Here is a 117,618-nt window from a genome sequence, read left to right on the forward strand (position 1 = left end):
GGAAATCAGCCCTGAGTGCTCACTGGAAGGACAAATCGTGAAGCTGAGGCTACAATACTTTGGCCACCTCATGAGAAGAGAAGACTCCCTGGAAAAGACCCCGATGTTGGGAAAGATGGAGGGCACAAGGAGAAGGGGACGACAGAGGACGAGATGGTTGGATGGTGTTCTCGAAGCTACCAGCATGAGTTTGACCAAGCTGCGGGAGGCAGTGGAAGACAGGAGTGCCTGGCGTGCTCTGGTCCAGGGGGTCACGAAGAGTCGGACACGACTAAATAACAACAACAACAAGGAAATGTAGGGGCAAGGGAAGTAAGTGGTGCATTTGAGCAAATGAAGTGAAGGCTGGGGAAGGGCAGTGGTTAAAAGACTGAGAAATGAATCAGGAAGGACCTAGTGGGAATCTCACGTCTGCCGTGATTTCATTAGGCAGTCTTTAGCAAGGCACTCTCAGACTCAGCTACCTGAGATATGGGGGTGATAAATGCTCGCCCACCTTCTGAAGGTGTTGCAAGGATGGTTGTAAGCGTTTGAACACTGGATCAGACCATTGGTCCATCTAGCTCACTACTGCTGGCACTGACTGGCAGCAGCTCTCCAGGCGAGGGTCTTCCTCGGTGCAACCTGGATTTGAACCCTGGGCCTTTTGCATTCCGAATACCTACCCTGCTATTGCATTCCCCAAAGGAAGTGCTTTGAACACCTGAACTACGGTCAGTAGTTGGACTTCATTTCCAGGTTCACCTGATCTCAGTTAGGAGTGGAGACATTGTTCATTCACAATACCCTGAGTCGAAGCAGACAGGTGGATTCACTGATGAGAAAGAGGGATGCGGAGGATTCCAAAAGCAGGCACCAATGTTCCCAAAGGAAATCTCCCTCTTTAAAAACCGACAATGGAATCCTATGCATGCCATGCAGGCAGATCTTCTGCATATTTCAGAATTCCAGAGATCTTGTCCAGGGGCTATTCCTTCTACAGTACTTAACTCAAACAGTCGCTTTTGAGGGGGCTATTCTGTCTATTGTAAGATTTGCCTATAGTGATTTATTTTGAATGATGGATCCATCATCATACCACTTCCCTCATTTGATATTGTCAATTTCAAAGCTGTTCACTAATGCTGCATTTTTTTGCAAAAAAAGGCAAGTTTTTGATGTGCCTATAGAAATGCTCCTTAATTGCTCCTTGGGTGGTTTTCAAACGGCAGGCTTGGCTTAACAATGAATCATAGCCTTGAGACAAAACTGTTACTGCTGAGAGTGGCTGGGGAAATCACTGGGGAGCAGTTCCCCTGGCAGCCCCTTGGAGAGAAGGAGAGACTCGGGCGAGGCTACGCTTGGCAATGTCAAATATTGACAAGAACAGAGAATATATTTTGACAAGGCTGGCCGGGTTGAAACCCAGCGCTGAACCCCGGGGGGCTGGGGAATTGTTATCCAGTTGCACCGGGAGGGCACCAGCTTGGAGAAGGCTGCTGCAGAGCCTGTGTAAGATGCTGAGGGTGGAGCCTTGAAGCAGGGTCTCCAGCAGGCTTTCTTCGGTGCCTTTCCAGAGCACCTGCTTTTCATGGAGAAAGTTCCAGGTTCAATCCCAGGTGTCTCCAGAAAAGGCAGCGATAGGCCCTGAAGCCTTTCAGAGCAGCTGCCAGTCAGTGCTGGCAAGTACAGTGGTACCTCAGGTTACAGACGCTTCAGGTTGCAGACTCTGCTTACCCAGAAATAGTACCTTGGGTTAAGAACTTTGCTTCAGGATAAGAACAGAAATTATGCAGCAGCGGCGCAGCAGCAGTGGGAGGCCGCATTAGCTAAAGTGGTACCTCAGGTTTAACCTGAACAGTTTCAGGTTAAGAACGGACCTCCAGAACAAATTAAGTTCTTAACCTGAGGTACCACTGTACTGGGCAAAATGGACCAATGTTCTGACTCATTTTAGGGAGTGAAACCTAATTTTTGCCAGTTTCTTCAGTCTCTTAAAAATACGAATTTGGGTGTGAGCAATTCAAATCTGCTATTATTATTTTTAAAGAGTCCCCCCCTCCCCCCGGACAAAATGAACTAACTTTAGTCTCTCCCCTTAGGCAGAACTCAGCATCCAGTTTCATTCCCTACCTTCCCTTGGAATAGGAGAAAAAACCCCAGGCCTGTATACTGGTTGACATGTGTCTGTCTCGGGAGACAATGGAAGCGTGTGCCTTCGGGAATGAGGTCAAACAGTTGAAGAGTTACAGCACCTGCTGTGACTGCAAAGACTGATATGGGAGAGACATGTTTTGCTGCAGCCGGGGCAGATAAAGGCGTCAGGCTGTGCTGCTGCAGATGCACCAAGGCATTTCTTCCCTCGGCGCTCCTCCCAGCGGTCATTCCTCCTGTGGTCACTGCTGTGGATACATGATACTGACAGGTATATAACCCTGTTGCACAAACCGTGGTGTTAACAATGCCCTGGAAGAACCCGAACGCTAGGAAGGTTCAGTGGCCAACATTGTCCATTACAAACTGTTTGAGCCTGTTCCAAGAAACGGTATTATATTCCACAGCTGGAAGATTGTCCTGGAGAAAGTGAGCGAGAGGAGAAGACAGTTGATTGCTTAAGATCCAGACATCTGGCAGGCTTGGCTCCATTGCATGCATGTGTGTGTTTTTAAAAACGAGAGGGAAACCAAGTTGGTTGAGAGATCAAAAAAATGTTCATAGAAGAGCCATTGTCAATTCGTTCCAAGGCCCCACCAGCCTATGAAGCAGCCAAAAAGCAAAAAAAGCCTTAAAACCTTTTTGGGTCAGGATCTAAGGAAGATGAAAAAGGGGGAAGACTGAGCTCTTGAAAGCCTGGGCTGTTCCAAAGGGTCCTATTCATAATGCCTTGTCGCTTGAGAAGGTGCACAAAGATTTTTATTGCTTTGTAAAAAAAAAGAAGCAGCAATAATCACATGCCAATATATAAAGTTATCCAGACCAACACAGGAAAAGATCAAGGTAGGATTCCTCTAGTTGCTGGCCCACCAAACACACATTGTTTTCTTCCCTTGAGTTCAGCTCTCAAGCTGATGGTTAAAACTAAACAACCACAATCACACGCATGCTCAAAACAAGTCTTTGACGCAAGGACGTTCATGCTATGAAAGGAGACAGGTGTTATGAGTAACGCCGCAAAGGCCACAGACCAACCAGGCTTTTAAAGAGCTGAGATGCCACTTCAAATAGACATGGCTTCCCGCAAAGAATTCTGGGAGCTGTAGTTTGTTAAGAGAGCTGAGGAGACTCCCTTTTTTCCACATAGAGCTATAATTCCCAGCGTTCCCCAGGAAGAGGGATTTGGTTGTTAAGCCGCTCTGGAAATCGTAGCTCTGTGAGTGGCATGGGGAAGATGGCAGAGCCTCCAAGAGTCCCTATTTTGCAGGGAGAGTCCCAAATTGACAGAAGCCATCCTGGTTTCTGATTTGACCCCATCTTGCTTTTTGTTCGGACGTCTCTATTTTAATTGGAGAAATGTTGGAGAGTATGGGGTGGTCTCTTAACAATTCTCAGTGTCCTTTGCAAACTAAAGCTCCCAGAACTCTTTGGAGGAAGCCAGGACCATTTAAAGACTTACATTTTGGGGTAGAGGGAGCAACTGGAGGAAGGACCAGGAAGCCTTGGGCAGGAAACCAACTGTTAAGTTGTGGGTGAACATATCAGAAGACACAGTGATTCTTCAAAACAGCTCTCATTTATTCACAGGCCAGAACAGAACTGAGCTGAAGGGTTCAGCCAGCCTGCTTATATAGAGCTCCAGTACAACGCTACAGTAGCAACTTTCTGTAACTACCCAATCACTGAATGTCACTTTCAATCCCCTATTTGCATATGTGGACCTGAGTGAAAACTATCTACAGTATCCCCCTGCTGGCCCAGGGTGAGAACTTCAGTACATAACACCCACCTTCAGCTTGAGGAAGACAGAATCGCTGCACTCCCTACCCGCAAATGCTTTGTGCCAATGAAACATGGCAGCCTGGCAGCAATGGCCCATAGGTGAGCTTCTATGTGTTGGGATACTGCCGGGGAGACGGGGGCATCCGACAGGCCCCCAGCTGGCTCCAGCCGCTGGCCGGCAGCTGGGCAATCACTGGTCTCCCTTGGAACAGCATCAAAGAGCAACACGAGCCTCAGATACGTTTAGAGACTCGGCACGCTCTATCAGCAGAGTGAATAAATCTTCGCACAGCAGAAGTGGCAGACAGAGAAATGTGTAAGCATATTTACAGCATTTATTCAGCATAGTTCAGGGACAAAGGAAAAAACATGTCTGCTTCCTTTCGTGTCCCAAGCAAACAGCAAGAGCAAAAGCAATATATAAACAGAAGTTCCCAGCGAGCCTGTGCTGGAAGTAAACAGGCATGTGACACACAATAGTCATGCCTGTTCCCTTTTAAGGTGGAACAGAACAATATCCTAACACTCTGAGGGGGGCAGGATAGGGTGTGCCCACAGAACTGTGACGGCTGTCAGATCTTCTCAGACCCCAACTTCAGACCCCAATGGCCAGGGTCGATGGGCGTTGCTGGCCAATAACATCTGGAAGGCGTCATGTTGGCAACCCCAGGGGATTATTTTCAGGGACTGCTCAGTGTGACTCCAACTGTCCAAATTTGCCAGACCCACCTCCATTTTCAGGTTCCTGAGGAGAAAATGACTCTTATTTGGCTGGGGCAACCCAGTCAGATGGGCGGGGTACAGTTATTGTTGGGTTTTTAAAAAAGAATATTCCTCAAAGCACATGCCCCAGAGTCCCAGGAACTGCTGTAGTTTTTAAAAGGATGTTGGGAATTGTAGTTCTGATAGATGAAGTTCCCCGGGTTCTTTGCAGCGAAGCCATGTGCTTTAAATGTATGGCGCATATACACGCTTTGGGATAAACCTGGCTGCGAGATTGCATTCCATTAAGCGCCCCTGATTTTATTATTTAAATGTGAGTTTATTATCCCAGTTTACTAGCGCAGTCTGCTTCCGAAGCATTGCAAAGCAAATAAACACATACAGTGTAGATACAGCAAGCCGAGAACAGCCTGTGGCAATGTGTGGTGAAGAAGGCAAGGGGCAGGGCAGTCTCAGTCAGTCAGGCTAGGAATGCTGTGAATACACAAGTGTTGCTATTTTCATCTGAGAAGCTTTGGGGGTTGTGAAGCCGCACACCAAGCAAGGCGTACCCTGTACCCCTTAAAAATACAGTGGTACCTCGGGTTAAGTACTTAATTCATTCCAGAGGTCCGTTCTTAACCTGAAACTGTTCTTAACCTGAAGTACCACTTTAGCTAATGGGGCCTCCCGCTGCCTCCGCACGATTTCTGTTCTCATCCTGAAGCAAAGTTCTTAACCCGAGGTACTATTTCTGGGTTAGCGGAGTCTGTAACCTGAAGTGTATGTAACCTGAAGCGTATGTAACCCAAGGTACCACTGTAATGCACACCCTTCAGCAGGAAGGCCATTCTACGCTCAGCTGACAGTCTGCCTGCACACATTTATTTGTTTATTATTTGTTGAATTTCTACCCCCTAGGAATTGATAGCATTCTCCTCCGTTAACGTGTCTGATCCCTTTTTTAAAGCTGTGCAAGCTCTAACTGCAAACTCCATGGTTCACTATGTGCTCAATGAATAAATCCGGCCCTTTTGCCAGTCCTGAATCTCCTCAGCTTCACTGAATGGCCCTGGGTTCCAGTTTGTGGAGGGAGAATTTTTCTAACCACTTTCTCCACACTATGGGTAATTTTACATCTCCATCAGGCGTCTAAAGGGAATCGCTCACCTTCCCCCCTCCCTGTTGTTGTTTAGTTGTTTAGTCGTGTCCGACTCTTCGTGACCCCATGGACCAGAGCATGCCAGGCACTCCTGTCTTCCACTGCCTCCCGCAGTTTGGTCAGACTCATGGTCAGACTGTCCAACCATCTCGTCCTCTGTCGTCCTCTTCTCCTTGTGCCCTCCATCTTTCCCAGCATCAGGGTCTTTTCCAGGGAGTCTTCTCTTCTCATGAGGTGGCCAAAGTCTTGGAGCCTTAGCTTCAGGATCTGTCCTTCCAGTGAGCACCCTGGGCTGATTTCCTTCAGAATGGATAGGATTGATCTTCTTGCAGTCCATGGGACGCTCCAGAGTCTCCTCCAGCACCAGAATTCAAAAGCATCCATTCTTTGGCGATCAGCCTTCTTTATGGTCCAGCTCTCACTTCCAGACATCACTACTGGTCCCTTCCCCCTACTAAAAACCCCCAAATGCAACCTTTCCTCCTAAGAGAGTTGCTCCACCCCAGTGCCATTTTCAGAACCCTTTTCAGCACCACTATTGCCTTTTTGAGGGGCAGCAATCAGAATGAGACACAGTTGTAGAATCACAGAATTGCAGGGTTGGAAGGGACCCCCAGGGGTCATCCAGCCCAACCCACTGCCATGCAGGAATCTCAACTGAAGCACCCGTGACAGATTGCCAAAAATGTATTCCAAGTGTGGCAGCGCCATAGACTTGTATAAAGCCATTATGGCATTTGCAGTCTAAAACATGGAAGTCACACCCCCCCCCACACACACAAAGGGGTGGAATCTACACACATATAAAAACCACCGTAAAATTGCTTTTAAAAATGTTTTGAAAAATACATTGAATTTTACATAGCTCACTGTCACTATCTAGTGTCACATTTGCATATTCACCTTAAAATGTTTTATTTGCAGCTGTGTAGCCCAGGGTCAACTTCCTCTATGAGCACCTGTAAGACTGTAAACCTCATCTTCAGAAAGATTGCAACCCATATGGAACAAATTGAGCATCACCTTAAACACACAGCATCTCTGACCCATCAGAATTGGGCTTGGGTTTATTTGCCTTCATTTAGTCCATTAGGTGACTCTGAGGCAGCTCGGTGGCAGAGTGGTGTAGTGGTTAGAGTGTCGGATGAGGACCTGAGAGACCAGGGTTCAAATCCCTGCTCAGCCATGATGTTCACTGGGCAACCTTGGGCCAGTCACTGCTTCTCAGCAAAGCCTACCTCACAGGGTTGTTGTGGAGATTAAACATGGAGGGATGAGCCTTGTACTCCACCTTAAGCTCAATGGAGGAAAAGGTGAGATATAAATGCAACATATAATATAAATCTATGGCATGCAGAAGGTCCAAGGTTCAATCCCAGGGCATCTCCAGGTAGGACTGGGAGAAACGCCCGTCTGAAACCCTGGAGAGCTGCTGCCTGTCCGTGTAGGCAATACTAAACTAGATGGGTCAATAGTCCGGCTTGGTATAAGACAGCTGCCAGCATTCCTGCTCCTGCTCCCAGACACACTGGCTCAGGATCTGCACCCCCTCACATGACTCAGATACAAAAGAGGCTCTGCCTGCCTGCTCTTTAATAAAGGAACTGGGTTTGGGTAGAAGGCGCTCAGATCTCGAAGCCATCCGCACATTAGGAAATAATTACAATGTGCGGCTCACTGTTGGAGTTGGCTTTACAAGTTCCCAGTGTAGGCCGTTGGCTCTAATAGGAGGCAGAAGCAAAGAAAGGCTTTAACCAATTTATTTTTTCAGATGTGGAATTTAAAAGCAGATCTTGCGGCTGCATTTTTGGCCTCTCTACAATCTTCGCGAAGGAAAGTCAAATCCAGTTTGAGGCTACCTCTGTGCTGTACATTTAAAGCATGTGTCAAGAATCGTGGGAACTGTAGTACACCCCACAGGGGTACCATTTTGAGCGCCCTCATCAAACTGGTTCCCGGGATACTTTTGGGGAAAGTCGTGTGCTTTAAATGAATGGTGGGAATGTGACCTTAACACAGGCTCAACCTGGCCCAGAAAAGGCAGGGACCCCCATTTACAGATCATAGAATCACAGAGCTGAAAGGGACCACAAGGGTCATCTAGTCCAACCCCCTGCAATGCAGGAGGTCTTTTGCCCAACGTGGAACTCGAACCCACAACCCTGAGATTAAGAGTCTTAAGCTCTACCGACTGAGCTATCTCTCTACACAGGCTCATTCAAACGTTAGATGCATGTAGGATGAAGGAGCCAGGACAGTGGACTGGGTTCTGCTATGTATAGTTAGCGTAAAATGTGAAGAGGGCTAGAGCTTGGAGACTGTGGTGCATAAAGTTAATAATTGTAGCAATTCTCGATTTCTAAAGCAATTTGAAAAGCTACGCAGAAGACTGTCCCAGAAACCAGTCCTCTGCTTGCTCCCTTTCAAAGAAAAAAAAAGATTGCTTCCTCGCCCACCTCTGAAACTGCTTCCCTAAGTGTCAAAGAGCAAACAAATCTGAAGAAGAGAGGAGGACAACTAAGGGCTAAATTGTTGCTGAGTTAGGAATAATATGAAACGGGCTTGACTTGCGTTGAGGAGGGCAGCAGAACTCTTTTTATTAGACTCCGTTGGCTCGTTCCAGGGGCTCATTCCTTTCTAACACATGGCCGGGGTTAAGATCTTCCATCTCACATCTCCTCTCGAAGGCCAAAGCATGATTCATTTTAAACCAGACCGTTCCGTTTCCCCCTCTGTGCATCCATCTCCCAGCAGCCAGAGGGAGAGCTGAAACATGCACCATCCAGAACACAACATAATAGCCAGGAAGGTCGCCATCTACTTGCAAATGAACGGGGGCTGGAAGAGAGGCAAGATTTGGCTTGTGGCGACCCGGGGCTGGCTGCACGGATCCCTGGGGTTCATTCTCAGCAAATGCTTCCAACCCCAAAACGCAGGGCAGGAGCATGTGAAGTTACGATATAGGGGAGGGTTGACGAAGCATAGGAAGAATGGAGTATTCACAGCCAGCTCCCATCTAATACAATATATTCTGTAATTCCTGTTGCGATAAGACAGACACTTCTTCACACTATAAAGGAACTATGGAACTCCCTGCCACAGTGATGGCCACCAACTTGGATGGCTTTGAAAGAAGACTGGAGAAATTCATGGAGGAGAGAGCCATTTCTGATTGCTAGTCCTGATGGCTATGCTCCACCTCAAAATTTGGAAGCAGCAAATGCTTCTGTGTACTATTTTGTGGAAACCAAAGGAAGAGGAGAATGGGATGCTGCTTGTGGGTTTCCTGCAGACCTCTTCTTTTGTTCTTATTTGTTGTTGTTGTTATTTAGTCGTTTAGTCGTGTCCGACTCTTTGTGACCCCCTGGACCAGAGCACGCCAGGCACTCCTGTCTTCCACTGCCTCCCACAGTTTGGTCAAACTCATGCTGGTAGCTTCAAGAACACGGTCCCACCATCTCATCCTCTGTCGTCCCCTTCTCCTTGTGCCCTCCATCTTTCCCAACATCAGGGTCTTTTCCAGGGAGTCCTCTCTTCTCATGAGGTGGCCAAAGTCTTGGAGTCTCAGCTTCAGGATCTGTCCTTCCAGTGAGCGCTCAGGGCTGATTTCCTACAGAATGGATAGGTTTGATCTTCTTGCAGTCCATGGGACTCTCAAGAGTCTCCTCCAGACCATAATTGAAAAGCATCAATTCTTCGGCGATCAGCCTTCTTTATGGTCCAGCTCTCACTTCCATACATCACTACTGGGAAAACCACAGCTTTAACTATACAGATCTTTCTTGAGCTTTGTTGGTACCTCGGGTTACAGACGCTTCAGGTTACAGACGCTTCAGGTTACAGACTCCGCTAACCCAGAAATAGTACCTCAGGTTAAGAACTTTACCTCAGGATGAGAACAGAAACCGTGCGGCAGCAGCAGGAGGCCTCATTAGCTAAAGGGGTACCTCAGGTTAAGAACAGTTTCAGGTTAAGAACAGACCTCCGGAACGAATTAAGTTCTTAACCAGAGGTACCACTGTACTTGTACTTTCTGAACACAACTGAAGACATTTTTGTTTCGAAGAGCTTTTCCAATGGAGGGGGATAAGTTCTCTACCCGGGGTGTTTATTTTTTGTGTCACACCCGCCTACTGGTGTGAATGAAACTGCTGGTGTATCAGTCCACAAGCCACTTCCATAACACAAGAGGTTCGTGCAGTGTGATAGGAACGTGAGAAAGCAGGACAGAAGCACTACCATTATAATGAGGAAAAGTGATGCAATATTCTGGATGTCTGAATGCGCCCTCCACTGAGATGTAAGCAATGCGCTTCCTTGGCATGGGATGTCGCCACTCCTGGGCTTCTTCCCATAGCTCTGAGCTGGCGCATGCAACCTCTGCCTGTTTTGCTTGGGCTGAGTGTGCAAGGAAGCAATTGCACCACAACTGCAAACAGAGGACAATTGCTTCCAAAGTACAAAATCAGGGATGACCTGAGATAAGTTGGGAGACATACTTAGAGGAGGCAGGAGGTCAGATAGAGGAGATAAATAATGAGACAATGACAATCCTTTTTTCTTTTTTCTTTTGGTAGCACTGTACCAAACTGGTAGGAAAATGGTTTCTTGCAAAGAATTTTTACTTGTGAGCAAAAATCCACTGCTGCACCATGGGGACATAGGAAGTTGCCTTCTACAGTCGTCCCTTCGTTCTCGAATTTAATCCATTCTGGGGGTCTGTTCGACTCCCGAAATGGTTCAAAAACCAAGGCGCGGCTTCCGATTGGCTGCAGGAGCTTCCTGCAGCCAATCGGAAGCCGCAGAAGCTGCATCGGATGTTCAGCTTCCAAAAAATATTCTCAAACTGGAACACTCACTCCCAGGTTTGCGATGTTCAGGAGCCTATTTGTTCGACAACTAAGGCGTTGATCAACTACCAAGATATGACTGTACCGGGATACATTCAACTAATTTTTTCGCATCTGTTCTGGAGGACTGTGGACAGATTTAGGGAATGTGTGCTTGGAAGAGAGGAGGAGAATGTTTCATTTCACAAGGCAGCCCACTGAGTCCGACCATTGGTCCATCTAGTTCAATATTGTCTACTCTGACTGGTAGCAGCTCTCCAGGGGTTCAGGCAGTCGTTTCTCCCAGTCCTACGCAGAGATGCTGCGAACTGAGCATCAAAGGTCCACCCACTCCAGATCCTGTTCTCACAATGGCCCGCCAGACACCTCAAAGGGAAGCTGACAAGCTGGACATGAGAGCGACAGCACGCCATCCACATGGAATTCCCAGCAGCCACTCAATGGTTTCCTGTAGATCGGAGGTTTTCAACCTTTTTGAGTCCACGGCTCCCTTGACCAGCTACATTCTTTCTGCGGCACCCCAGTGGGGCTCAGGAGCCCAGTGATGTCACCCCTTGCCTGTAGAGCTGGCAGCCTCTCACCCTTTTTCCTTTTATTTTTTAAATCATTTTTATTGATTTCCCAATAGAAAACATCCAATTAATATATCCAATCATAATACTCCAATTAAAACAAAAAACTAAAATAAAAAAGAACCAAATTATAGTCCAAATTATAATTATTAATTTTTCAGAGCTCCCCACGGTCTGGATCTCTGAAGCATATTTCCACATCTCAGTTCTGCCTCTCCTTGTTGTTTCCAGATTTTCCACATCTCGATTTTGACGCTTTATAATTCTCCGTCCCGGAGTCCACGATTCTCAAACATGTCAAACATCATATGCTTTCATCCGTCGAATACAGCTTTATTAGGATGCATTTTTCCAACTGCCTTTTTATCAGCGCAACTTCCTCTGACTCCATTCCAATCTGGGATGCTGTCTAGATCTGTTATCTGAAGTTTAATGACGCAGCAACTCCCAATCATTAATTGTCCAAACCTTCCTTTTGAGCTTTATTAAACCGGTACCTTCCAAGTTAATTGTTAGGCAAAACTGTTTGCAATATTGCAATGTAGATAAACTGTATTCCACAAATATCAGTCATTTGGCGATCGATCAGCCTTTGGAGACCACATTCTGCCCCCCTCCGGGCCTGAAATATACCCGGAGTCGAGTGTGGATTTCATGCTCTTTATTCAGCTCATAGTAGTGAGGAATGCCAGTTCCCCCAAAATGTCTGCTTTATATACATTATTTACACAATGGGCCCCACGTGATTGGCTAATTCCAGGATTCTCCTGTAGGCCAATCAGGTTGTGGATTCACTTCCACCTGCAGCTGGATTGGGTGGTTTTTGCGGACCAATCAGACTGCTGCATTCTGGATCCTATTGTTCTAGGACCAGTCAGACTGCTGCATTTTGGATCCTATTGTTCTAGGACCAATCAGGCTGCTGCATTTTGGATCCTATTCAACTCAGTACATAACAGGGCCCTTTTTTGAACACCCTCCCTTGTGGGTTGTTCTCTCAGCCTCCTCTCCTTGAGAGTCCTCTGGGCAGTCCACAGGGGCCTGGGACTTCTCTGTCCATTCCCAACAGAAAGGGCTGGTGGGCTAGCTGGCTGGGCTCCCTCGCCCGCTTGCTGGCTGGGCATATGCCGACGGCACGTCCTGCCCAGCGCAAACCAAGCTGGAGAACAGCTTCTCAGCGTCTCCTGCCTCCCCTGTCATGGCCACCTGCCTTCCATAAGCAGCAAAAGGCCTTGCAAGGTTCGCAGCCAGATGCCTCATTTGCCACTTGTTGCTTCCTAGACTGGGGTGGCCACCAAGGGCAAGAGACACGCCCCTACCCAGAGTGTTGAAGTCAGGGAGGGGGCAGCAATTAATATTTTTGCCCCCTCCAGCAAAATCTGTCGATCTGGCGCCGACTCTTAACATTGCTTTCCAAAACAAAACAAAAAGAAAGCTTCTTTTCAATGGAATGCCTTTCCTTTCAACACTGTTGTCGGATCCCTCTAGGAAAGGATCTCTGCCTTGTTTTGTTCCCTAGGAGCAATTTTTAAATTAAATTCTGCGGCTGTGCAGAGCCTTTCAAGTGCTTCGTGTTAAATTATACTTGTTAGCACCGTGCCGTGGGAAAACCCGGTTCACTTTAAAATGGAGAGTCAACAGACTTGGAGGGATGTGATATTCTCCCGGGGTCTCTTGACTGATAAGCAGCGGGCAGATATAAAACTACGCGAGGAGAAGCGCCGAGAGCTTAATCTCGCCCGCCGATTCCAAGAGGACACCCAGTGTCGGCTTTGCAAAGGCACGAATTCCAGCACTCAGCAGGGGAAATCGTCTTTCACACAACCGTTCCTGTTCTCAAAAGAGTTCATCGGCCTTGATTTGCAGTGAGGGGGACAAAGCCTTCTTCCTTCAAGAATGTTCTCTCCCCGTACAAATGTTTCAAGTCTCAAATCTGAAGGAATCCCACCTCCATAAGAGCAAAAGAGGAGTCTGCAGGAACAGGCCAGTGGTGGCGCTGTGGTCTAAACCACTGAGCCTCTTGGGCTTGCCAATCAGAAGGTCGGCGGTTCGAATCCCTGTGATGGGTTGAGCTCCTGTTGCTCAGTCCCAGCTCCTGCCAATCTAGCAGTTTGAAAGCATGCCAGTGCAAGTAGATAAATAGGTACCGCTGTGGCGGGAAGGTAAACGGCATTTCCATGCGTTCTGAGTTCCGTCACGGTGTTCCTTTGCGCCGGAAGCGGTTTAGTCCTGCTGGCCATATGACCCAGAAAGCTGTCTGTGGACAAACGCTGGCTCCCTTGGCCTGAAAGCGAGATGAGCGCTGCAACCCCAGAATCGCCTTTGACTGGACCTAACCAACCAGGGGTCCTTTACCTTTACCTTTTACCTTTTCACAGTGGCCAACCAGGTGCCTTTACTGGGAAACCCGTAAGCAGGATCCGAGCACAAGAGCCCTCTCACCACCTATGATTTCCAGCAACTGGGATTCAGAAGTATGATTACTGGTTCCAACCATATGTGTGTACAGTTGCATACACTTCATTGACTCTGCTGCAAATCTTCTCAGGATCTGACAGCGGATCCACCTGTCCCTCTTCTTACACTGCACTGGAGCTAAAACAGCCTCAATAACATCAAACTGTTTAAGAAAATATTCCTGGGATTGCTCCAGAGTGTCATCACTCAACACAGAAGAAGCGAGTGCACACGGTGCGAGGCAGCGGTGCGGCAGGTGGCGGTACTGCGGTGCTGTGTGTGTGGCAGTCAGCAGTCAGCTCAGCGGGATCCCATTCTCGTCGCCAGTGAAATATACTCAGAGTCGCAAAGTGATTTCATGCTCTTTATTCAGCTCATAGTGGTGAGGAAGAATGAATGAATGAATGTCCCTTCAAGGTATCTGCTTTATATACATTATTTACACAATGGGCTGCACATGATTGGCTAATTCCGGAATTCTACTGTAAGCCAATCAGGTTGTGGATTCACTTCTATCTGGAGCATGATTGGGTGGTTCCTGCCAACCAATCATACTGCTGCATTGTTCTAGGACCAATCAGACTGCTGCATTCTGAATCCTATTCAACTCAGTACATAACATGAAGCTTTGCAGGATGGGAAGGCACATGCTCAAGAAGACCACATATCTCATAATACAGTGAAGTTGAATATTTCAAGATCCATGCTGTCCCGCTATCCAAATGCTCATTCTATGAAAATTAACCTATCCAAACATGAGATTTGAGTACCAAACCCCTTTGTAAACAATAAGCAGCCTATGCAAGCCTTACTTCTTTTGCAGTTGTTTCGACAATTGCAGTGAGGGGAGGGAGAAATCGGACAAATAAGACAGCATCTTTTCCTTCTTTGTTTGACTTTTGCAATGTTTCAGAGGATTTTCTTGGGTTTCCACAGTCCCCCCCACCCCCGGTCATTTTGTGCTCAAAATTAGAAATTCCCAGGGTTCGAAATTAGCAGGGCGCCAGTCGCATTTTGCACCTAAAGATTCTCCATTTGCGAGCACCTCCAAAATCTGGGCGCCATTTTTTTGCACCTGGCTGACACTCAAGGATTACTGAAAAGGATGTGCTTTGAAGCCTCAAAGTATATGGTAAAGATAGACAATACGTTAAGGAATTTAACAATAAAGAGTAGAATGTTTTGAAGACTGAAGTATGGTACCAATATTTTTATTGGAAACACCGAATTAAACATGTATGCACAATTTCTGCTAAAAATGTGATATTAACAGCGTGTCACTTATGTGAATTGCGTAGTAGTTCATGCTTATCAAAATAATAAATAAAAAGTGTTGCTGTCCTGTCCCCCCGCTGCCCGTGGCGACTAGACATTCTGTTTTGGCGCCTACAACCCAAGTCTCAGAAGCCATTTCGCTCCCACCTTTCCTATCCCAATTTCTAACACTGGAAATTTCCCCATAGGACTCAATGGAAATCATCAGCTTGTTATGCAAACCACCTAACAAACCATTTATTGAGGATGCATTCTGTTCGGATAGCAGGATCTGCACACACTTCTTCATATAGTGCAGAACTAAACTGTGGAACCACAGGAGAGGGCTTTAAATTCATGCTGGTAGCAGCTGTGGAGAATTCCGTTCCACCTTAAGGAACAGACATGGGATTGTTACGTGTCACATGTCTGTTTACATTCCAGCACAGCTTGCGGGGAACTTCCGTTTGTGTATAGCTTTTGCTTTTAGCCATTCTTTCTGAGACGACATGAGAGAGAGAGAGACATGTTTCTTTGTCCTGATTTATGATTAATAAATCTGTAGTTGTAGTATGCTTCCACAAGCCTCACGCCTATTCTGTGTGCGCAGTTCGATCTGCTGATAGTATGCCCTGGCTTTGAAGCCCGGGTCGCTGATTTACGTTGGAGCAGAAGTGATGGTCTTTGCACCGGGCCGCTGGAAGGGAACGGCCCAGCCGGGGCTAGCCAGCTGGCCTCCCAGTCCTCTGCATGCCAACAACAGCAATGGCTACCAACCCTAATGGGCTGTGCTCTACTTCTTACAGTTGCTGGAAGTCTTAGGGGAGAAGAGTTCTCTTGCGCTCAAAATCTGCTTCTAGGTTTCCCACAGGCATCTGTTTGACCACTGTGAGAACAGGATATTGGACGCGTTGGGCCATTGTTGTGATCCAGAAGGACTCTGCTAATAGCCTTATGGTGGTTTGGTTTCTACCATCATCTTTGGTGTTTCCTCAAACTGTCTCAGGTGCCACATTCTCAGGCTAAGCCATTTCCAGTTATATATTTGGATTTTTTTTCCCCTTGGCAAATCAGGAGCAGATGGTTCTACTTTCCCAAGGAGACAGAAGTTGGGCTTAATCAACTTGGCATCCTGTTAAACACGGAGGTTTTTTATTTATTTATTTTAAAAATTCAGATAATGCTGAGCTTGTGGAGCTGTTTCATAATTGGGCAGCTTTCTCTCTCCCCGTGGTCGGATGTCCCCGTATCTTAAACGAGCCGTTCCTCCTGTGCGTACATTTTTAGCGAACGGATATTATTATCCACAGTAGGGAAGGGAACATGCCTCGCGATTTTCTGGCCACATTTTAAAGTCGAAAAACAGCAGCGCACATCAAAGGAAGTGGCGGCTTCGTAGCCTTCAACCAGGCCAAGATTTCATGAGTGCAGAGTTCCTGATCTGGACTTTTTCTTCCTCTCCCAAGCTGAAATGGTTCTCCACCCCTCCTTTTTAATGTTGTTATAGCTGAGCCAAGTTGGAGAAGCAGAAGAGAAAGTGGCTGGGAGGCGATGAGGTGTTCATGTAGCCGTTTTACGCCGAACACCTCCTGAGTTAGCCAAGAAGAAGAAAATAAAGATAGCGTAGCACACTGTTTAGGGATGCGGGTGGCACTGTGGGTTAACACCACAGAGCCTAGGACTTGCCAATCAGAAGGTCGGCGGTTCAAATCCCCACAACGGGGTGAGCTCCCGTTGCTCGGTCCCTGCTCCTGCCCACCTAGCAGTTCGAAAGCACGTCAAAGTGCAAGTAGGCTAATAGGTACCGCTCTGGCAGGAAGGTAAATGGCGTTTCCGTGCGCTGCTCTGGTTCGCCAGAAGCGGCTTAGTCATGCTGGCCACATGACCCGGAAGCTGTACGCTGGCTCCCTCGGCCAGTAAAGCAAGATGAGCGCCGCAACCCCAGAGTCGGTCACGACTGGACCTAATGGTCAGGGGTCCCTTTACCTTTATATTTGACCCAGCGAAATTAGCTCCCTCCCTGCCCTGTATATGTTGCCAGAATCAAGTCCAAACCTATGCAGCCAAGCTTTCCCTTTTGAGAATGCATCGTTGGCCATCATTCCATGTTGCTCAGATGTGGGACGGGGTGTGTGTGTGGTCAGGGCTGGTGGCTGGGGGACAGAGTGTCAAGCTGGAAGTGCAGCGGTGTGCTGGTCTACAATTCCCATCATCCCTGACCACTGGTTCTGCTAGCTGGGGATGATGGGAGTTGTAGTCCAAAAACAGCTGGAGACGCAAAGGTTCCCCACTCTCGAAGAAGCTTCTTCTCCCCTATTGGAGCACTAACAATATGTCTTGTGAAATGAAAAAAATTATGAATAGTTTAAAAAGATAGAAAGCAAACTAAGCAAAAAACATAAACACCCCCACCCCCATTAAATTACAGTCTTATTTTTTTATTTTTTTAAAAATCCCTTTTGGCTCTTTGATTCCTGCTTACTAGAACACACACACATGAATTGAGCTAAAGGTTTTTCAACAACATGGTTTTCTCATTATCCAACCGAAATCCCTTCCCTTTCAGGAACGCTGTGGGGACTTCATATTTTTATTTATTTACTTTTGTGTGTGTGAGATGGTGATGGATGCTCTCTACCACGTTTGTTTCATGGGAGCTGCTTTTATTCCTTGCCCCCTTTTGTCCTTTTTTGCAGCAGGCGGAGCAGAGCAGCGAAAACATCGTACATCAACAATAACAAAAAGGATACACCATAGCAGGGAGAGTTGTTCCCTTCAAGGCCAACTATGCAAATTTAGCATCTGGAGAGCAGATGTCGATGATGGTTGTATATTTTCTGTAGCATCCGTCTACCACCCAGTTTCCATTTGGGCAAGTATTTACCTTGCAGTAAATGGAAAACAGCGGAGGCACTGCCCATTGCCAAGCTGGTGCCCAAACATCTGGAGGGCACAAAGTTGGTGAAGCCTGCAGTACACAACTGGCCCCACAGCTGTTCTGTGTCTTACAGATCTAGAAACCAGTTTCAGTCACAGGTGATAGATTGCCAGGTCAGCACAGTCTCCTAGACGCACACCACAACAATGGAGCTGATGCTCTCCTATGCCTGCGGCCCACACTTCCCTAAGATCAGTGCTTTTTTCCCTAAAAAAAAATGTTTAGGGGTACTCTCATTTTGACTCACCATTTTATAGTTCAAATCGGAAAAAATAAATACAGTAAACAGACAAAAGTACAAAGATTCACAAAAATTGAGGGGGTATGCGTACCCCTGCGTCCCCCCAGAAAAAAGCACTGCCTAAGATTATGTGAAATAGTGAAATCATGTGGTTGGATCACATGGGCTGTCTTCACACCATTGCCCTCAACCGACCCCATGTGATGTTGCTAAACCAGTGGTTTCCAAGCTATGTTCTGGGCAATTCTGAAAGGTCAGCAGGAAGATTAAAGATGGGGAAATAGCTTGTCCAAGACGACTATTTTTTTTTCCTGCAATACACCATTAAAGGTAAAGGGACCCCTGACCATTAGGTCCAGTCGTGGCCAACTCTAGGGTTGCGGCACTTATCTCACTTTATTGGCCGAGAGAGCCAGCGTACAGCTTCCGGGTCATGTGGCCAGCATGACTAAGCCACTTCTGGCGAACCAGAGCAGCGCACAAAAATGCCGTTTACCTTCCCGCTGGAGCGGTACCTATTTATCTACTTGCACTTTGACGTGCTTTTGAACTGCTAGGTAGGCAGGAGCTGGGACCGAGCAACGGGAGCTCATCCTGTCACGGGGATTCGAACTGCCAACGTTCTGATCGGCAAGTCCTAGGCTCTGTGGTTTAACCCACAGCGCCACCCGCGTCCCAGTAATACACCATTACAGGGATGTAGTATATATTACAGATATAGGATAAAGTAAGATTCTCTCCAGTTTATGTCTCTTTACGTATTAGGATGTCATTTTTTTAAAGACAAAGGCTCTTTTGTTCTCTGTCTTGGAGGCAACCAGAAAAGTGAATCCCAGATATTGGAAAACTGGTAGAGGGCCATCCCTGAATGGCTAACAAAATGATGGGATTTCACTGTCATTCATTCGTATCCTGCTTCCTTCCCAAAATGGCTTCTGCCTTCCATAAAATGAGCAGCTCGCTTTTAAAAGGAGCTAGTTCTAAGTTGAGCTTTGTTCAACTGAATGAAATCATTCCAAGCCCTGGCGGTGATTTAACAAACCATAGGCATGTTAGAACTAAGGTCGTCACAAAACCAATATATTATTGTAATATCAAGGGAAAGTCCCTTTTCATAATAATTTCATGGTAGCACCAGTTCCTTATTAATTTTTAGTTAGGGAATGTTGTCTTTTGGTCTGTGCTATTGTTCAGCACTTTGTCGACATCCAGTTGCTTCAGAAAGAGAATTATTTCAATTCTTAAGGAGCAGCCTGCTCCATAACTCACTCGCTGACTCCTCTCTCCATCGTTTCTCGTTTCTTACTCCTGCCTTAATTGTCTCCCCCGCCTCTTGCCAGCAGCGTTTATGTTGTCCTTTTGTAATTACTGTGCTCAGAGAGCAGGGTTTTTGACATTGAGGGTTGATTTACTATGTTTGTGTTAAGAGTGTAATATCACCCAAGCCCTAAGGTTATTCTAAGTGTACATACATAACATTGGAAACTGCTACCAGAGAGCTGTGCATTTTTAGATATATTACTTTTTCATGTTTGATTTATTTGATGGTGTTTAAGTATGTACAAAATTGCTGTCACTGAGACTAGGCATTTAGTTTGATGTGTTAAGGATATTAAACCAATAAAATATAATTGTATGTGTGTGTGTATTTTACATGTTTATGTATATAGATATACACACACACGTAAAATACACAAATAAATTTTAAAGCCAAAAATTACAGCAGCTTTGTTTCAAAAGTTTCTCATTTTTAAATTCACTTATTTAATAAATTTCTTGCCCATGCTTCAGCATGGCCAATCCCAAGGTGGGAATGATTTTAGCAGCTTTCTGATCATGATGCTGTCAGGGAAAGATGTTAATATATCGCCTCGTTTTTTTCTGTTCTCTGTACACTGCTCTTTGAAAATTCTAGACATGCTTGCTTGGGAAATTCTGGGCAACCTTCTGACGTTTCACAGCTTACTATCCTCGGGGCACCTCTATGATGTGTGCCCTTATCCATAATACAATTGTTGCCCGCAAAACCACAGGGAACAAATCGCTTTTTGTGCACTCACCGCCCCCCAATGAACTTAAAAATTGTCTAGCACAAAATTTCCTGGGCCTGTTTGTAATTTGACAGGTTTCCTACCCAGGGACAATTCTCTGATGTCTCCGTTTTCAGTACAATTGCTCACAAAACATTAGGGCAGATTAAGCGAGGCTATTATTATTATTATTATTATTATTATTATTATTATTATTATTCCCATCCCAAACTGTAAAGACTGCCCTTGTGGAAAAATTGCTGCAGCTCCCATTCCAAAATTTGGCCGGCTTCATCCTAACATGCCTGCAATTTTCATCCAATTCTGCAGATGTGGATCTTCAGCCAAAGCAGGCAGCCTCCAAAAGCACTTAGGAAGAAAGCAGGCTGCTTTCTGATGTGCCCAACTGGAGTCTAAACCAAATCTTGTAGTAAGTGCACATCTCTAATGGACCTTTAGAAGATCCAGCGTCTCCATTCTGAAGGAAATCAGCCCTGAGTGCTCACTGGAAGGACAGATCCTGAAGCTGAGGCTCCAAGACTTTGGCCACCTAATGTGAAGAGAAGACTCCCTGGAAAAGACCCTGATGTTGGGGAAGATGGAGGGCACAAGGAGAAGGGGACGACAGAGGACGAGGTGGTTGGACAGTGTTCTCAAAGCTACCAGCATGAGTTTGACCAAACTGCGGGAGGCAGTGGAAGACAGGAGTGCCTGGCATGCTCTGGTCCATGGGGTCACGAAGAGTCGGACACGACTAAACGGCTAAACAACAACAATACGGACAGACTCCAGTCTTCAAACCCTCCAGCGCTGCTCCAGCCCGAGTCAGCAGGTGCTCCCCACAGCTTCAATACACCTGCTGCTGTGTGTACTACTCCCTTTGGAAGATTAATGAACAAGGACAATTTAAAAAAAAACAACCCTGCATTTTTTAAAGAGGCAGTGAGAAAGAACTCGTGGGATTTACACATCCTGCCCCTTCCAGGTTAGGGAGACCCAACGTGGACTCCTTGTGCAAAGGCTCCCAAGCTGTGGAACTGGTGCTTACCTACCGCCTTGGCAGAACAAAGAAACCTTTCTGGCGCCAACTGCAGGGAAGGGTCATAACTCAGTGGCAGATGACATGAATTGCATGCTGAAGGTCCCAGGTTCAAATTCAGGCTTCTCCAGATATGGCTGGAGAAGGCCTATGTGTCAAATCCTGCATAACTGCTACCAATCAGTGTAGGTTATACTAAGCTAGAGGAACGAATGGCCTGCTTTGGTCCTACATTCCCCCAAAATAAAGTCGATAAATTAGTGGCCTGTTTAAAGTATAAGTCAATTAATCCAATTAGTTAATTAATAATGCCTTGTTGACGCCTCCGTTTCCCTGGCAACCAGGAGCGACCATTTGGGGGAATGTCTGATCCCCCTTGCCCTTCCAAACAGCCCCGTATAGTGAATTTTAAAAGGTTTTATTGGTTTTTTAAAAAAAATATTTTATTGTCTTCTATCGCTGGAAACCACCCAGAGCAGCTGGGGCAACCCAGTCGGATGGGTGGCATATAAATATTAAAATTATTATTATTATAAACATGCAACAACAAGTAAAAAAAAAAGGAAAGGAAAGGAAACACAGGGCTTGTAAGATACCCATCAAGGCTGAAATTCATTTTTAAAAATAAAATATTTAATTTGTTAAAAAAATAGTGTACATATTTCACATGTAAGAAACACACACGTATAAAAAGTTTCTAGTGATGAAAGGCAAGCCAATTAATTCAATGTCAAAACATGTGGTTGATGCCATTTCTGCACCATATATTGTTTCCGCACAAACAGCTGTCAACGCTCCCCTTTCCCAGCTCATGCGTCTGTGTCACAAATACACACGCACACTTCAAAACGTATCTGCCCCTGACGAATCTGCACTGCCGTGGACAGAACTGAAGCTTTGGTCGTCTATACTGGCAGATGGTACAATCGTAGACATCTTTGTTGGCGCAGGCAGGAAACTTAAATCAGGTGCCGTTTCTCCCCCTGAAACAGAGAGAAGATTTAGTCGTTTCCAAGCTGAGCCATGCGAACAAATGCTGCCGTCTGATTTCATCATCTTCGTATGTAAAAACGCCATGAGGCCCTGCGCATGCTGTTTGGATCATGCAGCATCGGCACATGGGAAGACATCGCCAGAAGATTTTATGCAGGCAGCTGCATTGTTGACTCAGATTTTCCTGGGTGTGTTCTCTGACATCTGTTAGCCACCCACACTGCTAGTAACCCGGACAAACACTAAACAGGAGAGGGGCTAGTTTCTTTCCAAATCCAAAAACAGGAGAAGAAATGTTAAGTTATTCAAACCGGACTGTATGAGGATTACAAGCATCCACGACTATAATCGCTAAAGACCACTCGATCCCCTTAACTCTGTCCATCTCTCTAGTGGGGCCACTTCAAATTGCGGTTTGCAAGTTTGTTTGGGAGGGTGAGTGAAAACCATCATTTGCCTAGTCGGATGTACTCAGAGAACTTGCGATTTCCATGAACATAGAAGAGACAGAGAACGCACAAGGGAGTCTTGGGCACACATGTGTGAGATGGCCCAGGAAACGGCAGCTTCTTATGTTTCTATGATATGATTCCTGTTCTCTGCACATCAGTGTGGCAACAATCAATTGACACCAATGTGCTCTGGAACTCTCTTGCCTGTTGATGTGAAAAGAGTACAGCGATGATGTCTGGTTACAATCCGGTTACATCTGTTTTAAAAATTGTTTTAAAAATTTCATTGTGCGTTTTTAAGATGTCATAAAGAGCTTCTAAGCATTTTTTTATTGTACATTTTAAAATCATGAATGTGTTTGCTGCCCTGGGCCCCTTTGGGAAGAAGGACAGGATATGAATTTAGTAAACATTTTAGAGAATCATATATAGTCTTTGGACTTCTTTTCCGACTGCTAATTTGCACAAAGCATAGACTCTCGTCATTCTACTGGATCGATGTGCACAGCAGCTTGAATGTCCACCACATCTGACTTTCATAAGGCAGCCCCCTCAGCCACAAGCTCAACTAACCTCACCTGAAACTGAAATCCACAGCAGGCAGCTATTGTTATATGAAGAAACCAGGAGTGGCTGCGCATCTTGCCCACCCAAGGTGCAACAAACCAAAAGGAAGTATCAGTTGAGAGCGCCGGGGCCCTGAGTCATTAGAAGTACGAAACCCAAGTCTCTAGCGCAGTTTGCATTACTACTGAGGCATGCTACATTAATAATCTTGCTTCTTTCACTGACACGCATAGCAACTAACATTTTGACCTCAGCCCTAGAGGGATAATATTTACCAACTCTTCCCCTGCTTAATTATCTACTGTGGCTATGCAACGGCAGCTCAGATTCATATAGTCTGTTCTGTATTGCGCTTCGGAGACTACTAATTAGCAAATCAGCCCTGGCATTGAAGCCGCAGACAAGCAACGGGTATGAGTTTCTAAAGCAGGGGTAGGCAACCTAAGGCCCCGGGGGCTGGATGCGGCCCAATCACCTTCTAAATCCAGCCTGTGGAAGGTCCAGGAATCAGCTTGTTTTTACATGAGTAGAATGTGTGCTTTTATTTAAAATGCATCTCTGGGTTATTTGTGGGGCATAGGAATTTGTTCATATTTTTTTTCAAAATATAGTCCGGCCCACCACATGGTCTGAGGGACAGCAGACCGGCCCACGGCTGAAAAAGGTTGCTGACCTGTTTTAAAGTGACCAGCAAGAGGCCACTTGGCTCTTCCTGCTCCCAGGGTCTCTTCGCCACCAGGCCAGCCCAAGTTTCTGATCTAGCACAGGGAGTCCGAGTTTATTTAGCATGACGGACAGCGAACCGTGCCTTTGCACTTTGGTAAGGCCTCTCAAGGAAGGCAGTGAGGTCAACTATCGAAGCTGCTCTTAGTCAAGATGATAAGAAGCCTGACATTTCAGGTGCTCAGCACAGCCATGGATAAGAATATGGGTTTCTGCGGTCTCTTGGAAAACAGCAGAGGCATGGAGGCAGAGCGTGCCTGTCTCTCCATGGCAATGATAAAACATCCTATAAATATAGCAAACGAGAGTCACATGCCATGAAAGGCCGGACTCAATTAAAAACTTCTTACACTGCCTCTGAAAGATGCTGGGGTGCAACTCCCAGGAGAAAAGGAACAGACACCCAAACTTTATTAAAAAGAAAAGTCAATGGGCTCTTCTTGGACCAACTATGCGGAAAGCCACAGATCTCAAGGAAAACAGCAATTCACAAGGAGAGTATTTGGAGATCTTGCTGCGAAGCTCCTTTCCAGCTGGCTTGCTTCCTCCTTTCTCAGTTGCGTCTTTCCAGAATGAGAGGGTCTCCAACCCTTTAGAGCCTTTCTTTGCAGAGAAGTGGTTTGGTGTCCTGCTTCTTTCGAGCTGTGCTGTTCCTTTTATTTTAAGGTTGAATGAGAACTGCCGGCTGCTGTCGCAAAGGAAAGGAAAATCCGGGCCTCGTGATGCACAAGCAGCTGCCTGACTTGCGAAAACGGTTTTCGAAAGCGATGCTTCCAGAAGCACTAATGCGCTACATGTATGCCTAACAGCATTTTCCCAGCGGACCTAAAAGCTGTGGATCTAATGGCTGTTCACAAAAGATAAAGACTGAAGACTGCTGAAAATGCTCACTTGGCTGAAAGTGAAAACAACATAGAATGAAAGGGATCTAACAACAGTCTTAAAATGCTACAAACCACCATGTATTAAACCAGGGATCAGCAAACTTTTTCAGCAGGGGGCTGGTCCACTGTCCCTCAGACCTTGTGGGGGGGGGCAGACTATATTGGGGGGGGGACGAATTCCTATGCCCCACAAATAACCCAGAGATGCATCTTAAAATAAAAGCACACATTCCACTCATGTAAAAACACGCTGATTCCTGGACCGTCCGCGGGCCGGATTGAGAAGGCGATTGGGCCGGATCCGGCCCCCGGGCCTTAGTTTGCCTACCCATGTATTAAACTTATTAATTTCACCATGTTTCACACGAGCGTTTTTTGGATTATATTCTGGAGAACCTTGGGTTTCTTCTGAAGTTTATAAGAAGAGAGACCTCAGGGCCATAGTGCATTGCAGCTCAATGTCCTTTCATTGTGTAAAAACAAAAAAAATATTTTTCCTTCCAGTAGCACCTTAAAGACCAACTAAGTTAGTTCTTGGTATGAGCTTTCGTGTGCATGCACACTTCTTCAGATACACTGAAACAGAAGTTGCCAGTAGGAGAACACTTCAATCTCCCAGGACATTCTATACAAGATCTCAAAGAGAATGTCCTGGGAGATTGAAGTGTTCTCCTATTGGCAACTTAGTTGGTCTTTAAGGTGCTACTGGAAGGAATTTTTTTTTTTTTTTTGTTTTGACTATGGCAGACCAACACGGCTACCTATCTGTAACTTTCATTGTGTGACAGCAGTGGAAGGGGATTGAAACAAAAGAGCCCATGGCACATTGCCATTATATCAGGAAATGCAGAATCTTATGCTCTCAGCTCACACAGATCAACAGAGAGAGCGGCTCAACAGGCCTGGCTAGCATGAAGCAAATTTGCCCCAGATTCTTCTGTGGTGAGTAGACAGGAATGTCTTCGTGGCAGACAGAAAAGTGGAATTTGAAAGGGTCCCCTGTCACAGATTGGCCGAATGCCAATGGAATGGCGGGCGGCACCAGCTGAGGAACCCCCAGGGGAAGAAGGCTCAGAGCTCACTGCTGGTGGGATGACACTGAGTGGGCAGAGGGAGAGGAGGGAGAAGCCTGGGAAGTGGCGTTGGAAGCTGAAAAGAGGTAACAGGGTTTAGTGAGCAGGAAGAGACTGTGGCAGAGAGAAGTCAAGAGACTGGAGGCTGGAGAGGAGGGGGCCACGAGGCAGAGATGAGGCAGGTGGCTGAAGAAGCCAGGGGGGTCTCCCTCTCTTGCTGTGACGAGCTCCTCCTCCATCGGGGTTATTAGTCACGGAAAGCCTTATCTTCCAGGTTTCTTCCCCATTTCTTCCCTGTTTAGGGAAGTTTTTAGTATTTAATGCTGTATTGTTTTTAACACTTGATTGGGAGCCGCCCAGAGTGGCTGGGGAAACTCAGCCAGATGGGCGGGGTATAAATAATAAATTATTATTATTATTATTATTATTATTATTATTATTATTATTATTATTATTATTATTATTATTATACTGAAGGCTGCTATAGTAGTTTTCTGGGCAGAATAAGCAAGGTAAAGTAGGAAGCAAATAGGAGTTCTTCCTCTGAGAGATGGAGAATCAGCACACGGGTTAGAAACGTGTGGGGTCCAAGAAATATAGATCTGAACCAACGCCGTGACTGGTAATTCCACATTTGCAATAGGAGTTTGTATTCATGAGAGGCAGCTTGGCTTCCAGTTTAAATTACTGCTGCATGATCCTGTAATTGCTTCAAGCATCCCGGTTCAACACACACACACAGCAAATGCACGGGGAATATAGGCAACTCCAAGGTTCAAACTGCCTACTTCTGACTTCTCTAAGAGAAACTGCCGCCATATTTGCAGTCAGGGAATGAATGATCCCCCAAGGTCATCATTAATCTTTATAACAACAACTTTCCCCTGCAGTCACAGTGCCAAAGCGTAGCCGAAATGTGAAGATTCGTCAAGAGATGCACTCAAGGGACGTTCAGGCTCTCTAGGAATCTCCATGGAAGTCGAGATGCCACAGTCGCAAGGCAGCCAGCCACACATGCCCGTGTGCCCACAACTGCAGAACCAGGAAAGGCAGCTTGCCAAAAATAATAATACCCTGGGCATGGGGAAAGGAACAGCTCCCCAAGGAAGTTAGTAAACCTGCTGGAGCAATTGGCTCTTCTGTTTTACAATTTCTTAAGATTAAAAAACAAAACAAAATTCAACCAGCATTATTACCAACATGGCATCAGTGCACACGGCTTTGCTAAACAGAAGAGGATGGCTCCCTGACCTGAGCAGCTTACAGTCTCAGAAGAGGCACTGGGAAGGCAACAGGGGAGGTGGAGGAAGAACATTTGATTGTCCCATGGCTTGCTTACTGCAGGGCATTTGAATGAGGGGCCTGTGCCAAAGCAAACAGTATTTTTTGAGGAGGAGCTTGAAGTAAGAGAAGGGGCACCTTGCAAGTGTTGGGTAAGGTGGCGCTGTGGTCTAAACCACCGAGCCTCTTGGGCTTGCCAATCGGAAGGTTGGCAGTTTGAATCCCCGTGATGCGGTGAGCTCCCGTTGCTCTGTCCCAGCTCCTGCCAAACTAGCAGTCTGAAAGCATGCCAGTGCAAGTAGATAAATAGGTACCGCTGCAGCAGGAAGGTAAATAGCAGTCACAGTGTCCCGTTGTTTCAGAAGCAGTTTAGTCCTGCTGGCCACATGACCTGGAAAGCTGTCTGTGGACAAATGCTGGCTCCCTCGGCCTGAAAGCGAGATGAGCACCACATCCCATAGTCGCCTTTGACTGGACTTAACCGTCCAAGGGCCCTTTACCTTTACCTTTTTACCTTAAGGCAGTTTGAATCATAAGGGGCAGCAAGGGAGAAAAAATCTCTGGATGGTGGTTAAACTGGAGCAGCAAAAGATGTTAATGGGACAAATAATGGGGAGGGGCCAAGCAACAGAGGTTAAGGTCCAGGCTGGGTGTGGCATGTGGCCCTCAGAAAGCTGCCCATTTGGGAATTTGACCCTTGGACTGACAAAAGTCCCCCCCCCCCGGCATAGTTGAACACTCTAACCAATGCAGCACACAGCTTCTTGGAATTAACTCACGTATTTCTGCCAGACCAAACCATGTTTGCCGCAGGAGATACCTTTCCATTACTCATTTTTGCTTGATGACTATGGCCTGGGCTAACGTAAAACAGAGAAAGTGGGTGACCTTCAGGTCTTATCCATTCCTTTATATCTAATGCTTAATGGCAATTACCCCTGTGTCCAACACTGCACTCTCCCTTGAAGGTCACTGGACCAGTGACTCCAGTTCTCCCAGAGTGGGTACAAGATGGTTCTCTAAAACCACGGCAGAATTTACACGCAGGACCGAGACACGTTTATGAAAATGTGAAGAGTTTAATGGTGTGAAAAGGTCCGCACCTCAGCTGCTTTTGCAGCAGTCTGTGGAGACGCAGTCTACTGGGCTGAGTGCCAGCACTTCCAAAATTACTCGCAAGCATCTGGGACAGTACTGGAGAGAGGGAGCCGTCAATAAGCAAAAGGTTTCCCATTCTCCTTCACGGATCATGCCACACTGTGCTGCAGCGGAGGAGGAGGAGATTTCCTACAAACAGAAATGGGCTGAGTAGGGGTGGGCCTTTGTACAGATTGAATAGTTCCAAAGGAACAGGAGGCAGAGGGTAGGAATATAGACCTGATTCTTACAGTACACAGAAGAAGCAAAAAGCTGGCTGCTGTCATTTCCCCTACCCCATTTTTTTTTTTTGAAACCCAGAATCTAGAGCTCTGCAGAATCCAGAGTTTTTAAAACCTAGAGTGAACCCACGGAGCCATTAAAATCATAAGGGAGCTGTTTCCAGAAGAACAGTGAAGGGATAGAGACTTTGGCTATCATCATGGGGTGGTTGGGCTCACCTGCGCTGCCCCATCTCCAGCCCAAGGAACCTTCCAAATGGAATTCCTGCCACTGGCACCGTGGATGTGTGTCTCTTAATGAACTGAATAGAGTGAAAGATTATGAGTCATGGGACAGAGACAGACAGTGTGTGCATGAACTCAGTAGTGTTTGGTTTATTCTTTGGTTGCTATTTTGTTAATGTTGTTGCTACTGTTTTATAGATGATAAAACATTGATCTGTTAACCATATAATATGGCTTTTGTTGTAACAGTTCCATTCAGCTTATTTTTTAGTTGTTTTGTTGATGGTGTTTTATGGATTGTTTTACTGGTGATTGGTTCATTGCCCCTATATGATTTGTGCTGTATTTGTGCTGCAACTTATTGTTGTTATTTTTTTGTAAGCCGCTTTGGGATTCATTTGAATTAAAAGCGGCACAGAAATATAACAAATCAGTCAAAATTAACCTGTTTTCCTACTGCAGTGCTTCTCAAGATTTCTGCCTTTGGTGTGCCTTTCCATATTGACTAGCTGGGTGAAGGATCTCCGCTTGATAACCACAGGACATCTGTTCTGGACAGACTTGTTGGGTTTTAGTCTTACTCCGTGACCCGAGAGAAAGCCCCAAAGCAGAAGATCAGCAGTGGTCGACAAATTTGCCTTCTGGATAACCAACTGATTATCCTGGAAGTACTTTAAAAATGTCAAAAACAACCCTCAAAGAGCCCAGGCACGAAAACAGCACCGAGCAATCCCACAAGCCTTTGCAAGTGCAATCCCAGGAGCCCTTGCACAGACCGCTGTGGCTCTGTGGAGAGTTGGTGTTTGAGCAAGGTGGTTTGGAGGGAGCGACTGTGGTGGGAGTTTGGCGTCTGGTAAATGCTGCTGTTTTTTTCAAGGCTTTCCAGAGGTTGAGGGGCTGTTTGCAGGCTTCTCACCGACGCGGGCGGTGCCTTGGAACGTAACCCCTGCATAAGTGGGGAGTTGACTGTACAATCTGGAAGCCGCCAGGGCAAGAAGCCCAGAATAAAATTCAAAATACTAACTGATGCTAAAGAAAGAGGTGGATTTGCCCTGCCAGACCTGAAACTTTATTATGAATCGGCCGCATTTTGTTGGCTGAAAGAATGGCTGCTTCTTGAAAACACAGACATTTTGGATTTAGAAGGTTTCAATAATGTTTTTGGGTGGCATGCATATCTGTGGTATGACAAGGTTAAAGCTCATAAAGCATTTAAAAACCATATTGTCAGGAAAGCATTGTTTAATGTCTGGTTAAGATACAAAGACTTATTGGAGAATAAAACCCCAAGGTGGTTGTCACCAATGGAGGCAAAGGCACTCAAAAAGTCCAATATGGAGGCCAAATGGCCGAAATATTGGGAAATACTGGAACAAGAAGGAGACAAATTGAAATTGCAGAGTTTTGAGAAATTAAAAGATAAGGTGCGAGATTGGCTGCACTATTTTCAAATAAGAGAAGCTTATAACATGGATAAAAAAATAGGTTTCCAGGTGGAAAAATCAAAATTGGAAACTGAATTGTTAGAACCCAAAACTAAAACACTTTCAAGAATGTATAACTTGCTGCTAAAATGGAATACGCAGGATGAAACAGTTAAATCTGCTATGATAAAATGGGCACAAGATGTTGGTCATAATATCATGTTCGCTGACTGGGAACAGTTATGGACCACAGGTATGGAATTTACGGCATGTAATGCCCTAAGAGAGAATATTATGAAAATGATATACAGGTGGTACATGACACCAGTCAAGCTTGCAAAAATCTATCATTTGCCCGACAATAAATGTTGGAAGTGTAAAGAAAATGAAGGAACATTCTTTCACCTTTGGTGGACATGCCCAAAGATTAAGGCTTTCTGGGAGATGATTTATAACGAAATGAAAAAAATATTTAAATATACATTTCTTAAGAAGCCAGAGGCCTTTCTCTTAGGCATGGTCGGCCAATTGGTGCCAAAGAAGGACAGAACTTTCTTTATGTATGCAACAACAGCAGCAAGAATTCTTATCGCAAAGTATTGGAAGACACAAGAGTTACCCACCCTGGAAGAGTGGCAGATGAAGCTGATGGACTATATGGAATTAGCGGAAATGACTGGCAGAATCCGAGACCTGGGAGAAGAGTTGGTGGAAGAGGACTGGAAGAAATTTAAAGACTATCTTCAGAAATACTGCAAACTTAATGAATGCTAAAAATGCTTGGATTGGTAACAAGTGGTAATTAGTGACAAAAGTTAGTAAGATTATGTAAAAAAGGTATTGATAAATGGTTAAAAATATTGATGTATAATATGTTATGGTATAAAGTTAAAATATTTGAAAAAGGGTAAGAATTTGCTGAATTAAATTTTTATACGGGAATACAAAAGTGGGGAGGCGTGAGGAGGTCAAGAACATAAGTATATGAATTTGAGATTATTGGGAATAATGGATTTGTTTTTATTTTTGTGTTTTTTGTTTAATTTAACTTTTTTTTTTTAATTAATTGTGATTCTTTTTTTGTATCTCTGTGTGTTTTGTTTTTTTTCTGTAATGTATGGCTTTTTATTTTGAGAATTTCTATCCTTCCTTTTTGTAAAATCTTAATAAAAATTTATTTAAAAAAAAAACACAAAAAAAACAATCTGGAAGCCGCTGCCGACGTCGTTTCACTGCTAAGCGCAAGTTAATGGAGACAACAAAAATGACTTCAATGTCTTCTTTCAGGACACTTTCCAAAGATGCTTCCTTTCTGTTTGCTTTTTAAAATAACAATAGTGACATGTGTGCATTGTTTCCCCATCCAGTTTTTCTTGTTGTTGTTTGGGGAGGGCAGAGAAACACTGACCCCCCAAGTTCTGGGAAAATCCATTTTCAGTTATTGTTTATTCTGCACTTCTCACACCCCTCCCCTGGCTTTAGATATGAAGCTTTAATCTTTTGTTACAAATATTTGTAGCTTATATTCAACTTAACGTTTTATACAAAAATGCTATATAAGGGAAGGCTATGAAGAGGGGAAGAAACCGAAACATAAGCAGATGATTACACTGGGATAAACTGTTTTTATTTTAGTGAAAGGAGATAGCACTGTTGCTATCACTTATTGCCTGGGCTTGGGTCAAAACTATGCAAACAAGGAAAAGTGTTTTCGCTTTAATCTCATCTCTTTCATCTGCAGCCCAACCCAGGCTGACTAGGAAAGTGGCCCAGATTTTTAACAGAAACTTCTGGGACTGGAAGAAGTGCAGCCAAGTTAAGCATTAAGTCTGCTTCCTTCTCGCTCACACACCCTAATATCTGCACTGAGCTAATACGCAGATTAAGAGCATCCCTCGAATTACTGTTTTGTTCTATCTGTTTTATAAATGTATCTATCACCCTAAAGCCAGGGCCTCTGAGGGTGGCTTACAAAATATTAACACCGAACCAGCAAGTTAAACACAAAATAAAATAATGCAATACTACGGAGGGTACAGGGAAACACACATTAGAAAACAAGAAAGAAAAACAGAACAAAAACCAGCTAGCTGGTACTCTTGCAGTCCTGCATTTGATGGGATTTGACCCAGTATTGGAAAGATATCAAAGGCTATGGCAGGTGAACCTTCCTGGAAAGCACATTCCACATTTGCTGAAATGTCCTAAGTCATTTAGGAGTGTTTTCTTTTAAAAGGTTTTCTTTTTAAAGGGTTTTTTCCCCAAGCAATCTGAGACTGCGCCTACTTGACACTAACCTCTCCTCCGCCCTCTTCATGCCTCTTCTGATTCAGGGAGACAGGGGGAACAGAGCTTGTCACAGTAGGAGGGGGAGACACCCATGACTCTTCACCAGCCATTTCTGCCTCTTGGCCTCCCTCCTCTCCTGCTTCTGCTTTTGAGTCTGGACTTCTCTCTGCCACAGACTGCCCCCGCTCACTAAGCCCTGTTACCTCTTCAGATTCCATCACCTCCCCTCCCTCCCAATCTTCTCTCTCTGACCACTTGTTGTCCCACCACCAATCCTTGGGTTCTGAGCCTTCTTTACCTTGGTGGTTTGCCAGCTGGTTCCTCCCATTATTCCTCTGTGTCCAGCCAGTCCATGACATTAATTGCACTGAGAAACAGACTGTCAGCCAACGTAGATGCCCGAGGAGAGGACAGCTGAATGTAAACCCAAAACACACAATGTAGGCAATGGCTCTGGGCAGTCAGGCAGAGGGAGTGAGTGCTGTGCTTCCCCCATCTGCAAACACGTTCCCTAGTAGAAGCCGAAGAACAGCAGTGCACATTCCTGCTGTTCCACAGAGGCTTTTAGGTCCAGTTGTCTCATAAACCGTAAAGCATGTTGATGGCCCAGCACAATTCTGTTTCCTCTCTCCAGAGCTCTGGCAAGGCCAACAGATCAGGTGTCTTTATTACCATTTGAGCTACTAGAAGAATATGTCCGTAGCTAGAAAAGCATCAAGGCAGTAAACACGTGAATTTCAAGGGTCCTGCTGGGGCCAAGTGCACCAGATGGCAGAGGTACACAACATAACAATAACCTGAGTAATTATTGTTATTTACTAAACTTATTTGTCGCTTTTTCTTACAGAAACTCAAGACGACTTACAACACAAGCCTTTTAACATTCCAGTTTGGTTCCAGCTGATTTTTTAAAAAAATTAAAGTGTTTCTAGACATGTGAGGATAAGCTTAAAAGGATGTGCACGATGGCTGGGAAAAACCACATTCAGGAGGGAAACAACTGGGGCTGCTTGGCTGTCCTGCTTGCGATTTCAGCAGACGGATTTACTTGCAAGCTTTGTGTTATACTGGAGCAGAGGAAGCCCGCAAGAGAGAAGCTATTTTAGACAATCAGATCTGTTTCTGAAAGTGACAGCGATAAGAATCCTACACGCAACGGGTGCCAGGAGCAAACAAAATTAATGCAGCGTTGAGGAAACACCCCCCCCCCCATTTTCACATCAGATGGCGTGCTGGCAACTGTAGCGCTGTGGCCTCACGCTGCTCTTCCAGCATTCCTCAAAGCTGTGCAAGAAAATGTGTGTGTGAGAGACAGAGATCGCATCGCCATGTGCACACACACACACACACTCAAGAGCAATGTCAGAGCCTTCGCCTTCTCAATCTGTCTCTACAGTGAGCACACACACATGCAATTATAATACACACGCGCACACACATATACATAAGGCACATCTCCTCTATGTTAAAAAGTACAGTAGGAATAGTGGTAACTAACCACTGTTCACTAGAAAGCACATCGACTTCGTAATAATATCTGAATAATTGCCAGTGGCAATACCTACTTTTCCACATGTAGATGATGCCCCGGGGGGAAAGAGGATTGTCATATCACAGACCAGGGATCAGAAAGCCAAACTAAGGCCAGCTGTGATTTCCAGGGCTTTAATAGGCCCAGCCCAGCCATTCAGAGAAGGCCTATGAACCTTGAGGACCAGATAGCCCTTTTACAATCTGGAAGCAGGGGCTGCCAGGGGTCCCAACTGCGCTGCATGTTAAAAGAAGAAAAATCCTCATGCAGAAAATGCATGAAGCAGCATAAAGTCAGGGTCTGCAAACAGCCCTTGAAGTTTCCTGAATACAAAAGCAACCTTGTGTCCATTGGCAATCCTAAAAGATAAATAAATCACAGTTTCAACAAGCAAATCCTCCTTGTATTGTTGCACGCCAACTATTATCTTGAACAGTGCCACTGGAAGCAGTTCTAAGCAACATTAAAGGAGGTGCCTCTGGTTAATGTGTTTGTGTGTGTTTTAGAAATTGCAGTTCTCTCAGATGCTTGCAAATTAAAAAGCAAAAACACAACCCTAGAAAGTTTTAGAAAGAAGAGATGGAACTGGGGGCTCCCACTGCTGAATTGTGGGGTTCAGCAGTACGGTATTCTGTTCAGTGTACACACACACCACCAATGGGAATAAGAGCCGGTTCAAGTTCTAAGTTGCCATTATTTGGCTAATAGCTTCAAGCTGCCAGGGCACAGCTGCACGGGTCCAGCCAGACAGGCTCTCACAGCAATGCTTTGATAGCGTGGGGGCCCTTAAGTGTCAGGATATAGAAAAGGCAGCAGTTGTTGGCTGTGAAAACAGTCTGATGCAAACCAGATGGGGGCTCGCTTGACGGGCAACACAAAAGGAAAACAATTGGTTCATTCAACAAAAGTCAAGCTACTGCCCAAGAGAGTTAGCAGAACACAACAGCAGTCAACCAGAGTGGAAGCAAACAAGAAACGGTTGTGTGGCTCTGGTTAAGAGGGGAAATTGCTCCTCTTTTGTTTAGGCTGAGGAGTTTTTATTTCTAATTCTTACATTCATTAATTTCAGTCCAGATTAGCCTCCCGAACCCCCTTTCCTCCAAAGTGCTTCGAGTGTGTGTGTGTGTGTGTGTGTGTGTGTGTGTGTGTTGCTCATTCTGCTTGTGCCTTAAGGCACCTTAAGAAAACTGTAAAGTATATATTTATTTTACTTGGAATTTCCTCTTGGAAATTTCTAAATAAGGCGGGCCTTCTTTTCCTCGAACACACCTCCCAGAAGGTGTGGCCATCCCACTGCTTTGACAGTAAAAAAATGAGTTATCCACATAGCGACAACATTGGTGAACCCATTTTTATCTAAGTGGGCTTTGTTGTGCTGGAAGTATTCCCTCTTTCAAGAAATCCTGTTCACACCAACTTGCCTACTGAGGAACTCCTGCAGGTGTGTGCCACGACAACCCAGTGTGGTCCAGAGGATTCTGGGATATGTTTTTTAGCAGGTGCACACACAGCACATAGCCAGGTCTGCTGGACCTCCCTGTGGCCCCTGCATCAACTGAAAGTGCTAACTGCAGCAGGCGCTCTTGTGTCGAGTGATCGGCAGTATGGAGGCAAAGGAAGATTTCATGGAGTCTTCTTCATGATTACTGACCAGCCAACTGAGGACCATGCATAAGATATCACAGACATCAGGGTTCACTCCCTATGCCAGATACACTTTTCAGGCACTCAGAGCACCTTTAATGGTCCCTTCCATTTGACTGATTAACATCCTGTACCCTTTTAAATACATTTGTGGGAGAGGGGTTATTGCTTTATTTTTGTTCTTGTTTTTATTATGCATTTTGTGTTTTTATCTTGTATTTTCATGCTGTGAGTTCTCTGGATGAAGGGCAGTATACTTTTTTTGAATGTCCCATATTTGCCTGTCCCATCTCTCTGGTTCTTACCTTTTCAAATTATCATCACAGGATTAGCATGTCACACTCAACTGTGGTCTAGTGCAAGGGCGGGGAACCTTTGGTCCTCCGGATGTGGCTGATATAATTCTCTTCAATCCCAGCAAGCATGGCTAACCGCCAGGGATTATGGGAATCCAGCAACATTTGAGCAGCACCCTGCACCTGGCTTAGTGCAACATGCACGAGCCGCAGAAAGCCCAACACTGCGCGCTTCTCTGTTCCCTTTTCTCCTCCTGCGCAGCCGGCAGGAGGAGCTCAGAAGCTTTTGCTCTTACGACAAGCAGAGAACTAGAGAGTCAACACCTGAACCAGAGAGCCAGTGGTGGTTTAGTGGTTAAGAGCCTTGGACTAGGACCTGGGACAGCAGGGTTCGAATCCCCACTCAGCCATGAAGCTCGCTAGGTGACCTTGAAGACAGCCATCATCTCTTAGGTCTAACCACCCTCACAGGGTTGTTGTTGTGAAGATGAAATGGGGAGGAGGAGGAGAGCCACAACAACCACCTTGAGATCCTTGCGAGATAAAGGTGGTATATAAATGTGAAAAACAAATAAATTCAAAAGCCAGGCAGCCACGTACATGTGTGGGACACAACAGTGGGAATAAGAAGCATGCTTTCTAAGTAGCATATCACTGTGCTCAAGCAACGGGGAATAGTATTAAATATTCCCTATTTATAATTTTTTCATAAAAATAATAATTCACGACTGCAATCTGCTAAAAGAAACCTTCATTAAGGCCTGCCAACTATGCACAGCAATCACTTGAAGAACTACAATTATGCTCTTAAGAGAGGGAGAGGGAGAGGGGGAACACGCAGCACCCTGAAACACTGGCAATTAGGGAGCTACCCAAATAGGCCTGGCTTTTACTTAAAATCTTAAACGGCTTTTCTGAGTTAAGTGCTGTGTTTCATTGAACTAATGTAAACCTATTTGATGTCAGATTATGTACAGAACAACACATGCGCGCAGCCTGGCAACGGTGGAGTGTCACACAAGCAACTAGCCAACATGGTTGGAATTAAATATATAGTACTGGAACATCCCTCTGCTGCAATCCTAGACATGAAAACCAGGAGATAAGTTACAGTAAGTTCAGGGGTCGGAGGAAGTTCACTGCACCCAGTTCTCATTGAAATCAGTGGGATCCCCTAAGCTATGATTGCCATTAGCTTTGAACCTGCTTGGGTTGTGCACCAGAGTGGTAGCTATGACTCCCCATGACGTTTTCCTCCCTCTGGAACCCCGGGACTGAGTCCAATGAAGGTAGTGCTAAGGTGGGGAACCTCAAACCTGGCCTCCAAGCCTCCATCACCACCTCAGCCACATTCATCACTGACCCTTTAGGGTGGATTGTTTTGCGGCAGAGGCCAACAGCCTCTCCTCCCCCCCGCCATGTCCCTCTGCGACAACGTAATTTTTATTACGAATCCCCATCACACCATCTCAACAGTTACTCCCAGAAATGAAACAACTGAAATTCTGTGCATACAGACACACGCAGCGCCAGCTATAACCTGCTCAACTTTTTCAGCCTCTAATTTAGCCCCCAGCTTTCTGCATGGTATAGGCCAGGGGGCAGTTAAGGACAGCTTTATATTTTCTGCTTGGTGCAACTCGGAAGTGACAGGCACCATGCTGCTGCGGCCCTAATTTGCAAGAAGCGTAGGGAAGGGTAACTAAGCGGCTCCTGGGCTAATACAGTCATTAGCATCCCAGCGTGCCCCTTCCTTTAAACGTCCATTCATTCTGCTTTTCGGTTCCCTGTTTATGTAAAGGGACGTATGCCGGATGGGGTGAAAGCAGGTCAGCCTTGCCAGTGCAGCATCACCCTCATCTGCTTTTATTCAGGGCCACTCAAGGCGGATGCCAGCGGGATCCTTGCCCATCTCGCCGTTTCGCTTTTCTCAATGAAGGCAGTGGCAATTACTAGTTTCATGAAGTGCACAATGCAGGGCGCTCAGAGCTGTTCCAGCTATATCCTAGAGTAAGTGTCCGGGTCCTGCGAGGGACTGTGAGAAAGATTTGTTTCTGGCAAGAAGCCTTTCGGAGGGGAAAGGAGGAGAGAATAACAATTGTTTTTAAAAGCGTATTTGGCACAGATGACAAAGCAAAGGCCCTACAGGATGAAGTTTCACCAGTAGCATAGGAGTCCAAGGTAGCACCAAGGAAGAAAACAATATTAATGTTGATTTCTATCGCAGCAGCTGGTAGCACCTCTCCTTCTCTTTCCCACTTTCCCCCTTTATATTGAAAGGCCTCACCAGGCTCCACATTACCTGTCATTTACTTTACGTTACTTCTTTAGAAAAAAATATTGATATAATGCTATATCACCAAAAAATACCAGAGTGGTTTACAATAATACTTTTATGTACCAATGCCGCATAGCAATTTAAAACCAGAGATCAGCAATTCATTATTACTGAAAAGCGTGCTTTAAATTGTCTATGTAAAGCCTGGTGGAATACAAAACTTTTCAGCAAGCCTTTAGAGGTTCAAACGGAAGGTGCCTGCTGAATCTTTGTTCGTAGAGGATCCTACAAGACTGGGCCGATGACACTATTTCGTTCTCCTTCGTGCTGAGGTCAGCTGCTCCTTGTCAACTGGGGGATCTTGTCACCACCAACACTCCTGCAGATGATCTCAGTGACTGAGATGGGACCAGAGTTTAGACAGTCGCCAAGGTATTGCTGGACCTAAGTTGTTCAGAGCTTTGTAAATTGGCAAGGACCTTCATCCTGGTTGGCAGCAAATAGGCAGCCCGTGCAGATGTTCTAACAAGGAGGTCGTATATTGTTGGCCACGTGTCACCATCAGCAGTCTGGCTGCTGCATTCTGCTCCAGCTGGAGCTTCCAAGCCAGGCCCAAGGGCACCCCCACATAGGGTGCATTACAGTAATCCAGACTCAAGGTTACAGAAACATTTCTGGCCTTTACAGAAGAGACAGAGATATGAAATCCTGCAGTAAGACCTACTGTCATAATTGTTTCAGCCCAACGCTTTGACTCAAATTCCTAAAGGTTTTTACTCAAGCAAGCAACAAACCAGAACTGGAAGACCAGGCATTATAAGCTTACCAAACCTTTTAACCCAGGTAGCAAAATGTGCTTTGTTGGCCACTCATTTTTCTGAACAGCGGACCAGCAACTTAGTACTGTAACCAACTCTACTCTGTTGTGACCTGGCCCTAAAGCCTCATTGGTGTCAGAAGGTCTTATGGCTCTGAAATCTACTAGAAGTAGTCTGGCGTGAACCCCTCCAGTGATATCTCAAAGGGGAGGGGGAGTAACCGTAACTATGAACCCAGGATTGTTCAGACCTTTCAGATGGAAGTCTGTCCCTGAAAGCTGTCCCAGGTTCTGATTCTGGCCAGCTCTATAATGCCACTTCCTAAAGCCACTTCTGGAACACCAGCAAAAAGACCCCCGAAACCAAGCCAAACCAAACAATCCCCATAGCCTTATCATTTTCTTGTCCTGATTTGAGCTCCGCAGTTGGCTCCAATATCATCCCTTCCAGCTGAAGCATCTGGTAGGGATTTGCTATACCACAGTAAGTACTGCAATTCATTAGAATAATTTCTGGCTAATGAAGAGACGACAGCAAACTATCTTGCAAAGCCAAGTAATGAATCTATTAACCGAGGAAATGAATTCTGTGACACATAATAGCTTCCAAATCTAAGGAAGGAAGATGTTTTGAGCACAGAACACGAACCCCCCCGGAAGCTTTCACAATTGCTCTCCAGACCACCCATTTCCCCGTGGAAGCTGCAGCACTTGCGAGATTGGTTGCGTAAGGGTTGATAAGCATTTTGGTTTCTCCTGCGTATCGCACACACACACAAAAGATCCAGATTACTCATTTTCAATGCTATGTATTCACTATTATGCATTTCTTGCTTGGTAGGAACTGGACTGGTTCCAATACTTAATTGGCTCCATGACCACAAAGTTTTCAGCGAGTAAGATTTCTGCACAACTAGATAGATAGATAGATAGATAGATAGATAGATAGATAGATAGATAGATGTGATGGGGAGGTGTTTATAAGTCGAATCCCCTTCTGTGACCCAGAAGAGTGCACATCCCACTGCATAAGGAACACAAATCCTGAGCATTGCGTGGAAAAGACATGATCACCCAAACTCACCCTCTGGTCTATGGGTCAGAAAATACTGGTACTTGTGTCTAGTCCTTACCCTCCAGTTTTGGGGACTACCAACACTTAGGATTGGGATCACAGGTGATTGCATAGTAAGTCATATTAAGCAGCTGACTGTTCAGCTAGTTGGGAAGAGGAAGACTAGTATGATATATATTTAATGGATTACGCTCTATTAGATCTTATCTTTAAGCAACAAGAACAAACAACAAACTTTGCCCGGTAAACCCCTAAAAATAGGGCTTTCCTCCTCCCTGAAAAAAGCACAACAACATTGACATGAACCCCCCCAAAATCAGGGCTTTTCTTCCCAAAACGGGGGCAGATCACTGCCAGTTTTTAATTCTGTAAGTAGATCGCAGTCTCTTGGGAGTTGGCCGCCCCTGTTCTATGTGAAACCCACCCTGCCATTCTTTCTTAAAAAAAGAACAGAAGCTGCCACCTTGTGGTCAAGAGCTCATATTTAACAGATTGACTCATTCATACATGATGCAGCAGTAACATGTTCTGTAATGCACATGCAGATACATGTTAGTCACATTCACAACATATGTAGGTACACACTTCTAAAAAATATCGTTTGTTTACAGACCCATAGATTTTTTTGACATTAGAATGGCTTACTTTACTCTTTTCAGCTCCTGCTGAAAACATTTTTTGTTTACATACATAGATAATTTTATTTATATGCTGCCTTTCCAAACCATGCTCAAGGTTACTTTAAAAAAGTGGGGGGGGAAAGACACAACTACAACATGACAAAAGTAGTCATAATCAATAAATGAAATATTAAAAAATACACAACTAAACTGAACCATTTCCATTGAAATCACAAGATCCAAAATAAAACCAATATGAAGAACAGCAACAATGCCCCGCAACAAGACCCCAGCCCAAGAACCTAGAAACCTATCCAGACTTACAGATCGTTGACATATGTTTTAAGCTGGTCTTTAGCTTATTGTTGTTGTTTTTTCTTTAGGTTTTAGACCTATTTTAAATTGATAACATTGCTTTGTTTTGTAACAATCAAGAAGTATATACATTTTATGAAATAAAACAACAATAGATTTCAACTTGTTTTTTTAAAAAAACAAATAAAAGGATTTCACAGAATCCTTTTCTGAGGATTTCACAGAGGATTTATATCCTTTTTCTTTAGTTCTTTAGTCCTTTAGCTTCTCACATCTATGCTAAGATTCCCAAGGAAGTATATAAAAGTTTACCTCAAAACCTACAATATGCTTTTAGCAAAGCACATTTCGGAAATTCAGCCTCAGCTTCTATAACATGCTATTCCAATAAGCTGCCAAGCTCAACTAAATTTCAACATACAAATAGATATGAAAGATGGTACAGTATTATTATAAGATAGAATTATAGCTTATTAATTCCAGATCCGAACAAACTGCTATTATTTTACTTCATTGAAGATTCTTCATTGAGGTTGAATCCTGACAACAGAAGTACTGTTTTGGGGGGACAGGGGACGGGCTGGTGTGGAGGACTCCCTGGTCCTGAATGGGGTAACTGTGCCCCTGAAGGACCAGGTACACAGCCTGGGAATCATTCTGGACTCACAGCTGTCCATGGAGGCGCAGGTCAATTCTGTGTCCAGGGCAGTTGTTTACCAGCTCCATCTGGTACGCAGGCTGAGACCCTATCTGCCCGCAGACTGTCTCAGCAGAATGCTGCATGCTCTGGTTATCTCTTGCTTGGACTACTGCAATGCGCTCTACGTGGGGCTACCTTTGAAGGTGACCCGGAAACTACAACTAATCCAGAATGTGGCAGCTAGACTGGTGACTGGGAGCAGCCGCCGAGACCACATAACACCGGTCTTGAAAGACCTACACTGGCTCCCAATACGTTTCCGAGAACAATTCAAAGGGTGGGTGCTGACCTTTAAATCCTTAAACGGCCTCAGTCCAGTATATCTGAAACAGCGTCTCCACCCCCAGCGTTCTGCCCGGACACTGAGTCCAGTGCCGAGGGCCTTCTGGCGGTTCACTCCCTGCGAGAAGCCAAGTTACAGGAAACCAGGCAGAGGGCCTTCTCGGTAGTGGCACCCGCCCTGTGAAACACCCTGCCACCAGATGTCAAAGAGAAAAATAACTACCAGACTTTTAGAAGACATCTGAAGGCAGCCCTGTTTAGAGAAGCTTTTAATGTTTGATGGATGACTGTATTTTAATATTCTGTTGGAAGCCACCCAGAGTGGCTGGGGAAGCCCAGCCAGATGGGCAGGGTAATATTAATAAAATAATAATAATAATAATAATAATAATAATAATAATAATAATAATAATTCTTTTGGCCCTGTTGCTTAGACAGCCTGGCCGCCCTGCTCAGAGAGGGTGAACCGGGCACTTGCTGCTCGCCCCCCCCCCAATTACCTTCATCCTTTTGCCCATTTGCTACCTTGAGCACCTGCACTTCGCCATATATGCAATGCCATGCTGCCGAGTGGCACTGCAGTGCAATGGGGAGGGCGGAAATGAACAGAAGGATATCGCGCCAGTTGGTTTAAAGCAGGCATCCTCCTACTTGGCCCTCCAGATGTTTTGGGACTACAACTCCCATCATCCCTAGCTAACAGGACCAGTGGTCAGGGATGATGGGAATTGTAGTCCCAAAACATCTGGAGGGCTGGGTTTGGGGGTGCCTGGTTTAAAGTAACTCTCTGCTACCATAAAAAAATATGGACCAGCATATCAGGTCTAAGAGAACATAAAAGAAATAATTTACCTGGCTCTTGTGCGACTTCGGATTTCGGTTTCACACAGATGATTCTGGATTTCATGGGTGCTGCCTGCTGTGGCTCCTGGCGCTCTTTCTGTATGTCGGTTATTAAATGTCATGTTAGACCATCAACTAGATGTTGGAATGTTCAGAACAAACAAAAAACGGCTTAATAGGAACACAAGAAGCTGCCTTATACCAAGTCAGGCCATTGTTCCCCCTAGCTCCCATCAGATGTCAAAGAGATAAACAACTACCTAACATTTAGAAGACGTTCTGAAGGCAGCCCTGTTCAGGGAAGTTTTTAATGTGTGACATTTTAATGTATTTTTCATCTTTGTTGGAAGCTGCCCACAGTGGCTGGAGAAACTCAGCCAGACGGGCGGGGTACAAATAATAAATTATTATTATTACTATTATTACCATCGTTCAGCCCGGACACCGAGATCCAGCGCCGAGGGCCTTCTGGCGGTTCCCTCATTGCGAGAAGTGAGGTTACAGGGAACCAGACAGAGGGCCTTCTTGGTAGTGGCGCCCACCCTGTGGAACACCCTCCCTTCAGATGTGAAGGAAATAAGCAGCTATCCTATCTTTAAAAGACATCTGAAGGCAGCCCTGTTTAGGGAAGTTTTTAATGTTTAATGCTGCATTGTGTTTTTAATATTCAATTGGGAACCGCCCAGAGTGGCTGGGGAAACTCAGCCAGGTGGGCGGGGTATAAATAATAAATTATTATTATTGTTGTTGTTGTTGTTGTTGTTGTTGTTGTTGTTGTTGTTGTTGTTGTTGTTAGCTCAGTATTGTCTACACGGACTGGCAGCAACCTTCCAGGGTTTCAGCAAGGGAATCTTTCTCAGCCCTTCTTGTAGAGGCCACTGGAGTCTGAACCAGGGACCTTCTGGTTGCAGATGCTCTACCACTGACCTACAGCTGCCCCCCTTTTTTAAAAAACTCATTTAAGAAAAAAAGGTGCATTAACTACGCATTTATCTTTTCTTAAAAAAGTGTGGATTGTAATGCATGTCCATCTTTTCAGATAAGACTACAATCAAGAAGCTGTGGCTGGATGGTTACGTGGGAGCCGGTTGAAGCTAAATCCTTCGAAGACAGAGGAACCTGTGGCTGGGACGGGACGTTATGGGATTGGGGGGGCACCTCCCATCTCTTGTGAGGGCGCAATTAGTGCCAGCACTGTCCGTTAAGAGTTTGGGTGTAATCTTCGACACCTCCCTTTCCATGGAGGCGCAGATTGCAGCTATAACAAAGGCGGCATTTTCCCATCTCCGCCAAGCTAAGCAGTTGGCTCCTTTCCTCTCTCGCCCTGACCTAGCCACTGTGATCCATGCGACGGTCACCTTCAGACTGGATTATTGTAACTCGCTCTACGTGGGGCTGCCCTTGAGACTGACCTAGAAACTCCAGCGGGTGCAGAATGCTGCAGCGAGACTCCTTACGGGGTCCTTCCTGCGGGATCACATTCACCCAGTGCTGTACCAGCTGCACTGGCTCCCAGTGGAGTACAGGATCAGGTTTAAGGTGCTGGTTTTAACCTTTAAAGCCCTTCACGGCCTAGGACCCTCGTACCTACGGGACCGCCTCTCCTGGTATGCCCCACAGAGAAACTTACGGTCTTCAAATAAAAACATCTTGAAGGTCCCAGGCCACAGAGAAGTTAGGCTGGCCTCAACTAGAGCCAGGACTTTTTCGGCTGTGGCTCCGATCTGGTGGAACACTCTGTCACAAGAGACTAGGGCCCTGCGGGACTTGACATCTTTCTGCAGGGCCTGCAAGACAGAGCTGTTCCACCAGGCCTTTGGTCAGGGCACAGCCTGACTCCGTCCCTCGGCAATCTTCGCGGAGCTCTGGCCCAATGGCTGCCAGTGGCTTGATTTGAATTAATTTTATAATGAATGATTTTAGAGTGTTGTTTGTGCTGTACTTTTGTACTGTTTTATTGTTGTTAGCCGCCCTGAGCCCGGCTTCGGCTGGGGAGGGCGGGATATAAATAAAATTTATTATTATTATTATTATTATTATTATTATTAAGAAGTAAAATTGAGCTGATTAAATGTGATTGTCTGTGGTTGTCAAACGTGCTAGCTGGGACAGAGGAAGGCACCGATGGTGTGGACTTAATTCAACAAGAAGGCAGGCACCGTTCCATACCCTCCAACATTTCTCCGATGAAAACAGGGACGTCCCATTTTATAACAATAATTTTACTATTTACAACCCCACACATCTTACCGGGTTGCCCCAGCCACTCTGGGCAGCTTCCAACAAATATAAAAACATAATTACAGTACGCATTAAACATTAAAAAACCCCATCCCTATACAGGATTGCCTTCAGATGGCTCAGGAGAACGGCATATCCTCCAACATTTCTCCAATGAAAATAGGGACATCCTAAGGAAAAGTTCCATTCTTAAGGAAATCAGCCCTGAGTGCTCACTGGAAGGACAGATCGTGAAGCTGAGGCTCCAATACTTTGGCCACCTCATGAGAAGAGAAGACTCCCTGGAAAAGACTCTGATGTTGGGAAAGATGGAGGGCACAAGGAGAAGGGAACGACAGAGGATGAGATGGTTGGACAGTGTTCTCGAAGCTACAAACATGAGTCTGACCAAACTGTGGGAGGCAGTGGAAGACAGAAGTGCCTGGCGTGCTCTGGTCCATGGGGTCACGAAGAGTCGGACACAACTAAACGACTAAACAACAACAAAGGAAAAGTGGGAGGGATGCAGGTGGCGATGTGGGTTAAACCACAGAGCCTAAGACTTGCCGATCAGAAGGTCAGCAGTTCGAATCCCTGCAACGGGGTGAGCTCCCGTTGCTCGGTCCCTGCTCCTGCCAACGTAGCAGTTCGAAAGCACGTCAAAGTGCAAGTAGATAAATAGGTACCGCTCTGGCGGGAAGGTAAACGGCGTTTCTGTGCACTGCTCTGGTTCGCCAGAAGCAGCTTAGTCATGCTGGCCCCATGACCCGGAAGCTGTACGTCGGCTCCCTCGGCTAATAAAGCGAGATCAGCACCGCAACCCCAGAGTCGGCCACGACTGGACCTAATGGTCAGGGGTCCCTTTACCTTTACCTTTAAGGAAAAGTGGGATATTCCGGGATCAAATCAGAAACATAAATCAGGGACGTCCCTGGAAAATAGGGACACTTGGATGTGTGTCCTCTTACTTTTTAAATTGCTTTTTATTCAAGATTTTTGGGGGTTACAAAAGTACATACATCATCTCTATTTTCAGATCGCAAAGTCTTTTCTACGGATCAGTTATATTCAATGTGAGACTTTGAAGTTGCACACAACATAAGGTTGGGGAAGAAGAGAGCTGGGAGGGAGAGTGGGGGGGGTTGTAAACTTTAGTTCTTTCACATGGTACATGTGTGAGGTTTTTGTGTCAGCATCATGTGGGGAGGTTCTCTTTCTATTCATTTATTAGTTATCATTGGCTTTGGGAGCCCTCCTCTTAATTCTGAGCTGCACGGGACCCAGCCTGCTCAAGATACAAAATTAAGGCTACAACATTAGCATTCGCTAGGGTGACCTTCTTCTTCAAGGAGCTCAAAGTGGCATGTGTGGTTGTCCTCATTTAATCTCAACAACTACCCTGTGAAGTAGGCCAGGCTGAGAGGCTGTGACTGGTCACACCAAGGCCACACCCACTCAGCTTCATGCCTGAGTGGGAATTTGAACCCAGGCCTCCCAGGTGACAGCCCAACACTCTAGCCACTGCACCACACTGGGTTGGCAGCTGGTTTTGGACCAATTATTCTGGTCTAAAATGCAGCAGATAAGATTACTGGCTGGGTTTCTACTTATATACCTCTCTGATAGCCCCAAAATTGTGAACTCTCTCTCTACCCTTGTCTTTGACACCTGAGCTGTATATTTTAGGACCCACAGTATTCTCTTGTTCACAATCTGTTTTAACTGTTTTTCATGTCGCGTTTTTAAATGTAACCCGCCCTGAGATGTCACAGTGAAAGAAAACCAATAAAGAAAAACTAAGGTAAAGGTAAAGGGACCCCTGACCATTAGGTCCAGTCATGGCCGACTCTGGGGTTGCGGCGCTCATCTCGCTTTATTGGCCAAGGGAGCCGGCGTACAGCTTCGGGGTCATGTGGCCAGCATGACTAAGCCGCTTCTGACGAACCAGAGCAGTGCATGGAAATGCCGTTTACCTTCCCGCTGGAGCGGTACCTATTTATCTACTTGCATTTTGATGTGCTTTCGAACTGCTAGGTTGGCAGGAGCAGGGACTGAGTAACGGGAGCTCACCCCGTCGCGGGGATTCAAACCGCCAACCTTCTGATCGGCAAGTCCTAGGCTCTGTGGTTTAACCCACAGCACCACCCGAGTCCCTCAAAGGAAAACTAATAACTAATAAATAGGAAAGCTAATAAAGAACAACTGAAGGTAGCCCCACCTTACGTTGGGTGACATTAACACAATCCAAACAGTCCAGGTGTTTTGTTTGGAAAAATGCACACACAAACCCACAACTTATTTAGGTACAGTAAGCCTGCAACTTACATGGGGGTTATGTTCCGGGGATTGCGCATAAAGACAAAGTAATGTATAGTCAAAACTATACAAGGTTCAAGGGTGGGTGGGATTGCCTCAATTTTTCCCTCGAACTGCGCAACCTTTCTGCCCCTTTTAACTTTTTTAGTCCATGAGTGTTAGATGCGTGCAAGTTGCAGGTTTACTGTCCTGGTCTACTAAAGATGCATTACCTGGGATGTGCCATCCAAGCGCGGTGCCAAATTGCTATCTCCCTGCGCTGTTGGAGAAACTGGTCGATCCAGCTCAGCCATGGTCATTGGCCCACAAGTAGCAGCAGCGCCTCCAATAACTTCTCCTGAGAGATTTAAAGCAGATTTAAAGCACACAGCAAAGCTAAAATTAAAAACAAAATACATTACTCCAAAAACAACCCTAATGAATCAAAGCGAGAGGGACCGACATCCTCCCAAGCACCTGGGATTCTCTTGGCTGCGAAGGTGCTATTTAGACTCATTTGTAGGCTACCCTCAAAAGAAAAAAAGCAATTCTCTTGCCTACTCATCATACTCTGAGCACAACTCCCATGTCAAAAAGTAGGGGGCTCTTTGTACTTCTCTGCGTGCGTACTGGTGATTTTTTTCTGGAACAACTGCAGCGTGGACTTTGCCAAGAGCCTGAGAAAGCTTTGAAACTGAGAAATCCTCAGCTTGTTCTCATTGGCATCACAAAAAGGTTTTAGCCATAAATCTCTTTAATATCACCCTTTTGAAATTTTTGCACATTGGAAAAAAGAAAACCACAGTGAATGTTTTTGAAGAGGGTTGGCACAGACAAAATGAGGCCAATCTTTTAACTGGAGATGGGAGTGTTACGTTTGCTATAACTGTGGTTAACGCTGGTACCAACCAGGTCCCCCTGCTTGACTAAAGATTTTGAACTAGTGGCTTTAATCCAGTTAGTTTAAGAGTCCTGGTTAAGTAAGGAATCCATCTAGCTCAAAACTTTGGTTGATGCTGGTGCTGATATATTGCTGAATCACAGCTTAGGGGGAATTTGTGTCGGAGACAGGGAAATGAAGCATTCAATCACATGGTTAAGAGACTAGCCCTGTTGCATCAGCACTGGCCCAGACTGACTTTGTGGAATAATTTATTTTTAAGCAGAGCAGACATTAATGCACAACTTCAGAGCTCCTAAGAATCCAAGCACATGCCTTTATGAGCTTTCCAAGCAGATAGGTACATTGTAAAGGTTTGCAGCACAGAGAGAAAGTCATTTTATTATGTGAACGAGCAAAATAACCCAGCACACTCTAATTAAAAACAGAGTAATTTGCTGCAAGATCCACAACACATTTGCAGACTCTCTGAAAGGAACAGTATAACCTGTTGCAACATCAACAGCACTGAGCCGACTGCACTTCAACTCAGAGCTGAATTTTTTATAGCTAAGCCATTAGCTACAGAAAACACTGATTTATACTGGAAACGTTGATAGCGCCACAATGATCACTTGGCAGCTCAAGCAGACATGACCAGCTCATAAACTCTTGGAACCAGTCGCTGAATTTATGACATACAAAGCAAAGGCAAGACTGAAGACATGCTATAGGCCATGAGCCCTGGAATGCTGTACTGTATCAGTTGCCACGTGATTATTTCCCCCCCCCCCATATCCAAACCGAACCCCCACTAAGCAGAAAGATTAGCATAATATGTATTTCTTCAATACATACACAAGGTCAGACTCTGGAAATATGTAATACTTTATAAGAAGGTGATGTAATGGGCTATTTGATTGTTAAACTTCTAAATTATAACACAGGAACAAGACTGAAATAAAAAACAGCACTTAACCATAACTGTTGATGGATTGATGCATAGTCTCATGCTGCACTTTATACATATAATTTTTTAAAAAGGAATTAGCCTCAAAAGTGGCAGCCATTCAAAAAATAATTACCAAGAATTTTAGTTTTTCCTGGAAAAGACTCTTCTGTGTTGAATGCGCTATTCTAACTGAGCTGTGGTTTTTTTTTTCGCTTTTGCAAAATAAAAACGCTACTCATGGAGGAGTTAAGAGGTTTTCCTACCAGGTTGTTTTCTGGAAGTGGTTAACAAAGAGATCAGCATAGGAAGGTGCTTTATATTTAGCCAGACGATCAGCTATCCTGGAAAAATGTGAAAAGTGGGGTGCTACAGGGTTCTGTCCTGGGCCCGTTGTTGTTCAACGTCTTTATAAATGATATGGACAAAGGAATTAAGGGATGCTCATCAAATTTGCAGATGACACCAAACTCGGAGGGGTAGCTAATGCCACAGAAGAAAGAATCGGGATTCAAAACAACAGATTGAAGAACAGATTGAAGAACTGGGCACAAACTAACAAAATGCATTTCAATAGGGACAAATGTAAGGTTCTGCACTTAGTCAGGAAGAATCAGATATATAAATATAGGATGGGGGACACCTGGCTTACTAGCAGTACATGCAAAAGCGATCTAGGGGTCTTGGTGGACCACAAGCTTAACATGAGTCAACAGTGTGATGCAGCAGCAAAAAATGCTAGCACTATTCTAGGCTGCATCAACAGAAGTATAGTGTCCAGATCAAGGGAAGTAATAGCACCACTCTATTCTGCCTTAGTCAGACCACACTTGGAATACTGTGTCCAGTTTGGGGCACAACAATTTAAGAAAGATGTTGACAAACTGGAACATGTGCTGAGGAGGGAAACCAAGATGATCAAGGGTCTGGAAACCAAGCCTTATGAGGAGTGGTTGAAGGAGTTGGGCACATTAGGGACTGAGAGGAGATGTGCATTATACTGCTAACCAGTAGCAGGAGACATTTTCAAGCAAATTCTGTACTCTATTTAGGAAACCCCCAGAAAAAAAATATTTTTCAACTTGCACCTGCAACCCTGTCATATTGTCCCGGAGATGTTGTGCGCTGAGGTGGCTTTTTAGAAACCTGGCTGCTAGGCTGGTCCATGTAAACGCCACGTCCCATCAGGATGGTTTCTGCAGCTTCCGTCAGCTTTGGCCGCTGCCCCTCACTCAGTTCCCCAGCACTGTCACTTGTGTTCTGGAGTAAAAGGGAGAGAAACAGAGGTGAGAGAAGGGAGGGGGCAATATTCCATCCTTCTAGCAATCATCCAGACTACTGTGAGGCAGATTTCCTCCCCACACCCCACCCACTCTGACAAACACCCCACACAGAGTGGAGCATGGGATCGCAGGTGTGATCTGTTCTGTTTTGAGAAATGAACATACCTCACTCCGACAGATCTCTTCCTGGGATGCAAGTGGTGCTTGGTTTACTCTTGAGAAAAGGGAGAGGATTGGGTCCTTATGGTATCCTCTGTGAGGTCTCTGTAACACTTGCCCTTCACTTGGAGGATCAAAATCCTGAAAGATGAACAATATAAATGCATAAAACACAGTCAAACCTCGGCTCCCAAATGCCGAAAACCCGTAAGTAAATGCTGCGGTTTTCGAATGTTTTTGGGAACCCAAACGTCCCATGCGACTTCCACTTGAGTGCAGGAAGCTCTTGCAACCAATCGGAAGCTGTGCCTTGGTTGTCAAACGTTTCGGAAGCCGAATGGGCTTCCGGAATGGATGACGTTTGACAACCAAGGTTTGACTGTAAAAGCATTCATTACTGAGGTCAGTCACTCTTCTGAAGCCTTGGGAGACTCTTTCAGTGACACAGCATCTTAGTGCATTGGGGCATCAACACACTCTGTGCTGCTGCAATTATCATCATCATCATTAGTGTTCCACATATGGTCCTAGGTGATGTACAAAATATCCTGAAGGAGTGTTTCCACCCCCATCGTTCTGCCCGGACACTGAGGTCCAGCACTGAGGGCCTTCTGGCGGTTCCCTCATTGTGAGAAGTAAAGCTACAAGGAACCAGGTAGAGGGCCTTCTCGGTAGTGGCGCCCGCCCTGTGCAACACCCTCCCATCAGATGTTAAGGAGATGAGTAATTATATAACATTTAGGAAACATCTGAATGCAGCCCTGTATAGGGAAGCTTGTTAAGGTTTAATGTTTTACTACGTTTTTATATATGCTGGAAGCTGCCCAGATTGGCTGGAGCAACTCAGTAAGATGGGAGGGGAACAAACAAACCATTATTTTTTTCACTGTTTTGTAATAGCTTTTATAAAAGCTTTTACAAAACAGTTATAATAATAATAGTAATAATAATAGTAATAATAACAGTAATAATAATAATAATAACAGGTGAGTTTTTTAAAAAAATAGTTACTAGCTGTTACCCAGGATCATTATGTTCTACCTCCACAGATGAAGGCAGTATTCTTCTAAGCACCAGTTTTGGCAGAGCAGAAACGGGGAGAGTCGTGGTGCACTCATGCATTGTTTGTGGGCTTCCCATAAGCATCTGGTTGGCCAGTGTGAACAGGAATAATAATAATAATATTTATACCCTGCCCTTTATACCCTGGCCTTGGCCTGATCCAGCAGCCAGGCTCTTCTTACGTTCTTATATGATAGGGGTACTAAAGCAATGACCCCAAAAAGAGAAGTTCTTCTGTGGTGCCCCCTTGTCTGCAAAACTCCCTGCTCCAAGATGTCGAATCGCCTTTATCTTTGTTTCGCGTTTCACCAGCAATTCACCTTTCTAAGCAAGTTTTTGACCCTGTTGATTCATTGTGTTGCTCTTTGTGCCATTGTTTTTAATTGTGGCAGTTTGTGTTTCAATGATCACTGTTTGCTCCTCTATTTCTAATCCACTTCGAGTGGCGGCTGTGTGAATGCAGTGACTCTGCCTCCCCAGCCCCTGTCTTGCTGCTGCTGAAATACTTAGAAGAGAGAATTATGTTTGAACCTGAGTTCATGGTTGGTCTCCCATCAACCCATGAGAAGCAAGCCAGAACAAGACAATGGGAGGAGCAGAGCAGCTGCGTTTTTTGATGATGATGATGATGATGATGATGATGATGATGATGATGATTTGATGAGAGTACCAACAAACTCACTCATCCATTCACTCCTAGCTTTGGTTTGGCTTAGCGATATGTACAAAACTCAGCCACTCCCTCTGACCAAGCCGGCTCATTTGTCTATCTGGACCATTCAGAGGTGCCTACCGGTGCGGCACCCAGTTTTTCGCCGCTGCCACCCTGAAGACCCCATCAATTTTGGCAGTGTCTAGTTAAATGATTTCATTACCATCTCATGGGCATCATGAAGAGTGCTGGTCATACTGTCACTTAGATTTGGAAGAGACAGTCCTCCTTCTGCAAAAGCTGGAAGGAAAAACATAACAAACATGCACTTACGCACAGTAGGCGAACACACAAATCCATTCCACTTGCAAAATAATTAAATAGGAGGTTAAAAACAAGGACTGGAACAAGTTTTGGCACAGAGGGTTCCAAGTTTTCAGGTGGTAGTGGGGGAGGTTCACCCTACCTTTCCCCCTCCTGCATTTATTTTCAGGCCACTGTGCAGTTCTTCCACCCCACAACTTCTCTGCTTTCCTTCAGGTGAGGTCACACCGTAAATGCAATGACACCACAGCATTACACAGCCAATCAGATCTGGAGGCATGTAGGGCTGGGCGACATCAGCTTTTCAACATCGTGGTGTATCGCCAGCCAAACACTGCGGTTTGGCGATATACTGCAATTTTGAAAAAACAAGATGCATTGGTCTCTGCCTGCAAGACACCAGGTGAAACTGCCCCAACTCTCACCTCGAGAGGTGAGACAGCTTCATCCAGGCTTGCGGGCTGGGACAATGCACCTTGTTTGTGCTGCTCAGCTGTGGGGAGGGAATGAAAGCTTATACAGTGGTACCTCAGATTAAGTACTTAATTTGTTCCGGAGGTCCATTCTTAACCTGAAACTGTTCTTAACCTGAAGCACCACTTTAGCTAATGGGGCCTCCTGCTGCTGCTGCGCCACCGGAGCACAATTTCTGTTCTCATCCTGAAGCAAAGTTCTTAACCTGAGGTAGTATTTCTGGGTTAGCAGAGTCTGTAACCTGAAGCGTATGTAACCCGAAGTGTATGTAACCCGAGGTACCACTGTACCAAGAACAAACTTAGTTGGTCTCTAAGGTGCTACTGGACAAGTTTCTAATATATTCGTCCCAGCTGAAATAGCCCCAGCGCTCTTGCCGCTCGTGTACAAGCGGGCAGAGCATCAGTGTTCCTTTAACTGCTCACTGCGGGGAACAGCAATCACACTCCCCTCACCTGGGCAGTTTCACAGAGCCCCCATACTGCTGCCGGCTCATGGGAGCCAGGGCCAGGCTGGGGGCTCCTTTAACTGCTCGACTGAGGCAAGAGCAGCTGCACACTCCTCAATTGAGCAGTTTAAAGATGCAGAGGGAGGAACAAGCTGCTATCGGCTTTCTTTCTCTGTGTCGTATGAGGGCAGAGTGGGATGGTGGTCCTACACTAGCAATATATCGCTGAGTGGAACCACCACCGCTCCTAACTCCCTCCAGCAGACGATGCTAGGAGAGGGACCCAGGAGCACTGACGGTTTCACCAGCGATATACCACCATCACGGTCAGCTCCTCATACCAGTCCTGGGTGATAAATTGATATATTGCCCAGGCCTAGTGGCATGAGAGTGTCACTTATGGCAAACAAGGCAAACTGTTTTGCTCCAGCTCTGAAATAGTCAGTGGAGTGGTGTAAGGGAAGAAATAGTGCGTCCCCACTGCAAAAAGATAATGCTTTGTTTAGCCAAGCTGCAAGAGTTTAAATAATTTAAAGCAGGGGAACGTTTAAAAAAGCTTCCTCGCCCTTGTAGTAAGGTAAAGGGACCCCTGACCATTAGGTCCAGTCGTGGCCAACTCTGGAGTTGCGCTCTATAGGCCGAGGGAGCCGGCGTTTGTCTGCAGACAGCTTCTGGGTCATGTGGCCAGCATGACTAAGCCACTTCTGATGAACCAGAGCAGCGCACAGAAACACCGTTTACCTTCCTGCCGGAGCGGTACCTATTTATCTACTTGCACTTTGATGTGCTTTCAAACTGCTAGGTTGGCAGGAGCAGGGACCAAGTAACGGGAGCTCACCCCGTTGCAGGGATTCGAACTGCTGACCTTCTGATCGGCAAGTCCTAGGCTCTGTGGTTTAACCCACAGCGCCACCTGCGTCCCCTCCCTTGTAGTATGTAGTGACCAATTCCAGAATTCTACCACCTCTGCCATCGCTTGATGTGACCTCCAGGAAAAAAAACGAGTTGCTGATTATAGAAACAAAGGAAACTGCTGGTTCCCAAATCAGACCAATGATGTGCCTAACTCAGCATTGTTTGAACTCACTGGCAGAGGATGGAACTTGGGACATTTCTGCATGCAAATCAGATTCCCTACCACTGAGCTATGGGCCCTTCCACATGTTCCATAAATCTTGCAAGGTCACCCTTGGAGCTCTCACACTATTAAGAGGGGATGTGTTCGGTCTTGGAAGAATTAGAAAATCAAAAACAAAATGCTAAAGAAAGACAAAGAGCTGGAAATAGCCTCACCTTTTGCAGCCAGCAGCTGTCCATAACTGTACAGAATTTCTCCTTCTGAGATCGGCCTTCCTGTAGTCTCAGTTTCCGTGGCGGTCAGACTGCTCTCCTCTGTGGAAAGGCCAGAACTGGGGGTGTGCACAGAAGGGGATGGAGCCCTGGGCTCCTGCAGGGGCGGTTCGTGGGGCTCAGTTGGCTCAGGAGCTGGCAAGACCAAAGTGTCCGGCTCTTCGTGTTTGGCCACAGACATTATGCTAAAAATGACAAATAATAATAATAATAATAATAATAATAATAATAATAATAATAATGAGCACCGTCAAAAACTGATGCCACACATTACTAACATTGCTTAAACCTTCGCCAGTTTGTCAAAAATGTATTTTCTGTCTTTAATTTTACTTGTCCACAAAATGGTGGGTTTTTTTACTGATCACACTTGTTTGGGCGACGTTAGAGCATAATCTGTTAGGATATTGATGTTCCGTTCCACCTAAACAGATGTGCGGAGCTGTTGTATGTCACATGACTGTTTACATTCCAGCACAGCTTGTGTATAGCTTTTGCCTTATGCTTCTTGCTCTTAGACATGAAGGAGAGCTGACATGTTTTCTTTGTATTGATCTATGCTGAATAAACTGCTTGTAAATATGCTTTAGAATCACAGAATCATAGAGTTGGAAGAGACCACAAGGGCCATCGAGTCCAACCCCCTGCCAAGCAGGAGACACCATCAGAGCACTCCTGACATATGGCTGTCAAGCCTTTACATATGCCTCTGTCCGCCCTTCCGTCGCAAAGAGTTAATTACTCTGCTGATTAGAGTGTGCTCCAGCTTCTGAAGAGTTCTGAAGCTGCAGGCCGCTGATTTATGCAGTGCCAAGGACCGGAGGTTGCCCGGCTACCGGCCAGTGGGCCGGAGCCAGCTGGGGGCCTGCAAATTGCCCCTGTTTCCTTGGATGCATCCCAACATAATCAACAAAACTGAAAAACTGAAAAATGATGCACAACCCACAGACACTCTGGCTGGATTGGGGCAATTCATCTCAGCTCTCTCCCTTCTGCTTCCTTGCCAACCGTACCTGTACCCTCTAAATAACAACTACTCATCACGCCCACTTCAGGTAATAGTGCCAAGAGGACAACTCCTTCCTTGGCAAAAAAACCTAGCTAGCTAGCCTCACAGTGCACTGCTTTATGGGTGAATCACTGTTAAAGTGACCCGGAAACTGCAATTAATCCAGAATGCAGCAGCTAGACTGGTGACTGGGAGTGGCCACCGGGACCACATAACACCAGTCCTGAGAGATCTGCATTGGCTCCCAGTACGTTTCCGAGCACAATTCAAAGTGTTGGTGCTGACCTTTAAAGTCCTAAACGGCCTCGGTCCTGTATACCTGAAGGAGCCTCTCCACCCCCTTCGTTCTGCCCGGACACTGAGGTCCAGCGCCGAGGGCCTTCTGGCGGTTCCCTCATTGCGAGAAGTGAGGCTACAGGGAACCAGACAGAGGGCCTTCTCGGTAGTGGCGCCCGCCCTGTGGAACGCCCTCCCTTCAGATGTGAAGGAAATAAGCAGCTATCCTATCTTTAAAAGACATCTGAAGGCAGTTTAGGGAAGTTTTTAATGTTTAATGCTGTATTGTGTTTTTAATATTCAATTGGGAGCCGCCCAGAGTGGCTGGGGAAACTCAGCCAGATGGGCGGGTATAAATAAATAATAATAATAATTATTATTATTATTATTATTATTTTATTATTTTATTTTTATTATTATTATTATTATTACGTTCCAATGTTTCACTGAATGTTTCTTGATAGACTCTCTTTTTTACTGATACGTTTCATTTTTATATAAGAATTTTATATTAATAATAGTAACATTTGTTCATCAACTTTCCGCAAAAAGGCGACTCAAAAGAGGACTTCTAGAGCCATAAAACGCACAAGGCTGACAAACATTTATAAGCAAATACCATGGTAAAAAGGATGGAACCTAAACTGCCCAGGTGTGCACCACAAAAAGGCCTCTGAATGCCAGTTGCTGGGTATCACTAGCAGATCAGGTCCTGTTTGCGAGTTCCCAGCTGGGATCTGGCTGGCCATTGTGAGAACAGGATGCTGGACGAGACGGGCCATTGGTCTGATCCGGCAAGCTCTTCTTATGTTGTTAATCAACCCAAAGCCAGGGGAAACAAGAGTGTCTGAAAGCTGGCAGTGATGGCTCCAGGAGTGTTAAAATGTTGTAGTTATAGATATTTCTTTTTTAGCAATCTTATTGTGTTTTATGTAAACCACTACGGGATTTTGCATATTAAGTTGAATATAAATATTAGTAATAAATCAGTACTTCTCTTTACTGCTGCAGCTAAGAAGATTGCAAGAGGAAGATTAGGAGGTGATTTTTTGTCAAGTGTTACACGACTCACAGAGCTGCGGGGCGATAGCTCCCTTCTTCTTCACTCTGCAGGCTGGGCTTCTCTTCTTCCAGAGGAAGTTCTGCATCTCCCCAGGGGTTTGGAGGCGTCTGCCTTTCCACCACTCCTCTGCCTGGGACATGCTCGGATACAGGAGGGCTCGGTGTGGCTACTCTGGGTGGTGAAGCCACAGGGGTGACCACAGGGGTAGCCACGGGGCTGATGGCAGCTCCAGCCTTGGATCCTACAAAAAGAAGAGATAAAAAAATGCCAAGCCAAGCTATGTTGCTGCAGCAAAGGAATGAATGACTTTTCCCTGCAAACATTCCGCTTGCTGCATGGAGCAAATATACACTTGACAGTCCAGACTGGTCAAGAACAAACTATAATAATAATAATAATAATAATAATAATAATAATAATAATAATAATTATTATTATTATTATTATTTATCATTTATACCCAGCCCATCTGGCTTGGTTTCCCAGCCACTTTGGGCGGCTTCCAACCGAATATTAAAAACAACACAGCATCAGACATTAAAAACTTCCCTAAACAGGGCCGCCTTCAGTTGTATTTTAAAAGTAAAATAGTTGTTTATTTCCTTGACGTCTGGTGGGAGGGTGTTCCACAGGGCAGGCGCTACTACCAAGAAGGCCCTCTGCCTGGTTCCCTGTAATCTCACTTCTTGCAGTGAGGGAACTGCCAGAAGGCCCTCGGTGCTGGACCTCAGTGTCCAGGCTAAACCATGGGGTTGGAGAGGCTCCTTCAGGTATAGAGGACCGAGGCCATTTAGGGCTTTAAAGGTCAGCACCAACACTTTGAATTGTGCTTGGAAACGTACTGGGAGCCAATGAAGATCTTTCAGGACCGGTGTTATATGGTCTCGGCGGCCGCTCCCAGTCACCAGTCTAACTGCTGCATTCTGGATTAATTGCAGTTTCCGAGTCACCTTTCAAAGGTAGCCCCACGTAGAGCGCATTGCAGTAGTCCAAACTAATTGCTTTCTTTTTCTATTCACGATCGCTTTGAAGTTCTGAAAGTTCCCAGAGTATGGTTCCAAAGTATGCCAAATCTGATTTCTGTTTTTGATGGAATTACAAACTTGGTGGATCAGGGAAATGCTGTGGACATGATGTATCTCGATTTCAGTAAGGCTTTTGACAATGTTCCCCATGATATTCTCGAGAGCAAGCTGGTAAAATGTGGGCTGAACATTTTCTGACTCTAAGATTCAATGATTCTACAATTCTATTATTCTATGATCGATCCCTTCCCCAAACCTAGATACACAGAAGAATTACTAAAATAATTTTGATAGTTCATAGCAGAAGAGGCTTGTGTTGTTGTTGTTTTGGAGGGTGGGGTGATGACAACACAACTCCCAATATGCCAATCAATCAAGAAAGCTCTTTCTGGAAAATTAAAATACACCATGCTTGAAAACAAAGCTGATGAGTGTAATTAATTTAGCAACTTTTCTACTCTGATAACCTGTTTTGATACCTGCTGCTGTTAGCTGCCTCAGATCAACATCTCCATCAATTTCAGTTACAGACAGAGAGGACTCTGGGGTTTTTACTGGAGACAGTTCTTTTGGAGGAGGAGGGGATGGAGGAGGTGTGGCTTCAGGTGTGGCAAGTGGAGTAGACAGTATTGTTTCCTAGAAAAAACACACAAAGGCAATTGAAAGAAAGTAGTAAAGCTGTTAGAAAATATTCCCTCCACCTTATTTTAAATAATCAAATCTGACTGGGAGAGAAAGAGGCCGGAATTCAAAGCTTACAGGATGTAGGATTTCTGTGACAATGAGAGCATAGTTCAAGGGGAAGTGAGATGGAATATTGATTGGACTTAGTCTAGCTTGCAAGTGTTTCTGAATCTCAAGAAAACCCACAAGCAATAAATAAAGGACATGTGCTTATTCTTATGGTTAATAAAAGCTTACCCTTTAGAATCAAAACATAAATGGAGCAAAAATGGTACTGGGCTACATTTACAATTTGCAGCAGCTACATGCAGAATGTGTGTGGGTTAGCCTCAAGCAATGCCAAGTATTTTCAGTCTGGGCTGATTTTGGGTGAATGCTATTTATTTTTTTCAGGAGAAGGAGCAGTTTCAGGACAAACTGCAAGAAGTCTGAAATTCTGGGTTTTTAAACAACAGTGGACCGAGGGCCCTATATTTAGCAATTTAGTTGTCAACCAGTTGCCTATAGACCCACCTTGCAGCAAGTCCACTTGCCCAGACAACAATTTCTTCTGGTCAAACAAATGGCCAAACTTGTTGCTGAAGTCACTGTCTGACACAGGGAGTGTGCACCTTGGCCCTGGAGCACACACCAGTAATGCAAAGAGTGACTCTGGGAATGTGCAGAGTATATTTCTGCCTCGCTTAGTTCCCAGCCAAAAGAGAACTGCAGCATCCAGGTCAGGAGATGTAACTTCCAGGCTCGTTTCAGTGCTGGCAACAGATTCAGAAGTTGCACACCATCTTTGCCAAATAGGGACAGGAAGACCAGAAAGCCCTCTTATTTCAAACTTTTTTTCATTGTTGCTTACATGCTGCAAGAGGAAAATGCCAAGGGTGGTATTCAGCTAAGTTTTACTCAAGAGTAGACCCACTGAAATGAATGAACTTGACTTGGGTCCATTCATTTCAATCGGTCCACTCTGAATAAAACTTAGTTGAATACTATCCAATTACTGCAAAATAAATAAATAAATCCCCAATTCTTAATCACAAATCCCAAACAAAAAGAAACAAGTCACCTTTTCTGGCAAGGGTGTTGTGGTTTGAGGAAGAGCAGCAGCAGAGGCTGCCTGCTGGCCTTCGCTGTCACCCAGCATGACGGCAACTGTCTCAGCAAGAGCTTCATTCACAAAATGTCTAATAATGTCCGAATCCACTGGGAGACCGGCATCGACAAACAGCTGAAACCCCCCGGTACCTGCTGCTTCAACTAAAGATAATAATAATAATAATAATAATAATAATAATAATAATAATAATAATAAATTTTATTTATATCCCGCCCTCCCCAGCCGAAGCCGGGCTCAGGGCGGCTAACAACATTCAACCAGAACACAGGCAAGAACCAAATATTACGGCTTGTATACTATTTTCTTTGACAAAGTAATAATAATAAATTAGTAAGAATAAAAATGGGCACCCCACCACCAAGACTATTCCATTGTAGCTATCCAACCTCCCAAAATTTCAACACATCTTGTGATGGTTTAACCCCTTTCCGTTTTAACAGTACAAATTCTACAAACACCTTCCATAGCTCCTCAAAATCGTTTCTCCTGCGTATTCCCCATCTTACCTTAAAGGAACATGTTAATTTATCATTAATAGCTATATCGCACACCTCTTTATACCATTCTTCCATTTTATATTCTGCTTGAAAAATGGATCCAGAGGATCAGGGAGAGGAGCACACAGAAATTAAGACCCTCTGCATAAATTTTAAGAGGATTTTTCTGTTTGTGCTAGAGCGATATTTGGATCCAAGGTGACGTGCTTGTGTGGCAGAAGTAGCCCTTGATTTTCAGATTTCTGGCATGCAGAAAAACTTCCTTTAAAAAGTATGCTACTTCAACATAAGGCAAAATCATGTATGATATGGATAGAGAGAAGGAAGTTATTCTTCCTCTTCTATAATATTTGAACGTGGTGGTCACCCACTGAAACTGATTGGAAGTGCATTCTTTTCTAAAATCAGGAAGTACTTCTTTACACAATGCCTAACTCATTCACAGAGTTCACTACCAAGAGATGTGCTGGTGCCTGATGGCTTAAGTCAGCCTACCCACAACCTGGTGCACTCCAGATACTTTGAACTTAAAGGTGGCTTTAGGAGGGGGCTCAGACAAACTCACAAAGAAGAGGTCTCTCTAACAATGGCTCTCACCCATTTTAGCTAAATGGAGACTCCAGGTTCAGGAGCAGTATGCTTTAGAATACCGGTTGTTGGGTGATAACATCAGTGCCAATCTTCTGACTATCTCAACAACACATGGGAGGACACAGTCCCAAAGATATGCTGGTCTACCTAGACCAAAGATGGCCTTTGGAGGCCACCAACAGCATTCTGAATCCGACCAGAAAACTAACTATATGTCAGCCAGCGGAGTTCTCTTAGCACTGGAGCAATATGAACCAACACCATGCTGCTGTGTTCTTGAAGGAGAACTCCAAGCACAGAGCACACGTTTAGTGGACCCTACAATTCCCGCTAGTATTCTTCCATTATTATACATAATAAAAATACTTTGCTGCATTGAGCTTATCTGAGGGGTAGGGCAGGGAAATTACTTGAAACCTAAAAAGGGGAGGAAGTGTTAAGGTTGAGAACTGTGTGGGTTATTTTTTTGACCTGGCTTGAGCAAGTGTCTTTAAACACATTTCTCGGTTGAGCTAAACGAAAGCAAGGCTCTAATCTCAAATCAGGCTATTAAGAACATTCGTTTTCCTTGGAACAGTCCACTTTCTGAAAAAACTTCCCTCCATTGGGGGTTGGGGAAGTGACAACGAGAGAAAAATATTGCAACTTTTGCTTACCGATGTCTGAGGATATATCTTGGTTGTCCTCGCTCTCTGATGAGCTTATGTTGGGCACTGCTTCTTTCTGGGGTGGAAACATCCCACTGATGATTCGTGCCATTACTTCCTGCTCCACCCTGGTGGAATAATGATTTCTATATTTAATGCACCTGCCTTTACGCTGTTTATGCCAAATACAGAAGAGCAGAGTTAGAAGCCTTGGCCTCCAGGCTCCCAGCATCCAAATGAGGCAGCCACCTCCCTCTGCCTAATGGTAGGGCTGGCCCTGCTGCAGCCAATGGGAGTTGCAGGTCAACAACATCTGAATGGATTGTGGGGGACACCAGCTTAATCCCTTACGTTGTGTGGCTAACAAAAACCAAGGCCAAGTACGTGTAAAGGGGTTTGCTCATTCCTCCCTCCCTCCATCACGGCCTTCACAGCCCAAATGCAAGACCATGAATTTCTAAGAGCAAGGATCTGTTTTGCACAGGTTGCTCTGTAAAACGCCACATACAAGGATGGTCCTATAGAGCTAATGACATTCCATCAGCGCATCGCTCTGGGAACTCACCAGCCAACCAGCTTGTTTTCCAGGGTCTCCCGTTCTTCTATGATCTCATCCAGAATGTCTGCTGTGGGCTGAGGAACAGCAGGTGGAAAAGGAGGACCACTGTATTTTGGAGAAGAGGTTTCTCCTTGTCTGTCGAAATGTAGGACCGGCTCGGAGAATTCCGGGACACCATCATCTCCTTCGTCCTAATGACAACAAAGGCTAATTTAACACTGTGCAGCCAAGCAGTATTTCAGTACACCTTCCATTAGCAATAAATTTCATTGAGTTCAGGGTCCAGCACGCTTCACATTCAGCAATGTTGGCAACAACGCTGTGCTGCACAAGAAGTTGTGCAAATTTCAAAAAATGGCATACGGACTTATTCTGCATAGCAAGGCACAACCACAACATTGTAGGCAGCTGAGTGGGTCTGGGGACTCTCTAAGTAGCACTGACGGCAATTTTTTAGAACCAGATTCCCCCCGCCCTGTAAGCTCCATTACATTTCTTAATCCAATTTCCTATTCCCATCAGCCATAAGGTCTTTGCTAATGTTGGTAGCTAAGTGCTTTGCCAATCCCATTAGCTACGTTGACACGGGTCCCTCATGAGCAGGGAAGACCAGACTTTGAAAACAGATGTAGCGAAAACAACTTGGAACAGCACGAACTTGACTCAAGAGGGTATTACAAAAGTAGAATATCCATTTACTTATTTATAGTCCAAGATCTATAAAGCTTCTTTAGGCATGGCTAGAAGAATTTTTGACTTCAACCTTTGACCAGAAGCCCCTTGAAAGCTAGAAGCACCTTAGAAACTCTTTTTGAAAATACTCATTTCAAAAAAAGTGGTTACCACCTGGCTTTTAAGACTCCTGTTCACCAAACCCAACCACCACCACAAGCAAAATCAAGGAACAAAGTCCTCCTGGGCACAGAAAACCAGGCATGTGGTTCTCTGAATCACTGACAAATATTTCTATCCAAATTTTCTGTTCTAACTATGCTTCATTTACTTTTATTCTTTTTTCCCGTCCTTTATCTTGCTGCAGAGCCTGCCCTATCCCTCAAGCTCAAAGCAGGTAATGCTTTTATACTACCTCTGCATTCACAAGTCCTGCAAGGTAGGGCTTATTAGAATTCCCAGTTTGCAGATGAAAAATTGAGATGGCGGGCAACTTGCTCCAGGTCACAAATTACTCCATGTCAGAAGCAGAATAAATAATAATAATAATAATAATAATAATAATAATTTATTATTTATACCCCGCCCATCTGGCTGAGTTTCCCCAGCCATTCAAATGCAGGTTTCCCACTGGCTTTGGCCAAGTTCTGCCATCTCAAGCGTTGCTTCTAGAGAAAGCATCTGCTCATATGCTGTGTTGGTGCACACTTTACAACTCACCTGAATTTCTGCAACAAATTGTATTCTGAACATTAAAATTTATGTTGCATGCGAATGTTAAAGTTCAAAAAAAGTGTGTGTTCGTGTATATATATTCACAGACATAAGTACTGGCAAACATTTTCTCCCCACTGGAACAACGGTATTCATAGTTATCTTTCATTCTGACAGCAAATTCCACCCAATATCTAATTACTGGACAGCATTTCTCCCCAAAGGTTTTGTTTGTGTTTCTATTTCAATGAAACCGTCACTGAAGAATTGAAAAATATAACACAGAAGGCTACTACCCTTAGTTTATATATTTTTCATAAAGAAAAAGTGAGTATTCTGCCAAACATTTTGTGGGCATTTCCTTTGTGCACATGTGCTCTCAACAAAGCTGTTATGAGGCTTTTCTTCTGATGTCTCAAGTATTTATATGCTTTCAGATTAAAGTTAATCCTTCCACATCTTCAGGCTCATCGTTTAGGCAAACCCAAGCCAAACATGTGCTAGAGCTGGAATGTTTCTGTGGTCAAACACTAGGCCAAGACTGCCAAGGATGCAGGATGAAAGCAACGCCTGAGAAAATGGAGAAAAAGGATAAGGGGAAGGGAAAAAAATGCTTCTTGCTCCCATCTGAAAAAAAAGGATGATCCTGGCGTCTTTTATTGCTGCTTCATAAGCACAAGCTGGAAATAAATGACCAGGAGGTTTCACTTTACTTATTAAAAAAGAAAGGAAGCATCTCAAAGAAGAAGCAATCTGGCTTCTGATACAGCTACAGCTTAGGTAAAAGAGTAGGAAATATTACGACTCCTTCCCAATTAAGAAAATAAATGAAAAAAAGCAAACTGCATGAATTCAACACTGCAGTTATACAAAGCTAATCTCTAATTGTGCATTGCTGAAACTGTTGTCACGACAATGATGATACAAAGTGAAATTGGATGGCCAATTGGATGATACACAATGAGGTTGGATAGACAGCATCTGTCATGGATGCTGTAGCTGAGATTCCTGCATTGCAGGGAGTTGGACTAGATGACCCTTGGGGTCCCTTCCAACTCTATGATTCTATGAAATACAATTAAGATAGCCTTTTGCATTTATGAATACCAGGATTACAGAAACAGTTCCATTAATAGGTGGCCCAGAATCTCCCTAGCCAATGTACTTCTCTAAATCTTAACTCAGGGAACATATTTTGGGGAAAGGAACATGGAAATTCAACGGTACACAGAAGTTAGGACATTCACTGGATTGTGATTAGTGATGCTTACATCACCTTGTTGACAAAGGTCCGTATAGTTAAAGCTATGGTTTTCCCAGTAGTGATGTATGGAAGTGAGAGCTGGACTATAAAGAAGGCTGATGGCCGAAGAATGGATGCTTTTGAATTATGGTGCTGGAGGAGACTCTTGAGAGTCCCATGGACTACAAGAAGATCAAACCTATCCATTCTGAAGGAAATCAACCCTGAGTGCTCACTAGAAGGACAGATCCTGAAGCTGAGGCTCCAAGACTTTGGCCACCTCATGAGAAGACAAGACTCCCTGGAAAAGACTCTGATGTTGGGGAAGATGGAGGGCACAAGGAGAAGGGGACGACAGAGGACGAGATGGTTGGACAGTGTTCTCAAAGCTACCAGCATGAGTTTGACCAAACTGCGGGAGGCAGTGGAAGACAGGCGTGCCTGGCATGCTCTGGTCCTTGGGGTCACGAAGAGTCGGACACGACTAAACAACAACAAGGGGCTGTGAAAAGGCAGCCAAGAGAGAAGGAAAAACCAGGGACTTGATTGCGCTCATCATTGGTAACCTTCCTTACTCTCTCTTTTCACCCTTGATAGAAAACAGAAAGTGGAGGAGCCTATGCCATGCTTGGGGGCTTCCTCTTCCATTCCAGCCCCTCAGAAAGATCTCCAGATGCACGAATTGCTGAATTTCCAACTACTCTGTGGTTTTCTGCGATGCTTTTAAGCTCCATGTGGTGCAAAATTAAGTATGGTGGTTGCAAGCTGCCTGGTACAAGCAGATCCTGTGCAGATCCTGTGGATTTGGTTGCACAAGACCTTTTGTCAAAGTCTCCTTGGCCTCTAATTTCCTTGTTCCCATCTCAGCCTTAGCAGCAGTTTACACGGAGCGGCAGGCTTTTACAATAAGAGGAAAGCTATACAAAGAAGCTTTGAGGTGAAACTTCAAAGAAGCAGTGAAGATATCAATAGGAGAATTGCCACCGGCTGCTATAAATGAGGGCTGATTGTTTCTTTAGAAGTAATTTTCACGTTAGTGAATTAAACATTCATCAAATCAGTTTACTAAGAAGAATGTCCAGCGGGTAACAGTGGTGACCCTTAAAAAATAAGTATCACATTTTATCCCCTCCAAAGTGAGAAGCTATTGGAAAACCCACCTGACTGACACCAGTAACATCGATGAAGTCAGCACCAGGAAGTTTCAGTTCTTCGTCCTGGGACAGACTGCTTTCTGCAGTAGCCTAAAAAAATACAGATTAAATGAACCTTGAGATTTAGTAGAGGAAAAGAATGCTAAAGCCACAACAACCTTCTTGCGACACTGAAAGAGAGCAGGAAAGTAGATTGGGGAGGCTTATAACTTGGGACCAGTTTCCACCCACCCACCCACCAATATAAATATGAACGGGTGCAAGAGGAGAGGTGCATTTGGAGTCACCACCGGGGTGGGAGACAAGCCTGTCCCCCAGCACTGGAGACCCCAACCACTAAGAATCAAGCCTTTCTTGGTCATGCAGGAAAGAATGTTGGGAACAAGACATGGCAATCAAGTTTGCATCCTGCCTGTCCTCTATAGTTCTCCCATCCCAACAGCCAATGGGACTTAACATTGACTTTAGAGACTTCCAATCAAGCCTTCATCAAAGTGTGTTCTGAGGGACTGGCAGTGAGAGGAGTGTCGGTGTACAAAAGAGAACCAAATGACAAAGTGCCCTGCAAAGGCGCCCACAAAATATAAACCAAGTTCTTCAAGTTTAGCCAGTTACAACATTTACTATGTTATCCTTATTCCTGATTTCTCAGCTTCCAAGCAAAGCAGCTGTGTGAGGAACTGTCTCAGAGCAGTGCTTGCTTCGCAAGAAATTTGACACATGTGAAGCGGCCATTCGATGCTAAATGTTCTCAACAACAGCCATTCCAGACCTGTTTCCTGTGATAATAAACTAGTATATTTATGTATCAGAAAGTAGCAAGGGTGGATTCAAATACCTGTATCACCTCCTTTGGAAAGGAAATCGGGTTGACGCTGGTGCTGTCGCTTGAAATACTGTCAATGTCAACATTAGGCAGCACCTGGAAAGTAAAAGCCCACAGATTCAATCTAGTTTCCCATCTTCTGAAGTATCAAGAGGACATGAACCAAGCTTCCGATGCAGTCTTTGTCCTCTATATGCCATTAAATGCTCAGCCTGTGGCATTCACCTGATTTATTATTTACTCAGTTTCTGGACTGCCCTTCATCAGATTCTGGGGAAACCCAGCCAGATGGACAGGGTATAAATATTATTATTATTATTATTATTATTATTATTATTATTATTATTATTATTACTACTACTACTACTACTACTACTGATTTAACCTGATTTTTAAAAGAAAAGGATGGAGCCAAACTACTGGGTGTGTGGAAGTAGTACATATTCCAATATTCTTATTTACCGTAAGTTGCTGACCCCTTAGCACAAGGCTGGGGAACCTGAATTCCCCACGTTGTTGTGGGACTTCCAACTCTCATCAGTCCCAACCAACCACCTGGTGAATGGTTGGGAAAGATGGGAACTGTGTAGCCTATGCCTGCTGTACCAGTTTCAGTTTTCAGTCATGAGGACTAGAGCCTTCGATTTGCAAACTGGATTGTCAGGAAACCAACAAGCTCCCAGCAGTTACTTTAAAAGGTGCAGCTGAAGTTCTGCTTGGACCCCTGAACCTCCTAAGTCGCTGACTTTTAAGCTCTGATTTAAACAAAAGCAAAAACCCACAATTCATACAAACACACATTTTTCTGACCACGAAATAAAACAGATCTCAAAGCTGAAGTAACCAGACACAGAAGATGGAGGTTTAAATTCATAGAGGCAGCTCTTGCCCTTCTTGTTCCATACCTGGACAGTCAGTTTGGGAGGGTCTTTTTTCTCCGATTTCATCTCTATTATGCCAATGTTGGGCTTCTTTGCCTTTGGCTGTGGTTTCAGGGGAGCAGGAGGAACAGAGGATGTCACAGTAAGAGGGTGAAATTCGCCTATGCTTATTCCTGTAGGCTGAGAAGAGATGCTGTTGATTTGTTTTTGACCTAATGTAAGTGCAAAACAAAAGGAAGAAGGAGAGAACCACCTTTAACAAATCCTGAGCCAGAACGCAAATGATAAACAAAAGAGAAAACTGAACATGTGTGATAATCTATAAATCCAGCCAGCCAGACATAGACATCCAAATACACACCCTTCTAGTAACTGCAATGCTGTATTTCATACCAGAGAAACAGGAAACTGTAACACCTTCCCAACCTGTTACTTTCCTCATTCCTGTCATAAAGATCATACACACACACACATGCATGTCGCCTTGGAAAAAAATGTGTGAAGTTTTACGGGCCGCCTGCTCATTTACTACAGAGCCAAGCTCAATATCCTTGTATTTATTTGCAAAGCCCCAAACCACAATCTGAACCCTTACGTTCCAGCTTGATCTCTTATATCATCCGTAGGAGCACTGCGGTCATCCCGAGTTGGTGGGGCTCATTTAACACTGACACACAAACGAGACAGTAGCATTGTCAGCCCTGTCCGGTGAAATGCCTTGCCAACAGAGATTCGGCAGGCACTTTCTGTCTTAACCTTTCAACATTTGCTGAAAACATTTCTGTGCTGCCAGACATTTCCTGTAACAGTTAGATGATGATCTGTAATCTTAAATATTCATGTGGTTTTTATTGTGCACTGTATATATGTAATTGCTATAAACTGCTTTGATTTTTCAAAAATGAAGTTTCAGAATACAGTGGACCCTTGGGTTACATTACCTTCAGGTAACGTAACTTTCGGGTTGCGAGTGCGGCAAACCCGGAAGTGTATACTTCCAGGTTTTGCCGTGTGTGCATGTGCAGAAGTGCTCCATTGCGCTGCGCATGCAGAAGCGGTGCCTCTAAATGTGGACTTTTCGGGGTACGTACGGAACGTTGGAACAAATTAAGTTCATATCCGGAGGGTCCACTGTACAACCATTTTTTATAAATAAAAATATAGGCACAGGATGTGGGGGGAAGCATACAAAAGGAATCAGAGACTCCCTCTCTCAGGCCACTGTATATACAGTCATACCTCTTGTTATGTTCAGTTCAGGTTACGTCTTTTCAGGCTGCATCTCGCGGCAACCTGGAAGTACTGGAAAGGGTTACTTCCAGGTTTCGTCGCTCATGCATGCGCAGACGCTCAAAATGACGTCACATGCATGCACAGAAGCGGCGAATCGCAACCCGCACAGTCGCAGGTTGCATTCTGCTCATGTTGTGAACGGGGCTCCGGAACGGATCCTGTTCGCAACCAGAGGTACCACTGTAGAATCATAGAATTGTAGAGCTGGAAGGGATCTAACCCTCTGCAATGCAGGAAAATGGAGCTCTCCCATACGGGGATCAAACCTGCAACCTTTGCATTATCAGCACCACACTCTAAGCAACTGAGCTATCCTATACACTAGGAAAAAGGGTGGACCAGCTACAGTTTGACTTAAGAACCTAAGAAGAGCCCTGCCGGATCAGACTAAAGGCTCATTTCCCTGAGCAACTTTGTGGCAAGCCAAAAATCAGGACCTGAGCGCAACAGCACTCTCTTACCCATGCTACTGTCTCTGAATCTTGGAGGTACTATATAACATCCTGGTACTGTGCCTTAAGCGTGATTTACCGAACCAAGCATGTTCAAGACTGGGTCTACTATTCTTTCACAAACAGTTTAATAGGCTTCAAATCTGCTGCAGATTTCCTAGACCTGATTTCTCCTAAAAGCACTAGCCTGAATATCAAACTTCCCCACTGTTTTGTGAGAATTTCGTTTACTACAGTGACATCTAGGGATGGTAAAAATAACTGCAGTGAAAATAGTAAAAGTTACATAGGGGGCGGGGACTCCATATCTGTATGTACACACATCCCAGTGAAACAGCCTCAAATGAAGGTAACAAGTTCATATATACCCTGATGAAATCTGAATTGGAAGCAACTGCCCAGGGAAGAGATCTTAAGATTAAGATGGAAAGTTTGGAGATAACATCTGTTTTTACAGCATTATGCCCCCACCTCCCAAAGGTGGTGAGGAAAAATCCATGATAGAAATTATGAGGAAAAGGAGTTGAAAATAGTAATAGTACTGCAATAGCCTCAGACAAACCTATGATGCAGTTACATTTGGAATATGGTCTCTGCATCTCAAAAAGAGAGAGAGAAGACACTGGAGTTGAAAAAGGTGCAGAAAGGGTTTAACCAAAATTATCGGAGTGATGGAGCAAGACTCCTAACTAGGAATGGCTGCAACAGCCTTCACCGAAGCTGGTGCCTTGTGCTACAACTCCCATCAGCCCCACTCCCCATGGCCATGCTTGTGGAAGCTGGTGAGAGCTGTACAATGGATGCTCGGGTCTCAAACACGAACCGTGCAGGATGCACATTCGCAATCCGCAGCGTTCGCAACCGCAGCGGTGCATATGCACACGCACGAGTTGCAATTCGGTGCTTCTGTGCATGTACAAAGCGCGATTTAGCGCTTCTGCGCATGTGCGGCCGCCGAAACCCGAAGTAACCCGTTCCGGTACTTCCGGGTTTTGGTGGTCCGCAACCTGAAAAAAACGCAACCTGAAGCCCCGAGGTATGACTGTAGTCTGAAACATGTGGAAGGCATCAGCTTGTGGGAGGCTAAGATACAAGATCTGGAGTAAAAAGAACCCACTGATGTATCATAACCAAGTAATCACACGCAGAACACACACGCAAATGACTGGCCTCTTTAATTTACAAAAAGGGTGAGGAAGGCAGCATACTATGCACAGGATAAGGGAAAAATGTTTTCTGTCTCTTATTAATGCTAGAATGTGGGGTGCTCCGGTGAAGCCCAAAAGCAGGAGATTCAGGAAAGACTGAAGGAAGTACCTCTGTGCAACACACATCATACACATACACACATATAGAACTCATAGGTGGCGGAACTAAAAAGGGATTAGACAAGTTCATGGCAGAGAAAGCCATCAGTGGCTTTTGATATGGTATCAGGACCAGTATCAGCAGCAAGGGAGGGCTACTCCCTTTTGCCCTGCTTATGGGCTTCCAAGGGGCACCTGATTGGCTGCCATGGGAAACGGGATGCTCCACTCAATAGGCTTCAGTTTGATAAATAGGCTTTCATCTGATAAATTCAGAAGAGCAGCAGCCCTGCTGTACTTTAACCTAGCCTAACCAATAATTTACTAAGAAAGGGTTCCGATTCCTTGGACTTCATTTTTCTAATAGATCCTCTGCACCTCTCATTTGCAGTATTTTTTTCCTCATTAGGATAATCAGACACACCCATGAATACATTCTGGGGCTAAGAATATAATTAGGGATATGAAGCCTCCCTCAAATCATGAGCTGCCTTGCTCCTGCATCCAGAAAAATCCCATGTGAACCTCTACACGGACAAACAAGGAAGAACAATTTGCGGTGTAGCAGCAGACTTTTTTTCTGAGTGAAGGTGGCTCATGTAAGTTGAGCCTCTCTTTTTTCTTTTCCATACCTAATGGAATAGCCATTGGGATGAGATGCCCTTCAAGAGCACCTGAGAGTTCAGAGGTCTCTCTGGTGGGGCTGAAGAGATACTGGAGCTCCTGATGAGAAGCAGATCCTGCAGGTGGCTTCCTAGGACTGCTGCGCATGTAGGGACCAGTCTGCGTCCTTGCCGATTTCAGTTTCGTACCTGGAAAGAACATCAGATAAATCGTGAGTCTCCGGCAGCTCAGTGCAAGAGCATCTGATGCCAGCTTCAGTCCTTGGCATCTTCAGGGAGGAAGAGAAAAATCTCCTGCCAGAAATCCCGGACAGCCACTACCACTCAGTGTAGAAATGGTCTGACTCAATATAAGACAGGTTATTTATTTACAGCGTTTATACCTCACCCTTGAGTCAAACAGTCTCTTAGAGCAGCTTACAAAAATTAACTCTAAACCTGTTTCCTAGGCTATGAGAAGAGCATGAAGCTTTAGAGCTGTGTTTCCCAAAGTGGGTGAAACTGTCCTCTGGGGGGTGCTGGAATGATCTAGGGGGGCAGCAGTAGCCTCGGATGCAATTGGGAGAGCACTGAATAAAAATAAGGGGGTGGAGGAAGAATAAAGGAGAAAATGTTTCATCTGTTGTGTAATGAGGCTTAATGCCAGGTTGGGCACTGTTGCAGGACAGTGGTGAGGGGTTTTTTCTGGACTTGGGTGAACCCTCTTTGGTTCACCCAGGCCTGAGAAGTGGATTGCAGCTTGCCTGCCTATTTGGCCAATGAGAGGCAGGCTGCGGCGCCAGCCCCGCCACTAGGGCAGATTGGACTGAGTTGGCAGGATGTAGGTGGAAATAGAGATACATGAAAGAACCCAAATTTGTCAATGCATCTTTCTCTTTGTTTGCTTAAAGAAGGTAGATTTCCAGGGAGGTGCCGAGTACCGTATTTTTCGCTCTATAACACGCACCAGGCCATAACACGCATGTAGTTTTTAGAGGAGGAAAACAAGAAAAAAATATTCTAAACGAAACAGTGGATGTATGATTTTTGTGGTTCATGCTGTGGCCACAGACATGTGATCTGACGGTGAGTTTGGGGTAGCTCAATACAAAAATCCTGAGGATCCATGTGGATCCATGCTAAAGTCGCCCTAAAGTCGCAGGGGCGCTGGAAGTCGCAGGGGCGCTGGGGGAGTGAACGGGAAGCAAGAGAAGGAGAACGATGCCTCTCTCTCTCTCTCTCTCTCTCTCTCACACACACACACACACACACACAGAGTATCAATCCTAAAGTTGCAGGAGAGCGCAGGGGCACTGGGAGAGTGAACGGGAAGCAAGAGAAGGAGAACGATCACACACACACACACACACACACAGAGTATCAATCCTAAAGTCGCAGGAGAGTGCAGGGGCGCTGGGAGAGTGAACGGGAAGCAGGAGGAGGAGAATGATAGCTCAAGCACACACACACACAGCCCCTACGGCGGCTAATCCAAAATCGGACAGCAAAAAACTGCAGGCAGGGACAGAGAGTACGGGGTTGTTTTAAAGCAGCCAACCCCGCTCTGCTTCTCTCCCTCCTCTCCGGCTTGGCTCGCTGACAGGAGCCGCTTACACCCACTTTGCTGTTTCAAAGCGAGCCACGGACTGCTCACAACTGCAGCAGATTCCCCTGCCATCCATAGGCATTCACTCCATAACACGCACAGACATTTCCCCTTACTTTCTAGGAGGAAAAAACTGCGTGTTATGGAGCGAAAGTTACGGTAATTATTTTTTCTGAAAAGGAGGTGCTAGGCCAATTAAGTTTGGGAACCTCTGCTTTAAGCAAGCTTCAGAGGTCTAAAGCATGGAACCTAAAAATGTAATTACAGTGGTGCCTCGCAAGACGAAATTAATTCGTTCCGCAAGTTTTTTCTTCTTGCGAGTTTTTCGTCTTGCGAAGCACGGTTTCCCATAGGAATGCATTGAAAATCAATTAATGCGTTCCTATGGAGACCGCTTGCCAGGCTGGCAGTGCGGAGAAGGGCTTTTCTCCCCACCGCAAGCCTTCAGGACAGGTACGGGAACAGAGGGGAAGGCGCGCAGCGCTTCTCCTCTGTTCCCGGGGCTTATGGTGGAAGTAGGGTTTTTCCTCCCCACCGCCAACATTCAGAACAGCAACCTTCCGAAGGCTGCCGGTGGGGCGGAGAGACCTCCTCCCGCCGCCAGCCTTCGGAGCAGCCTTCCGAAGGCTGCCGGTGGGGCGGAGAGACCTCCTCCCGCCGCCAGCCTTCGGAGCAGCCTTCCGAAGGCTGGCGGCGGGAGAAGGTCTCTCCGCCCCACCGCCAGCCTTCGGAGGAGGTCCGAGGACAGTGGGGAAGACGCGCTGCGCTTCCCCGCTGTCCTGGAGATTTCCCTATGGGCTTTCGTCTTGCGAAGGAAGCCCATAGGGAAATACGTCTTGCGAAGCGCATCGAAAAATGGAAAACCCTTTCGTTTAGCGGGTTTTTCGTCTTGCGAGGCGTTCGTCTTGTGGGGCACCACTGTACTCTGGTTGTCACACTGTGATTTTCTTTGCATCTGAGCTTAAAGCATGGAGGGCCATCAGCTTCCCATTCATCCAGCTGGGGGGGGGGGAGAGCATGCACAGGGCACAAGCACCAAAGGCGCCTGGGCTCAGACCCTACATGTTAGGAACTGGTTCAGTGCCATGACCTGCCTAAGTGGAGCTGTCCTTTCATGGAGCCAAAGGAAGTTTGCTCTTCTCAAATTCTGGGAGAATGGAAGGCTCAACAGAGTCTCTCAATCCCATAAACATCCTCAAAATGGATAGCAGGGCCCACGCTAATGAGCCCCACCAACCTGCCACTTGCCCCAAGCAATGCCAATGAAACTGCCATAAAGACTTCTTAAAAGATCAAGGAGAAAGAACGTTTAAACAGGAAATGAAGGCAGACCATTTGAAACACTGGTTTTTAGGAGAAGGCGTTTTACCTACCCTTAACACTCTCTATCAGTTTAGGTCTTGGAGGCTTTGATTTGGGTGAAGGCGAGTTGAACCTCAGGTACGGGGATTTCTTAAGTGTGCTCCTGTGACCCTGGTAAATCGGCCGGCCGTATATCTGAGAGAGATAATCTTCATTTCGTGCCCCTGTCCATCTTTTCGGAGGCCCCTGCAAAAAACCAGAAAATGACTCTGAAACTTTTTAATAAAAAAGGCAACATGCTGGCGGAGAGAGAGAGAGAGAGAGAGAGAGAGAGAGAGAGAGAGAGAGAGAGAGAGAGATGGATCTGGGTGGAGGATTTGGGCTGAAATACCTGATGGGATGGCCTTGGTCAAATTACTCTCTCAACCTAACCACCTCTCAGTGCTGTTGCTAGAATAAAAAGGAATTAACTATTCCAAGCATTTCGGAAAAAGGTGGGGGGGGGGCACCTCGGGTTAAGTATTTAATTTGTTCCGGAGGTCCGTACTTAACCTGAAACTGTTCTTAACCTGAAGCACCACTTTAGCTAATGGGGCCTCCTGCTGCTGCCGCGCCACCGGAGCACAATTTCTGTTCTCATCCTGAAGCAAAGTTCTTAACCTGAAGCACTATTTCTGGGTTAGCTGAGTCTGTAACCTGAAGCATTTGTAACCTGAAGCGTATGTAACCCGAGGTACCACTGTACTGCTATTTATTTGTGCAGCACCGTTGGCAGACATGGTGCTTGAGCAAAAGGGCACCAGCAAATGATACAAGGGATGCCGCATTTGTTTATAGGGTCTTATACCTAGATCTTCAACAAAGTTCTCAGGGTAGCTTACACCACCAGTGGCTTTGTACTTGGGCATTGCTTGGGAATTCAAAAAAAGAAACAAAAAACCACCAGTGCATTTCTGAAATCGGTGATTAAAATCAGTGCAGTTTCAAAAGGTTCAGGCTGCCACTTTTATCCAAAAGGAACCATCATGCAAATTTGGTTAGAAGAACTTGAGAGGTATCCAAATGCATAACCAAAAAAGAAAAGCTCAGCTATATGAGAATCCAGACCTGGAGAATGTGTTCCTCAACCCAAGGTCCCTGAAATCAGTTGCCCTGGGCTACGGCAGGGAAAATATACTATTTATTTATTTTTGAGAGAGAGAGGAGGGCATAATTTCTAGCATTTATACTATGGTTGGTCCATACCTCGGGTCCATGGAGGTCACTGAGCTGAGCTAAGAATCCCTGACTGTTTCCAAACTCTGCAGTCTCACCTTATCTGCTAGCACTGGAGTGGGCTTTGCTGCAGGCAAATGCCTTTTAGTTGGGATTCCCGTGGGGTACTGAGATTTTGCATGTGTTTCTCTGCTGGCTTTCATTGTCTTGACAGCCGGTTGTGCCTCGAGGACATCATTCCTTGCCATTTCATCCTAAAGGCAAAATGTAAAAGCAGCTGGTAAGGTTAGAGCACAGCAAAGGTGCAGCTTTCGACCAAAAGCACTGATGGGACTCTTTCAACTATCTGGCCTTCTATTTTGTAACGACATGCACTTTCTCTTTTGTATAATTTTTCCTTCAATATAGTTTTTAAAAAATGAAGACTTAAGTATCAATAGGTGGGTCTTAAAAGCCATACCTGGATTTCCATGCTGATTGTCTTAATCCACTCATCTACAGACTTTCTGATTCGTATCTCCTCTAGGACATCTCTAGATGAGAGAAGGAAGTGATGTAATTTAGGATGGGTTTTTTGTTTTTTTAACTTGCATCTAGTGAACAAAACTAAAAACTTTGAAACCACCAAGCTTGCCTAATACTATATTTGCTTCTGGCATTTAAGTACAGTGGTGCCTCGCAAGACGAAATTAATTCGTTCCGCAAGTTTTTTCTTCTTGCGAGTTTTTCGTCTTGCGAAGCACGGTTTCCCATAGGAATGCATTGAAAATCAATTAATGCGTTCCTATGGAGACCGCTTGCCAGGCTGGCGGTGCGGAGAAGGGCTTTTCTCCCCACCGCAAGCCTTCAGGACAGGTCCGGGAACAGAGGGGAAGGCGCGCAGCGCTTCTCCTCTGTTCCCGGGGCTTGCGGTGGGAGGAGGGTTTTTCCTCCCCACCGCCAACATTCAGAACAGCATTCTGAATGTTGGCGGTGGGAAGGAAAACCCTCCTCCCACCGCAAGTCTTCAGGACAGCCATCCGAAGGCTGGCGCGGGGAGGTCTCTCCGCCCCACCGCAAGTCTTCAGGACAGCCATCCGAATGCTGGCGCGGGGAGGAGGTCTCTCCGCCCCACCGCCAGCCTTCGGGGGAGCCTTCCGAAGGCTGGCGCGGGGAGGAGGTCTCTCCGCCCCACCGCCAGCCTTCGGGGGAGCCTTCCGAAGGCTGGCGGCGGGAGGAGGTCTCTCCGCCCCACCGCCAGCCTTCGGAAGGCTGCTCGGAAGGCTGGCGGTGGGGCGGAGAGACCTCCTCCCGCTGCCAGCCTTCCGAGCAGCCTTGCGAAGGCTGGCGGTGGGGCGGAGAGACCTCCTCCCGCCGCCAGCCTTCCGAGCAGCCTTCCGAAGGCTGGCGGTGGGGCGGAGAGACCTCCTCCCGCCGCCAGCCTTCCGAGCAGCCTTCCGAAGGCTGGCGCGGGGAGGAGGTCTCTCCGCCCCACCGCCAGCCTTCGGGGGAGCCTTCCGAAGGCTGGCAGCGGGAGGAGGTCTCTCCGCCCCACCGCCAGCCTTCGGAGGAGGTCCGAGGATAGTGGGGAAGACGCGCTGCGCTTCCCCGCTGTCCTGGAGATTTCCCTATGGGCTTTCGTCTTGCGAAGGAAGCCCATAGGGAAATTCGTCTTGCGAAGCGCATCGAAAAACGGAAAACCCTTTCGTCTAGCGGGTTTTTCGTCTTGCGAGGCCTTCGTCTTGCGGAGCACCACTGTATATCAACACAGGATTAAAAACAACTGCCACAGAGCTCTACCTGTCTGCTGTCAACTCATCAATGAAGGCGTGCAGAGCATTCCCATCCTTGGCACGGATAATGGCTTCCAGGTTTTCTTCAAGGAGCTTCTTGTTCTTGCGCACTGCTCTCAGGATCTTTTCAGCATCCCTCAGTATGGATTTGGAAGCCATGGTTGACTGAAGAATGGCTGACTTTGAAAGCTCCTGAAGTTCTGGAAGGCTTGGGGCAACAGGGTATTTTTGCTAAAATCCAAACAAAATGGGATCAGAGGTTCAAATATTCAGGACTGTCTTCAGTGCTGATCAGCCAGATACCCTGATAAGGTCAGCAGTGCTTAATGGAAGCAACTGCCCTCCGTTTGACACCAGTATTGTCAACTCCAGTTAAAACCAAAACAAAGCCTTGGGTATTATTTTGGGGAGACCGGAGGGACATCGCTATGCCTGACAACAAATCCTAATTATTGGACTCTTTTGCTCCATCTTTTTGTGTCTGCCAAACAGCCATGTCATGCTTATAATATTTTATTCTCTTTATAAGTATGCTGTTTTAAATGTGTATTTTATATTTGGCTTCACTTAGTAACGTTTTCTTTTGAAATGTTTAAGATTTTGTTTTTGTTAACTTTGTTTGTGTTCAATATGTATTCTGTAATTGACCTCCTTTGTAATGTTTTATTTTCAAATCTTGGGGATGGTATTTTGGTTTCTTGTTAATTGTGTTGCTTTGACTGTGTACTTTATATTTGACTTTTTTCAGAAATGTTTGATTCTGCATTGTTTTATTGACATTTAATATGCTGTGAACCGCTTTGAGATTTTTCTTAAAAATATAAAGCAGTGTAGAAATAATAATAATAACAATAATATTTTGCTTTTTCATTTATTACCGATTTGAACATCCTGGAAAGCGGCCACAAACACAGAAATTTTAGCTAGGCTAAATCTGGTTACTAAAATAATCATAAGCATGAAATATAATAACCACTCACTATAAAGACAACATGGCAGAAATTTAGAAGCAGCACAAAAAGCCCTCAGCCCAGGGTCAGAAAGTCTGGGGAGATGAGGTCTTTGCCTGGTGCCAGGGACACAGCCCTTGTGGGTACCAGGAAAGCATTCCGCAGACAGGGCACCCCAATCACCACCCACCGCAGTTGCAGGAACCTGTAGAAGCACCTCCGATGATGACGGCCACAGCGAACAGGCAGACTGATGTGGAGGCAGGCGATCCTTCTGTTGGGCGATGTCTCTGCAGTGCGAGGTTGCCTACAAATTAAAAGGAGAAAGTGAGGCCCTTTGACTCCCAAGGCAATCTACACACGTAAATAAAACTACTCAGCCATGCAATACGTGTCTGCAACAGGCAAACGCTAGAGGCCATTTGCAGTAGGAGAACCCACCCACACCACCCCCAGCTTCCAAGCCCTTTTAGAGAATCTTAGTTCTCATGGTATAAGGAACTGGTACACAAGTTTCAATAGAGGTAGGGGGAGCTTCATAGCACTGCATTGCTGCCAGGCCCTATGCAAACTACAGAACAGGGACATTTAAATGCCTGTAGTTTTACTGAAGGTGCACCCAGGCTGTTGCAGTCTGGCGACCGGCTAGCTTGCCGCTAGTGCATGAAGCCAGATGGAGCCACAGACCAGGAGTGCTGATGGCTTCAAAAAGGGAATGAACTACGTGGCAATGAATGCTTGGCAGATGCAAGCATCAGGTCTGCCTTTCTAGTTGTACATGGGTCCAGCCCTGCTTTTAAAACCCCATTTTTAAGGTTATGGCAGAATCAAGGCAGGCAGCTGGGCGCTATGGTTTTTAGTGATTTCATAGCTCACATGTCCTGCAGTGGAATGTTTAAAGGAGTCTTTCGCCAACCCTCCAGAAATTATGGACTACAACCTTCATCAGCCCCAGTGTCATATGTAGACCAAAACCTCTGGGGGCCAGCAGGTTGCCATAAACTGGATTAGAGGTATTTGGTTTTAGGGTATTTTATTGCTCCAAGGCACTGTCTCCATAATTTAAAAACAAACAAACAAATTGACACAGAACCTTCATAATACTATTCATGTCCGACTTCCACTCCTTTGCATCCTGTAAGGCAAGAGGGGAGAAAGAATCTGTTACACTTAAGATAAAGTTCCCTACACAGATATAAAGTACAGTATACCAGAATCACAAGGCATCTTAAAGGCTAACAGATTTATTATGACATGAGCATGTACGGACTCAAGCCCACTTTGTCAGATGCTTGACGTGAAGATGTGCTAAGCTGTTTTTGCTGCAAGAGACGAGCGCAGCAACTTGTCTGGAAAGAAAGTATGCTAGAACTCTCAGTTAAAATCTCACCAAGACGATCTGTATGGAGTTCTAATATACACTTGTGTCTTCCTACTGTAGGCCAAAACATCACCACCACCTCTGTGACCCTCAAGTAACGCCCTTATTCATCATGCTAGAAGGCCTAATTTTATCATGCGTTGGGAGAGAGAAAATGTTCTCCTCTTGATTCCATCCTTTAGGTTACCCTCCATGCCTACCGAAGTTCAACTCGACAGGACAGCTGAACAGTTACGAAAGCATACTGTACTGCAATAAAATGTGGATCCAACTTTTAATAATTAACAATGCCTCCGCAACCCAGGAAAGAAGCAAAAGGAGCTTGGGGCAGGAGTGCACTCAGGCTATTCCACATTGCTCCCTCACATCAGTGCTGTATGGCTCCAAAGAACTACATAGGCTAGCAGACTGCTGACACCAGGTGCCCACAGCCCAAATTCAACACTACACTGTATGTGCAGTGAAACATCCACTTTCCTCCAGAAGGCAAGCCCTCTCCCCTAAACCCCAAGTAGCAAAAACTGCTTTTAAACCAACATGCATCAGGAATTGTAAGGTGCTCACTGAATTACAGCCATTGCATGCCATTTGCGTGATTTATTCTGCTTACAGCTGAGGAGAGTCTGAAAACTGGATTTCCTGGCTGCTACAGTTTCATTTGCAGAAACCACCTCTGCAAGTTCAAATTTCAGGCTCCTGCTTGCAAGTATTTCAACTTCTCCCACTATTAAGTTGTTAAGTTGTTGTTAAGCAGCTGGAGGAGAGGACAGAGGGTGAAGAAAGAGCTGTGAGTGGAGTTGGGCCCTCTTCTATCCTTTGGATCCCCTGCAAAACTCAGCAAACCTGCTGCACCTGGAACTGGGTGGAGAGAGGGCAGCTGAATGGGACACAGGTGTGGGCAGCTGGAGGAAGGACCATGCATCTTGGGCCTGCCCAGAACAAGAACGTCTAGAATGAGAGACTAGGGCAATATCCGCTGTTTGCAGGATCTCTTCTCATTGTGGGACTTTTGTGGGTAAGCTGAGACTTTGTTTGGATCCGGGGTTAGAACCCGGAGGCTGAGAGGGAGGCAGCGTCAGAAGGAAAGTGAATTGATTTATATATATTAGTAACTTTGTATTAATGTAACATTTTTACATGTGACTGTGTATTTTTTGTAGTATTTAAGATGGCTGATGTTGCTTCAGTTTTTTGTACACCGCATAGAGATATTTTAAAATATATTAAGCAGCACAGAAGTTAACTAGTCAATCAATCAATAATCAATCAAATTATTTCAGCAACCTGGTCATATTTTGCTTTACCTGCAAGATGTCATGCATGTCCCGTTTCAGTTGCCCAAGATCGTGAAGCACAGCATCTGCTTTCTTAACTGTTCTCTCAACCGGATTGTGATCTTGAAGCGTGCTTTTAGATGCAGGAAAGGGCTCAGTCTGCTGAATGTTCGATCTGCTACTAAGAAATATTTCAGAGTTCTCATTACTCCTGCATTTCTTCTTCAAGTGCTGAATCAAGACTGAATGAACCAGCAGTTGGCCTTCACCACCTACTATTGAGAATCGGGGAAAATCCCAACCAAATTGTGGGTGTTTATGAATCAAGTTACACAACTCTGGAGGGACACATATTCCTACAAGAACAAAAAGGTCCAGAAAGGCAGGGAAACAGATGCTTAAGCAAAGCCATGTTATTGGCCACCAAAGCTGCCATATGTTGGCTGAGCTGGTGTGGGTAAAAACTATTTTTTTACCCAATTTGCTACTTAGCCCTTTTATTTTATATATTAGACATATGGCCCTTCATCATAAGATTTCAGGGTGGTTCACAAGATAAAAGTTTTGCCCAATCTGAGAATTTCACACTTATCACTTAAAGTAAACACAAGACAATAAAATATCCATTATCCAAGAGGCAAAAATAAAGCAAAACACCTGACCATTGGAGGGAACTGAGAACAAATGTTTACCCCAGGTTTTGCCTGTATGCACTGGTTAATGGATGCAGACACAGCATTACACCTTCTAACGGGAAACTCAGGTGGTGAGTGGATTGTAGCCAAACAAGGGCCACTGAGAAGTAAGAGGAAGTATCAACATGCTTGGGGTTACCCCAAGATTTGCAGAAGTAGTTTTTTAAAAAAACAACCCTAAGGGGGCAGGGCAGCCCTCTCAACAGTCGAATGAGGACTGAGACTGCTCAGAAGCCATGGACTGTTGACTGTCACCTGGAAAAGGAAAATAGAAGGAGGTGCAAGGGGATGGAACGAGGACAAAAATGCCCTGCTAGGATCAAATGGTGGTGGAAATCATACAAGTGCTCCTTTTAGGAGGGAATATACACAGCCACTTTTTCCTGCAGGTTCCACTTGTCTGATTCTAATTCAGTAGTTCAGGCTAGGTACAAAAGAGGTGGACAAAGTTCAAGGGTCAGTTTGCCCTGTTTAGCACAGTTAAGCTCACAGTATGCAAGGGTACTTTTCAACCTCAAGCCTATGCAAACAAGGCTTTTAAAGAAAACAGTCTCTTCCATGAAACACACGTCTCAAGCATGTACAGAGTTCAGCTAGGAATTATGGGAGCAGTGTTATATTAATCACCAAAAATGGAAACCTCTTAATTTTCTATTATTTCCGTTATTTGAACTGAGATTAGGATATCGCTGCAGGTCAAATTTGGTTTCTAGGATATCAAGTATCTACAAGCTGTTCGCTTTTTAACAAGGGAGATGCTTACTGCTCTCTTCCAAAACACCACGGCATCACATTGTCACTTCTGGGGTCATTCCAAGAAGATGCACTCTGGCTTAATGGGGTTTCTTGAGAATTCAAGATGTGCTCTAGAAGTCTCCCTCCACCTAGATGAGAAAAAAGAGCATGCCATATTATAGCGGAATAGGGCAGACTATAGTGTGCGTGCACGTTGAATGTGTGTGTGTGTGTGCCTGCATGGAGACACATATATGGGATAGTTACATTCCTGGTTTCCTTCCCAGAATGAACTGCATTTATGTATTTATAAATTATATCTATGCACATGTGCAAGCTGACATCATATGCTGCCCACTGATTTTTAAAGGTAGGCGTGTAGCAAATTGGCTGTAATAATGTTACTTGTCTGAGCATTAGTAAAATACTGATGAAACATGATGAATACTAGAAAATTGTAAAAAACTATTTTTGAGCTGTAACGGACAAGCTCTCTGGAAGGCTTATTTAGAATAAAAGCCTAATACACATCACATTCAAAGAGTGTGAAATACTTGAAAACTGTGAAGTCTCGAGTGGTGCTGATAAAAAACAACAATACATCTAGTGCCAGCCAGAGCACTGTTGATGTAGGCGAGAATAGTCATGGTTGTGGGAAAACAGCAGCAAGTGGGCAGATCCACATCAACATGGAGAAAGAGAAGCTTTGAAGCTTCCTGGAGCTCACCCAAAGTTCTTCCACAAGTTGACTGTTGCACATTTTCTTTTTCTCCAACCGGTTGTTCTCTCTTTGCCAGTTTCTGTGAGATTTTAGTATCTTTGGATACCGGCACAGGAGCGTATCTGCGTGGTGCTGGTGTCTTCTGCGAACTAATACCTCGGCTTTCATGTTTCCGGGAACATGCTGGAATGTGGGAAGACAGGTTTGCCCAATTAGAAAAAAGCATATTAAAGAGAATGAGCAGTGAAAAGCAAATCACCCGAATTATGCCAGCGGTTAAAATGACCTCCTCAAGATAGAACAGCCTCAACTTGTCAGATAAAGAGAACACACATTTTGCAAAACAGAGCTGGATATCTGGAAGGAAGCAAGCGGCAGATTATAGTCATGCCCATCTGTTTCATAAGTACTTAAAACACATGTCATGAGCTACAATACGTGCTTGGTGACCGATCCAGAGTTATGGACTTGTGGAGATCTGCCCAAACCTGAACATGTTTCTGAAGCGATCTTTCGATTTAAGAAACCTTTCAGTAGTCAGTAGAAACCAACAGAGGGAAGTGGGGATGGAAGAAAGAAGAGGTTGCTGAAGTTATGCCCTTTTGTCTCTCCTGTCTTCCAGCTGGGACATTTAACCTATTCACAGGCAGAACATTCACAATTCACTATTCTGTACGTACTACAATCCAGCTACTATTCAGTAGCTGCAGCTACACAAACCTCTCCATTACTTTTTTCACTACTATGCATTTCAACACAGGGACTCGGATCCAGAAGTCACAGCAACCCTTGGTTAAGTACTGAGATGTCTCAACTGAAAACCGTCATTTATAATTGCTGGCAAACCACAAACCGCGATCTGAAGTAGGTTTGGTGTTAGGATCGTGGCCATTGCTCTGCCACCATAGGCTACTACACCATGACGTGAATTTAGGAATCTGAGAAGACTGAAGATGAGAGGAGAACAATCATGGTTTAGCCATTCCATGGCTGGAAGCTCACATCATAGTTTGGGTTCTGAACTATGATTAATTTTAACCATGATTTGGTGTGGTCTTAACTGAGCTGAACAGGCCTCTAAAGGCAAGAATTAGTTTTGCCATTATTGCTTTGGGGCATTAAGCAATCCTAATCTCATGCCTGGTCTACTTTTTATGGAGTCTTAAACTGAAGATGACAAGAGCTAGAAAACACACAATTTTAACTGAATTTTAACTGCTTTGCAGTTCTATATGAATCAGAGCAACCCAATGCCTCTCACCTTGCGCAGGTATGGCGTTGGAAGGAAAAAAACCATGCTGGTGAGCAGAGATAGGGTCAGTAAGAGGCTTGCCTGCATTCATGGCATGTGTTGCCGTTCTTTTGGAAGCTGCTGTGTTGACATCTTGGAAGCCACCCGAGTTCAGTGCAGAGCTAATCAAACGGGACTAGGAGAAAGAGGTTTCAGTTCAAACACAGGAATAGCTTGGCAAGAACTTCCGTGCACAAAAAAGACAGTATCAGTTGCAGAGAAAATATAAATACTTGCCTGTAGCTCAGGGGCTCTGCGCACCTCTATGGGCTGCCCACATGGCCTCCAGCCTAGCCCTAGACTCCAAAGACCTCCCTCCCTTTAATCAAGGGTCTTCTTGGAAACAGTTCCCCATTTGCGGAATGTCTTCCCTGGTGAGGTGCCTCTGTTTACCACGCTGACATTCAAGCGGAATTTTTAAACATCGTGTTCATCCAGCCATTTGATGGGGTAAAGGTACCGTTCCTGGCAATCTTGAGAATATTAGTTGCGAGGAAATTCGACCATTTCCAAGTGTTTTATTTATTTATTTATAATGTGCTGTTGGCCTGTTATGCTGCTTGGCACCCCAGACTCCTTTGGGTGGAAGGTCAAGAAGCTTATTTATTAAGGGTTGCAGTCAATGTACAGTGGTACCTCGGATTGCATACGCTTCAGGTTACAGACTCTGCTAACCCAGAAATATTACCTCAGGTTAAGAACTTTGCTTCAGGATGAGAACAGAAATTGTGCTCCGGTGGCGCGGCAGCAGCAGGAGGCCCCATTAGCTAAAGTGGTGCTTCAGGTTAAGAATAATAATAATAATAATAATAATTTATTATTTATACCCCGCCCATCTGGCTGGGCCTCCCCAGCCACTCTGGACGGCTTCCATAAAAACCAAAAATACAATAAAATATCACACGTTAAAAACTTCCCTGAACAGGGCTGCCTTAAGATGTCTTCTGAATGTCAGGTAGTTGTTTATCGCTTTGACATCTGCTGGAAGGGCGTTCCACAGGGCGGGCGCCACTACCGAGAAGGCCCTCTGCCTGGTTCCCTGTAGCTTTGCTTCTCGCAATGAGGGAACCACCAGAAGGCCCTCGGCGCTGGACCTCAGCGTCCGGGCAGAATGATGGGGGTGGAGACGCTCCTTCAGGTATACTGGACCGAGGCCGTTTAGGGCTTTAAAGGTCAGCACCAACACTTTGAATTGTGCTCGGAAACGTACTGGGAGCCAATGTAGGTCTTTCAAGACCGGTGTTATATGGTCTCGGCGGCCGCCCCCAGTCACCAGTCTAGCTGCCACATTCTGGATTAGTTGTAGTTTCCGAGTCACCTTCAAAGGTAGCCCCACGTAGAGTGCATTGCAGTAGTCCAAGCGGGAGATAACCAGAGCATGCACCACTCTGGCGAGACAGTCCGCAGGCAGATAGGGTCTCAGCCTACGTACCAGATGGAGCTGGTAAACAGCTGCCCTGGACACAGATTTGACCTGTGCCTCCATGGACAGCTGTGAGTCCAAAATGACTCCCAGGCTGTGCACCTGGTCCTTCAGGGGCACAGTTACCCCATTCAGGACCAGGGAATCCTCCACACCTGCCCGCCTCCTGTCCCCCAAAAACAGTACTTCTGTCTTGTCAGGATTCAACCTCAATCTGTTAGCCGCCATCCATCCTCCAACCGCTTCCAGACACTCACACAGGACCTTCACCGCCCTCACTGGTTCTGATTTAAAAGAGAGGTAGAGCTGAGTATCATCCGCATACTGATGAACACCCAGCCCAAACCTCCTGATGATCTCTCCCAGCGGCTGCATGTAAATGTTGAAAAGCATGGGGGAGAGGACAGAACCCTGAGGCACCCCACAAGTGAGAGCCCAGGGGTCTGAACACTCATCCCCCACCACCACTTTCTGAACACAGCCCAGGAGGAAGGAGCGGAACCACTGTATGACAGTGCCTCCAGCTCCCAGCCCCTGAAGACGGTCCAGAAGGATGTTATGGTTGATGGTATCAAACGCCGCTGAGAGATCCAGCAGAACTAGGAAACAGCTCTCACCTTTGTCCCTAGCCCGCCGGAGATCATCAACCAGTGCGACCAAGGCAGTTTCAGTCCCATGATGAGGCCTGAATCCCGACTGGAAGGGATCCAAATGGTCCGCTTCTTCCAGGCGTGCCTGGAGTTGTTCGGCAACCGCTCGCTCAATCACCTTGCCCAAGAATGGAAGATTTGAGACTGGGCGATAGTTGGCCATCGTGGCCGCATCTAAAGATGGTTTTTTAAGAAGCGGTTTAATAACCGCCTCTTTCAGCGGGTCTGGGAAGGCTCCCTCACGGAGGGAAGCATTCACCACCCCACGAAGCCCATCGCCCAGTCCTTCCCGGCTAGCTTTTATAAGCCAGGATGGGCAAGGATCCAGGAGACAGGTGGTTGGTTTCACTCGTCCAAGCAGCCTGTCCACATCCTCGGAGGTAACAGATTGGAATTGATCCCACTCAACTTGACTAGACAGAACTCTAGCACTCTCCCGCCCCGGCCCTGCTCCCACGGTGGAGTCTACTTCTTCCCGAATCTGAGCGATTTTATCTGCAAAAAACTTTGCAAAATCATTGCAGGAGAACATGTGGCCCGTACTGGGCCCCGATGTTGCAGGTGGTTCCGCTAAATTGTGAACCACCTGAAAAAGTCTCCTGCTGCTGTTTTCTGCAGATGCAATAGAGGCGGCGAAGAAATTCTTCTTCGCCGTCGCTATCGCCACTTGGTAGGCTCGACGTTGAGCTCTAACCTGTGTCCGGTCAGATTCGGAATGAGTTATCCGCCACCGGCGCTCTAGCCGTCTCAACGATTGTTTCATTGCCCTCAGATCCGTGGAAAACCACGGGGCTGTCCGGGCTCCATGCAATCGGAGAGGGCGCTTCGGAGCCAAACAGTCAATAGCCCTGGTTAGCTCCACATTCCAGCAGGCCACCAGGGAATCAGCTGAAAGGCCATCAACATGGGATAAAGCATCCCCTACCACTCTCTGGAAACCATTTGGATCCATTAAGTGGCGGGGGCCACTACTGTACTGCTAAGCCTAAAGTTCTGTCAGTGCAAGGATTTCTCTTTGCGTAAGGGTTCGCAGAAGCGGCTTAGTCAGGCTGGCCACATGACCCGGAAGCTGTCTGCGGACAAACGCCGGCTCCCTCGGCTTATAGAGCGAGATGAGCGCGCAACCCCAGAGTCGGTCACGACTGGACCTAATGGTCAGGGGTCCCTTTACCTTTAAGGGAACATTCTCCCTCTCTGCTTCCTCACCCCATATCTGTTCTGGGATACCCTCCCCCAACCCCATGGAGCATATACAGGAACAGTATATCTCCTCCTAAGGGTGCCATTCTGTGTGTTTTTGTGGGTTGGATCTTGAGAAAAGCGTGCAGAGGTGGGCTTGCAAAAGCTGCTTCCCCCTTTCCCCACCAGAGCCTGCTGAATCGGGTGGAACCAGCTAAGTTGGCCTTTCCTTGGGATCCAACCATGGGTTGTTAATATGCATAGGTTATAACGACAGCAGCATAAGGTGAGCAACATAAAAGGCACAGTAAACCAAAACAAGTTCCCTTAACGCAGTTACATTTAAAAATTGTAGCCACGGGTGATGTACAGAATATTCTCATGAAATGAAACAGCAGGGTTCTACATTTTGACCTCACCATGGTGATCCATGCGATGGTCACCTCCAGGCTTGACTACTGTAACCAGCTCTACATGGGGCTGCCCTTGAAACTGACCCCAAAACTCCAGCGGGTGCAGAATGCTACGGCGAGACTCGTCACGGGGTCCTCGCCGGGGGAGCACATTCATCCGGTGCTATACCAGTTGCACTGGCTCCCGGTGGAGTACAGGATCAGGTTTAAGGTGCTGGTTTTAACCTTTAAAGCCCTATATGGCTTAGGACCCTCGTACCTATGGGACCTCCTCTCCTGGTATTCCCCACGGAGGACCTTAAGGTCTGCAAATAATAACACCCTGAAGATCCCAGGCCCTAGGGAGATTAGACTGGCCTCGACCAGAGCCAGGGCCTTTGTGGGAGGAACGCTGGTGGAACGCTCTCCCACAAGAGACTAGGGCCCTGCGGGACGTGACATCTTTTTGCAGGGCCTGCAAGACGGAGCTGTTCCGCCAGGCCTTTGGTCGGGGTTCAGTCTGATTCTTTTCTTTCTGTATAAGAACAAGCATTAAAGAGGCCTCCTAGCCCACTCACAGGTCCTTTATAAGACCAGTGGTAACAGCTGGCTCTGGAGAATATTAACCACTCTCAATTTTACCCATGGACCATCATCTGTCCAGATTTTGCTCTCAACTAATTTCAAGATGTATTTTAACTAATTGATTGCCTGTTTTTATGTTCTTATGCTCTTTGTATACTCTCTTAGTTTCATGATGTTAGCCATCCTAAGCCCAGCTCCGGCTGGGGTACAAATAAAATAAAATAAAATAATAATAATAATAATAATAATAATAATAATAATGATGATGATGATGATGATGATGCCAGTACCTGAATATTCATTTGCTGCTGCTGCAAATTTTCCAGATGCTGAATTCGCTGTTCCATGAACTGATTCATCTGCTTTTCAAGTTCATCGACTCTCTGACGGCAGGCAGGCCCTTCAAGCTGCTGAGCCTTCAGGATGGCTTGCTGGTCTGCAACACGCTGCAGCTGTTGGTCTGTCTCCTGCAACTTGGTAAGCATTTCGGACACAGAGCTCACTTTTGCTTCCAAATCACTCTGAACCTGGAGGGAAAGACACAAGCCAAAAGTTGTGAAGGCCAGAACTTCTCTCCCCCAAGCCTAGGTGGTTGTCCTTGGGTTGCAAGAAAAGCTGCCCTGTAACATGGCTGAGTCTGCTCCAAGGAATTGGAGGGCGACCCACCAATTTCTAAGCGATCTGCTTGTTAAAAAGGGAATTCAGGTTTTCTGAAAACAAGATCTAAATTCCATTCCCAGCATACACACATGCATGCACCTTTCAACACACCCCCACACCCCCAAGAAAAAAATCTTGGAGGGTCTAGTTTTCACAGGAAGCTTACAAAGGTTTGTTTACATTTTTTAAAATATTTGCAAGTTGTTTCATGGAGGGGAAAGGCAGGATATATTTTTAAACAAATAAATAATGAAGCCAGTTACTTACTTTGAAAAGTGGGGCTGTAGAAGCTATAGCTGCTGCTGTGGCAGCTGCGATGGTTGTAGCTGACTCTATCTCGCTTTGTGTTGACTTGGTACTGTCCTTTTTGTCAGAGCATAAATCATCCAGCAGTTGGACCTTCACCTCTTTAAATACAGGAACAGTCTGAATTCTAAATATACAAAACAGGCATGGAAAAGTGTTTTTATTATTTTATTTTGTAAGAGCCATTCCCCCCCCCCAAGAAAAGTATTTTCAGTGAACTAATTTCACTTCAAACCTGGTACATGAAGTAAGATGTTTTACACCAGGACATACTACTTGTTCATCTTAGTTGGGATTCCTGCATTGCAGGGGTTGGACTAGATGATCCTCGGGGTGCTTTCGAACTCTACAATCTGTCTACTTCTTGAAGCCTCAAAGTACACCCCTGCCTTTTTTAAAATTTTGAGTCTAGAAATTGCCTGCTCTTTTTGGCTGTGTTTTATTTTATTTTGAGTGTGTGTTGGACTTCTGTTTGGGGGATGGTTCCTAATATCACAAATTTGACTTCAGTAAAATGGGTATTTTGTAGTGCTCATGCAGTAACCCGCTGCCTTGCAGGACAACTTTGGGAGAAGAAAAAGGGCTCAGGAGTAAACCACGCACAAATACAGAATGGAGCCCATAAGGCAGTTGGGTGACGCCTTGTATACCGCCTTCTGGCAACTCCTGCAACCAAGCTGGCACCAAACATCTTGCTTTCCTTTCCTTTGGACCACATCTGCGAGGCTGAGAAGGGGGGTCTTGTCATCAGGGCAGCTCAGGACCTCCAGACACACTGCCCAGGCTTGCACCCTGGAGAGGCCACTTCATATTTTTTTTAATACAGTGGTACCTCTAGTTGCAGACACGATCCATTCCGGGGTGCCGTTTGCACCCCAAAAAGTCTGCAACTTAGAGCGGCGCTTCTGCACAAGCATGGAGCGCGATAGACCACTTCTGCGTGTGCGGCGAAAGCTGGAAGTATACACTTCTGGGTTTCCCGTGTTCGCAAGCCGAAAAGACGCAACATGCACCTAACGCAACAAGAGGTATGGCTGTATTTCCAAATGTGCCCCTGGGCTGCTGCAACTTGGAGGAGCTCCCCAGGGTTCTAGGCAGAAACAGTTAATTCCCACCCCCAGCATACAAAGCTCAGTGGCACAGCACACAAGAAGATCCCTACATAAGAAGCTTTCAATGCTGCCAGTTTTCTCCAGCCATTCCACCCACTGTGTCCCCAACATATTAGTAGACAGCAGTAACACTTTTGAGCCATTAAAGAGGGAAGGAATTTGTAGATGGAATCAAGTAAACAGAAGCGTTCAACATTTGCTTCCTTACCTCTGCTTGAATACAGCTCTTACAGCCTCCTTCTGCCCAGTATCATACTGGGAAATAAACATGTCAGCTAATGTGGAACAAAGAAACAGAAGAAACTATACTCGTTAGAATTTAAAATGCTCACAGAGCACAATCTTACAAAAAGAAAACAAAGGCCTGTTCAGATACCACTTATCATCAGAATCTCTACAAAGAGGGAGATCAGATCTTGGGCTCACTCGTCACCTCATCACAACCTCACACAGAACTTAACATTTTGCTGCATGCTGCCCTGGGCAACTTTGGGAGGAAGGGCGGGATTTGAAATTCCCATCATCATCATCATCATCATCATCATCATAATACCAGAACTTATGGAGACCAGGCTTTATTTTGAATCTGGAATTTCTCAAACTTTGTAACCGAAACCCTGCTTTCAAGGGTATTCCGGACAACTACTGTTGGGCACACATTGCAGCACAATCAGAACACTAAGATTTTAACTGGTAACAGCTCAAGTCACACCTAAAAGTTACGGACAAAAATATCAGAAGAAGCCATTGAATTTTTGCCGCGTTGATCAATTATGAAACTTAAGTTACATTGTGCCTGAGTGACTGTGGTGTCCATTATGCTGCCCCCCCCCCCCATCGACATCTGTCCTCCCTCTCTGCCAGCTTCTATAGTAGGGAAAGATGGAAAGAACCCAGAAGTTGCCTCAAAAGAACCCGGAAGTGTTGACTTCTTCCTTTCCCTCATTCACGTCCCCAACACTGCTACAGTTGTATGCCTTTTGTGTACTTGACTACTTCGATAAATGCTCATTTTCATCTGCAGTATTTTAAAAATACCCAGAAATATGGGGGAAATTGTCCCCAAGGGACAAATAAAAGCAGGAACAAAAGTTGCACTCCTATGCACATTTACCTAGTAATAAACACCACTGCTAGTTTCAGAGCGCATTTGGAAAGGAGTGAGTGGCATTACCTTTTTGTTTGCTGCCATCCTCTTTTACTTGTGAAAGAATGTGTCCTCCAGTGTCGTGTGAATAAGCCTGCTTTGGGTGGGGGCAAGAAGGTAAGAGAGAAATATAAAATAAGCTTGCATGTATTTTATATTTCTCAAATAAAATCACACTGTTATTTAATTCCAGAGGGTAGCATTGTGAATTTATTGCAGCAAATAAGGTCTTGTGACATCTTAACAACTCAGAAATTTATTATGCCATATGCTTAAATCACAATAAATTTGTTCATTTTTAAGGTCCTAAAGGTTTCTGGTTTTATTACTATTTAACTGTCCCTTATGTGCCAAATACATAGAATATATAGCAGATATGCTGAATAGGTACATTTAAAGCAGCAATCGACAATATTTGACCTGCAAAGCCTTCAGTACAATTGCCAGGCTGCGAACATCTTAACAGCTCAGTTGTTGCTGTTTTTAAAAGCTTCTAAACATGGTTTGCAGAGACGTTTAAGAAAATGAAACACTAAGGTTGTAAAAGGAGAGGGAAACAATGAAGTAAAAAGAAATGCAGAACGATGTTGTCTAAGCTATCACGAATTACAAGTCCTTAAAAACACGCAGAAACATTTTCAACATATTTCACTTTGACAGCAGTAACTTCAGAATTACAATACTGTGAAGCTGATAAAACTCATCTTGGGTGGTGGTTGCAATACAGATGCAAAGGCAATATGCAAAAGAGAAATACAAATGGACAGTCTTCTGATATTTGGTAAGCAAGGTGTATGGGAACAAGCATATGAAATGTCTTCTGTAGACCGAAGAACAGAATACCACTGTGCTTACCTCTGGAGGTAACTCTGAGGGCTTGCTATCTTTTTTAGTTGACAGTAGTTCTGAATGTCTACCGGTATACCTGCTAACAACACCTAGAAGAAATGTCAATTCACTGGGTTATATCTCAATTAACTGCTATCTTGCTTATAGCGCTCATACTTGCAGAGCACTGATCAATCAATCAAACCTTTATTACGGTCATAGAGCTGCATAAGTAGGGTGGGGTAAAATCATTTAAAATCTGTAAAACATTTTGGAAAGCTAAAATTATTAAAAGAGAAGGTATATATAAAAGACTATAAGAAGCTAAAAGAAGCTAAAAGAAGGGTTAGGAGCATTAAACGGATGTGGAAGAGCTCAAAAGGTTAGTATATAAAAGGCTATGACTATCAATTTACAAAGCACTCTGATATGGGTGTTCATTAAAACTAGTTTGTGGCACAGGTCATCAACCAACGAATTTTGAACGCTACTGTGCAGAACCTGGCAACACTGTATGTTGTAGCAGGGTTGGTATCTGAAAGCAGCAGGGAGGTATAGAATTGTCCTGTGTGCCCTGGGTACTTATGGAGTAGTGGGGAGCTGAGGCCAATCACACATGCCATCAACACATACCATTGTAATGTAGGTTATAATCTGTTAAGATAAACAGGAAACATTGTCCTGTCTTCACTGAAATCCTCCAGAATCACTCAACCAATCTACACCCACTTGGAGCAACTGAAAAGCCACAGCACGCCTGGCAATACAACTGCAGTTTAACTTAACAATGTTTGCCCATGGACCTAGGAACTCATGATGGCTATGCTCTGCCTCACAGTATTGCTCCTGAATATGAGTTGCTGGAAACCACAGGGGAGTGCTGTTTTTATGTTCAAGTCTTCCAAGGACATAGCTGCCTCATACTAGGAAGTCTCTCTTACCTCAGATAAACCACAGTACGGTGGTACCTCGGGTTAAGAACTTAATTCATTCTGGAGGTCTGTTCTTAACCTGAAACTGTTCTTAACCTGAAGCACCACTTTAGCTAATGGGGCCTCCTGCTGCTGCCGGGCCGCTGCTGCGTGATTTCTGTTCTCATCCTGAAGCAAAGTTCTTAATTTGAATCACTATTTCTGGGTTAGCGGAGTCTGTAACCTGAAGCATCTGTAACCCGAGGTACCACTGTAAAGGTGGTCAGAGTGGCTGTGAATCTGTCACCACTCTGACAATGCAAAGGGAAAGTAAGAGAAGACAAAACCAGATGTGATCAAATAGATATGATAGATTTGTTTGTTTGTTTGTTTGTTTGTATGTATGTATGCAAGCCCACGGTTAGGGGCGCCTTGTTTTGATTTCACGTAAGCCACTCTGGAAGCATTTTTGGCTGAAGAGAGGGGTACAAATGATCTGAATAAATAAATGTGATGGGGAGTTGACGACCAACATTCATAATTTACTGGACATTTTCCTCGTCAGCTAAATGAACATATTTGACAGAGTCTGTACTAGTTATGACCTATAGAGATACAACAGCCTCAGACAAACCACAACCGATAACAAATGAAGTTTTTGACTAACTTCAAAAAAATTAAAACTGCGCAGGGCTACAGACATACCCTCCGTTACATCTCCAGAGGTTGCTGCTGTTGGCTTATGAGATGCAGGTTTGTTGGCCAACAATGCTGGTGGAATATCAGCTGCACCATCAACCGTCAACACAGCACATTCTGGACGACGGGGTGGAGGCACTTCCCGAAGCTTCTTCACAGAAATGCGTATTCTTTTCTTGGTGCAAGCAGCAGGCTTGCTGTCAGCGGACACAGCTGTCCGAGGGTCAATGGGCTTCTTTTTCATGGGGAAGCTGGTGGAGCGGATGAGAATGTCACCAGCAGTGAGGCTATCAGAATAACTCTTGTTCACACCAGACGTCTCTTCCACTTCCATTAACAGCTCACGGTACAGGCGTCAGTTTCTATGAAACAAAACACAAGATGACCCACAATTTCACACGTAGCAAATGGAGAAAAGGGGAACACAGGTGCAAGGATTAGGATATCAATCACTTATTGCTGTGATTATGAAAAAATTAAAGGTAAAGGACCCCCTGGAAGGTTAAGTCCAGTCAAAAGGGACAATGGGCTGCAGCGCTCATCTCGCTTCAGGCCGAGAGAGCAGGCGTTTGTCCAGCATGACTAAACTGCTTCTGGCGCAACGGAACACCGTGACATTTTATGTACATTTTATGACAAAATGTACAAGATGCTCAAAAGATAACCCCCTTCACCCATTTAAACAAAGGGGTACTGCATGTCATCCTCGTGTGACAAGGGATGTTTTGTTTACAGATGATCTGAGAAGAAAAATATGCACAGTAGGCAACTGTTAAGTCTATCTGAAATGACATTCTACAGAGAAGAAACTAAACTGTGATCCAACCAACTTGTATGGAGGGATCGTAAGGCTCTTGTTCAGAGACACAATTCCCTCTCTGCCATATCCCTATACGGCAAAGGTTGCAGAGTTAACAGAGATCCTGAAATAGGATGTGGATAGAGGTGCAAGAGTCTTATGTTCCTCTTTTTCTACATGGGTTACGGCAATTTCAGATGGCTTCACAGAAGGCAATAATTACCTCCAAGTTCCTTGGGGAAGGAAGACATGGTACTCGTCTATAAAGGCACTCAACCCCTTGAACCACAAGGAAAATGTCATCTCCCCAAGATGAACACAAGGGGTCCTAGGCATGCAAACACTTTAGAATTAATGAACTGTTCTAGGCTTCACCGGACCTAGGTCTGCCAAATGCAAAATTCTGTTTCTGCCTGTCCACACTGCCGTAAATCCAGTGCTGGTTGTATCCAGAGGTATGCCATCTGAAAGTTCGCTTAATTTGTTTGTTTGACTGTCAAATGTACACTTGAAGGAGCATCTCCACCCCTATCGTCCAGCCCAGACAGTGAAGTCCAGCTCCGAGGGCCTTCTGGCGGTTACTTCACTGTGAGAAGTGAAGCTATCTAGAACCAGGGCCCATCCTGTGGAACACTCTCCCATCAGATGTCAAGGAAATAAGTAACTATCTGATTTTTAGAAGACATCTGAAGGCAGCCCTGTTTAGGGAAGTTTAAAATGTTTGATGCTTTATTATGCTTTGATATTTGTCCGAAGCTGCCCAAGGTGGCTGGGTACAAATAATAAGATGATGCTGATGATTCAGGGCTTTGTTCCTCCAGCCAGAACTCGCTGGAACAGTTCCAGACGGCCTGTCAGGTGCGTGCTGTTGCCTTTCTAAGAGAAAAAGAAGGAGGTGTTCAATGGTGAGTTCTGGCACCTCTTTTTCTAGAAAAAATAGCTTATAGATTTGCACACTGCCCCTTCATCCGAGGATCACAGGGCAGTCAGTAGTGATGTGGAAGTGAGAGCTGGACCCTAAAGAAGGCTGATCGCCGAAGATTTGATGCTTTTGAATTATGGTGCTGGAGGAGACTCTTGAGAGTCCCATGGACTGCAAGAAGATCAAACGTATCCATTCTGAAGGAAATCAGCCCTGAGTGCTCACTGGAAGGACAGATCCTGAAGCTGAGGCTCCAAGACTTTGGCCACCTCATGAGAAGAGAAGACTCCCTGGAAAAGACCCTGATGTTGGGAAAGATGGAGGGCACAAGGAGAAGGGGACGACAGAGGACGAGATGGTGGGACAGTGTTCTTGAAGCTACTAGCATGAGTTTGACCAAACTGCGTGAGGCGGTGGAAGATAGAAGTGCCTGGCGTGCTCTGGTCCATGGGGTCACGAAGAGTCGGACACGACTAAAGGACTAGACAACAACAACAAATAAAAGCACAAAAAACACAAAACAATAACCTCCCCCCCCCCCCGGTGCCCCATTTATATTCCATGTATTTAAAAGCGGGTGCAGGGAAAGAGGTGGCGAAGGGGGGTCCCCCCCTAAAAGCTCTGCCTCTCTGGAGCTCACCTTCCATCCTCCCCCCCCGAAGACCCCCCTCCCTTTCCCTTCCTCCCCCCTCACAGCCACCCACCGGGAAGCACCGCCTGTTGCCATGGTAACAGCAGCACCGCCAACCGGGGCTCCCGCCGCTCCCAAACGGACACATTGAGCCCAGCCCCTTCCTGCGCCTTCAAAACAAATCAGAGAGCCGGACGCTAAGCGCGCGTGCGCCGCTTATTTAAAAGGAGATGGGAAAGCACGCATGCGCACAACCCACGCCCATCGTCCGCACGCGGGCGCCTCCCTCTCGCGCCTCTTTCCCCGCCCGACCGCCCTTGGTCTGTGTCACTGGAAGAAGTGTCCGGGTAGAAACTAACCCCACCGCGCAAGCGGCCCCACCCTCCTAAACTCTCTCGCATTATCGCGCCTAACCTGCAGAAACGCCCTCAGGCCCCGCCCGCTCTCTCGAGTTTGTCAGGCTCGCGTCGCTGGGGTAGGACTTGGGTGTGTGTGGAGGGCGGGGGGAGGGGTTCTAAAGGGGAGGGCGCGGGGGACCCTTTAGGGCGACGCACCCCGCGCGGCAGATGGAAGGTAAAGCTATCCTAGAGTGCGCCGGCGCTGATTCGTCTCCAGCACGAGGGTAATGTAAGATGGGGCGAAGGAGCATTGGGGGGCTCGGGGAGGGGAGACGGTGCTTGCGGTAAGCGCAGGCTGCGGGGGGAGATGAGTTTGTGTGGAAAGGAAGGGCGTGGGAGACCCTAGGGCCCTAGGTGCTGAACAGGGTTGCCATCTTCTTCAATCAGGACTGCGCCTGTGCCTTTAATAGCAGCTTCCCCATGATAAATCTGCCAGGTGGAGCCTCTCTTAACAGGGAGAGGAAATCCCGCGGGAGAGCTCTGGTTGCATGGATTTCCAAAGCAACCCGGGGCAGGGTTCGTCTCCGGGGCGTAGGTGGACCCAGGGGTAGGTGGCAACCCTGGGGTGATAGGGAGAGGGAGAAAGAAGCCAGGAGGGGGCGCCTATGGGTTCCCTGCTAATAAGTTCCCTGCTGACTTCCAGCGCTGCTCCTCTGAGGAGGAGGAAAGGTTGGAAGCATGACCTTGGCTGGCTCAAAAACTGACACTACATGCCCTTCACTTTGGGGAGGGACCTAAGCAGCTGTGGGGTCTGGGGCTTGCATCTGGGAAGCCTGAACTCAAATCCCACCTTGGGCACGCTGCATATATCTGTATTTCAAAGCCTCTGCCTTAAAAATAAAGTCAAACATGGTATCACTGATTCAGACAATTATGGGTGGAAAATGTGTACCTGCTGCCATATCATAGCTGTGGTTTAGGGAGTGTGTGGTGTTGCACATGTGTATAAAATTTTTCATGTAAAGGCAAGCACCGCCCGCCCCCCCACAACTTGTGAAAGAACCCATACAGGGCTGCCGGAAGATAAACTTGATAAAGATGATAAGCATTCCCATTTATTTGGCACTTTAAAAATGTATCAATATTTATTTGATATCTCACCTATTTTCATCATGGAACCCAAGACAGTATGCATGTGGTTCCCAGGTGGGACTCATCCAATCCCCAACCTGCTTTGCTTCACGAAGGTGGTGGCCTCACATGCCTTGAGGCCACATCCTGAGACCTGACTGACAATTGCTGCCCCACAATTGCACATACTTTTCTTTCTGCGCATAGCCATATATTACAGCAGAGTTCTCCCATCGTATTTCTTAGTTCACTGGGGGTATTTATATTCAATATTTGTATACTGCCTTCCATATTTAATAACAAAGTTGTGCACAAGAATACAAGAAGATTACAAAATTTGGAATAATACAGCAGTTGCTAGGTGGGTAGTTAAAATAATTCAAATGGTATTAGTAGCCAGCAAAGGCTTCCAAGAACATATATCCCCCCCCCAATGAACAAGATTTAGGCTGCTGTGTATTACATTTCAGGCATAAATATTTCAGAATGATTGTTGATGTATACGTCTTGTGTTCACTTTAGGTGGCAGTTATCTGAGCGCTAAAATATGGCTGGACAAATATCAGAATCTGATCAGATCAAGCAGGTAAATGCTGTAGCTGCAAAGGATGCTTTTAAAATGTCGGTGTACCTAACAATTTGGCAATTTGCATGGTTTTAATAGCTGTATGTAATAATGTATTTATCAGCACAGAGCTGATGCTCATTATATGCTATGTTAAGTTCGTTTCCCTCAGATGCATGTTGCCCCTGCATACCCCATGTGTGCTAATTCTTCAAATAAAGCAGGAGTGGGGAACCTTTTGGGCTCCACAGGCCAGGTCTTTATCAAGATCGGCCTGTCAGACCAAATTTGACAGGTGGTTATGACTACCCAACTGTCAGTTACATGATATCATTATACCAGCAAATGATTGACAGGTAGACAGCCCTTGTACACATGTCAGAATCCCTTGCACCTACTGCTGCTGTGGGGAAAGTGGGAATAAAGTTCTGGTGCTTTGCCAAGTAGCAGAAGGTGCTTGGGAACCCTGCTGGCTTCCTTTTCTACCTTATAAAGTGGGGACAAGACCAGACGCTTTCTCTCTCCCCTTAACCCCTGTTGGGAGACAAGAGAGATAGCTCCACCCTGTGGAGGAACGGAAAGAAAGGCTTTTCCAAGTCTTGCTCCCCAATACAGTGGTACCTCGGGTTAAGTACTTAATTCGTTCTGGAGGTCCGTTCTTAACCTGAAACTGTTCTTAACCTGAAGCACCACTTTAGCTAATGGGGCCTCCTGCTGCTGCTGCGCTGCCGGAGCACAATTTCTGTTCTCATCCTGAAGCAAAGTTCTTAACCCGAGGTACTATTTCTGGGTTAGCGGAGTCTGTAACCTAAAGCGTCTGTAACCTGAAGCGTATGCAACCCGAGGTACCACTGTATCAGGGACTTGAAGCGGGAGGGGGCAGATGGGGAAAAGGCTTTGTGAGCCTCCCTCTCTTCCCACTTTTAAGTTTCCAGCATTGGGGACTTGAAGGAGAAGATGAGGAGACTTGTGAAGGCTTTTCTAAATCTCCCCCTTCCTTGTTTGTGTCCAGTTTGTGTTATGAGCTGTGTTAATGCCTCTGCAAAAGCCTTTTTGAAGTATCTCTCATGCATGAGCTGCTACAAAAGGTGCTTTTGCAGAGGGCTTGAATCACCATTCAGCTGATGAGTAGGGATTAAATCCTTCTGCCTTGGCTGTGCAAACCTGTTCCTTGCCAGAAATACTATCGAGCAGCCAATGCAGAATTAAACCTGGTTCTCATGCTCATCTGCTGATGTCACCAGTGATGTCAGCTAAAGGGCAAATGTATATGGTGTAAAGAAAATGGCATCCCAGGCCACAATTGGCCCACAGAAAGAGATTCCCCACCCGTAAAATAAAGGATCTGCCTAGTTCTGAAGATCTCTCTTGATTTATTAACAGTTCAAGGAATTTCTTGGGACATATAACAAATTGACAGAAACCTGCTTCCTGGATTGTGTGAAAGATTTCACCAGCCGAGAAGTCAAGCCAGAAGAGGTATGCAGCTATTCTATGCCCTTTGGGCTTGTACCTGGTAGAAATTCAGTGTAAATTTGCACGTTAATCAAGAAAGCTAGCTAAACCAAACATTTCAAAAGAGATGTAGCTCTTCTGTTCGTGTGGCTCTCAGGTTAGATATTAATTGGATTGAATAAAATGGCCCTGCTGGATCAGTCCAAGAGTCCATGATAGTCACTCACACAGCTCCCTTATTTGTTATGTGCTAGAGTGAATGACATTGTCATCAAACACTGGAAGGCAAACTGAACGACAGAGACAGATAAACGTTATCTATTTCCCTAATGTGGGTTGTCTGTTTCGAAACTGAGTTAATGTTGTGTTAAAATTCCAGCTCAGTGGTAAACTAAAAAGGGGAGCTTTGGCAAAGTGGTAAATATATGTGTTCAGTTTTCCCATTTCCCCAGAGAAGCAGTGTATTTAACCCTCAAAGTTTATTATACGTTTTCATTATATTATTAGTATGTTTTTAAATTGCCATAACTTCATATAGGGTAATGTTCAAATGTGAAAACGCAAATGATTTCCATGTTCAAATTACTGATTTTTTTTAAAAATGTGAGTGACTACAGGGTTCTTCCCATCTCTCTCTCCTTGATATAGATGACTTGCTCAGAGCACTGCTTACAGAAGTATTTAAAAATGACCCAGAGGATATCTATGAGGTTTCAGGAGTACCACATTCAGCAGAATGAAGCGCTGGCTGCCAAAGCAGGACTTCTTGGCCAGCCTCGCTAAAAGGCAGGGGCTGCCTTTGTGAAGGAGTGCCAACGTTGATTGCAGTGCACACAAAGGTGCATTGGTCCCCACCGCTGCTGCGGCAACATCCACCAGCTCGGAACAGAAGAGCTCAGGAAACAACTGAACTGTGGAAACCACCAGGAGCTGCAGTTGGGGTTGGCAGTGGCTGCAGAGCTGATGGAGTCTGTTCCGAGATTGTCTTCTATTGTGCATTGAAATAATGTTGATACCACCTTTTTTCTGGAGGCTTACAGATTTGCTTCTGACCGTCACTAGGTTAAAGATGGGGAGGGAACAACCACATTTTAGTTTTTGTTGTTTCTTATACAATGACTTAATTTTTAATACACAAGCGTGTCGCCCAAAAATTATATCCCAAAGTGTCTAAAGCGAGGTTTATTTTTTATTTAATCAAAGTAAAATAAATGGAAATTACTGTTTTCACCGAGAGTCTTTCGAAATGAAGTCTCATAGGCTGTCCTAAGGTCCTGCCTTAAGAGTAGCCCCATGTGCGATGCCACATTCTCATTCAGCGGTAGGATCCTGGTCACTCAGGGCTGTCTCAAGCCGCTGGAAGAGGGGGAAAAACATATCAATGGCATGGGTACTTACGTGCTTAAACTTTTGAGTTCCGAAACTTTTAAAATGTTCTCATTTCCCTCCCAAGGACAGATTTATGTCCTTCAACTATTATCTTTCTTCTCACCTTTGCAGCCCCAAGGTGCTGGTACCCTTTGTCTTTTAGCTTATGGGTGATGGTGGACCACTCACAGTAGACTAATGGAAGCAGTCTACTTGGATTTAAGCAAGAAGTTCAACATGGACAACATTCTAATTTATTTAAAGTCGTGGTCGTGTGGGCCCAGTGAATGACTTGGGAACATTGGAAGCTGCAACACTCCTGATGCTAAGCAAGTGTGCACCTGCTTAACCCCTCAGAAGAGTAGGATTTTAATATTAAAAAATAAGTAAATTGCAGTGCAAAGTATGGGGCAAAATTCAGTTCTGAATAGCACAATGCAGTGGTACCTCGGTTTATGAACTTAATCCATTCTGAAAGTCTGTTCTTAAACTGAAACCGTTCTTAAACCAAGGCACGCTTTCCCTAATGAGGCCTCCTGCCACCCTGCCCTTCCACCATTCGGATTCCGTTCTTAGACCGAGGTAAAGTTCGCAAACCGGGACACTACTTCCGGTTTTGTGGAGTTCGTAAACCAAATAGTTCGTAAACAGGGCTGTTCTTAAACCGAGGTACCACTGTACTAGTTTTAGCGCACAATGCACTAAAACAGCATTTTGAAACACTTTTGCCACAGTGCAGAGAATGGTAAGTCGCATTGCATTCCTCCACAAGCTGAGCCAAGGCCTTGCTACTGGGTATGAGTCCCTTTCTGCCAAATTCTTTTTTTAAATAAAAAATAATAAAGCTGAGCCTTTAATTAGCTGCCTGCCTATGGTAATAATTAAACAAGTCGCAGCATGGCAACATGCAGAAATCTCAAGGTTCTATACAAACCACGAATGGCAAATTATGTCTGAACACCATTCTGGTTAGACAGTGCCTCCTGTACAACATTCACCTGCGTTTCAAAAGTTAACAAAGTCTACCTACTTGCACTGCGTATGGAATGTTGTGCAGAAGCATCTCAAATATATGGGGGGGTAGAGTGTGCTTCAAGACGTGCGTTAGCTGGTTTGGATGTGTGCACACGGCAATGGCATTGGCAAGGTGTTCGATGCTCTTCTTGTGTTCTCCTGTAATTGATTCAGACTCCTAAAACTCAGGTATTTGTGACCCTTGGAACTACAGTAAGCATTTGCGCTCCATGTACCATGAACCTCATAGTGCTCCCACAAGCTCAGCTGTCTGAACCTCTCAAATACTCTGAGGCACAAGACGCTGCTGCCCACCCTCCTCTGCTCCCTTCATGCACCCCATCTACTATGGGACAAAAACATATTCCCTCGTAGGGTTGCCATGTTTCAAAAAGTGAAGATCCGGACACAAAAGTTGTTGAGCTTTGAGATTTTCGTTCGGATGCTGTTTGTGGGGGCCGAATCCCGGCTATGTCCGGGAAATTCCGGAGGTATGGCTGCCCTATTCCTACATATTGTAGCAGGTGAAAGGATCAGTGGAAGGAAAAAGCACCCTCTTTTTGCTCAGGGTTTTTAAAAATTGCACCAATTTCAGTAATGGCTTTACTCCGAGTATCAGTAACATTGGATGCAACCCACAAGTGGCAGAGGTCATCGGAAATCAATATTGTCCCAAACTATGTATTATGTGCAATTGGAGTCTGCCCTTCACCAAGCAGTCCCAGAATGGATTACATAAATGCAACTAATAAAGGCATTGTCTTTTCTGTAATTCGGAGCTACTTCTGAAGGGAAAGGTCAATTCTCTCAGTTGTGATTTCATGTACATTTAAATTCTTTATTCTGTACTGTCAAGCCTTGAGGGGAAACCAGTGACATCATAGCAGATCTATTTTGCTCAGTATTCATGAACAGAAACTTTCAATTCAGCTTTGTATGGGTAATAAATTCCATGAGATGCCTTTCGCAAACAGGAACAGCAGACAGCTATGAATTTGCCTGAGGTGCATTAAAATGATCATCACGCTCGTCTGTGTTAATGGTCTAAACCACTGAGCCTCTTGGGCTTGCTGATCAGAAGGTTGGCAGTTCAAATCCCTGCGACGGGGTGAGCTCCTGTTGCTCTGTCCCAGCTTCTGCCAACCTAGCAGTTTGAAAGCATACCAGTGCAAGTAGATAAATAGGTACCGCTGTGGCGGGAACAGTGTTTCCGTGCGCTCTGTCACCTGTCACAGTGTTCCATTGTGCCAGAAGCAGTTTTAGTCAAGCTGGCCACATGACCTGGAAAGCTTTCTGCGGACAAGCGCCGGCTCCCTCGGCCTGAAGCAAGATGCACAGCACCCCACAGTCGCCTTTGACTGGACCTAACCATCCAGGAGTCCTTTACCTTTACCTTTTTTTTACTACTGCCCACCTAAGTGGCAATAGAAATGGATAATTTTCAAGCAATTTATAGTCTCTCTGTGTGTCTACACATATATGCATATTCCACAAAAGTCAGTTCCTCTTGTCCTTACCTCTTGCCAGCCACTCCTGTCCCAACTGTATCTCTTCCAGAAAGAACTCTTGTAGCTTTGCAGTATCTTTCATCTCACGTAACTAAGGGTGTCACAAACATATTTTCAGCTTAACAAAATGGAGCATTGGCTAATCAGTTTGAGGGCTAATGAGAACGAAGGCTGTAATGTAAAACAAAACAAAAATGTATTTTTCTAAGATTAAGCATTGAGTGCTGGGAATCATTTCTGCAGAAGCCCCTATTTTTCTAAGTACGTAAACCCACTGAGTGTAACAGGGCTTCAGTCTTGGAAGACTCCAACTGCACCGGCACGTAAACAGCCTATGCAATTGCAGAACTATTTCCAGATTATTCAACCAATATTTCAACATTCAGCAAAATTAATATCATTATCTGAAACTCTGTCATATGAAACTGAAATATCTACAGGACCAGCCACCATTCTAGAAGCACTTGCCATGTATTTGTGACGTGGCCTTCAGAGATGAGTACAATTCCCACCCCTGACTTAGAGAATGGGTCAGAATTGGAATTTTTAAAAGCTGCGTAAGACTTTCATTCTTAGCTGAAGGATCACAACTAATCTGCATGTTCATTACTTGCATGTCATTGTCAACGAAAACTACAGTGCAAGCCTATGCAAGTCTAAACAGAAGTAAAACCCTCCCTTAATTCAGGGAGACTTATTCCTAGGTGTGCAGCCTTAATGTATTTCATAGACCTAAGGGGAATCGATTCCAACCCCCTGCAATGCAGGAATCTTTTGCCCAACCTGGGACTTGAACCCATAACCTTGAGATTACACGTCTCATGCTCTACTGACTGAGCTATCTTTACCCATTACATTCTATTACATTTCTATTCCAATACTGCTCCCCAAAATCTGGCTGTTTCTGAAAAACTGCTATAGAAATTGTTATGTACTGAAGTTCTCACCCTGGGCCAGCAGGGGGATACTGCAGATAGTTATGCAAATGAAGGATCGAAAAGTGACGTTCAGTGATTGGATAGTTTTGTATGCAAATGAAGGATCGAAAAGTGACGTTCAGTGATTGGATAGTTTTGTATGCAAATGAAGGATCGAAAAGTGACGTTCAGTGATTGGATAGTTTTAGAACGTTGCAACAGTTGCAATTGTTCTGTAGCTCTATATAAGCAGGCTGACTGAGCTCCTCAGTTTTAGTTCTGTTCCAGCTTACAAAATAAAGAGCTGCTTTGGAGAAATCGCTGTGTCGTCTGCTATGTCAACCCACAACTTAACAGAAATTATGAAAATTGACAAAATGATTCAGACTTCAAATTATCTGCAGTCAAATACAACGTGTCTAAAAATCCTCTACCCCAATTTCCTATTCCCTACCATATTATCGAACCACAAAGGCTATCACTTTATTAAAAAAATTAAATGCAAAAAGATTCCCAAGGATCTGCTAAGATTCTGCAAAATAAATCCTGTAGCTACTGGGTGCTATTGTCATACTGAAAATAAAAATGACAGTATACTTTTTATAAAATGGGTTCCCATCCTGTGGCGGGTGGAATTATTTTGATCATACTAGAGTCCAATTTTCACAACCAATTTTTGATTTTCAAAAATTAAAGTTTTTGAGAGACGGGAGATGTTGAGGAAACCAAACATAATTTTTCACCTCTGCATCATGCTTTTTTGCCTTTTCACACTCTTTTCTTCTTTCTGTAAGAATAACATGGAATAGTCAGTATCCACAATTAACAGCCTGGAGCTGTGACATGTTTAAACTCGACTAGCATCATTGCGGCTGCCTGCCTGCCTGCCTGCCTGCCAACCACTGCAAACGTTAAAGCTGATGGGTGCAATTCCACAGTGCTAATAACCTTCTAGGACAATTATGTGTGGCTTCACTGTAGCATACTGCTGACCAACAAAGCAAAGCAAACACTCCCCTTGCTTTACAACCACTGAAAGGCGAACATGCTGATTAGATTAATATGCGAGTCATAGAACGCACCCTTGCATGCAGAATATCCTGGGATCTCCAGGTATATCGTGAAAAGACTCTTGCCTGAAACCCTAGAACAGTGGTTCTCAAAGTGCATGGCCGGAGAGCGTGGCCAGTGCGGCAGGAAGATTCAAGGACACTCGAAACATTTAAACATTTCAGTGTATTGAAATAAAAAAATTAAGGTCTTATACAGCGGACGCTCGGGTTGCGAACGTGATCCGTGCAGGAGGCCATTCGCCATCCGCAGTGTTTACAACCTGCAGCGTTCCTTCTGCGCATGCGCCGAAACCTGGAAATAACCTGTTCCGGTACTTCTGGGTTTCGGCGTGTCCATAACCCAAAAACGCACAACCTGAAGTGTCCGTAACCCAAGGTATGACTATCTATCTATCTATATGTAATAAATGTTCATAAATGCAGCAAGCACATACATAGATGTGTGGACCAAATGTCTGGAGCAGCACACCCTGAAACCCACCACCCATATGGGGAAAGGAGTACGCCTTCCACCTCAAATTCCTTGGAGGAAAAGATGTGCTAGGAAATGGAGCTGTAGGACTACCTCACAGGGAGGGTTTTTTTTTTAAAAAAAAAAATGTTGATTAAGACCAGGCATAGGCAACCTGCAGCCCTCCAGATTTTTTTGGCCTACAACTCCCATGATCCCTAGCTAACAGGACCAGTGACCAGGAATGATGGGAATTGTAGTTCCAAAACACCTGGAGGGCAGAGGTTGCCTATACCTGATTAAGACGGCTGCCTAAAAGGGCCAGGAAGGGTATCTACCCAACGCCTTCGCAAACCGAATTCTCTCCCGAGGCCTCTGGACTACAACTCCCACCCTCCTCCTCCGCTGGCCACGCCGGCCGGGGCTGATGGGAGTTGTAGTCCGGCAGCCTCCTCGCCGGGGATGGGCCTAGTTCCCGGTCGCGGCTCCTCCTCCTCCCTCTTTCCCCTGAAGCGAAGGCGAGGCCTCCCCCGCCACTCACTCTCCCTCAGCCTCCGCTTGAAGTCGGGCGCGCTGCGGCGCCGGTGGTCGAAGTAGAGGCAGTAGCCCAGCACGGCCAGGCCGCAAGCGCCCGCCACCAGCCACGGCAGCGCCCGCCACGCCCAGCGCTCCATGGCCGACCAGGCGCCCGTTGCCGACCGCAGGGGAGAGAGGGAAGGAGGGAGGCGAGGCGGCGGCGGCGGCGGCGGCGGCGTTGGCGCTTCTCTCTCTTCGACTCTCACGCAGTTAAAGTCTCCTCAGTGGCTTTAAGGCACTGCGAGCCGCTTCGAGGTTTCTCCTTGAATATAGAAAGCGGTTGGTATAGAAAGGAAAGGTGAATAATGGTAATAGCCTTGGGTGATTGATTGATTGATTGATTGATTGATTGGCATTTATGTCCCACCTTCCCTCCAGTCCTGCCCCATTTTACCTTCACAACAACCCTGTGAGGTAGGTCAGGTTCTTTATGTATGCTACAACGGCAGCAAGAATACTTATAGCAAAGCACTGGAAGACCCAAGATCTACCCACTCTGGAAGAATGGCAGATGAAGTTGATCGACTGTATGGGACTGGCAGAAATGACCGGCAGAATCCGCGACCAGGGAGAAGAGTCAGCAGAAGAAGATTGGAAGAAATTTAAGGACTATTTACAGAAATATTGCAAAATTAATGAACTTTGAAAGATGCTATATTGAATTTATGTGGTCTCTAGCTGTTATGATAAAAAGAACTGGGATTAATATTGTTTAAGTCATAAAATTTAAAAAGTTGACTGGAAAATAAGGTGTTAGTTAAAAGGAATGTTAAGAGATTAGGATTTGCTGGATTAACAATTTGAACTAGAAAACAAGAAGGGGAGGTATGAGGAAGTCAAACATGTTATTGAAAAATTGTTATCGAAATTGATTTGTTTTTAATATTTTTCTTTTTCTTTTTGTGTCTGTATAAAATTGGAAAATTGAATAAATATTTATTAAAAAAAAAAAAAGAGAAACTGACCGGCCCAAGGTGGCTGAGGGGGGATTTTTAAACTGCACAGGCTCCTCGTTGTGAAAAATACACTCTTGTTTTCCCTTTCAGGAGTTTATTAATTATGGCATTCATAACCTACCTCCCCCGCCCCCCATCTGAGGTCAAGGCACTTCACTTAATTTCCCACAACAACCCTGTGAGGCATGGCAGGATTTCGGTTGGATGAGGCCCTAAGCTACTGAAGGAAATGGGGCCCTTTATATGTCCAGGTGTCCTTTGTCAACAACAAATTGTCGCTGTTTTTTGTGTTGAATATATGCTATATGGTAATTGATGGACCTAATACAGTGATGGCCAAACTTGGCCCTCCAGCTGTTTTGCGGCTGCAACTCCCATCATCCCTAGCTAACAGGACCAGTGGTCAGGGATGATGGGAATTGTAGTCCCAAAACAGCTGGCGGGCCAGGTTTGGCCATCACTGACCTAATAGGTATGTATCTCAAGCCATTTGCATATGTTGCCATGCGACCAGTCCATGCAGAATGTAGGCACCCTTTATATAAAAATGAGCAACCCAGTGATATTTTAAGGGAGAAAGCTAGCAGGCGCGACCCATTACTTACATCAGATGAGCCTACACAACACAAAACACTGTTGCTGTATGTAGTTTTTATTTTACAGTCGTACCTCATGTTACGTTTGCTTCATGTTACGTTTTTCCAGGTTGTGTCCCTGGCGACCAGGAAGTACCGGAAAGGGCTACTTCCGGGTTTTGTCACTTGCGCAGAAGCGCTAAAGCATGCTTTGTGCATGCGCACAAGTGCCAAATTGCATTGCGCACAGATACAGCGCTTCATGTTGCGGGATTTTCATGTTGCAAACGGGCCTCTGGAATGGATCCCGTTCGCAACCAGAGGTACCACTGTATTTGTTTTTTACCTTGTATTTTGGAAATGTACATCCAGGGTTTTTTTCCTTTGATTTTTTTGGGGCCCCCCAAGAGAGTGGGGCCCTGAGCTATAGCTTGTTTAGCTTATATGTAAATCTGGCACGAGGTAGGTTAGGCTGTGACTGGCCCCCATTGCCAGTGAGCTTTGTGGGGTAGGATTTGAACCCTGGACTCTATTCCCAGGTCCCAGTTCGACACTCTAGAACCGCTGCACACCACCACTGGCTCTCAACATGTGGGGCACAACTTTGCCCCTTTTGAACCCCACAAATTATTATTTTTCTGGAGCCACCACTGATTTGACAAACTTTTGGAAGCGGTACCTGGATTTCTGGCTGGGGGACAGGGAAGGAGGAGAGGGAAGTGTCAGAACAGGAAGGGAAGCAAGTGTATAAAATAGATTTAACATTTTATTTTGCTTTGTGCTTCTGGATGATGGGGGCTTCTGATGGGCTGGTAGGCCCCTGCACCCTTGCCAAAGTAAATGGCAAGGGGCAGAGGCAGTATACCACTGACTACCAGGGGTCGGGGTGGGGAGAAGGCAGCACCTGCACCACAGGGCTCTCTGGAGACAATCCGGTGCACGGATGCTTGGATGCACGGATTCTCCAGGTGCACAAGCCTTTTACTCCCAATATAGAATTTTAAGCGCTTTGTGAGTGACAAGATAGTATTTAGGCACCACTGCAGAACTAAACCACCACCTTGCAGAGATGGGGTTGCCAAGAGGGGCACTTTTGTTCCATGAAGTTCAAAGCAGCTTCGTCTTTATCCCTCAAGAACCTGGCGAAGTCAAAAGAGCAAGCATTTCACTCTCTCTTGCCTTCATGTTCTCCCTCTCTGGGCTTCCTGGAAGCTTCCAGCTGGAATTAAGCACTTGGAGCCACTCTCCACATTGTGTTTGATGGATGCAGGCTGCTCTCTGGTCTGTGCTTCCCTCTCCAATTGTTTATCAGTGACTAAACTGAAGTGGGGATCCTGACCGGATGGGTGCTGTAACCTGCTGGTTCCTGGATCTAGTTATTTGTTTTTGTTTTTTTTAAATTAATTTTTATTCAAATTTATAATAACCAATCCAATTACAATTTAACATCCAATTTAACTTATACATCTTATAGACTTCCATCAACCTATCTGACAATTTCCATATTTTTCACAACATTTCACATTCCTTAAATTGTGTTGCACTTTAACAGTCCTTATTTTGTCTTTCCTTTTAAACAACATTCCTTACTATTCTCTTCACAAAGCTTCCTGAAATCCAACAAGCGTTATTTCCTGATCACACACAGTTTTGATATACTCTGTAAATTTGTTCCAGTCCTCGGTGAACCTCTGATCGCGTTGGTCTCTAATTTTACATGTTAATTTATCCATCTCTGCGTATTCCATCAGTTTCATTCTCCATTCCTCCCTCGTTGGCATTTCTTCCTGTTTCCATTTTTGGGCCATCAAGATTCTGGCAGCTGTAACTGCATATCTAAATAGTTTCACATCTTTCTTTTCAACATCATTACCTAGTATGCCTAGTAACAATGCTTCTGGTTTTTTTACAAACGTGTATCTCATCATTTTTTTCATCTCGTTATAAATCATTTCCCAGAAGCTCCTCACTTTCTTGCATTCCCACCACATGTGATAAAATGTTCCTTCTTTCTCTTGACATTTCCAACATTTATTACTAACTTTGAACATCTTACCTAATTTCACTGGAGTTATATACCATCTATATAACATTTTCATCACATTCTCTTTTATCGTGGTGCATGCGGTGAATTTCATTCCCTCTTTCCATAACCTTATCCAATCATCAAATTGTATATTGTAACCAAAATCTTTAGCCCATTGAATCATTGCCGTTTTAACTTCCTCGTCTTTTGTATGCCATTCAAGTAATAGTTTATACATTTTTGACAATACTTTTACATCGCTATTCAAAATTTCTTGCTGAAACTTTGATTTTTTTCCTGAGTAACCTTTCTCCCGCATCTCTTTTTTAAACATTGCATTCAATTGAAAATAATGCAGCCAATCATACACTTTTTCTTTAACCTCTTCATATGGTTTCAAATTCCATTTATCACCTTCTTTGATTATTAAATTTTCATATGTAGTCCAATCTCCTGTCATATTGACTTTTTTCGTGCTCATTATCTCCAGTGGGGATAACCACATTGGTGTTTTCGGCTCTAATAGATTTTTGTACCTATTCCATACTTCAATTAACGTACCTCTAAAAATATGACTTTCAAAACCTCTATGTACTCTATTTTTGTCACACCATAGATAAGCGTGCCACCCAAATCTGTTGTCATGTCCCTCTAAGTCCAACAATTCCGTATTCTCCAGTTTTATCCATTCTTTCAACCAGCAAAGACACGAAGCCTCATAATATAACTTCAAGTCTGGCAGGGCAAAGCCTCCTCTTTCTTTTGCATCTGTTAATATCTTAAATTTAATTCTCGGCTTTTTGCCCTGCCAGATATATTTTGACATTGTTCTTTGCCATTCTTTAAAAATAGTCACTCCTTTAATTATTGGTATCATCTGGAACAAAAACAACATTTTCGGTAGCACGCTCATTTTCATTGTTGCAATTCTTCCCCAAAACGATAATCTCATTCTTGCCCATACGTCTAAGTCCCGTTTAATCTTATTCCAAACTGGTACATAATTATTTTGAAACAAGTCAATATTTCTAGGAGTTAACGTAATTCCTAAGTATTTTACTTTTTTTACTACATTCATTTCTGTTTGCTGCTGTATTTCTTCTATAACTTCTTGATCCAAATTTTTAACCATTATTTTGGTTTTTTTCCTATTTAATTTGAAACCTGACACCTGACCGAAATGTTCAATTTCTTCTATCACTTCTTTAACACTCTGTATAGGATCCTCAATAGTTATAACCAAGTCATCGGCAAAGGCCTTGACCTTATATTGATTACTACCCACAGTTACTCCTTTTATATTTTCATTGTTTCTTATAGTTCTTAGGAAGACCTCCAGGACCGAGATGAATAACAACGGAGACAACGGACACCCTTGTCTTGTACCTTTCATTATGGCAATATCTTCTGTTATAACGTTGTTCACAATTAACTTTGCTCTCTGTTCTGAGTATATTGCCTTTATACCACTTAGGAAAGATTGACCTACATCCATATATTCTAAGTTCTTTAACATAAACTCCCAATAGATGTTATCGAAGGCCTTTTCCGCATCCACGAAAATCAACATCGCTTGTTTATCCTTCCCGCTTGACAAATATTCAATTATGTTAATCACATTTCTTATGTTATCTTTCATTTGTCTCCCGGGAAGGAAACCCGCTTGGTCCTTATGTATCATTTCATTCAATACCTTTTTCATCCTATTTGCCAAAATATTTGCAAACATTTTATAATCGTTATTCAGTAACGAAATTGGCCTATAGTTTTTAACCTGCATTAAATCCGAGTCTTGTTTGGGTATTAGCGTTATGTATGCTTCCTTCCAAGTTTCAGGTAATTCTCCTTTTTCCAATATCTTATTCATTACATCTTTCAATGGTACAAGTAAAGTGTGCTTCATCTCTTTGTAATATCTTGCACTGAATCCATCCGGCCCTGGCGCCTTCCCATTTTTTAAATCCTTTATTGCTCTTGAGACCTCTTCCAGTTCTATTGGTTCATTCAATTTAATTTTATTGCTGTCTGATACTTTTTGCACCTTTTTCTTATTTAAATATTCTTCTATTGCTTTAATGTTAAGTTTCTCTTTTCTTTTGTATAAGTCTTTGTAAAAGTCCACAAAACCTTTCCTTATTCCCTTCGGGTTCTCTATCTCTTGATCTTCTATTTTGATTTTCTTAATTGTACTTTGTTCCTTCCTCTTTTTAATTTGCCACGCAAGCCACTTTCCAGATTTGTTTGCATATTCAAAATTCTTTTGCTTCATTCTTCTTATGTTCCATTCCACTTCTTTGTTGATTATCATTGCGAATTGTGTCTGTAACATTTTTATACTCTGCTTTACTTTCTCATCGCCTGGCCTTATCGTTAATTTCTTTTCTTTTTCCATTATTTGTTTTAAAATTTCCTTTTTCCCTTTTTCTCTCATTCTATTTTTAATTGAATTTTGTTGAATGAAAAATCCTCTCATTACGGCTTTGCTGGCGTCCCAGACCACACTCGTTTTCGTTCCTTTATTAGAATTGTTTACAAAATAATCCGTCAAGCATTTCTTCGCCATATCCACAATTTTTTGGTCATCTAGAAGGTTTTCATTTAACCTCCACCTGAAGGACTTTTCTTCACTCCCTTTTAGAATGGCTTTCACCGCATTATGGTCTGATAATACTTTGGGTTGGATCTCAATCTTTAATATTCTTGTAGTTAGCTCACCAGAAACCCAGATCTGATCAATTCGAGACATTGCTTGATTAACTTCTGAATAAAATGTAAATTGTTTTTCTAACGGGTGTCTCAATCTCCAGATATCCACCAAGTTGCAGTTTTCCGCCATATCAAAAAAGGTTTTTGGTAGTTTCCCCTCTTTCGATTTACCTTTAGCCCGAAGTCTGTCCATTTCCATTGAGACCACCCCGTTAAAGTCTCCCATTATTATTATTTTCTGATCCAAATATTCAAATAGTTTTTCCTCCAATCCTTTAAAAAAGTCTGCTTTGCATCCATTTGGTGCATAAACTCCAATAATGATTAATTTTTCGCCTAGCCAATTGACTTGTACTGCTATAATCCTCCCTTCCTCGTCTTTGAATAGTTGCTGTGCCTCTAATTTGCTTTTTATATACAAAACCACCCCTCTCTTCTTGCTTTTATCCGATGAAACAAATTCATTTCCCAATTTTTTATTAACCAAAATTTTCCTATGTGCTTTTTTAACATGAGTCTCTTGTAAACAAATAATGTCCAAATTCTTCTGTTTTAGGTATTGTATCACTTTATTCCTTTTTTTCCTTTCATTCAAGCCATTTGTATTCCATGTCCATAATTTTAAAGCCATGATGTCTAACAATTAAATAAATTCTTTTTCCTCTTTTTACTTCTCTTCCTCTTCCTTATCTTCTTCGCTTTCCTCTTCTTCGTCCTCTTCTTCTCCTCTTCCTTTTCTTTTCTCTTTACTGTCTCGCTCCTCTCCCTCATCCAACTCTGCCGAATCTCCTTCACCACCTCTAGCTCCCAACACTTCTGCCTCTTCTCCAACTCTGGTCAGCTCTCTGTATCTTCTAAAAAATTTTCCCACCTCTTCTGGTTTAGTCAGTCTGTGCCTCTTCCCTTTATATGCAAATGTCACTCCTTCTGGAAATTCCCACTTAAATTCTATTCCATTTTTCTTCAATGTTTGTACTAATTGTCTATATCGGTCCCTTTTTTTCAACAGTCTCACCGGCACGTCTTTAAAAATAATTATATAATTTCCATCAATATTTAGACGCTTCTCTCTATTTCTTTGCAGAATCAGGTCTCTCATTTCTTTGTCCCTAAAGATGATCAGGCAATCACCAGGGAATTTTTTGGCTTTGGTCGTTCTTATTTTTATCCTAAATGCATTTTGTATCGTTTTCTGCACATCTTCAATTTTCATATCCAGCCATTGGGCAATTTCTGTCGTCAATTTTTCTTTGATCTTTTCTCCCTGAGTTTCTGGCACCGATCTTAATCTCAGATTAGACTCCCGTTGCCGAAGTTCATTCATCGCAACCGCGTCCCAGAGCTCTTCCTGCGTCCTGTTCACTTCAGACATTTCTGCTCTTATTTTTTCCTCTTCCTTTCGCACCTCTCTCACTTCTAATTTTGTCCTTTTCATTCCTTCTTCCAGGTTTTGTGTTCTTTTGACAATCTCGGTGTTTTTCTTTGCAATTTCCTTCATTTGGTCTTTCAATTCATTCACTGTTAGATCAATTTTATTGTCCATTTGTTCTAATTTAGTTTCCATATTGCCCAGTTTACTCTCAAGATTTTTCTCGCTGCTTTTTATGTCTGATTTAAGTTCTGAAAACATCTTTACAATATCTGCCTTCCATTCCGATTCTTGTTTTGAACCCTTTCTCTCTCCTGGTGTTCCTCCTTCTATCTTTTTCTGGGTATGCGACATTTTACCTTCCCCTTCCCTTTTTATCTTTTACACAAATAATTAATAATATAAACAGCAAAACCAATACTTTTGTTTTACCCAACCTTATTAACTATCAGCAAACTATTTTTTGTTCAATATACAACCGGAATAAAATCCCTAAACTCAATATCATTTAAACAGTTTCCATATCTTATACATCTATATCGTACACCAAGTCCAAATATTTTCAATTCTGGTAGGGGAAAGAGTTAATTAATGTGTAAGCAACAGTCGAATAAATCAAAAGACCCTTCTGTAACTTCTTGCCACTTGCTTGGCTAAATCCCAGGAGTTGGTTGCGTAGTTTAGAACAATAACAATTCTTCTATCTTTCCCAAGAGTCTCTTACAAAAATCTTTAATTCCAATGGCCCAGGTTCCAAACAAAATGAGTGACGTAATTCCCAAGAAAAACCAAAAAAGACCCAGAGAGCAAACACACTGATATTCCTTACATAGGGAAAAAACAGACGAAGAAGGGCATATCCACACAAGTCCGTTGCAGAGGAGTAGAAGAAGTAACTTCCTTTGGTAACTAAATAGCCACCAGGGTGTTCTCTCTTGGCAACAAAATGGCGTTTTGTATCTCTTGCTTGTAGCTTCAAAGAGACGGGGGGAGGGGAGACTCAGCAGTAACAAAAATAATAGCTTTACTGTCCCGCAGGTTCTTTAAATATCCCAACAGAGAATTTCAAAAGAAAAGGGGCAGGTGTCCATCGTCATTTACTTGAATTACATATATTTAAATAGTTTCAAATCAATGTCTCAGAGTCCGCAACTTTTACTACGCAGTTTTTTTTAAAAGTGAAAGTAATCTCACAGTCTCCTTTTCTCCTTCCCCCCGCTCACAAAGAGTTCTCCGAGCGTCTGTTTTTAAATGCTCCACCACAGTTCCTTTCTCTTTTCGCTTATTACACAGTCAGTATTATAGGAGACTTTCCTCTTACAGTCTCTCCGATATATCTTTAAAGAAAACTTTACCGCTTGTCAAAACTTACAGTCTTTCCGCTCCGTGAATTCTTCTGTGCCCAAATCCAATTCCCGGCAAGGCTGACCTCCTTTTTAGCACCCTGCCTCCACGAATTAGTCCAAATTTGTCCGAATCAATCATAGAATTCGCCGTTATAAAATCCCAATTCGTTTCCTTCTTGTTTGAGAACGGATCGCTTTGTGCGCAAGCTCGGGGCTTCGCTATGGAGAGATAGAAATGGCTTCCCGCTGCCGACGTCTCAACCCCGCCACACTCGTCGCCCCCAAAAGGGACTACTTGGTGGCCGGGGGAGAATTTAAACGGCAGAGCTGGGACCCCTGCCTCTTGGATTCCCTTCCAAGAGTGTTTGGGGGGTTGCGGCGCCCTTGCAAACCCCCCTTTTTCCTCCCGATAGCTGGATACTCTTGCGAGCAAAAGATCCCGCTTGCTTCCACTTCGCGATCCGCCGGAAGTCCCCTGGATCTAGTTATTTGTTGCACAGGCTGTTCCGAGTTGCATTGCACACTCCCCCTAAAGTATTCAAAGTACCCAGTTCTGGATCCCACCTTGTCAAAGGAGTCTCAGGTGGCCTCTGTGACACAAGTGCCTCTTGCCAGCTCTTGCTGCTACACCAGCTGCAGCTGTTCCTGGACAGGGAAAGCTTGACCAGTTATTCAAGCCCAAGTCGCTTCTCAATTTGACAGCTGTCATGTGCTCTACCTGAATGTGAAAGCAGGGTGCTAACAGGCCGGCAGCCCAGGTACGTTCAACACTAATTCTGAATCATCTGCCACGTCACAGAGACCAATTTAAGGTACAGTGGTACCTCAGGTTACATACGCTTCAGGTTACATACACTTCAGGTTACAGACTCCGATAACCCAGAAATAGTGCTTCAGGTTAAGAACTTTGCTTCAGATTGAAAACAGAAATCGTGCTCCAGCGGTGCGGCAGCAGCAGGAGGCCCCATTAGCTAAAGTGGTGCTTCAGGTTAAGAACATTTTCAGGTTAAGTACGGACCTCCAGAACGAATTAAGTACTTAACCAGAGGTACCACTGTACTGACTTTAATGCAACTTGGGACCCAGCTATGAGCTGTGCATAGTAGTTTTTGTCTGTGCTGAATATTCTGAATTTTAAACCATGTTTTAGTGCGGGTATACCGAGTTTTACTCTTTATATTTTACTTGGCTTGCTATAACCCACCTGAGATGAAGGGCAGGATAAAAATCTTTTAAACAAGGTTTCTGCCCAACACCTTCTCACTCCAACTACGCCAGTGTGGTGTAGTGGTTAAGAGCGGTAGTCTCGTAATCTGGGGAACCGGGTTCGCGTCTCCGCTCCTCCACATGCAGCTGCTGGGTGACCTTGGGCCAGTCACACTTCTTTGAAGTCTCTCAGCCCCACTCACCTCACAGAGTGTTTGTTGTGGGGGAGGAAGGGAAAGGAGAATGTTGGCCGCTTTGAGACTCCTTAAAAGGGAGTGAAAGGCGGGATATCAAATCCA

The 117,618-nt window shown here is 44.9% G+C and overlaps 3 protein-coding genes across 16 annotated transcripts; 1 reads left to right on the forward strand and 2 right to left on the reverse strand.

Moving 5' to 3' along the window:
- Positions 1-21,771: 21,771 nt before the first annotated feature.
- Positions 21,772-97,060, reverse strand: KIAA0586. Of its 11 annotated transcripts, none has more exons than XM_083610007.1 (33): positions 96,813-97,060; positions 94,394-94,749; positions 92,805-92,887; positions 91,977-92,043; positions 91,011-91,077; positions 89,652-89,817; positions 89,015-89,251; positions 84,466-84,631; positions 83,211-83,387; positions 82,512-82,632; positions 81,084-81,186; positions 79,492-79,533; positions 78,616-78,705; positions 77,456-77,679; positions 76,137-76,209; positions 75,775-75,930; positions 74,533-74,707; positions 71,584-71,763; positions 67,924-68,111; positions 67,031-67,114; positions 66,199-66,282; positions 62,416-62,600; positions 61,860-61,978; positions 60,065-60,255; positions 58,800-58,956; positions 57,305-57,536; positions 54,891-55,132; positions 52,575-52,651; positions 50,644-50,778; positions 50,284-50,455; positions 47,600-47,724; positions 42,861-42,948; positions 21,772-22,143 (listed from the first exon to the last, which is right to left on the reverse strand). In XM_083610007.1, exons 2-33 carry the CDS (start codon positions 94,719-94,721, stop codon positions 22,004-22,006), a joined length of 4,674 nt encoding a protein of 1,557 aa, XP_083466133.1. In that variant the 5' UTR covers positions 94,722-94,749; positions 96,813-97,060; the 3' UTR covers positions 21,772-22,003. The 11 variants fall into 11 exon arrangements, with proteins under 11 accessions (XP_083466133.1, XP_083466140.1, XP_083466136.1 ...); XM_083610014.1 differs by having other exon boundaries at positions 81,084-81,231; XM_083610010.1 differs by having other exon boundaries at positions 78,589-78,705; positions 81,084-81,231.
- A 13-nt stretch (positions 97,061-97,073) lies between these two features.
- TIMM9 (translocase of inner mitochondrial membrane 9) lies at positions 97,074-101,458 on the forward strand. Of its 4 annotated transcripts, none has more exons than XM_083622072.1 (4): positions 97,074-97,214; positions 98,731-98,794; positions 100,157-100,252; positions 100,877-101,458. In XM_083622072.1, the coding sequence occupies exons 2-4, from the start codon at positions 98,756-98,758 to the stop codon at positions 101,009-101,011; spliced, it is 270 nt and encodes an 89-aa protein (XP_083478198.1). In that variant the 5' UTR covers positions 97,074-97,214; positions 98,731-98,755; the 3' UTR covers positions 101,012-101,458. The 4 variants fall into 4 exon arrangements, with proteins under 4 accessions (XP_083478198.1, XP_083478196.1, XP_083478197.1 ...); XM_083622070.1 differs by lacking the exon at positions 97,074-97,214 and adding an exon at positions 97,260-97,361; XM_083622071.1 differs by lacking the exon at positions 97,074-97,214 and adding an exon at positions 97,343-97,421.
- TOMM20L (translocase of outer mitochondrial membrane 20 like) lies at positions 101,396-107,265 on the reverse strand. Its single transcript, XM_083621619.1, has 5 exons — positions 107,101-107,265; positions 105,779-105,822; positions 104,128-104,209; positions 102,627-102,769; positions 101,396-101,584 (listed from the first exon to the last, which is right to left on the reverse strand). Exons 1-5 carry the CDS (start codon positions 107,231-107,233, stop codon positions 101,540-101,542), a joined length of 447 nt encoding a protein of 148 aa, XP_083477745.1. The 5' UTR covers positions 107,234-107,265; the 3' UTR covers positions 101,396-101,539.
- Positions 107,266-117,618: the final 10,353 nt, after the last annotated feature.

This window comes from Podarcis filfolensis (assembly GCF_964270895.1).
Source record: "Podarcis filfolensis genome assembly, chromosome: 1".
Classification (NCBI taxonomy): Eukaryota; Metazoa; Chordata; class Lepidosauria; order Squamata; family Lacertidae; genus Podarcis; species Podarcis filfolensis.

Bases quoted from the DNA above. Each gene is read 5' to 3' on its own strand.
- KIAA0586 (XM_083610005.1), bottom strand. From the start codon at position 94,721: ATGGAAGTGGAAGAGACGTCTGGTGTGAACAAGAGTTATTCTGATAGC. The intron at 89,818-91,010 runs GTAAGGAAGCAA...TTGTATATTTAG, and splicing joins AGAGCTGTATTCAAGCAGAG to AATTCAGACTGTTCCTGTAT. The intron at 42,949-47,599 runs GTAATGCATCTT...ACCGACATACAG, and splicing joins GCTTGGATGGCACATCCCAG to AAAGAGCGCCAGGAGCCACA.
- TIMM9 (XM_083622072.1), top strand. From the start codon at position 98,756: ATGGCTGGACAAATATCAGAATCTGATCAGATCAAGCAG. The intron at 98,795-100,156 runs GTAAATGCTGTA...ATTTATTAACAG, and splicing joins AATCTGATCAGATCAAGCAG to TTCAAGGAATTTCTTGGGAC. The intron at 100,253-100,876 runs GTATGCAGCTAT...TCCTTGATATAG, and splicing joins GAGAAGTCAAGCCAGAAGAG to ATGACTTGCTCAGAGCACTG.
- TOMM20L (XM_083621619.1), bottom strand. From the start codon at position 107,233: ATGGAGCGCTGGGCGTGGCGGGCGCTGCCGTGGCTGGTGGCGGGCGCT. The intron at 105,823-107,100 runs GTGAGTGGCGGG...TTATTCTTACAG, and splicing joins CAAGCGGAGGCTGAGGGAGA to AAAGAAGAAAAGAGTGTGAA. The intron at 104,210-105,778 runs GTGAAAAATTAT...TGACACCCTTAG, and splicing joins CAAAAAAGCATGATGCAGAG to TTACGTGAGATGAAAGATAC.